Below are 144179 nucleotides of genomic sequence, written 5' to 3'. Positions count from 1 at the left end.
GTGATCTCTGAACTCTTGAATAGCCCTGTGGTGTAGTAGTATTGTCTTGTGTTTTTAGTATTTATTATTAAATATTTTTAAACCCTTTTCAACTGTGGCTGGTTTATGTAGAGATAATTTAAGCTCTAGAGTACATTGCATGCTTATAAGTGATCCTGGACTAAGCCCTTCCAATAAGCCTTGATTGCTTAAGTTACACTACTACTGGATATTAATATTGCATAGAAAATGTGGATACCCTTTTAAGGGCCTTTGGGTAGCTGATAATTATTAGCTGGTGGTGGCAGGAATTACTACTGTATAGTCTGTGTATAGGGGCACAGCTGGAGAATCTGTGTCAGCCTTTCCCAGGGGTGTCTGTGAAGTTGTATAAATACTTATCTCAAAGTGTGTGTGTGTGTGTGTGTCAGCTACTTGGGCAGGGACACGAAGCACTGGTTGGACAGAGAGGGTACTAGAGGTTAGCTTGCCAGCTAGGCTGAGATCTGGACCCTATAGCTGTGCCAGTGGGGACTCTTATTGGGGACCTGGGGAGAAGGGAGTTACCAGCCCAGGACTGACTTTGATCTCTGTGTGCTCTTAAGAGAAATTGCACTTTACTGTGTGTATTTGTTGTCCTTTCTTCTCATATGAGATGCCCTCTCTGGTGTTAGTGGTGAGGATTGAGGCTCCTTGATTGCTGGGCCAGGGCACGGGCATCACATACAGTATTAAGGGCTGCGTAGAGAATGCTGAAATTAAAGTAGGGAAAAGACATTTCAAATAAGAAACAAAAACTTCCTTGTGTATTAGCATCACAAGAAATCATTGTTACATTAGCAGACTTTTTGACTGATGTTACAACATCTGACTTTTTAATAGTTTCTAGGTGATACAACAGAGTGTGACCAGTTCATATCTGTCTTTCTGTCTATCTATCTATCTATGTATATATCAGATAAATTTACCTTCAGTTGGTCAACCTACATGAATGTTGACATCCTGAAGCTAAACCACTCTGCACTGAATACAGAAAAGTCTGTTTCCTAGTAAGCAGGCTCCAAGATCGCTTCTTGGAGCATGTAAGTATTAGTTAAAAAAAAAACACAAACAACATCCCTCTTTTGGGGTGCTGTACCCCACACACCCCCTGCTAATTATATATACTAACTCTGAGATCACACAATGACCAAGGAAAGGGAATAATCCCCTACCAACTGACTGTCGATCTTGCACACCTGTTGAATGTCTATGAAGTCAACCAAATGTGATCGATTAAACAGATGTTGACCAATCTCCATGGTTACCAAACCAACAGAACCCATCAGACATGCTGCTGCTTGAGGATAAAGTCTTGACTATGACCAAGGTGACCTGTGTGGATTGGACACACACTGGAACTGACATGGGGAGGGTGGGGAATGAAATAACATAAGTGTGTTCACTTCTTTTCAGGGTGAGTGCTGAGGAATGTATATCCAAGCTCCAGGAGAATGGTAGAATGAACATTTGGAGACAGGCAACTATAGATACTATCTACAATTGAGCAGGTGCATGATTGCTTCAAAAGCAGAAGTAGGAACATGACTTAAATGGACAATCGCACATCTCTCCTGCTTAGAAGACTGACAGGGTTAAAACAAATTTGATCCTCAAACACTGCCTGAATGACTGCTCCTATGATTGGCTTTCACACACTCGATATTAAGGGATTGATAGCAAAGAATGTACTGGTCAGCAGGTAGTAGGTGGAAATTCTTTTTTGTATATAATCCCACTGATTTTGCTCTTGTCTAAGGTGATGTTGGCAGAATAAAGTTAGAGTAAAAGTAGCTTCCTTTTTGGGCTATATTCTGTAAGCAATCTTTTAAGAGGCTTAAAATCCTTATACTCACTTTCCTGCTGTCTCATCTATATTAAATATCTCTTCTTATACATACCTTTTCTGCTGTTCTCTAATTTTCACTCCTAAAATCCAGCTCTCTTGTTGATATTGTACTTTGTCCTTAAAAGCAGATATCAGCTTGATGAAATAACTACCTTTATCTTTGTCATCCTCTCTTTTAAATGCACTACTTCCCTCTATTCAGGTCGATAGTATAGTTGTAACACATTTTCACATAAGACTGCTGTTTTGTAACATTGTCATATAACTTAAACAACTGCATTATATTTAATTTTTGAACTGCTGTGTTACATTTGCCACAATGCTTTAAGTAAATGTATTATTATATTTAATCATTGAAGATCTGGGTTAATTTCATTTTGTTTGTATTTCTTGTCTTGTTGGGATATAGATGTAATCTTTTTGAATTTTTGGCCCAAGTAATGTCTATACCTCTTCTACAGATGATTGAGGTGAAATTACTTGAGCGTCAAAAACCGAAAGAAAAAATGCAGAGGAACATAACCTCAATCTCAGTTTTTTCAAAGGAAATCATTGCTTATGTGAATTCTAATTGTGTGTCTGCAATGATTCACTTCTTTGGGGATGTTTCTCTCTTCTACAAGTTGATGTATCCATAGAGTTGGTATTTATAAGTTTGGGGGTGTGGGGGAAGACCCCCACATCAGGGTTTGCAGAGGGCTTCCCCTTCAGAAAATGCTTAAAATAAATATTTCACTCTTTTCCTTTGCAGAAATTCTTATATGTCTATATCTATATATCTATATCTATATCTATATATCTATATCTATGTATTTAAATCTCTATCAGACTAATTTTTCTTCAGTCGGTCACTTACATGAATGTTGTCATCCTGAAGATAAACCACTCTATATAAAATCTGAAAAGTCAGGCTCCAAGGTCGCTTCTCGGCACATGTAAAAATCACTTAAAAAAAAAAAAAAAAAACAGGAACAACATCCCCTCCATGTGGGGGGGTTGTGTCCCAATAACCACCTGCTCATATTATATACTGACTCTAAGATCATACAGTGCCCAGGAAAAGGGAATATTCCCGTTATTCCTTTACCCACTTACTGTCGATCTTGCACACCTTTTGGCAGTTTTTTAAGTCAACCAAATGTAGTTGATTAAATAGTTGTTGACCAAACTCCATGTTGACCACACTAATGGAACCTATCAGATGTGCTGCTGGAGGCTAACCTTTGACTATGGCCAAGGTGACCTGAGTGGATTGGACACCCCATTGAAACTGCCATGGGTAAGAAGGAATGAAATGACTTAAGTATCTTTGTTTCTTCTCAGGGTGGGGGCTGAGGAATGTATATCAGGTGCATGATTGCTTTACAAGCAGAGTTATTAACATCACTTGCATGTTTCCCCTTGAAGCCATCGGCGTGCTTAGAGGACTGACAGGGTTAAAACAAAGCTGATCCTTAAACACTGCCCGAATGACTGTTCCTGAAATTGTCTTTCACACACACACACACACACACACACGCACGCGCACACACACACACACTGTATATTAGGGGACTGATAGCAAAGAATGTAGTGGTCAGTAGGTAGTGGGTGGAAATTTTTTGTATATAATCCCACTGATTTTTGCCTTGTCTAAGGTGATGATGTAAATAAAGTTAGTGTAAAAATAATTTCCTTTTAGGACTATATTGTGTAAGCCCTCTTTTAAGAGGCTTAAAATCCTTATACTCATTTTGCTGTTCTCTCATTTTGTCTGTGTTAAATGTCTCTTTTTATATATATTTTTTTCTCCTTTTATTTTTTTCACTCCTGAAAACCAGGTCCCCTGTTGATATTGTACTCTCTCCTGAAAAGCAGATATCAGATTAATGAAATAAATTCCTGCGGTGGTGCAGCGATAGCGCTGTTACCTCACAGCAAGAGGTTCTCCCGTTCGATTCTCGGTTGAAGTGTAGGGAGTGCCTTCTGTGTGGAGTCTGCATGTCCTCCCCGTGGTCAGGTGGGCATTCGAAAGACATGCATAAATGGGCGTGACTTCGTTGAAAGGTTGAACGTCTATCTGGCACCTCGGCGTTTGTGAAAATCTACTGCCAATCAATAGCAGACTGGAGTTCCGCTGTGGCGACTCCTTACCGGGAAAATGCCGAAAGACAACAACATCTGCTTTATCTTCCCTTTTAAGTGTGTTACCTCCCTCTACTTACTCCAATAGTACTGCTGTTTTATAACCTTGTCATATAAGTTAAACAACTGCATTTTGTTTCACTTTTAAACTACTGTGTTATATTTGCCACAATGCTTTAAGTAAATGTATTATTGTATTTAATTACTGAAGAACTATGCTACTTTTGTTTTGTTTGTTTTTCTTGTCTTTTTGGGATATAGCTGTAATATTTTTGAATTTTTGGCCCAAGTAATGTCTGTGCCTCTTCTATAGATGATTGAGGTGAAACTGATCGTCAATAGCCTAAAGAAAAAAATGCAGAGGAACATAACCCCAATCTCATTTTTCCAAAGGAAATTATTCATGGTGTGAATTATAATTGTGTGTCTGCAATGATTCTTTGAGATTCTGTATCCGTATAGTTGGTATTTATAAGTTTGGGGATATGGTAGCAATATTCGCACATCAGTGCTTGAAACGGGCTCTTCTCCTGCAAAAAAATGCTTAAAATTAAATATTTCACCCTTTTTGATTTGCAGGCATTATTTTTCACCATTTCAAATCCTTGGGATTTTGAATAGTAGAGCCCATGTCAGCAAACTGTCTTTGGAGCAGTGTACTTATGTAAAACAAAGTAAATTAATTTCAGCATCATTAAGATTACAAGAACAAAATGATTGAAAGCCAGAAGAAAAAATGGCTTCAATGTGGACTTTTTTCCAACTGGATTGTAAAATAAATATGACATATTCCTGTTTTATAAGAATAATAATACCTTGCACAGAAAAAACACTTTAACTGAGGAGTGAGGAAATAATACGGAAGCCTTTTGCACTTACTGTTGAATGCCCCTCCTCCACTACACACCCTACACTAATCGAATCCCAGGCTCCTTATGCTTGAAAGATGTTTTAGAAAAACATGAACACACCAAATGATTGACCATGTAACCCAAATAAATCTAAGCTGTAGTAAGTATATACAGCTGTTAAAAGTGTTCAAGCAATTCTAACTTGTCATACCTATCAATGAACTGATCTCAGTTTCTTACTTCATATAAAAAAGTGAAAATTTAAATACAGAAAAGATTGGGGCATAATGTTATATGGAGAATGTGCCATCACGACACAACTGGAATAAAATAAATAAATAAATAAAAAGGAGGGTAAATTTATCCTGCTGCAAAGACCCAGCCTTAAATTTCCAATAAAATGCACAAGGGGAGAAAGAAGTTTACAGAGAAAGTCAATAGTGTGAAATAATTTACTAGAGTATGCAGTTAGTAAATATATAATCTTAGTGTATATACAGCAACATCCAAACAAAGCAGAATTTGTCTGAGTAGGAGATAACCACGCAAAGTGGTAAATATCCGGAATGGAAATTCTGCATTTATCAAGCACTTTAAAATTAACCAGTCATAAACCAGTAGAACTGCATGTAAAATGTTCTGCATTTGCCCGACTGCTCTGGGCATTATTATTAAAATATCACACAAGTGGTAAATAAAAATCAGATGCCAGGAACTAGTACACCATTTAGTTTAAGGCTAGAATTCACAGCCCTAAGTTTTGGATTTTTGTAGCAGTAATCCACGAAGAGAAGATCTAGGACTATATGCATGAGTAAGTTTAACAGCCCTGTATTACTTTTGGATTACTTAAGTTAGTGCATAGATTACTTAGGAAACTGTAGTATTTTAAGTAAGAAATAGCAATAGAAATATTAGAAGTTATCATGAAACGTATCAAAATGAGGTGAGATTACTCAGTTCACTTCAAGAAATGTTTGTTTTATTTATATGATGGGTATATTACAGTGATCTTGGTGGGTACTATAAGCTGTCATTTGTAAATGGGAAATCATTACAGCATCAGTGGGAATAATTAGTGATCAGGCATCTCATGCTAAATAGATATAATGCTTGGAAAGCATGGTATGCTGGCAAAACACCACAAAAATGACAATATTTTAGACAGCTTAGGAACTCTTCTATAGAAAAGGACAGATCAGACTAAACTAAATACTTTTCTTAGCTGAAAGACAACCATCAACAGAACAAAGAGTTTTGCTAGACTGCAATCAAAAGCCCATTACACTCAGGCCAAACTATGACTCCTTCACCAGCTCAGTCTCTATAGCTACCCAATTTAATACACATTTCATAAGTCTGTCTTCCCCATGTTTAGCAACAAACATCCACCAGCCTCACTATCCCAAACAGTACTAACCAACATTCTTTCACCAAACCCCACAATCGGTATCTAACTCTTCTATTAAAAAAAAAAAAAAAAAAAACTCCTAACACTAAAAAAGTTGACACCAACTGCTGACAGCCTACCCCCAGAATATCTCAGAATCACTGCAGATGCTATAGAATACCCTTTATCTATACTTATAAACCAGTCGACTACAGAAAGCTATACTCCTGCCATATTGAAAAATCCCGCATAATACCTCTACATAAAGGGGGGAACATCCAGCAAACTCTCCAATTACAGACCTATAGCCATTCTACCTCCAGTCACCAAAACATTACTAAAATGCATTCATTCTCATCTAGTTTCCATCTTCACAATAATAGTTGCCTCTGCGACATTCAACATGGTTTCTGTCCTTAACACATCGCCACTACTGCTCTGCTCTGTTTTACCAAAATCATAAACTTTAACAGAAGCACCGGCAATGTAGTATCCTCCCTCATCTTAGACATGTCAAAAGCATTTGACAATTTCACACCAATGCCTGCTCCATGAACAATTCTTCCCAGGACTTTCCCATTCATTCTTGTTTTCATGCTGTTTTACCGAAATCTCTGTCAGCACAAAAACAATCCTTCAACGTCACATCAACAAATAATACCTCAATTGAGACTTCCAGCACAAAGCTTCCAGGTGTCTTAATTGATGATAACTTAAAATATGATCAACATATCACTCAAGCCATTAAGGGATCAAGAAAACTCAACTAAAGCTGGGCTTCCTGTGCAGGAACAACCCCCTTCTTACTGACTACTCTAGGAATTCTTTAGTAGCATCTTATCTTCTCCCTTCACTTCTCTATGCAGCACCCATCCTTACTTTCACTCCACCTTAAAACTAAACTAGAAGTTTATTACAATAATCCAATTTGCCAAACTGTTTACACCTCTGCATACCACTGAAGCACCTACACTGGTACAAGCTACCTGATTAGCTCACCTACTCCCAACTGCTTAGTGCCAACAAAAAAAAAACACACAAACGTGACACCTGCTTATTACTACAAAATGTCCTCAAACACTACTTCCTTCCTAGTAATCTCCACTCACAAAACAAATATCTTCTGACCAGGACCAAGTTTCATAAGAGTAGAGGTGACTCACTTTACTCAGCCTATGTTGCTAAGCACTGGAACTCTGTCCCACCAATCTTAAAACAAGACACCATTACCACACATTTCAAACACAACCTAAAACAACACCTAATTTCTTCATGACCAGTCCTATGCCTCCATCCTAGCTAATCCACCTTTCTTTCTGTTTATTTCCCCCAATACATCTATTAATCACCCTGGCTCTTTCACCATTTTTAGCCGTGTCTCTTTCTCGTATATCCCCACCACTGTTCCTCCAACAATCCTATATCCTTAATCTTCCCCTACTAATACCCCTCCTTACCCATCTCATCTTACCCATTTACTATCAACCTCTCCACTATCAGACCCTTTTCTACTTATGTTTTCTTGATTATTTCTACTTATACCCTTCTTCTTCCTTTATTTTCTGTTCCTGATCTAGTGACATCCTATCTCATTGATATACATATACTAAACCTGTGTGCATTATTGTTACTGTTGTATCACCAGCTATCACATGTTAATATGTCTTTGATTATGTAAAATAATACAACTTCTAAAGTATATGATAAATGTCTTTACTATTTGATGCAATACTATCTGCAAAGTAATGCTTAAAATATTTAATTTTTATTGTTGTTTATTGTAAATATGCATTTTATGTCGAGCTTTTCTCCCAAGGCCTCCACTAAAAATGGGACTTCTGCCGAGTCTGACTCTCTTGGCAAAGAAAAGACAACAAATATAGTGAGAAATCATGTACTTTGGTGTCTTTTGTGATTGTGCGTACATGGTAGAAATATAGTGATTCAGATCTATAGCAATGAAGTGCAAGGATGTTTTGTTGGTTCAACATGTGTTTACACTTGGAGATTTCTATGTATTAATGATAAATGAGAAATGACTATTTTGATTACAAAAATGTGGTAGAGACTAATGATAGGACACATGTATTAAATTGCTTTCTTTACTATTGTGAATGTATTCAATATAGTGCAAACATTACTACAACACAATTTTACTTGTCTGGACTCTGCATGTGTATGGGGCAGCATGCTTTCAGTGTTGTGTTGTTTGACTAATGACTTTGTGTATGACTGTGGCATTTTATGTGCAGTAATGGTATAAAATAAGGGATTAAGGCAGAAAAAGGATAACTTCTCCTTTTTACAGAGTCAGCAATGAAAACAGCTAAACTAACAGCAAGTTTGTGGATTGCAAAGTAGATATATATTACAACGAATCTGCAGACGAGTTGGAAGTTTGACTATGAATCTCAAGTAGTCAAGAAAATGTTCCATTAGCATATGTTGGGTTACATCATTTCCCATTTACATCTCCTTGTGAGTTAATTTGCCTATGCATATTCATGGCCATTGCTAATTAGCATAAGTGGCCTCTACAAATCGCAGCTTAGTTGTGCTCATTTGCATACAGTGTGGATGTCCATAAAGCATTCACCTAATGACTATAAATACCACCCTAAATGTTGTTGTTAGCTGTGCTAACCTGACTCAAGTTACAAGTGTTTTATCTTTATTGCTAGAGAAACAGAGACTTGATTTGACAAGCTTAGAAAGAGCAATGAGTCTGGAACAGAAAGCAACCAAACATAGACATTTTTTTCACATTATAGTAAAATATGATTAGTTATTTTTATAAGTAACATATACAATGCATGGATCACCTATGCTCTTACTTAAGCTTCAGATTTACAATTTGTCAAGAAAACTTAAGACTAAAAAGGACCAGCTGAAACCAAATGCAACAGTAAGGATGAGTAGCGATGCTCAGCAATCAGAATATGTCGGAAATCCAGTGGAGTGATTTTTAGCATTTAGATAAAATAAGCTATGACCCATATAAAAGTTTTTAATTATATGTAGCATGTCTCATGCAATTGCATATCTAAATGTAATTATAACCCAAAACAATCATACTACTAAATAAAAAAGGATCTTAAATGCCACCTACTAAACTTGAAATGATGCTGTTGCACTGACCACATGTAGTCTTAGTCTCTCTCACTGTATAACCTGTTGCTTCTACTTTCTTAGTAACTTCTGCTTAAACTAATCTCCTAAACCCTCAGTTCTACTACTGTAGCCCCCTCCCATTTTCCACACTATCTCCTCCCCACTTACTATCAATGTCTATACATTGTCCTTCTTTTGAACAATGATTATCTTTTTGTTTTAACTCTCATATGTAATAAATTTTAATCCACTACTATCAGTGCAACCCTTAATGTTCATAATTTTTTCTTTTGTTTTTCTCTTTATAATTAATTTCTTATTTGCAGTATTGTTTTTAATAGTTTTTGCCCTGTATGTTTATCTTTGCTGGGGCTCTTTCTCCTTGGGTCTCCACTGAAAATGGGTTGCTTACTATCAATGCAATGTAAATAGTTAATAACCTTTTCTTTTTTACAATTATTTTGTATTGTGATTGTTATTTAATATTTGTATATTGTCATTTTATTTTTACTTTTGTTTGCTGGGGCTTTTCCCCTCGAGTCTCCACTGAAAATGGCTTTGTTTGCAAACTCAGTTGGACTGACCGGTTAACAAATGTGAAATAAATACATAAATAATATTTTTTTTGCAGATTAAATGATTATTGTGGAAGTCCAGGCTTCCAATATGAGACATAAGCATGCTCAAATTCACCACAGCCTTGTGTGCATTTTCAGTTGAATGTTTCCAAAGTACATCATAAACTCCAGAAATACAATTTGTAACAAAATCCTTTCAACAAACTAAAAGGATGCACAAAATCTGCACAGAAACATTGTAACAGTTAATTTAAGACCAGGTGAGGTTAAGTGCTGGTAGCACTCTGATTCAAAAAGAAAAAAATATGAAATCATCCAATCATACATACCCCATCCACCTGCCCAGCAGTTAGACCCCTCCTCCAATACTATCTAACAAATCATTCACTTTGGTCAAATAATAAACAACTGCTTACCTACCATCCAGGAACCACAGAAGTCCTACTGAGGCCAGTCTCTGTTCAAATAGTGCAGCTAGAACTTGGAATAAAATTTCTAAATCAATCAGGTCTATCACACACCTTCATACAAACCATTCCTAAAAGACTTCCTCTCTGCCTCCTTGCTTTGTTCCTGCTCCTCATCTGGGACATGGCTCTGTAACATCCTTCATCACTTTTATTGTACCTCCCTTTAAAGCACTAAATCACTTAACGTGCCATCCACTTCTAATAACTCACTTTATTTACTTCTTAAAACTACTATACCTACTTCTAATTAGCACAACCAAATTACTATTCCATCACATCTTCACTATAAACACTCAAACTTGCTTATGTCCTCTATTACCTCACTCTATTCTATTTCTTAAATTACTCATACCTATCTTATACACCACTCTTCTATCTGTAAAGTCACAGTACAAGGCTTGCAAATTTAATGTTTGTGAATACCAATACACATTTTATTATAGTGACTGTTATGCTACTTATTCACTGAAACTGTATTATAAAAACTGTTATTGTAAATATTGATTGCACTAAATATGATACCTTGGAGCTTTTCTCCCCAGGCCTCCAATGAAAAAGGGCACCTGTGCACACTCAAACTTTCCCAGTAACACATATCAATGTGTGTTGTCTTTCGGCTTTTCCCGGTTAGGGTCGCCACAGCGGAACTCCGGTCCACTAATGATTGGCAGTAGATTTTGATGAACGCCGAGGTGCCAGCTTGATGTTCAACCTTCAACAAAGGCACGCCCATTTATGCATGTCTTTCGAATGCCCACCCAACCATGGGGAGGACATGCAGACTCCACACAGAAGGCACTCCCCGCACTCCAGCTGAGAATCGAATGGGAGAACCTCTTGCTGTGAGGCAACAATGCTACTGCTGCACCACCATGGCAGTAAACACATGTCAATAAATAAATAAATACATAAATAAATAAATACATCTGAGCACATGTATTTAACAGCTTCCTTGTGAAAACAGATAGACATTCCAATGAACCCCCTGAATACAAACATGTAGAGTAAGCTTCATGAAACTTACTTACGCTAACACTTGTAAAATATTCCTAACCCTCATTAATAAAGGAAGAAATGAAAAAAATATATAGTTCTACATTAATCAGAACATAAAAATTTATGTGGAAGCTAGAATGAAACATTGAGCAGTAAAACCCAAAAGGAAATAATTGTTTGTCAAAATGGGGGAAGCCACCTCTAGTAGTGGACCTGTAACAAGTGGAGTACCCCAAGGATTGGTCTTGTGGCCTCTACTGTTTGTGATATATTTTTCTGAGGTGCAAACCAAAACCAGTGGTCTGTGTCTGACCAAGTTTGCAGATGACCGCAAGCTGAGCACTGTCATAAATTCCCCTAGTGATGTGAACATCCTCCAAGAGGGCCTTACCCAAAGTAATGACTGGTGCCAGAAGCATAGCCTCAAACTGAATGCCAAGAAATTCATCATTATCCCCTTTGGCTAAAATGGTGTCCCCACTAATTATTACATTAATAACAATGTACTAAGCACACAGTCAGTGTTGAGGGACTTGGGCTACCAGGTTGATAGCAACCAGACTTTTGACCATCACGTTGTCTCCGTTGTATGGAAGGCTTTCTACATGGTTCACCTCATAAGTAAGAGTATTTCATCCAGGAACAAGGAAGTCATAACATCCCTGTACTCCTACCTTATCAGACCCATTATCAAGTACAATGCTCCCTTCGGCATGTGCCTTGCCAAGCACATGCAGCAGTTGGACAGACGACAGTGGTTCCTGACCAGGAAAATCCAGGGTCTCAAACACCTACCTTATACAGATAGGCTAAAAGCCCTGTCTCTCTATTCAGTTTCATACAGACTGCTCAGAGGTGACCTTTGTCTGGCATACAAGGCCATGTCAGACTCAGCCTTGATGGAGTTGCTGCATATCTGTAAGTCAAACTCCACACATGCAGCCCGCACACAAGGCTACAATCTGGTCTGTGACATTAATAGAACTTGTTGGTGGGATAGATTTGTGTCCCAATGACTCCCACATCTGTGGAATAGACTACCTCTCCATGTCAACAGAGTACCTCACTAGCCCTCTTTACGAGGAATCTGAACGACTGGATGGGAAACAGAAAATATACCTCTGGGATCCCACCTGTGTCCGTGCTGGACAGGGAAAACAGTTGGTGACTTTGTGGGAACATGGGTGAAATTATTGGCTAGCCTTATAGGGCCTCTGGGCCAGTACTCTAGTATCATTGGATCTGTATTATGTCCGCAAAAAATGAATTTGCTGAACTGCATCTACATCAAAAATGCAGTTCAGCAAATTGATAATAGTGAAATCATGGTACAGTGAGGATTGGAAAATTTGCCCTTTCCTCACTGTATTGCAATCTCAGAGTTGGTATATATAATTAGCGGGGGGTGGGGGGCACAGCCCCCTACAAGAGCAAATTTGCTGAACTGCATTTTCGATCTAGATGCAGTTCAGCAAATTCATTTTTCACGGAGATAATATAGACCCGTATAGTCCTATGAACCTATGAACCTATAAAATTTTGAGTGAGGCATAGCCATCCTGAACCATATAAAATACTGTCGGAACAATTAGAAGAGGGCAGCAGTTTAGAACTTATAGCATAAAAAAGAAAATCCTAGGCAACAAAAAAAGAATGCAGCACAAAACACACACCACACAGAGCATCAAAAATGCCATATTTATACAATGGTATCAACTACACACAGCAGTAGCTTAATAAAATTATTAGTAGATGTTCAAATGATCAGTGCTGCAGTAGCCTTAGCTCTATGACTTATATCCTTTTAAGGATATAGCAACCATCCAGGTTCCAACACTTCTGGGCACCTTCCCCACACCCAAACTGTCAAACAGAGTGAGCTGAGGTGATTAAAAGACAAGTTTGGGCGTGAAGCCCTTCAGAACTTTCCTGCCAGCAGACAGAGGCAGGCTAAGCCCAGAAAGGAGAATACTAGGAATAACAAAAAATAAGTGTCAACACATTGGCATAAAAAAACACCAAAAAGCAAGGCGGATAGAGGGAGAGAAGAAGTGGCTACTGTAGCAGTGATCATTCAAACATATATTGTTATGGTAAGATTTACACATCCATTGTTATTGTAAGATTTACTTGCACAACTGAACTATGCTCATTATACTGATCACTGCTGCAGTAGCCTTAGCTGCATGGGTAGATGACCTTAGCTAACTATATTTGGGAGGTGGAAGGAGAAGAGTTCAAAAGCTTCTGGAGAATGGTCCTACTAAAACTTATTTGGCTCTAAAGAAGGAATCAAACCTATAGTTCTTTGATAAAATATATACAAAGGACCAAGTAGTAGGTTCTAGAATACTTCTAGAATCCACCCCTTAACAAAAAGCCATATATGAAGCCAATGCCCTGTTGGAGTGGGCCTTGACTCTGCATGGAATAGATCTGTTATAGTGAGTATAATGAAAAGTAATAGCCTTTGAAAACCATTTAGAAATATTCTGTTTTGACACAGGTTGTCCTTTCTTACCTTCACAAGAAATGTACAAACTGATCCAAAGATCTAAAAGATTTAGTTCTGTGAAGATAATACCTGAGATGTCTGTGGACATCCAATGTACAGAGTATCCTTTCTCCATCATTTTTAAGGTCAGGAATATGAGAATGAATAGTTTGGCTTAAAGTAATTTTGGATACCACTTTAGGCATACACGAAGGATTAGTTCTCAAAGAAATCCTACACCAATGAAAAATGAGACAGCATTGACTTATCATGGGAGCTTGCAACTCTGATGCAGTTGGTGTAGAGGTTAGAACAATCAGTAAAACTGTTTTCCATGTTAATGACCTCAAGTAAGCCAGATTAGCTGGTTCAAATGTGGCAAGTGTTAGCTTCTCTAATACAAAATTAAGATTCCAAGGAGAGGCCACCATTTCTGAAAACCCCATTTCAAAACCATTTTGACATGAGCCTGCATTGAAAGAGGAGGATTCATGGGTAGACATGCTAAAATGGACCATAAATGAACATTGATAGGGGAATAAGAAAGGCCATAGAATAGTAACTCATACATATATTGTAAAACCAGTGGACAACTAGCTCAGAACAGGTGCTGGCTATGTTGCTGTACCAACTAGAAAAACCCTTCCCATTTGATAATATATCATTTTCTAGCAGTAGGCTTTCTTGTCTCCATTATTCCTGCTGCACGTTCTTAGTAAACAAGTGTCTAAAAGGAATTAAGACCCTATCATTCTGGCAGGTAATCGAAGATGATTCATGTTAGGGTGTATCAATCACTCCTGTTCTTGTGTGAGTAGATCCAGTCTGTGAGGAAGCTTGTGGTAATTACCCATGGCCATTTGCAAATTGGTTTTCTGGGCCAGAAGGGAGGCACGTCAATGATCTTGGGGGATTCCTTCTGAATTTTTAGTAGTGCCCTGTATTTTAGAGGAAAGGATGGAAAAGCTTACAGGAACATTCTGTCCAAAGAAAAGAAAATGCATTCATCTTCCAGGCCTTCTTCCATGCAGTCCTGGAACAGAATCTTTCCAGTTGATTGTCCAGAGAGGAGGCAAAGATGTCTACTTGAGGAACTCCCCACAGACAGATCAAATCTTGGAGACCCACTGAATTAGTTTCACTTCATGAGGATTTATCTTGGTCATGCGATGCTTGTCTGCCACATAATTTTGCTCTGCTGGAATATGGGATACCAGTAGAATGAGACTGTGCTGTGAAGCTATATCCCAAGCTAACAGGGCTAATCTGCAAAGGGGGTAGGCATGACTGTACTATTGTCTGTAACCAGTAGAAGAGGCCCTGAGGACAAACAATGGTTCAGAGAGCTGAATGCCTTGATCTGGGCAAGTATCTCCTTGATATTTATGTGATTGCATCTGTCCTTGATGTTCCATGCCCTCAGCACTTTTATCCCTCTTGAAACTTCTCCCAAACAAAGTCTGTAGCAGTTGTGGTGACTGACTGCTTTGGTGCAGGGAGGCAGAAGGGAAGATTTGAATTTAAGATTATCAGTTGTGTTCATCAAAAGATGTCTCTTCTGACAAACTACCAGCACTGAGAATTGAAAAGATAAAGGGTGTTGGTGCTAGGACCAAAAATATTTCAGATATCACTATATTATTTTCAAGTGGAGTCTTATTAGGGGTATCATGTAAATCATATATGCCATGACACCCAAAATCCTGAGGTATTCCCTCCCAGTGGCCAGATTTGGAGTGGCAAACCTTAGAAATAGATCTAAATAAAGATATATATTTTTTCCCGTGAAAGAACAACTCTTTGAAATGAGGTGTCTAGTTGACATTCCAGGAGCACAATCCGGTGTGAGGGAATCGAGAAAGACTTTTGAATGTTTTCTTGGAATATTCACTTGTGTAAGAGACCTCTCATCAAGAGACAGATTCCTGGCACTTTGAAAAAGACTCTACAAAGATAAGCAATTCATCCACAAAATGGAAAAAGTGGATAGCCTGTAGTCTGAAATGAGCTATAACCAGAGTAAGACAATTTCAGAACACTCTTTGTGCAGTGGATAATCCAAAGGATAAGGCATAGAACTGATAATATGATCCAGACACATAAAACCTTAAGAAAAATCTGAAGTCTGGATGAATATGGATGTGATGATAAACATCTTTTAAGTCTAGTGTTATGAGGAAACTTGAAAAAGAAAGAAGAAGTAACAGGGTGTGAAGTGGCATTATTTTGAATCTTGGCACTATCACAAACAGGTTTAAGAATGAAAAATCCAGAACTGTTTTCCTTGAATAAAAAGCCTTCCTCACCTGGGAATGGGGAACTGGTTCTATCACTCCTTGGGACAGCATGTGATGAAAAACTGGTGGAAACAAGCCTCTGATCAGGAGGATGAGGAATGGTCCCCTGGAAAGGAAGAATTTCCTGGCCCTGCAATCTGTAACCTTGATGATTGATTTTCAGAACCCATTTGTCTGAAACAATCTTTTGCCAAAGATAAAAATGGAGATTCAGACTTTCTGGGAGAACAAAAGGGCCAGGGTGGGAGGGGATCACAAGGTCCCTTGAATAATTATTCAGACTTGTTGGACTGACCTTGGTTTTGTGAGGTTCAAGACTTTTTTTTAGAGAATCCCTTGCCATTCCTTCTTAAATGTCTATTTACATGAATTTTCTTTGGCCAAAACTGGTTGAGGAGAGATAACATTCCCTGGAAATTTTGTAAAAGGAGGGATGAAATATCTTAGAGATTCCCTGGATCAGATTTCCCCTTTCATCACATTTTTGATCACCTCTGCAGCAGATAGCCAAACCCTAAAACTCTATCCAAAGAAGAATTTAAAATCTCATCATCATCTGGGAGGTTTTGAAATGCAACTTTGCAAAGCTCTTTAAAACAGTACCAATGGCCATAGCCATAGAAGAAGTATCAGTAGTCATGCACACACTGCAAACAACGAGTAGTCCTGTGCAATAGAAGAAAGGATGTTATTTAAAGGAGATTTTTCCTTACAAGAAGAAACTGCAGATAAAACACTCCTCATATTTCCCAATTTGTCAAAACAAACTTTAATATTTAAGCCTAACAATTCCAAATTCTGAAATTTAAAGTTGCACAAGTATATACTTTCCCTCATACCTATCAATATTTTCCCATCCTTATCAGAAAGAGAATGATTGAAATTATCTAAGTGCTTAGCAGCAGTGGGATCAACTAAAGCTATAGATCCTGGTCAGGTCTGAAAATAGTGTATATAAATAGAAAAGAGTGAGGAACTTTATATATCTTATCTGTTTCTTTAGGGGCAGCTGGCTGACTAGCAGGAAAATTGCAGGCAGTAACACACATACACATCCTCTAAAGCAAACAGAACAGGAGGAATTGGTCTAGGTTCTGGGAAATCCTTCTGTAACGACTCAGTATTTTCTGAGGGACTGAGAAACATCTGTGTTCTCCCAGTGGAAACACTGATACATTCTAGCAATAGTCTCAGAGAAAGAGAAAAAGAAAGAGAAATCCCCACAGGGAGAGTCATAGACTGAGCTAACCTCTAAGTTTGAATCAGAAAGGAAAAAATGTATCTGTCCCTGCATCATCCTATTCCAATTCAGAATCTTGAATATCTTTAAGAAAAGAAGAATCCCTCTTTCATTTACCAGAAATTAGTTTACAAAATGGATCAGTAGTGTGAATTAATCCCTGAACCAGACCCAGTAAATAACTTGCATTCAAAGAAATCTGTGAAAGAGTAGATACATGCTTGGTTTTCTGTTTCTTTTTTGACAGGAAATATGGGGGCCAATAGTGTTACTAATGACAAGAGATGCTTCCCAGAAATGGGCACAACAGTCTGACACAACAGGATAACCTTCCCTGTTCGCTCTCCCAGAACCTACAGCAGCATCTCTTCTTTGCCCACTAAGGAGACCCCAACAGCCAAAGAAGTGGCTAGCCTCTGGTCCATACTGACTGTAGGTGCTACACCAAAGGGATCCAGGGTAAAAGATGAGTGGTCTGAGGTATAACTAATGGCCACAGTGGAGTCACCCACCTGTTGCTAATGTAAATTGCTGGTCTGCTGTGGTGGCAAAGGCTATTTGCCTAACTTTCTTTTTGAGGCTGAAAGAAAGACTGTGTAACCTGTAGTCTGTTTCATGGTCAAATCAAAAGTGGTGCTTCTTTCCAATAGAAAACGAGCAGCATTTGCCGGTAGACAGTACCAGTCCACAAAAGTTGCTTTTTTGATAGAAACAAAAAAAAGCACTTTATTTATTTATTTACATTTGTTTACCAGGAAATTCCAGTGGAACACAGGTCCTTCTTCAGTGGAGGCCCGATGAGAAAAGCTCCAGGAGCACTTTAAAAACACTATGGCATACCAGCAAAAGAAAAAGAAAAATACATTAAAATTTTCCACAATAAAAAGTTTTTTAGTAACTTTACACTACTTTTAAACTGACAAAAAAAACAAGTGCTCTATTTAAAAGTAAGTTACAGTCTTGAGGCAATGCACTAAACACAACACTCCTAGTGTTAAAATAACTTTTGTGAAGAGGAAAGTAAGAAAACATCAACAAAATTAAGAAAATTGATTTTTTTTCTCTCCAAAGGGAACTTACCTCCTCAGCAATGGAAAGCTCAGGCTATTGATCCTTGAAAGCCTCAGAGGAGGATACTTTTTGGTGGCAGTAAACCTCTGAAGGGCTTTGCACCCAGACTTGTCTTTTAGTCGGCTCAGCTCAAGCTGCTTTTCAGTTTGGTGTATGGAAGGTGCACTGAAGCTTCGGAAGCTTGTCAGCTGTTATATTCTTGCTAGAATATAACCCATATAACTAATGTTACTGCAGCAGTGATCAATATGATGAACATCTTTGGATTCTTTAGAGTCAGCTATTTAACATTTGCAATTGCTGCATGAGAAACTGTGTTTGGCTGCAAACATAATTTGAAAACATTTTTTTTTTAATTAAGGATTTGGCAGTACATAAAAGGCTATCTTTCTTTTTGTTGTGCATTCCAGTGGGATATCAGCTAAAACATGACTTTTCAATTTTGGTACTATTACAAACACTTGAGTCTCAAGAATTTGAAGGCCACTGTCTCAAAGCCGGAGACTTTAGCATCTTGTAGCTCCTATAGGCTACCACTCATGTTCAAACTCCAGTGTACACTTGGGCAAGCAACTGCTGCATCTAAGCCAAGCACATTATTTGAGTTTGAGTGAGGTAAGTGTGGCAACTGTAGGCAGTGAGTGGGAGGGATTGGTAGTATAGATTAGGGTTTTATTTAGGAAAGGAACTTAAGACCATGGAGCGAGAGGGGGATTTTAGTGTTAGAGAGGAGCAGGTTAGTTTTACAGTTAGGTGAGAGGGTGTTTTAGGTTAGATAGTAAAGGAGATGTTTTATAGGTAGAGAGTGGGATGGTAGATTTTGATTAGGGATCAGAAGCGGAGTTTAGTGTTAAAGAGTGGCTGGAAAGTTTTAGGATTAAAGAGTGGAAGTGGAGTTTATGGTTAGCTGTTGACTGGGAAATTTAAGTTTAGGGAGGGGAGTTGGAGTTTTAAGTTTAGTGAACAATTGGGCACTGTAGGGTTAGGGATGGGTAATGAAGTTTTTGGTTTATGGAATGATCAGGGATTTTAGATTTAGTAAGAATGAGTAGAGTTTCATGGTTAAAAATGAAGTCTCAGTTTACAAACAAGGTAGGGAGTTTAGGGTTATAGTTAGGGCTTTGCTAGTGCTATACAGTTTAATAGGGCCACATATAGGTAGGGCTACGTAGTTAGGTAAGATCAAGTTGGTAGTAATTAAAGCACCTTCCTTTATGAGCAAGTGGCAGGCAGCAGGTATGCTATGATTTACTGGCGTGTGTGCACTTGCAGTAGACCTGCTAAGTTAATTTTTACCTGCTTCAGGAATTGTTAATGTGTCTTGAAAGTTTAATAACAAAATGTAAATCAGTTTTGTTGAAGTACAAACATTTATTCTGGGAGCTTGACGGTCCTTTGCCCTAGGTCCTTCTTTAATCTAGCAAATAATATATTGAATTCTTTCCAATGAATTCACAGATTTCACACTTTTCTCACAAAGCCTAAGTAAAATGTTGAGGCATCAGCTTCTTGCTTCTAAGTCTGAATTATTTTCCTTTAGAGAGACAATATATTTTGCATTTAAAACTAGTTTGGCTTTATGTTAAGAAATAGTGTAGACACCAGAAGAAACATTTGATGCATGTTCTTCAGGTATCACCAGTTTTATTTAATTGTAGAAACATATTCGCTATAGCTAATTGAAATTGTTGAAGTGTATATTTCATATCATGTACAGGAAATATTATCATCACATGCAGACTGATAAAAATGTTGATATCTCTTTTTTGGGATATGTATGTCCTTTTGATCTTTACACCTTTTCCCAAGCTACAGTAGATGGGAACTTTGATGTTGTAACTTGAGATTCCATATCTTCCACTCCTTTGTTGGCCATGCTAATGAAAATTGCTACCAGACTTGCTTTTTTACAGGAAGGCTGAGAAGAGATAGACTGGCGACAGATCTAGGAATATGGTCAGAAACATGGACCAAATTTTAGTAAGTTTTTGAAGATTAAAATGCCTTTCTAGTTTAAAGCAGAAGAGAGTTATGTACATGGTGAAATAACAATCAAAACTGTAGGATACACAGAGCATGCAATAGATTTTTTGCACCTCAACTCATATCTTAGAATCAACAGATTATACTTTCTAAGATTGCCACTTCTGAAACTGATTGTCAAGATATGCTGATAACGAAGAGGTGTTCTTGCAGTCATATGTGACTGAAACATCTGTGGAGCCCAGGGTTACAAGTACACTAAATTTTAAACTTTAAACTTGTAATGACTTCAGATGGGTGATTCACAGAATATGTGCAACTGTTTCTATATAATGTATGAAACCTAGTAATCATGCCCTGCTGGGAACATAAGAACAACAGACTCTCAATGCACACATGTGCAGTAGAGTCTAACTTACAAAGGCCTGGAATGAGGCAGTTTGCATCAAATGGAAAAGACATTTAGTTGGAGTAGTGGAAACACCACCTATGCAATGAAGAACATCCTTATAAGATGTAGGTTTAAGTCTCAGCTTGTAATACTTCTGGAGATTTTCTCCTCAGGTCTCCACTGAAAACGGGCCCCTGGCACAGTGGCACTAACACAGTTAACAAATGTCAATAAATAAAAATAAAAAAATAAAATCACTAATTTGTTTATATTGCTGCTAAAAGGAGCATGATCACATAGTGGCACTACTTAGCATAAACAATGTTCAAAATAATTTAAACAATAATTTTAGTTTAAATTGCCTTTTTAAAATTTAGGCATCAATAGCTGATACAATGGCATTTTGTTGTGTTCTGGAGCATGGGAGACAGTTTTGTAGGCAATGCTTGTCTTGTAGACAAGACAACTCAATAATTAAATAATTATAAGAAAAGCTATACTATTAAATAAGTTTTATGTCACTTTTTTCAAAACAGTAAAACTCTATGAATTGCAAAATTTCTCTTTACTCTTACTTTAATAAATCAGACTATAGAGGGTGGGTGTGGAGCCGGTTGGGAGTGGGGACTGCAGTAATGAGGGAAACAATGAATGCCTCAGCCCAGGCACCAAACTGCCTTACTATACTTCTAGGGCCTGCATGCATACACAGACATTAACATCTGTGTAAAACCTTCAAATGCATCCAAGGAATAAAAGTGCATACAGTAACACAAAAATCCTTATTATTCTCTCGGTAGAGTAGATTATAGCAGGTTCCAAATGCTATAGTATCTTAGCAACTTTCATGCTTTCAAATACTGACACAAACAGTTCTCAGCAATCATAACTCAGACATGGTGTATTAGCCACTGCACAGTACAGCGGAGTACCTCACTACAGAGTGTAATGTAAGGTGCTTGGGAAATATCTAAAACATACTTGTACTGTATAATAAAGTATATTGATACCCCACTCCTTCAGCATGCATCATTTTGTACACACGCAGCTTTGTAGTGTATTTCCTTTACCTATCTCAAGACATATATTTTATATTGCTGAACACGTGTCTCTAATATTTATTCAATACTTATCTAAATACTTTTATCATTAGACATGCCCCAGGATTCACTTGATTGCTGTTTCACCTACTGCAAAGATTATCTTGATAGTTAGGTATCAGTCCCAGTGAATAACATTGTGTAATTTAGTGTTCAGTATCTAACCATTGTTCTGGTGATTGCCCAGTGAATAATATTGTGTAATTTAGTCTCCTTTATGTGGCATTGCTTAGATAGCTAAGGTTGATTGTCTGCCTTATCTCCAGCATTGTGTTTGTTTAAGATGTATATCTATGCCTATATATATATATATATATATATATATATATATATATATATATATATATATATATATATATATATATATATATATCTATGAGTGCTACAGAATCCTGAAAGACCAAAATCCTGAAGACCAAAATCCTGAGACCAAAATATCAAAATTTCAAAATACTGAAAACTCAGAATACTGAAAATTCAAGATACTGAAAGCACACAGGATACCAACGCATACTATATTCCAGCACAAACACATACAGAAACAAATAAAACACAAACCATATTACTCTTCTCCAAGTATAAGCAGGGGGACAAACCGTCCTGCGCCCCTACACCCCCTGCTACTTAACTATATCAACTCCAAGATTGCACTTAGTGTAGTGAAGTGCAATCTCAGAGTTGCTATATTTAAGAATCAGGGGGTGTGGGGGTGCAGGGGGGCTTGCCTCTCTGCATATAGTTGAATGATAATTTGTTTCTGTATGTACTTGTGCTGGAATATAGTAAATGTTGGTATATTGTGTGTTTTCAGTATTTTGAGTTTTCAGTATTTTGAAGTTTCAAGATTTTGGTCTCAGTATTTTGGTCTTCAAGATTTTGGCCTTTCAGGATTCTGTAGCGCTTATATATATATATATATATATATATATATATATATATATATATATATATATATATATATATATATATATATACACACACATATATATATATATATATTTTTTTTCTGTTACTGTACACATTCTACTATATACAGCATTCATGGTGGATAGCCCATAGTCCTCTAGCATGACAGTATTATGCACCATGTTTCTCATGGCCCCCATTTAGGCTTATGTAGTATATATTTTAGTTTTTGTATTATATCTACAACTGAAAATGAGCCCTACAACATTTCCAGTCTATAAGATATGTAGGAATGCTGACTGTAAGAGTTATTAAAAAGGCCCATATTTGGCGTAAGCGTTATTAAAAAGGCCCATATTTGGGATATGTAGCACATTTGCAGAGAAGATACTAAACATTGTAAAACAGCCATTTTCTTAGTAGCACTGTGTGTATGTGTGTGTTGCATTTATATATGGATCAGGTTGGATTTTGGAAATGGAAATATAGAACCAAAATTAAAGAAGGAAGTTCAGAGTATAACACACAAGGTGAGCTAAGAAGGAGTGAGTTAGATGGCAATGGGTTAAAGGTCACAACCTTTTAATAATGCTTGATACCTCCATACTTAAATTGTGTTAGATAGTGCCAAAATCCATGACGAAATGTACAGACTGATGACAGGGAAAAAAACACATGATTAGCAGAACTAGACGATTACATCTGCATAGCTTTGAAACCATCCCTGTGTCGGTAACAATCTCCAAAACATAATATCATCTGGGTATGATACATAATCATACATAGGGAAGGTGTCAGTAAAACACATGTCAGGATAACAGAACATAGATATCAATGAAAGGGAAATACACCTCAACATGTTTAAATCCATGCCTGCGTCATTCACATTTACTGAACCAGACCAGCTGGGCCATTGAAGCACTTAGAAGAAAGGTAATACGAAATAAAAGAAAACATTGCAGGGCAGTGGCATATAGTTGCATAATGAAAACATAATGTAGCAAAAAAAAAAAAGTTCTACCCTACTGAATCACTGCTGCTTGTTGACAAGCACCTATCCTTAGCTCATTTGCAACAGCAAATGGGTAGGAGAATATTTTCATAGGACAGGAGCTATTTTTATTTTTTATTGAGAAGAGAAAGTTGGAGAAGGAAGTCAGGGAAGTAAGAAGTGGTAAGAGATAGGCTGCAGGGGTAGACAGACATGACTGACAAAGGTGCGGGGTAATACAGGGAGGGGAACACAATGTCTAAGGAAACTTCAGACAATGGGAGTGGGAGGATTTTATGACTTGCAGTGGTGGATATATAAGAGAGGAGAACCACAGATTTGGGGATATGATTGGGTGTTAAGAAATGTCTCTGCCAGCTTTAACACACTGGGAGATTAGCCCTCAGCCTAGGAGCTTCCACCACTAGATTCTACCTCAGAAGGTGATGTTAGCATTGGGCAGGTAAATGACTCTGTAAGTCATTGAAGCATGGTCTTTATATGGATGATGCAGGTATTTAACCTCCTGTCCAGTATCTCCCCACAAAATCTGCAAGCTCTTAACTGGTGACAAAAGTTTCACTTCTACTTTCACTGCTACTGGCAGATACCAGTGTACCAGCCTTTGTTGCAGGTCTGCCTGATGCAGATGGTGCAGGTAGGGCAGGAGGTGTGGGGAAAACTCTCACAGGCTGGGACCCAGATGTGCTAAATGCATCTGGTGGTGGTGGGGGCACTGCTGCTGTCAAATGTCGGGCATGACAGGCCATGCCAGTGTGGTCAGTCTAAGTGGCTCTGCTGCTGCATATAGTAGTAACAGAAATGGAGTGACATAAAAAAGAGAATGGATAGTGGCAAAGAAAGTGAGGGAGGAGACATATAAAAACAATGAAAATGCACTGTAAATTATATTCATTCTCATAATACAGTGAAGGGAAATACACTTTTAATAGCAGGACCTATGCAATTATGTTTTCAGACTTTTTGTTTCCATAATTATCTTTTGGGGAGTGTGGGGACTATGCTAAAAATACCATCACATAACATTTGACATAAGAATATGATAACTGTGGGAGACAGTTATCAGGACAACATATCTGTGCTTGTGTTCATGATATTGTTGTAGTTTTGACAATGATACAAATGTAGACATACATGAGAAACATGCTGATCACAAAATAAAATGATCACAAAATAAAAATGTCAAACACCGATTATATACATTGGACAGATAAGTGTACTTCATACTGTGAAGTGCCCAGCCAGGTAACTATTATGGCTATGACATATATAGACCTTGTAGGGGTGTAATTATATTAACGGTATTAGATATACAAAGTTATGCCATCACAACAGCATTTTTGGGGGGCTGGGGGGATTGAACCCACAGATATCCTAACAATGCCACTGCATACAGACTTAACATGATGAGCCAGTTCACCACCTATACATGGGTGACAAGCAGAAGCCAAATTCTAACAACAAACAATCATAATAATTACAGAAACTACTCTGCAACTGACAGATGTAGTCCTGCTGTGTAAATGTTATATGTCATTAATTTTAATTGGTACAACTGTCATTATGCAAACAGCCTCGTTTTACACAACAGCACTAGTACTTACACTAGCACAGTCTTAGGCACTCTTGTCTATCCCTATGCATTGCTCTGTTCTTTTCAATCTCTGTATTGACTGGAGATAAAAAGAAGGAGCAGAATATAAATTGGATAGTGGTATGCATTGGCAGTTTACTTGTTTAGATGAAGGAAGGTGTACTTACAGTACTGAGGAGGTGATCATGCCTTAAATTTAGCCTTCCATCAGCCAAAAGGATCAGTCTTGTGACTCAAATCACTGTAGAGGTGATATTAATATTCCCTCCATGTGTGAGATGCCAGTGGCACAGGTGACAGCCTTTGACAAACTATTCCAGATGTCATCCTTATTTGGTGGCTTGGTATAACCCTCCAGCAGGAGTATGCAGCTCTACTGATTATAGAGGATGTCTAGCAGAATTATGGATTCCTCATCACATCACCTCAGTGCTGTAAAACAAGTACTACCCTCACTTTCTGTAGCCATACTTGTCTCAACTTTCAAAGATGTCAGAAAAAAATGGCAAACAGTTGGCATCCAAATTTTCACATATCCAATCCTTCCTGCAATGAAGAGCACTGAAGGGAACTTCTTTTGTGTAATTTATGCCAATATAATAAAATACAGCTATTGTATTACTGTGGTTCCAACCACATTTTAAGGTATGAAACATGGCATCCCTCTATCCATTTTTTGCTGCTGAGAATATATGCTCAACAGTGACTCCCATCTTGGCATGACAATTAATCCTAACCTTCCATCTGTAGACAGGGTAACATCACCTCCAAATGATCAATATGTGGAACACTTACTAGCAGCTTATCAGCAAATTCAGCTAGTAAGGTTTCCAGCATGGTTAATGTGTCATGTTGTACTTACAGAATGTTCTTTTGATCAGTTCATATTATTCAGTGTAATTTACCATGGATATCAGTTAAAAAATAGCTAACAGTTGAATGTGAGACAGACTCTGTCAATGTGTACATTTCTAGGAATACAGCTCTTTAATACTTTAATTAAGGGACATTATACATAATAAAGGAGAGCTGAGATGAATGAGCATGACGATTTCCCAACCACTGTGAGCTAGGCTTCCCATGTGTGTGCAGTGCTTACTTCAGGTGTGTTTGTGGCAACATGTTTATCACATTTGCTCATCATCCAGTTCAAGTGATTAAGAAACAGTAATTAGATAAGCCTACATTAGCATACTCATCATGGCCAGGGGGAGTAAGCACAATGGGAATCAAAGATCATCGTCACACTATGAAAGTCAAACTTATGTAAGAATCCCGTGTCTTCTTACCAAAATTACCTGTTGCTACTTAATAAGACTATCCTCTTTCATAAGGTATGTTGTACTTTTTGCATCTACGTTTTTGTACAAAGATAGGTTTTTGGGTGCTATTTATTGTAAGGCCTAGAAAGGTGGTTCAGTTTTTCAGTGTGCCTACATGCATTGGCCAGGGGTCTCTGAAGTTGTACATTGCAAGCGTATTGGCTGTAGCAGAATTACGTCATAATACCAAAGGTTATGTTAAATGTGCAATTACAGAAGTGTAATGCCATGCATCTTACACATATGTGATCACAATATAGATTTTTTACAAAAGATGTGTGCTTATTAACTTGTATAAACAGCCGCTGTGGTGCAGCGGTAGCATTGTTGCCTCACAGCAAGAGGTTCTCCCGTTCGATTCTCGGCTGGAGTGGGGGGAGTGCCTTCTGTGTGGAGTCTGCATGTCCTCCCAGTGGTTGGGTGGCATTCAAAAGACATGCGTAAATGGGCATGGGCGTGCCTTCATTAAAGGTTGGACGTCGAGCTGGCACCTCAGCGTTCGTGAAAATCTACTGCCAATCATTAGCGGACCGGAATTCCGCTGTGGTGACCCCTAACCGGGAAAAGCTGAAAAGACAAACAACAAGTATGCTTATTAACTTGTAGTCATGAGTTGGTGTTTTTTTCAGGTGGGGAGGTTGTGCTTAGGCCACAATAATGTCTGGCATTCAGGTGAAGATTGTTATTAGATACATGTATTTTAATGTCAGACCCTACTAAAGCATAGCAGATAGACTATTAGTATAGTGTAACTGTTAGCATTTGTAACACTCGTGTAAGATCACAGATGTTAATTCCGGACTCTTCCATACTGACAGTGATATGCCTAGGTAGCCACACAGAAAGCCACATATACCCACTAGTCCACATTTACAGAGGGTAAAAATGAAGAGGTATTAGAGGCCCACTGCCTCCATTGTAGACAGCTCTTTACAGCAACTTTGTCTGACCAGCCCTTCTGTGACAGTGTGTGGTGGAAAGTTGTCATCAATAACAATGCTGTGGGTAGTTAGGATCATAATTATGATATGGTTTGCCACTGAGTGACTGATATGACTGGTGCTGCCACCCACAGAGTAGAGGTCATGGCTAAGGAATGGAGGGAGGCAGATCTTGGGCCATCTACTCAACAACCCCTTATGAAGCTGGAAGAGTTCTTGGCCTTACTTAATAGCAGTACCACCTCCATGGAATTTCTTAATGAGGTGCTGGATGTTGTGGCAGAGCTGTATAGGCCTCAGAGAATTTCCACTAATGATGCCCTAGTCATGCTGTCCAAATATCACTGTGTGGCCCTCTTTTTACCTGTAAATCACATTACAGTTTATAATTCTCATTTCACTTGTATCATATTGGTACAGCTAGCATTCAGGTGCAACATCCATCTGGACAAGGTATGAGCAGGGTTATAAGCTGATGTCATGTATTTACTGTTGCAATCATGTCAGGTGCATGTTGTGCTGTGTCATACTTAGACTGGATATGTTTGGTGAGTTATTTCCTGGCACCAGCACTGTAGAACTATCCCTCCCATCTAATGTTGGATGATCTTTAGTTTCTGGTACTGATGAGGAGGATGAGCTGGTACAGTCAGGGGATGCAAAGTGTATGCTGGATGCAGGGAGTGTGACCCCCCCCACATCCCATACTCAGACTCTGAATGCGGCCTCTATGCCTGTGAATACCCAGGATGCACTATCATGTGAGTGTAGACAGGTTGATGATGACACTGTGAATCAGGGAAGTATGGTATGCTTATCACCTTCCCCCTGAAGGTGTGGCAGTGGCTGCCACCCAACATATGTGCAGGGCTATCACGGATGACAGATGAATTCCAAGATTGATTTGGTAGACGTTGTGAGTGTGATGCCGGTTATGCATGATGACATACAGGAGTGCACAAACCATACACTCATTGCATAGGATGAATCTCACATTGGAGCATGCAGTGTATACTCTGGGTGGTCTAACAGAGTAGAGGTATATTCATTGCAGTCATCTGCAACATTCTTGGATGATAGTTAACCTGGCCATGGGTGAATAAGATCACACTCCCACAGAGCTAGTATGTACACCACAACATCTATTTTGGATGAATCTACACCAAGGAGAGGCCATCTCTGATGTTGTACTCTTCATGCTAGTCCATCCTCCAGCAGATGTTGGTCACACTCAGGTAGTACACCAACATTTAATCAGCTCCTGTGGGTGGGGTTGTGCACAGAAAGCTGAAACCTCTGTTGTGCATGACCTGGAACTATCCAGTAGGCCATGCTGCAGTGCTGCACTATGTGCTGTGGATGCATCTCTGCAGGTACACACCACCACACCCCTCAGCACATCCCAAAAATTTATTGACCCTGGCTCTTCCTGACATTAGCTGTCTCTTAGCAGTAGTGACACTTCCCATAAAAGCAATTTTTTCTTTTTATGTACCTCAGAGCTCCATCTCACACATTTCCCCATGAAAGAGATGTAGTCCTGTGTTCTCTTCCCAGTCTGTGCAAATGATGATTACTGTTTCTTGACATTTGCACATTGTACAAATGTTACCTATGTCTGATGCACAGTATGGCCAAATAACACATGAATAAGCTTAGCTTGGTGGGTTTTTTTTACTGCATGTATCTGCTTAGCCCTTGTATAGTTATCATCTCCCTTCTTCACCTGTGCAAATGATGATAACTTGTCCCTGCCCCTTGTACATTGTTACTTGAGATGCATATATGTGATGCACAGTGCAACAAGCGTATGCATGGTTATGCACAATTGAGTGTTTTTGTATGCATCCCTTTTACTGTATGTATTTACATAGCTTTTGTATAAATATGTTGTAAAGCTATGTACAATCCACTACTTTGCTAGTGCAGTGAATTACTACACCTGCCTCTATCTGACATGGTCGGCCCCTGCAGCTGGTTTCTCCTTTAGCTCCTCATCTGGCTTTTCTTGCCTCTCTCTCTGCTTAGCAGTTTTTAAACATGCCAGCCAATAATAATAAATAACCCTTATGAACATCAGGTGTTTCAGCTATATGGTGATTCTGAGTGCCTATGACTTATTAATTTTTTAGTCTTTTCAATGGACAACTTCAAGCCAATAAAACCAAACCCCACTAGCTGTAGACATGCATATTTCAGCCTTGTTATGACCTTCACAGCACAAGCAGAGCATTTAAGTAAGCGTAACAAACATAGGGCTGTTATACTCTGCTGATGTCTATTACCATTAGGGTGACTACAAAATATCCCAACTAACAAACTAAAACAGAGTGAGAAGGTCACACCTAAAAAACAATCAATAAAAACTAAATAGAAACTCCAGCCAAGCTAGAACTTCCACTAAGTGACCTCTCAAACCTCCTGAATCAGAGACACATGGGACATATGCAAATAAACCTTATGAGCATCAGGTGTTTTAGCTATATGGCAATTCTGAGTGCCTATAACTTTTAAGCCAGTTCAATGGACAACTTCAGGCCACTAAAGCCAAACCCCTATGGATATGCATGTTTCTGCCTTGTTATGACCTCATCAGCACAGCACAAGCAGAGTGTTTGACTAAGCCATATAGCTGAAACACCTGATGATCATAAGGGTTATTTGCATATATCCCATGTGCCTCTGATTCAGGAGGTTTGAGAGGTCACTCAGTGGAAGTTCTAGCTTGGCTGGAGTTTTCATTTCATTTTTACTGATTGTTTTTTATGCGTGACCTTCTCACTCTTTGTTTTAATTTGTTAGCTGGGATATTTTGCAGTCACCCTAATGGTAATGGACATCAGCTGGGTATAACAGTCCTGTGTTTCTTATGCTTAGTTAAACACTTTGTTTGTGCTGTGTTGATGAGGTTATACAATATGCATATCTGTAGCTAGTCGGTTTTGGCTTTAATGGCTTGATATTGCCCATTGCAATGTTTTAAAAAATAAATAAGTTGCGGGCACTCAGAATTGCCATATAGTTGAATCCCCTGGTTTTCAGAGGGGTCATTTGCATATATCCCATATGTCTCTAATTCGGGAGGGTTGTATGGTCACTCAGTGGAAGTTTTATTTTGGTTGGAGTTTTCATTTAGTTTCACTGATTGGTTTTTATATAAGACCTTCTCACTCTTTGTTTTAAAATATGAAATTGAGGAAATGGTGGAGAATTCTGAAGGCAGAAGCCTGAGCTACTGTCATTGTGTCCTCTTTACCTTGCGTAAAAGGTCCCTGTAGCTAATATATGTAAATCCACATATACCTTTGTATCACTGGTATGGTTACTCGAAGTCTTATATTGGATTGCGGACTTGGATGACACATATCTATTATTTGTTGCATGGCGTCCCTGTCCACATGGTACTGATCAACAATGCTGTCATGGGGAACATAACATGTTAAGCATTCAGAAAACTCATCACCTCCAGGGGTGACTTCATGCACTACTGGCCACAGTGGCTACTGTAAGTGAGTGATTCTTGTAAGTTTACAATACCTGCAGCCACCCCTAATATTGTTCACTACCTTAGACTGCCTAAACATGAGCATCTGGTTATGTATAAATCTAAGGCAGGTGCACCATCTCTGGGTAACTTTTAAACATTTCTCAACACATCCATTTTTGTTGTCTCTTTATCATAAGAGATGCTTCATTATGCAGTTAATTGTTGTGCAAATTTGCATACCACAATGTAGCAAGTTGTTATGAATTTGGCTCTTTATCTTCTAACTCAAGGTTACTGTTCCTTAGAATAGGAGGAATACTCTGGGTAACCACAAATCTGCACTCAGTAGCTATGTACATTCTCCTACATTTGCCGTTACAGTCTTGTCATGCCAATCACCACAGTTACAATCTTCAAAATTACTGTAAGGATCTATAAAAGTAGAAGAGTTCTTTTGAATATTTTTCATCATTTGACTTGTGTAAAGTTGGGTATGGTAAAATATATTCACAGTAAAGGAGCACAGCATAGGTTTGTACAGGAACAGTTGCATTGTCACTAAGCCATCTGGTAAAATGTACATTATCAAGAAAGTGTATCTTACAAGTCTGTAATGATTTATTTACAGGCTTGGATAAGTTCAGATGCCATACCAGTAATACATACTCCAAGGAAAGTGCTAGCTTTTCTGAGGATAATTAAACAAGAATTAAAATAAATGAAACACTTAGGTGCCATCAAGACTTAACTTGGTCAACAGAATAAGCCAACAGAATATTCATAGCAGTGAAGCAGCACAAGAGTTGCATTTTCATGAGTCTGCTTTATCTGCAAGCTCTAAACAAAATGAAGGGGGGGGGAAAGGAGTGCATTGTCCTGTGCATACAGTTGAGAAAGTTGCCTTAAGTTTAACAGAAGATAAGTACTTTTCCTATTAGATACAAACCAGGGATTAGGTCAGATAGTTACACAAGCAAAGCTCCAAGCCATGTACATGTAATATACCATTAGGAAGATACAGACTCTTCAGACATCTATTTTGTATTTCATCTGTACCAAAAGTAATTGAAAATGAAGTTAAAAGAGCAGTTGCACAATAATTGAAGGTTTAGAAGTTGTTTTGAACATAGTTGATGACCTGCTAGTTGTGGGGTCAAAACCAGAGGAATGTGATGTGATTGATATATACCATGAACAGACTGAAATAGTATAAATTTCAATTGAAGAAGACAGCACATATAAAATAAATATGGCATCTAAAGTAACTTTTTCCCATTCTAACAGCAGAGAGGTTGAAGACAGACTTGGGTGACTAAGTTTAGTGAGAACTTTGGGAATGATGCAGTATCTTGCCAAGATTACACTTAATATGTGTCTCTTATAAACTTTAAGAGTAAGATGTTGCATGGAATTGAAGCTATGAATAAGAAAAAGCATTTAAACATTAAGAAACAATATCACCTGTACTGAAATATAAGGCTGATAATATGACAGTTGTGTAACAATTTGATGCAAGCCAAAATGATGTTGGAGTAGTGATCACAGAGGAAGGCAGAACAGCTGAGCATAGATCAGGAGCATTTACAAATACAAAAGTGATATGTTAGCAGTAGAACATGGATGTGAAAAATTCCATGAATATATTTATGGCAATGAAATGAAAATAGAGAACATAAACCATTGCAAACTGTATTTAGAAAGCATGTGTACAAGGCAGCACTGAGATTATAAGATAATTGTAAGATTATAAGATAAATTGAACAAAGCTGCAGTTATCAGATAGCCAAAATGAGAGCCTTTGGAGAGCATCAAGATGATCGTTGTACAGACGAAATCGAGCACAACAGTTTAAACACGAACATCTATCCTGCAGACTCGTTTACCTGATAAGAAATCAACATTGTAGTTCGCAGTAGCACCATGCCACGCAAAGAAGACATCACACCGTGTTGCCATCAGTATCAGAGCAATCAGAACTGCCACTGAGTGCATCAGCAGCTGAATGCAGCCCAGTGAAAACTTCAAGCTTTGGTAGACGAAGTAAAAGACAGTCCAGTTTAACTGGCATTTCAAACAGTTGTTCCAAATGTGGCAAGTATGTGTTAATGCCATAGTCACTGTACTGTCCCTAGTCAATAGTAAACATTGGAAATATTAATAAAAATGCTTGAATTCATAACACTTTTTTAAGTAACTAATTGCTCATTAACATTTTTATCAGTCTGACAAGGTTAAGTATACAGTTTCTATATAAGTACTTCAAAGCTATTTTATAGTATGACATTACCTTTCATTTGCTTGATAGAAGAAAGAGGCAATTTGTCTATATAATCTGCACTTTTCTATTCATTCAGTGTTGCTACCATCTTTCATATCTTCTCCAGTCTCTTCTTCTTCTTCATAGGTTCATAGGTGTGTACTAGGCTAATGGCCCTGGAGGCTTTACAAACCTAGCCCATAGGATTACCCTGGGATTGTGCCACCTGATCTTAGTTCCCAGTGCCTCTGTTGAGTAAAGCCACTGGAGTGATCCTTGGGGTGAATTTTCTATTTCCCATCCACTCATCAAGATTTCTCTTGAAGAGGGCCAGTGTGGTGCTCTGCATGATATGTTTGGGAAGTCTATTCTCTAGCATGGGCAGTCTCAGGGTTATGAACCTGTCCCTCCAGCATGTTCTCTTGATTGAGGCTGAAGTCTCTGGAGCGTGTGGTGCAGAGGGATTGGGATTTTTTTAGATATAGCATTTCTGACAGAGCTGGGTCAGACATGGCTTTGTAAGTCAAGCAGAGATCGCTGCTAAGTAGGTGATATGAGACAGAGAATACTTAGAGTTTTTTTAGTCTGTACACATAGGACAAATGTTTCAGGCCTAGGATCCTATTTGTGAGGTACTTTTGTGGCCTCTCCAATTGTTGCAGGTATTTAGTGAGGTACATGCCAAATGGGGCATTGTACTCAATGATTGGCCTAATGAGGGAAGAGTAGAGGGAGACAGTGACCTCTTTCTTCCTGTGCAAAACCCTTAGTAATGAGATGAGCCACATAGAAGGACTTTCTGACCACGGTGGCAATGTGATGGTCAAAACAGAGGTTGCTGCCAACCTGTGTTCCCAGATCTCTTATAACGCCTTCTGTGTTCAATGGACTACCATTGATGTGGTAATTCATGGGAACTGGGTTTTTCCCAAAGGGGATGATGACACATTTTTTGGCATTGAGCTTAAGGCTATGGTTCTGACAACAGTTGTTGGTCTCAGTGAGGCCTTTCTGTAGGATGTCATCATCACTTGGGGAGTTAATAATAGCGCCCAACTTGCAATCATCTGTGAACTTTGTCAGCCAGAGTCCCTTCATGTTGGCCTGGACTTCAGAGAAGTAGATACCAAACAGGAGAGGACCCAGGACTAAACCCTGTGGGACTCCACTCTGGACAGGTCGGCAGTCTGACTTGGAGTCAGCTACTTTCACACTGTGGGTTCTACCTCTGAGCCAGTTTGCAACCCACCTAGTGATACAGGGGTTGATGCCTAGCTTAATGAGTGTTTCTATGATTCCTGAATGGGGAATGGTATCAAACGCCTTGGCCAGATCAAGGTAGGCTGTATGAGCCACCTTGCCTTCATCCACAGCTCTGGTTTCTGACTCAAAGAAGTTGACCAGTTTGAGCAGACATGATCTACCCTTCACAAAACCAAACTGTGTGGTATCCAGAGTTTGGAGATTCCCTATATCCTTGTTTATTAGGTCCATGATGATGTGTTCCATAGCTTTACATATCAGACTCGTCAGGCTAATGGGGCGATAGTTCACAGGGTTTGTAGTTGCTTCTCCTTTGTGAAGAGGAATGACTGTAGCAGTGCGCCATTCAGTAGGGGCAAAGCATGAGGTGAGGCTGTGATTGAACAGGGGACACAGGTGTGGTGCCAGTTCACACTGTAGTTCATGTAGAACACAACCAAAGATATTTTCAGGTCAGATAGAAGCTGTATTCTTGGCCTTGGACAGTGTTGTTTTAACCTGTGCAACAGTAATACTGGGTTCCCGGCAATCTACTGGTATTGTGATTGGTCCTTTTCTGGGGGGGGGGCAGAGAGGGGTAAAGTTGGCACTGAATCTGTTGGCCAGTAAATTGGCAATATCTGTTGGCTTGGTATAGGAGATACCATTGTACAGTAGCTCAGAGCAAATCTGGGTATTGCTGTTGAGATTCTTTCATAACTATAGAAGGCCTTTTGGTTTTCTTTACTATCTGCTGCAATTCTGTTTTCATAGCTAGCTTTAGAGGATTTGATGAGGGATCTCAACTTTTTGTTGAGGCTGATAAGGGAGTTTTCCAGTCTTGGGACTTCACCTTATTCCACATCAGTTTCTTCCTTCTGTTGTAGAGTCTGTTTATGGCAGGGGACCACCAGATTGGCTTCCTTTTTTGGAGGACAGCGTCTTGGTTCTGCTGGGTATGGTGAAATCCATGCATTTGTGTACGTGTTCATACAGTGCACTGGTGTATGATTTGGTGGTCTTGCAACTGATCTCCATTTGCATGGGTGCCATGAAGTTAGCCACTTCTGTTTTTAGGAGCCCAAAGTTAGCTTTGGAGAAGTTTTTCATGGTAGTTACTTTTGCAAGGGGGGATGTGGATTTCCAAGGTAATTAGCTTGTGGTCGGATCTAACCAGGGAGTAGTTGACTACTGGTGTAAAGCAATGGTCCCCCATGTTAGTAATGACCAGGTCAAGGATGTTGTTATCTCTAGTAGGGGTAAGAACAAGCTGGTCCAGGGCATTGGAATTAATGAATTTCAGGAAACGTTGGGCAAGTGTATTGGTACATGATTAGTTTTCCCAGTTAATGGAGGGGTAGTTGAAGTTGCTCCATATGAGAGTGTTAGGTAGGACATTAATATTCTCCAGGGTGCTTAGGAACATGCAGTGTGAGTCTTGGGACATGGTTGGAGACCTATATCAGGCTACCACCTGAATCACTGTCTTACCCAATGTTAGCTGCATCTGAAGTATCTCAGATGAGTAATGTTGGGCTACCAGTCTGGAGGTGTGTGCATCCTTTATAAATATGGAAACACCACCACCTTTGGATCTTCGGTCCAAGTTCTGGGGCCGAAAGGTGTGGAATGAGTTATAGCCTGGTAGTGCAGGGGTGCTTTCTGCTGCCTTGAACCACATCTCTGTTATGGCACAAACGTTGATGTTCTCCATTTTAAGGAGTGCTTCCAGTGAGTGCATTTTGAGATTTAGACTTCTAGCATTGAGCAGCATGACCCTCGGATTGCATTTGTTTGTAGCTGTTATGGTGGTAATTTGGTCTTTGGAACACCACTTAAAAAAGGCACTATAGAGGTGGCAAGAGCCTTGGCCAGCATCCAGAAGCCCAGGGGTGAGCCTTGGCCAGCATCCAGAAGCCCAGGGGTGACAGATGCAGGCCATCTCTGGCAAAGCATCGAAGTCTGTCAATCATGACATCCCAGGCAGATAGATACTGGATCCCCTTAGAATGACACCAGAAACTTAGCCAATTGTTGAAATCAATAATTTTCTGCTTGTACTGTGGTATCATTCTGGGTGATGGTAGGATGCTGCTTAGGGCTAGGGTCATACCTGCGTGGGCTACAAAGTCCAAGAGCACCTCCATGTTTCTTTTCATATAGTCCAGGGAGGTACATCTCAGGTCATTCACACCCACACGTACAATAACAGAGTCATATTTGTACCTGTTGTTGAGGGACCAGAGAACATGCATTATATAGTGGATCCTGATACCTGACAGGCAGCTGACTGTTACTTTCTCCTTATTCAACCTAGTGAGTGGGACATCAGTGTGCCTCACTATGGAGTCACCTATGACTAGTGTGTTGGGCATGCTGTTTTGCCTTAGGGGCTTTGGTTTGAGTGGCACGCTGTTTAGGAGAGGTATGTGTTTCATGATTATTGTTGTGCTGTTGTGGTTGAGTGTGTTTCTGCCTTGGAGGTCTCTGCTTTTTGGGTAGATTTTTATTGAGAGTCTCCACGAAGGTGGGTGTGCGGTTTATGTTTTTATATGAAGGCAGTGCTGGTGTGTGTTCTGGAGGGCTATGTGTTCCATGTGGTGTGGTGCAAGTGTTGATCTCCTCCTCTTGACCAGCTATTCCAGTCTTGGATGAAGAGTGTGTGGCTTCTAATTTGGATATATAAGTGCATCTCTCACCAGTCTGAGTGTTGGGAGGTAAGAGGAGAGGGTTGTCAGTGTAAATGAGGCAGTTGCTACATTGCCTCAGAATGCCAAAATTCACCAGATTAATAGGAGAATGAACTGACCTTTAGACAGGCCTGGAGGGGTGGGCATTAATAATAAGTACTGGAGCTGTTTCCTTGTAGAACGTTTAGTGCTGGTAGCACTCTTGTGTGCTACAATAATTTCTACAAGAAGTCTGGTAAAGTGCTAGACTAATAAGCTAGTAAAAGTGCAGCAGAGGAGAGAACTAGTAGATCTAAGGGAAAAATTGAAGAGCAGACTTTGGTGCCGTTCAGAAGCTTACAAACAGTCCTGGATACAGCAAATCTATATCTGGACTAGAATATTTACAGGAAAGGTGGGAAACAATTGCAAATGCAGGCTTTTAAACCAGAAAGTTGAAAGAGATGGAAAACTGCCCAAACTGCCAATATACTACAATTTCTGGACCAGAAACCACTCTTATTGTGGTAGATAGGCTATCTAGGGCTTACCACTCACAATGATAAGCTATAAGGCTTCCCTCCAACAAAGAAAGGCTTGGGGGGCTCAGAAGCTTACAAACAGTCCTGGATACAGCAAATCTGTATCTGGACTAGACTAGTTAGAGGAAAGACAGGAAGCAAGCTTAATTTTTTTTTTTAGTGAAGTGGAAAGGGAGAAAGGAGGAGCAGAAGATAATTCAAGGTTAAGAAACTAAGTGGATTGGCCTTCTCAAATGTTCTCTCTGTATTAGGTAGATTGAGCTAATGACACTAGACTGGAAGGAGTGTCCCAGATCAAATTTACAGTAGGGGCAGGCAACTGCAAAGCCACCAAATATAAGAACAAGATACCAATAGTGAGGGAGGGTGGGAAACTATTTTAGACAGAAAACACTACAGAAATGTTTATCACAGCAGAAAAACAGCAGTGAGCCACCAAATGAAAGTTTTAAACAGATAAAGGAGCAAGGAGACTAGAGAATGCTTTTAACTGCAAACAAATCAGTTATATGATACACTCCTTTGCAGTAAATCAGAACAAACAAACACAAACAGATGTTTAACAAATGGAGAACATTTCCAGGTAATACCTCACACACAGTGAAACTAGCTAGAAAATATTTACAAACAGTGTGACAGTAAAAACCTTATTTAGCAGGCCCTGTGAGGCAGACAGTTTTAATATAACCATGCAGATTAATTTATAGCTATAAAATACAGTAAAAAGTATGCAGCGGACAATAAAAGTGGTATAAATAACTAGTACAAATAACAAAAAACAGGATACTTAATGTTATATATCACAGATCAGAGTTTTGCTCAGTGCCCTTCCTCCAATTAGCTCTGTGTGAAATGGCAGGGACACTCACAAGGTGACTTCTTAAGTAACAGAAAGTTGAAACCTGAAACAACTTTAAAAAAAAAGCTTGAAAGAACCAATGAGGTGCTTACTTCAAGCTGTAGTCCAGGTAACCCCAATCAGCCAATGACCATAAACACTTCACTCTCACTGAAAATGCAAAATGGCTTTTGCTAAACTAAGATGGCCTGGAACATGTGCTCAGACACACAGCCTCTGCAAACAAACAGCTAGGCCCAGAACACAAGCCTGAATATGGACAATGCTACAGCTACTACCTGCACTACTTAGGTACAAAAAATACAGAAATGTTTATCACAGTAGAAAAGCAGCAGTGATCCTTTAAATGAAAGTTTTAAACATATGAAGGAGCAAGGAGCATGTTCTGTTGAATGCTTATGTGGATTTCATAAGTTCACAACCCTCTGCATGAATGAAAACTTTCACAGATCCAAAGAGCACTTTGGTGCTTATCTTCTCCCCAAGTGTCTTCCTTCCAACTCCACCATTGCTGTGCTAGACAGCCCATTTACATCTCAACGATATGATCTTGTGCACCCATGTCATGACCCCCCATCTCTTCTGGTCTGAAGTGAGAAAGACTTTAGCTCATCTAACTGCTAGACATATTCTTTCTGTTTTATCCTCAGTATCATTCTGGTGGATTTCCTCTGGAAGCCTTCCAGTTGTTTGATATCCTTTACCTTGTATAACCTCAAGAGCTGCACACAATACTGGGAGTGTGCTTCAGGTGATGCCTGGTATAGTACAAACCACACACTTTGTTTATGGGAGCTGTCCTCCAGATGATACACCCTAGCATTCTATTGGCTGCCTCTAATGTTTTCTGTCTTTCTTTCTCTCTGCTTCTGGTGGTATAATCCAGGAATGGTCAATACCACCAGATACTTTTCCTGCTCTGTTGTCATCATTTTCATGCTCTTTGGCTGAAACTTAGCAGTCAGGTGATAGCTTGTGTGCAATATTTTGCACTTGCTTGCACTGAACCTCAGCTCCCACATTTCATCCCTCTTGGCCAACCTTTGAAACTACTTTTTAGATGCTTAATCATCTTCCATTGTTACCCACAATGTTGAGACATCACCAAAATGGTATATCCTGATTTTCTTAAGGCATGCTTGAAATAAAAATACAAAAGAGTATTGGCTCCATATGTAATCCATGCATTGTTCACTTAGTCATTTTTCCCTATGCCTGACATTGTCCCTATCACCACAGCTCTCTGCATCTTACCATTTAATGATGCATCAGATTTATTCCTTAGTCATAATCCTTCCTCATCCACTCCTAGTTTCCTATCAGCCTCCTTGTAGACAAAGTCAAAGGCATTGGTGAAGACCAGGTAAATCATGGTTACCAGTAGTCATAGGATCATAGGATAATAGGACGTTACTAGGCTAATGGCCCTGGGATCCTTACAAGACTAGCCAACAGTTTATTCCCAAAAAGAAACCTCAGTCAGCACCTGTCACCCCTGTCAGTGGGGGACACAGGTGGAACCCCTGGGACAAATTTGTGGTTTCCTATCCACTCATCAAGGTTGCACTTGAAGAGGGTCAGTGAGGTGCTCTGGTTGGCATGTATGGGAAGTCTATTCCAGAGATGGGGCAGCCTCTGGGAGACAAACCTGTCTCTCCAGCAGGTTTTATTGATGTCACATATTAGATTCAGGCCTTTTGAGCAGGTAACATGTGAGGAGTTAGACTTATGGATATGGAGCATCTCTAGTAGGGCAGGTTCCAAGATTTCCTTGTAGGCGAGACACAGATCACCCCTGAGCAATCTGTATGATACCAGGTAGAGTGATAGTGATTTGAGTCTGTCTGCAGAGGACAGGTGTTTGAGGCCATGGATTCTTTTTGTGAGTTATTTCAGTGGCCTTTCCAGTTGGTGCAGATATTTGGAGGTACATACCAAATTGGGGGTTATACTCAATTATTGGTCTAATGAGGGAGGAGTATAAAGAGGTAATAACCTTTTTTCTGGATGTGATCCCTTTACTTATGAGATGAACCAAGTAAAAAACGTTTTGGACCACTGCCACTACATGATGGTTGAATGTGAGGTTGTTATCAGCCTGAGTGCCCAGGTGTCTCACCACAGGTTGTGTGGTTAAGAGGTTGCCACTGATGTGGTAATCAGAAGGGGTGATGTTTTTGACCAATGGTCCCTCATGAATTTCTCCTGTACAGCATTCACAAAGCTGGATCAGGTATGTTTGACAGCTTATCTTGACCATAAACCCACATTGGTTATTGCCATGGAAGTCTGTAAACACTGCATATCTAGCTCTGGAAAAGTCATTTGACACCATCACACTCTCAGGCATCATAGGTGAACTCTCCCAGCTAAATGTAAGTCGATGTGTATCTCATTGGATTGCAAACTGGCTCACAAATAGAACCTGGGAAATTAGGGTGTGCAACTGTGCCTCCTCCAAAAGACCTGTCACCGACAGCATTCACCAAGATTCAGTCCTTGGGCCACTCCTGTTTGGTATTTATGTGTCTCTGAGGTCAAAGCAAATGTGAAAGATTTGTAGCTGACCAGGTTTGTAGATGACAGTAAAGTTGGTGCCATCATAAACCCCTCAAAGGACAGCAAAATCTTTCAAGAGGGCCTTTCCCATACAAAAAGCTGGTGTTAAAACCATTGACTATAACTAAATGCCAAGAACGTTTTGCTTGTTTCTTTTGGCCGAAATGGCTTTCCTTGTAACTTTCCCATTGAAACCACTGTCTGAAGTGTGAATCTATATTGATAATGAGCTGTCCTTTGATCGTCTTGTATCAAGTATTGTAAGGGAATCTTTTTCATTGCACAACTTATAACTAAAGGTATGGCTTCCAGGTCTAAGGATGTAATCATTCCACTGTAGTTGGCTCTATCAGGTCAGTCATTGAATATAATGGAAAATCTGATATGTGCATATCCAAACACTTGTCACAACTGAAGTGATTATAATGCTTTGTCAATAAAAAAAATCAAAGGCATGAATCACAGAAACTATGCAGACCATCCAAAAGCCTTATAACTATTCTCAGTATCAAACAGACTGTTAAGAGGCAGATATAGAGGGTTAAAAGGCCCTATATTTTCAGATCCATTACACATTTGGAAGTTCAATGGTAGAATGAACGCATGCTTAAGGGATTTTAATCTCCACTATAACATAAATAGATTGCGTTGAAGAGATAGCTATGTACAACAGAGAATGCATGTTTTTATGTAACTTCTTCCTTCCACAAAAAGTAAAGTGTTTCTCTGATTCTATTCAAATATAATTTGGATGAATGTAAGGGAAACCACACCTTCACCTCAGGTTTAGCACTCATGTCCAGGAGAGATGTAAAAGGTAAATATCCTAACATATCCTTCTTATGCCCACATCTGTGTTATTCAGATGCAAAATAAAAGGCTTAATAACTACCATGGAAACATAAGGCTAGACTTGTTAAGATCCTCAAAGATCAACAGCCAGGTAAGTACTTATGAACCTATGAAACGATAAGAGCTGAGGAGAACAACCACCCTTTCCCTCAGTATTCCATCTCTGATTTTCTTTTCCACCATTTAAGTTAAAAGGCCTGTATTTCCCTGGCTTTTTCCTAGCACCTCCCCCTTTGGTGCATAACTACCACAGTTATTGTCTTCCACCTCCAGTCCTCAGGCACTTCTCAAGTAATCCCATAGCCCAATTAATTCTTGATTCCCTGTATGACTTATTCTGATGGTTCCTGCATTCAATCAGGCTGTTGAGTGTGTGTTGGGGGGGGGGGTAGGTATTACTAGGATTGGCAACAGCCCTATGGCTAATGTCTTTCTTCCCAAAAATCCCGAAAGGCCTTCCATTCCTCAGCAACAGTTTTTTTTTAGGGAGCAGAACAGTTTGCTGGTGCTGTGGGATGTCTTACACTCTCCCACTGGGAGCACCTATCTTCCCACTCATCAGCTCCTCCAAACTCTTCTGCTGCTGGTTCCTGTGGGCAGGTGTGCCTCCACATGCTGAGTTCCCTCAGCACTCAAGTGAGAATATACTCAGACAGCATGAGCACCATAGGCTGACTCCACTGGGTGTAACACCTTGTACTCCCAATAGGTGCCACATGTGCAAGCTAGTGATCCCTCCATCTCCTAGGATGGATAATCTGGCAGTGGCTGTACACACCCATCCAGCCCGGTCAGTTCCTATAGGCACCTAAGTCACTAACTGAACTCGGGTCGCCTATGTTGTAGTCAAGGCCTTATCCCTCTACACCTGTCCACACAGGACAGATTCTTGAGGATGCTTGATGGTAATCCATGTTGTCCCCAAGAATTATTCTTTCTTAGGAAAGCAACTTCCCCTCTCAGTCTCCTTGGTCTCTGTCTTGCTGCCTATCTTTTACTGTCCCCAGAGTGCCCTACCTCCTTCCTGGCAGGGCACCTCATCCTCACTTTGCTTTTTTATATCTTAAAGCAGTCATTAATTATGTCTTTTTTTCCCAGTCTTATATGGTCACATTCTCGTCTTTGGTCATCCTGTCTAGGTCTGTAACATTCTTTCTTCTTTCTGCTATGCAGCTAACGATGCCTTTATTCTCCCTCTTTATCTCTTCTGCCATCTCCATAGTAATGCATGTTAACCATAACTCTAAAACTGCCACTGACCCAAACTTGACACCTTACCTTAGAAAAACCTTTTCCGTAACACTACCACTACATAAGACATTGAGACATATTACACACACACACACACACACACACACACACACACACACACACACACACACACACACACACACACACACACACACACACACACACACACACACACCCAACCACATGCACACACATGCACAAACACACATAGTCACACAGAGATGGGTCTACTTCAGAAGACTGACAGACTAAAAGACTAAATCCCAAAAGACTGAAAATTCAAAATACTAAACACATTTTTAATGCAGGGGGCAAGCCTCCCTGCACACCTCATGTGTGTGTGGGGGGGGCTACACCCCCCACACCCCCCTGCTAACTATATATAAAAACTCCAAGATCGTACAACAGCGGAGAAGGGGCAAATTCCATCATTCAGTATTTTGAATTTTCAGTCTTTTGTTTTTTTAGTCTTTTGAAGTAGACCCACAGAGACACACATGCACATACATACAACACACACACACACACACACACACACACACACACACACACACACACACACACACACACACACACACATGCACGCACACATACACACACACAGGCACACTCTCACCCTCACATTCTGAAACATTCTGTAAATCAAAAAGACATATTATACATACATCAGCGCACACACACACACACACACACACACACACACACACACACACACACACACACACACACACACACACACCCCACATAGTTCAGACTTCACACATAAATCCACATATGGTTATGCTCTGAAATATAATCTCCCTAAATCACAAACATCTTTCGGACATAGCACAGATGAAAAGTATCCTCAGTAACTTCAAGAGCATTTCACAAAATCAGTACAACACATATGGCTAGCTAAACCAGCCCAGGAAAATCTGAAAGTCTTACTGCTCAATGCCAGGATTTTAAACAAGATATTCCAATCCCTGATACCTCTCATCACCCTGTTTATATCTATGTTATATCTATGTTGTTACTGAGACATGGTTTAAAGCTGAGTAGAGCAACCCGGCATTTCAGGACAGCAATGTCTTTCCACACATTTAGACCAACTACTGCACAGGAACAGATAAAAGGAGGAGGTGTCTCTGTCTACATCCAAGTGAAACAGTCAAAAAAATCTGATGGAAACGAACACTTTATTATGCACAAATACGTCAGGTTAGCACTTTGGTTTCCTCTATTTAAAACACAGAGACTTCTTCAGACTGAGGTTACATACTGAAATCTCCATTTTTAAAATACTATTGTCACATGATAACACTCATACAATCACATGATGAATAAAATCACATTAAATCAATTATTACATAATTTTTAACATAACTTTTAAACATCATATTTAACATCAAGAACTTTTAAAAGAAATAATAATGTTTAACCACAACAAGCAATAATGCTTAAGCCCTTTTCTCCTCAAATACATGAAAAATCTTCTCTATTACTTAAACCTGGTGGGAAGCAGACATTAAGCCTTACTTGGCAACAGTATTCCAACCATCCCAGCTCCTCTTCTATATTAATAATATTAGAACTGCTGGGTAATGTTTCCAAGACCAAGAATTTAAAATTTGACTTACACTTTTTTTCATAGTTATTTTTCATAGGTTAGTACTAAGCTAACTGCCCTTGCGAGCCATTTTAAGCCTAGCCAATTACCCTTTGTGAGGCTCAAACCCTGCACCTTGTGTTTGTGTTGCACAACAACCAACCCTTTTAGGCCCCCCCCACCCTCTCATTATTAATAGATTAATAGATTAGTACTAGGGCTAGTGCCCTTTGCAGCCATTTTTAAGCTAAAGCTTATCCATTAGAGACTCACTCAAACCCTGCACCTTGTGTTTGTAAGGCAAACACCTTAACCATTAGGCCACCCTCCCAACCCTTCTTTGTTTTATAGTGCTTACTCAGTGCGTTTCTATCATCTCCTGTTTGAACAGCATATTTATGTTCCTATATCCTTCTATTTAATTCTTGTGTGGTCCTACTCACATAGAAGGATTTGCATTCTAAACACACAGCCAGGTAAACTTCTTTTTAGCCTTAGAACTAAATACCCCTGGTACTTTAATTGTATATTTCCCTATTACTAACTCATTAAAATCTGTGTGCAAAAAAATTACACATATTGCAATTAAGACACTTAACCGTACCATACTTCTGTTTAACTGGCTTGGGCTTATTTAATTTCCCTTGAAAAAAAATTTTTGTAAATTTTAGCTATTTTCTGAATAAATCTTGGTCTAGTTCCAATTTTATCAATTATTTCTCTGTTGGCTCTAAATAGTCCCCAGTTTCTACTTATAACATTCTTAATAGCAACAGCATCCACACTATTTTGTACCCCCAAAGATGTTCCATGTTTATATGGCTGTCTTACATTCACTTACATATATCTATCCCTCTTAGCTACTTTATCATGCAAAATACATCTAACTTCCACTTCTGGATAACCCCTTTTTATAACTTTGTTACAAAAGGATTCAGCTTCCTCAAAAAAATCATCATTCTTCATCAACTTACTGATCTTTGTTAACTGTTCCTTAACTATATTCAGCTTAGTTTCCTTGGGATGCATGCTTGAATAATTCAGATACATATTGCTCTGTACTTCCTTCTTGAAGTTAGAATACTGTTGGCAAGTAAGGCTTAATGCTTGCTTTCCATCAGGTTTAATCATGTATTTGAGGAGAAAAGGGCTTAAGCATTAATGCTTGTTGTGGTTGAACATTATTATTTCTTTTAAATGTTCTTGATGTTAAAAATTATGTTAAAATTATGTAATAATTGGTTTAATGTGATTTTATTCATCATGTGATTGTGTGAGTGTTATGTAATGACAGTATTTTAAAAATGGAGATTTCAGTATGCAACCTCAATCTGAAGAAGTCTCTGTGTTTTAGATAGAGGAGACGAAAGCGCTAACCTGAGGTGTTTGTGCATAATAAAGTGTTGGTTTCCGTCAGATTTTTTGACTGTTTCACTTGGATTTACTCAGTTTTTCTGTCATTTGCTGTTAAAAGGAGTGTCTCTATTTATATTACAAACAAACACATCTCAAAGCTGGTCAGTCAGTATGACATGCTTGAGCTTCTCCATTTCCAAATTACATTAGACAAAGACCCATGACATATTTTTGCCAGCTATAATTCCCCTTCTATGACCTAGGAGAACCATAATACATGCTTAAATATATTATTGACACTCTCCATCCTGACACCATACTAATGGGTGACTTTGTAAACTGGGAATCATACATGACCCCTGACATGCAGCCGCAAAGATTCCTGGGCTTAGTAAATGCAAACACCTTGGACAAGTTACTTTGTATGTCTGCTTGGGGCACAAACATCTTTGACCTGATCCTCACGAGCATGACAAGAAGTTCCACCCTTACTAGAGTAATGTTCTTGGTAGTGAGGTCAGACCATATATCTTTCTCATCTGAAGTAAGATTTATGTCCCTGGATTGGGTGTTACCATTGCTATTTGTTTTATGGATGTGCAACAGGTCCATTAGAGCTGGATCAGGGTATGCTTTGTAGGCCAGGACATAGGTCAACTCTCACCAGCCTGTAGGAGACCAAACATCAGGGCAAGGCTTAGAGGTGGTCCACATAATACTTGTTTTACACACCATATATTCTTTTTGTGAGGAAACTCTGAGGGTGCTCCATTGGTTGCATATGCCTGACCAGGTTCATACTAAAGGAAACATTGTACAATGATTGGTCTTATGAAAGCACAGTACAATGGATAAATGACTTGTTCGGATCTAGATGCCATAACCCTGTTGATAAGTTGCACATCAAAGAAAACATGTCCTCACTACAGTAGATACATGATACAATCCCAGATCCCTGACTACAGTCTACTCTTAGGCATGTATTGTTAAAGTAGTACTTTGTTGGGGTGGTTGCATAGCCTGCCTTAGGCATAGGTCAACCGCCTAGGGCGCTGCTGTAGCAGGGGCAATTTTACAGTGTTTATTTGGTGTAAGTACACCAGGCTGGGGGCACCAGATGGTGTGATAGGGGGTGCTGTGGAGCCCTTTTGCCTAGGGCACCAGTCGACCTAAGGCCGCTCCTGGGTGGTTGTCTTTCAGAAAGATATTATAATGCACTTTATGGCATTGAGTTTTAAACCATGACTCTAACACCAGGTATTACTCTGTGTCAGACTTTCTTGAAGGATATTTGTGTCCTGCAGAGATTAGGTGACTAAATCCAGTTTGCAATCATCTTCAAACTTTGTCAGCCAAAGGCCCTTGACATTAGCCCTGACCTCAGAGAAATAGATGCCAAACAGAATCAGCCTCAGCACTGAGACTAGAGGCACCAAACTAGTAATTGTCCTTTTTGTGGAGGAACACTCCTCTATTCTAACTTCTTGGGTCCTGCCTGTAAACCAGTTGACTATCCAGCTAGTAATGTTGAGGTTTATTCACATTTCAGTGTGTTTTTCTTTAATTCCCTAATGGGGCATTGTGTCAAATGCCTTGATCACTTCAAGGTAGGAAGTACACACCATTTTGTCCTTGCCCATTATTTGAAAACCTCAAAGAATTCTACTAGGCTGAGTAGGCAATACCTGCCTTTGAGATACCAAAACTGATTGAGATCTAGTGTTTGTAGGTTACTTATGTTTTTATTTAGAATATCCTTGTACAGCGGGCTAGTCCAGCTTATCTATCAGTAATTCCCTGGGTCTGTGGATAGCCCAGCCTTGTGCAGCTGCTTAATTTTTGAAATCCCCCATTCAGTTGGAAAGAAGCCAGTTTGGAGGCTGTGGTTAAATAGTGTTTCTAGTAGTCATGGTAGCTCATATTTTGTGCTATTAAGGCATGATACAGAGATATTGTCTGTAACCTCTGATGCAGCGTTCTTGGTCTTGGAGAGAGTCTTGAGCACTTGTTGTTTTGTGATAGCTGGGGGAATTATGGATCTGGATATATCCTGAAGGTCATCTGTACAGGACAGAGAGGTAGAGCTGAAATGCTGAGCTTGGAGGTTTGCTATATCTTTGGGCTCTGTAAGGCTGACACAATTTGCAACTAATTTAGTATATTGTTGTGTATTTCCTTTGAGGTTATGGACATAGGTGAAGAAAGCTTTGTTTTTGTTCTTGGCCTGGAAGGCTAATTTTACCTCAGATTTGGCCTTAGTAGACTTTGTTTGTCCTCTAAGTTGTTTAATTTCATGAGAGTGCTTTTATCATGCAGGATGTCATACCTACTATTTTTTTGCCATGATTTTTTGCCTTCTGTTATATACTCTTTCGATGTTGTGGTTTCACCAGTGTGGCTTGTTTTCTGAGTTAGTTTTGTACTTATTCCTGGTGAGTACAGCTACCTCTATGCAGCTATTGATATGCTTGTATACAGTTTCTATGAACAGATCCATGTAGTTATTGCTGTCAAGGTTTAGAGAAGCTTGACATTTTGGCAGGCTATTACTTTATAGTAGAAAGTTAGCCTTAGAATGCTTCCTGAATATTAGATCTGGGTTTTATTTTTACTTCAAATAAAACCATTTTGTGGTCTAACCGTACCAGACAATAAGATAAACTAGGTGGAGTGAAACACTATCCCATATTAATGAGGACTGCATCCAGTATGTTTGCACCCCTGGTCAGCATATTGACAATTTAGTCCAGGGGGTTATGTTTACAAAGTCCAGGAATCTCTGTGCCTGCACATTTAGTGTCATGTAAGATTCCCAAGTAATAATGGGGTAATTATTATGTTGGACGGTGATTGTTTTCAGTAAGCTTAAAGGTGTGTGGGTTTGCAGTCTGCTTCACCCTTTCAGTGTCCTGCTGATGATGAAGTGCTTGGAATAGTCCAACAGCCAAGAAAACTGGCCAGCCAACCAAGGGCTGAAATGTGAATGTGAATGACCCCAAATGCTTCATTCAGTAAGCATCTAGACACAATATACTGAGTAATGAGCAAGGGTGACCACTTTCAATCTTGGTAAGTCTGGCTATCAAAAAATTTACATAAGGACTATAGTGATGGCCTATAAGTCCTTTTCTTGCTGACAGCCCAGGATGTGAATAATAGATGAGCCATCTCCAATCACAAAAATCTCCAGTGTGATGACTGTGGGCTTCTCACATACTGTTGGAGCCATATCCTAAAGCCTGGTTATCTGTATGCAAGAAAGGCTATCAGCTGACATATTCTTATTCCCCTGGCACATACTTGTTAACAAAAGACAAGTTAATTTGTAAGCTATGCAAAACCAACAATCTCAACACTGACTGAATACCAAACAGACATGGGAGACTTCTTGGGCAATATCTGTAACACAACATGATTATCAGAATGGAATATTGCTCTTTTATTGTAGAAGTCCTCCCACTACCATTGCCAACCAGACAGAATGATTTCCAAATAATGCCACATTCCTCTTTCATTCTTCTGGCCATGACTCTTGCCAAGGAGTCAAAAATCAGTGTCTTCCTATGAAAGCACCCATTCCATGACTGCCAGCCACATCTGTGAAGAAATGTAATGCATCCAGTGACAACCACCCCTCCCACCAGAGTGAAATACCATTGTAGTCAGCAAGACTACATTGTAGTACAGCAACAGTGGTCCCTCTCCACAAAGGTGGTGCCTCAACGGATCCTGGAAACTATCGCCCCATAAGCCTGACTAGCTTGGTCTGCAAAGCTATGGAAAGGATCATCATGGACCTCATAAATAAAGATATTGGGGACCTACAGACACTGGATCCTACCCAGTTCGGCTTTGTTAAGGGCAGATCCTGCCTCTTAAACCTGGTCGATTTCTTTGAAACAGTCACCAAGGCCATTGGCGAGGGGAAGGTGGTCCACACAGCCTACCTGGACCTCACAAAAGCCTTCGATACAATACCCCACTCGGGCATTATAGATAAGCTCACCAGCTTAAATATAAACCCTATGTCACTAGATGGGTTGCAAACTGGCTCAAGGACAGAACCCACATGGTTAGAATTGCTGGAGCCATGTCAGACTCCAAACCAGTTACAAGTGGCATCCCACAAGGCTCAGTCCTGGGACCTCTCTTGTTCGGTATATATTTCTCGGAGGTACAGGCCAACATGGAAGGACTGTGGCTGACCAAGTTCACAGATGACTGCAAACTGGGCGCCACAATCGACTCTCCAGCCGACACAAGCATCTTCCAAAAGGGCCTCATAGAAACAGACAACCGGTGCCAGAGCCATGGCCTCAAGCTAAATGCCAAAAAGTGTATAGTCATCCCCTTTGGCAAAAACAAAGTGCCCACAAATTACCACATAGGTGGTAATCTATTAAGTACAGAAGAAGTAATTAGGGACTTGGGGACCCAAGTTGATAGCAATCTCTCATTTGACAACCACGTGGCCAAAGTGGTTAGAAAAACATTTTATATAGCCCACCTAATCATGAAGGGATTTACATCTAGATCAGAGGAGGTCATCGTGCCTCTTTACTCATCCCTCATCAGGCCCATAATTGAGTAAAATGCTCCTTTTGGGATGTACCTTACCAGACACCTGCAGCAACTGGAAAGACCCCAAAAGTACCTCACCAAGAGGATTAAAGGGCTCAAACAGATGCCATATGCTGCCCGGTTAAAGAAACTCCAGCTCTACTCAGTGGCATACCGCCTGCTCAGAGGTGATCTGTGCCTAACGTACAAAGCCATGTCCAACCCGGAATTAATGGACATGCTGCACCTCAGAAAATCCAAATCCCATCGAGCTACGAGCTTGAGAGACTTGACCTCAGTACTGAAATAAATAGGACATGCTGGAGGGACAGAGTCATAACCCAGAGGCTCCCTTCACTCTGGAATAAAATCCCAGTCCAGGTTAGGCAGAGTCCCTCATTGACTCTCTTCAAGAGGAATCTTGATGAGTGGATGGGAGATCATAGGTTTACCCCGGGTATCACTTCTGTGTCACTGTTAGACAGAGGCACAGTATACTAACCTCGAAAAAGAGCATAGCAAAATTAATTTAAAATGGGTGGCGAAAGCCAAACACACTCTGGCTAGGCTTATAAATGCCCTAGGGCAGATAGACTAGTATGAACCTATGAACCTATAAGAAACAAGCACCACAATTTTAGGTCATCCTTACCCAATGGTAATTCATCTGCCCACCCTTCAAATGGTTGGCCAAAGTCATGAAAAACTGTCTAGCTGGGGACACTGCTAAGGAGCCCCAATAGCTCTATGATGTCCCCTACATGCACTTTGTTTTCAACCTTGAACACATCAATAACTACTCTAAAGCAAGATAATATATTATCTGAGCAACCTGAAACATGCAACAACTATGTCAATTTCCAAGCCAACAAATACTAGTGATTGCACTGGGCCTTCTGGTTTCTCCTCCGCAGGAGGCACTCCCAGTTACTGACAAAGATAGCTAAAGTCATCCATGCCCTCCTACTCATCATCAGACCCATTGCCAGCAATGAGGAAATCATTCAGATAGTAGACTGCTACTTGATGGGGCGCACCAATGCAGGGCTGTGCTGAGTCTTTCAAAGGTGGAGCATGGCACCACACAGCCCATGAGTATGGCCATATCAAAGTAAAATTGGGCTCTGATCTCCATGCTCAGCAGCAGCAGCAAATCCTTTTGACAGATAGGCAACAAAGAAAAAGTTACCTTGATATCCAGCTTTGTCATCCAAAGGACCTGAGATTGTTCAATGATGTGAAACATCTCATGTATTAAATATAGTAGACCCTAACATTGTCTCAATTAATGGCGTTATTGACTAGTGCTCTCTGAGATAATAAGTGGTGGATCAGTCTGAACTCCCTTATAATCTTCTTAAGGACTGGTACCAGGGGAGAATTTCAAAAGTAGGGAAAAGGTGAGATGGCAAATGAACCAGTTACTCTGCTCACAGCTGTCCTTTACTAAGTAAGTGCTGGATCCCTTCCTCCCTACTTTTCTTTGACTGATTTCAGATTCTTGGAGCTAATACTGACCAACAGTACATGTGATTTAATGGAAAAAACATAAATGGAAACCCATTAATAAAAGTTGGGTTGCTTGTGCATCTGGATACAACTACAATTCTAAACCATCTACCTGAATGGGAGACTGAGAGGCTATACTTGTGGGAATTACACCCAAAGGATGAAGTTCCCCAGAAGATGCAAACGGCACCCTGCCCCTAGCAAGGTAGCTCATGGAAGTGCCTGTCTGGTTCCAGTCCTGTCTTCAACTGACATTTCAGGACAAGGTGACCCTGCCACTGTTCAAACAAATGTGCACAAAAGGGCAAGCCCCCCAAATACACCTGCATTGTTGTGCACCCAACATGGCCTCTCCTTATTAGGCTGCACCTCTCACTGTCCACAGTTGGGTGACCTGGGCTTATCTATCATCATGCTCAGCCATGTATTGGACTGGAGTAAATTTCATCTCAGAGTCTTATTTAATATGTGCTCCTGCCATACCTACTGAACTGTGAAGATCCCTCTCTGGACAGTGAACAAGGAGCCTCAGGGAATATTCATGTTCAGAGAAATAGATACACACAGCATTTCCAGATGCAGCTCTCTGCACCAAGTGAAATTTCCCTTAAGATCACACAGGGAATGCAGTCAGACCAGGGTCTGGATTACTTTATATCTGTCTCCCTCCAGGGCCACAATAAGGCTCCTCACTAGCACAGCTACAGGGTTAAGTTCTCAGATGAGTGTGCAAGCCAAGTCCTCCAGCACCCGCTCTGTGATACCAGTGCTTCGCATCCCTGCTCCAAGAAGCTCACACACACACACACACACACACACACACACACACACACACACACACACACACACACACACACACACACACACACACACACACACACACACACTCACACACACACACACTGTGAGATCTGATTTTCAAACACACACACACACACACACACACACACACGCGCGCATGCATACACACACACACACACACACACACACACACACACACACACACACACACACACCTGGGAAAGGCTGGCACAGACGTACCTGCTGTAATCCCTTCTGCCCAGAGTATAAGGTAGTTATCACTGTCAGCACAGTCCACAATCAGCTCCTCTAAGACCCTTAACAAAGGGTGTCCAATTATACCGTGTAATATTAATACTAATACAAAAGGTAGTAGTTGATCAAGCCAGCTAGGCTTTCAGGAGTGGCCTACACAGTGTCACCAAATAAATATAAGACTCTCAAATGTTAAATACTTCCTACAAGGACCAGTCACAATAAAGGTTTTAGAGATATTTAATAATAAATAATAAAATATCATGAAAATACTGAAAACATATTTATAATAAGCCACAGAGTTCAAATTACAGGAAATATTCAAAATAACATTGATGCACAGACTCATACAAATAAAGAAAACAATAACTTTAGCTTCTTATATTTTCCTGACTGAATCTAGGAGAATTACTATTCCCTACTTACCTACTAGAGCAAGGCAGATGATGTGGTGAATGGTCCTCCGTGCTGTCAGGCCCAAGACAGAATACTCAATACTGAGAGATTTCTCTTTGTAATATCTAACATTTCCAAGATTTTATTTTATTTTATTTATTTTACATTTGTTGACCGGGCTAGTCCAACTGGATGCATGACTATTTTCAGCAGAGGCCCGGGGAGAAAAGCTCCACATAAAAAAAAAAAAACATTAATTGCAGTGGTACAATTAAACAAACTAGTGAAAAACATTTAGTTACATACATAGTATCAGGAATTTAAATACAATACCAAAGGAAAACATATATAGAAAGGTCGTTTATAATAGGAGAGGTTTTCCTCAAGGATAAAAGATCTTTAGATGCTTATAAAAGTGTTAGGTTGTTTGGTGAGAAGTGATAGTATAGGAACAAAAGTTAAGTTTGGAGGAAGAGAATAATAAAGTAGGTAGACACACATACAATGTTAATCAGGGTTAGTGCAGGGGCAGAGTAATTGAGTTTTGAGGTGAATTTTGAGTTGAGATTTAAAACTTGAAAGAGAGGAAATTGCAGTAAGGTTTTCAGGAAGAAAGTTCCAGGTTTTCCCAACTGTGTTAGAGAACAAGGAATTGCCAGCCATATTGTTGGATTTAGAGGGAGATATGAGTAGTTTATTTGAAGAGTGTAAGCTTTTACGATTATTCTAAGGGGTAATAAGGGTAGTGAGTATGGGAGTTTTAGTGGGTTTGTACAGGATTTTGTGAGCTATTGTAAGTTGATGACATTGAATCAAATTCTACAGTTCAAGCCATCCTAAGTGTTTTAGGTTTAGGCAGTGGTGGGTTCTAAATGTAGAGCCAGAGACAAATCTGGCAATATTATTTTATGCAACTGCAAGATGGCTGGCAGAATGACCTCATCTGTTCACCTGACTCTAGGTTCTCACACTATTCATCTTTGAAGCTTGAGACATGATGTCAGTATAGATGTGATAAGATGCATATCTAAAGTTTTGCTAATGTTTATGGCAGTGCTTGGGGCTTCCCCTCTTTTTACTGAGCTAATGAACAAAGGGTTCTTCCAGACATGCCATCTCTGGTCCTATTCAGAGCTGTCAGAGATAAGTACTTCCATGCCCCAACAGATGGTCCAATTAACTGTATTTTTCTTAAAGTAAGAAGTAAGCTAGCTGCTCAACCCCTTCTCTTCCAGTGTCCTTTGCTAACATATATACATACAATCATAGATGTATATTCCTTCTCTGTCCAGCAGGACCCATTGTTGATGCATTTTTTTAACACTAACAACTTTACAAACACATTTTGGTTTTCATATGCCATACAGTTCTAACATGTTTGTAACATAAGCATCTGTACAAATCAGTTCAATATTCAAATGATATACAGTTAGTTTTACGTTCAACAGAGCAGGAAGTGCTTTATATTGTGAGAGAACTCGGAGCACTGTCGGTGCTGCCAAGTTTGTTATTTGGCTTCAAATATTGAGTCTTGTATTTCTCTCGAGTAACATCTACTTTTGCTTCAGCTAGCAGTTTATATCGCAGAGACATTTAAAGTACTACGATATAGTTGATCACATTGAAGGACCTTTGCCGCATTTGCTATATTTGCCTAAACACAGACCATTTGTGTCTATTTTTTAAATGCAGTGGCATTCTCATTTAGAAGAAATCAGGTTGACTGGTGATTAACCTGATATTTAGTGTTGCTTTTGAAGCAAATTTTAATAGCTTCTAATAAATATTTCAAAAATATATATTTGAAACAGCTGTGGAGTAGAAGTTTGATTTTCATTTACAGCTCCATTCATTGGTGAGTTTGAGATGGAAACACTCAGTATGCTTTTTGAACATGGGAGAAACCCCAAGGATACAAAGGGAGAATATGCAAACTCCAATCAGGCATTGGTCAGAGGTCAGGATCGAACCTTGTATCTTGTGCATGGGAGACAAAGACCTTAACCACTAATCCATCTGTTCTCAACCAAACACACACACAATTGCCAGTATTGAAATTAGAAACCCTACCAATCTAGTTTTTTCTACTACAGTGTTATGGAGTTATCAGACGCACCGCAGAGCTTATCTGATTTCATCTTTCCCCAAGGTACTTCTAATGTGAATGACATCAGCAGGCCTTGTAAAGTAGGGTAATGGGAAGTGTACAGGGTGGTACACAACTCAAAATGGCATAACCCACCCATGATATGTTTCTCAACACAAACACACACACACACACACACACACACACACACACACACACACACACACACACACACACACACACACACACACAAAGTTGCCAGTATTGAAATTGCAACCCCTACCTATCTAGTTATTGTACTATAATGTTAAGCAGTTATCAGATGCGCCACAGAGCTAATCTGATTTCACCTTGTACCAAGGTAGTTCTAAGATGAATGACATCAGCAGACCCTTGTAAAGTAGGGTGATGATAAGTGTACAGAGTGGTACACAACTCAAAATGTTATAACCCATACACAATATTATTCTCACCCAAACACACACACACTTGACTGTAGTGAGATTAGACCCTGTGCCTATCTATTAATTTGTACTATAGTATTACACAGTTGTCGCATGTGCTATGGACCTTACTGGGCTGATACTTGCCCAAAGGTGCTGATAAGGGGAATGCCATCAGCAGGACTGATAATGCAGGGCACTGGCTGGGAACTTTTCAAAATACTTCTTCTTACAAAGAGACACACACACACACACACACACACACACACACACACACACACACACACACACACACACACACACACACACACACACACACATATTTGCCAGATCTGAGAGTAGAACTCCTGCCTATCTAGTGATTTGTACTATAGTGTTACACAGTTATCAAACATGCTACAGAGCTTACTGGGGTGATACTTGGCCAAAGGTACTGATAAGGGGAATGATATCAGCAGGATTGATAAAATAGGGCACTGGGTGGGAACTTATCAAAATAATTTTTCTTGCAAACAGGCACACTTACACACTCACATACACACATTTGTTGGGTCTGAGAGTAGAACCTCTGCCTATTTAGTGATTTGTACTATAGTGTTATGCAGTTATCACATGCGCTACAGAGCTTACTGGGCTAACACCTGGCCAAAGGTGCTGATAAGGAGAATGACATCAGCAGAACTGATAAAGTAGGGCACTCGGCAGGAATGTATCAAAATACTTCTTCTTACAAACAGACACACTTACTCACCCACACACACACATTTGCTGGATCTGAGAGTAGAACCCTGCTTATCAAGTGATTTGTATTATAGTGTTACAGAGTTATCACACATGCTACAGAGCTTACTGGGCTGGCAACTGGCCAACGGTGCTGATAACGGGGATGACATCAGCAGGACTGATAAAGTAAGGCACTGAGTGGCAACTTATCAAAATACTTCTTCTTACAGACACACACTTACACACCCATACATTTGCCAGATCTGAGAGTAGAACCCCTGCCTATCAAGTGATTTGTACTATAGTGTTACGCAGTTATCATACATACTACTGAGTTTACTGGGCTCACAAGTGGCCAAAGGTGCTGATAAGGGGAATGACATCAGCAGGACTATTAAAGTTGGGCACTGGGAAGTGTTGTGGGAGGGAATGGCCTAAAACTGTTTTGCCTACAAACACTCCCTCCCTCTCACACACACAAACAAACACAGTTGCTACTATTGAGAGTAAAACCCCAAACTACTTAGGTATTTACACTATAGTGTTATGCAGTTATCACACATGCTACAGAGATTATAGGCATGCTAGGTGCCCAATGTACTTCTAAGGTGAATAACAGCAGCATATCTTGTGAAGTAGAGCAATGTGAAGTGTACTGAGTGGTAGCAGTCTCCTAATACTCGGGCCTATGGACACACACACACACACACACACACACACACACACACACACACACACACACACGCAGGTGATGTGATATTATAAACCCAACCTCAGTACTATTACACAATGGGGCACACCTTTTATGCTAGCATGTGCAACTGTTTACAACTGGTATGCCAATGTCCACAGCAGGACATCACTGTATGTCATTCAGGGTATCAGCGTGTGTGACTCACTCTGTGTCCCCCTGTGTGTGTCTCTCTCTATCACTGTCTGTCTCTCACTTCCCCACATCTATGTGTGTGTATGCTTGACATATGTTATCTGTTGCCCATATATATGTCTGTGTATCACATGCAACAGATGCAGATATATCACATATGGGCTACGTACACCTAGCTGAGGGTAATCCTGTCTGATGTGTGTGTGTGTGTGTGTGTGTGTGTGTGTGTGTGTGTGTGTGTGTGTGTGTGTGTGTGTGGGGACAGTTAAGGTGTACATAGCTGTCTGTATGCACAGACATATATAGACAATACAGGCATATAGTCTGCTGTGGGTTCCAACATCTCCTGTGATTCCCTGTGATTCTCTAAGTGTAGGAACATGCCCAGTGTGGCCTTCTATAGTTAGACTGGGACTCCATTCCAGAGATAAGTGTACTCCAGTCTGGGATTTAGCGTGCTATAGTAATACCTCTCAAGAGTACACAAGACTTCCCTCATGGTACTGGGTTTGTTTAGCAGACATTTTCTGACATATCTGTAGTCTGACACTGCAATGTATTGTGTCATTACCTAGTGTTAGACATCCTTAGATCATCACAGTGCTTTACCAGAGGAACACTAGTCATATGATGCATACACCGAGGGCAGCTATGTACATTCTTGCCCAACAAGGTCAGTTGTGAGGTGGGGCTACAGCCAGTTGACTAATGACACACTGTGAAAACAGTCCAGCAACTTGGTGATATATTGGCTGGGGATCTCCTGCTTGTGTGGTATCTTTCTAACCTGAGATGTCATATCCTTGTATGGCCATACCTCTCACCTGTCCATTTTTTGGCAGATTATCCAGGTGTTTGGCTAGAGGTTTCATCCTCTCTATGTAAACTTTTGTTTTTATGACAAGCTAATTACATATAATTGAAGAGTGATGTTACAAAATAATGACAGACATTACTGTTTCAGACTACATAACCTTCAGACAAGTCCCGCTACAGCAAAATCCTCACCCTACCAACTTTCTCAGTATGTAAGGGCAATATTTGCAACACATGCCTATCATTGTGCCTTTGTTCTGCTTTTATTTCTGGCCTTGCTCAAGCATCTTGCAGTCAGAGGTTGGGAGTTATGGGTGTGGGTACAGAGTGCATTCTACTGTGCAGGCATGTCCATTATATGTAAAAGGAAACCTAAAAAAAGAATTGATAGGAAATAACCACTGGCACTAGTACCAAAAAGCACTATATTCACAAAAGCCTTAGCACCTCAGCTACACAGCTTTCAAGACGTCCATTATATGTGTAGTATATTCCACATAGCACTGTGACTTCCAGGTATGTCAGTGGCAGAGCAATAGGTGTCACTGACATGCATAATATTTGGCACTGCAGTTATCTGCACATGGCCTTGTCAAAGACAATACTGTACCTAGGACACTACAAGACAACTGCAAGGAGAGCATGCTGGCCAGATCCTGGCAGTATTAACCACACATGCATATAGCTCATTGGCTCCTGCATACTGTGGACATGCAACATATGTTTTCATGTTTATTTGGACAGCCCTGCCAATGTGTGCTATGCTGCTATTTCCCTGCAAACATACATTTTGCTGCATTTCTGTGTATATATGGGGGGCACACCTGTCAACTGTACACATTTGCACAGACTGTGCTGATATTTGCTTTACATTTTAGTTCCATTTACCATACCATTGTGCCCTGTCGTGAGGACTAGAGTCATATTAATAAACACCACAGGTCAGATTGTAATGGCATAGAATGGAGTTTCACACTTCATACCCTTCCTAGCTTTACTCCAACTGTGAGACCTGCTGTGCTATCACTGTGTGAATCTGTAGGGAGGGTAATTCAACATTTCTACCATTTGTGTGCCTTTGCCAGGCATTTCTCTCTGGTTTTCTATACTTAACATGCTGTGCGGGTCTGAGGGGTGGGTATGGGACCCCACACTGACATCCATGCCTGTGACATATGACCCCCATTTAGTTGGCCCCACACATATTCTGCAGTGGGATTTGCCACCTTGGGTATTGCTGCATAGTGCGGGGAGGCCAGTATTGGGCAGACATTTCCTGGTGTAGCTCAGTTGTCTGCTGCTATCCCAGTAGGCCACCCCATTCCCTAACATGCATGCAGCATGACCATAGATATGCTACCAAAACATGCTAATTCATTTATTTATTGTTAAGAAAACTGACTTACATTGTGCCTGCAGCAGTTGTGTGGATGATGCTTGAGGGCCACCTATGTTGGACACACACAGTACACTGCCTATACATGGTAAGTTACAGGTACTCTGATGTGTGTCATCCATTTTACTGTGTGTGCGAGTTAGAGAGAGGTGTCATTCCCTGAGGTCCCTACAGTGTCAGTGTGTGTGCTATGTGTTGCCTCTTTGCCAAGGCTTGAGCATACTGGGCATGCCTCCAACTGCCTACAGGAACAGGCTCAAGGGTCTCCTCCTCTGATTCCCTCTGTGTCTGTAGGACCTTGGCAATGGTGGTGGGCTGTGTGGCCCTTCCCCATGCTGTTCCTGCTACAGTTGTTTCTGCAGGATCATATTATGTAGCATGGCACATACTATGAACTTGTGTGCACATGCTCAGGAGAGTACTGCAAGGCTCCACCAGATATGTCAAGGCAATGGAACCATGACTTGAGCATCCTCAACACACGCTGCATAATGATCCTAGTTTGTGCATGTGCCTCATTATGGCGTTCTTGTGTGGGTGTGGGTGCATTTCTGATGGGCATCATCATCCATGGCTCCAGTGCATAGCCAGCATCCCCCACCAGGTGGCCATACTGGATGCCCCCACTGGCAAATGCCTGGTACAGCTGTGACAAATGGCAGATGTTGGAGTCGTGATAGCTTCCAGGACTGCCATCAAAAACATTCATGATAATGCCCTGGACATTGGACATGACCTGGCAGTTGATGGAGGGGAAGCCCGTGTGGTTTATGTAGCCCCTACCCTGTTCATCGGGTGGTGCTTTTATGTGGATGAGCATGCAGTCTATCACACCCAGTACCTCTGGGTATTCTGCTATGTTGTGGAAGAGATGCATATTGCTGGTCCTCTCTTCGCGAGTGTTGGGGAAGTAAATGTGCTCACCGGCATGTGGTAGCATGGTATTCAGTAACTGATGGAGTACCCTGGACGCAGATGCCTGTGAGACCCCCATGATGTCCCCAGTTGATTTTTGGAAAGTACCTGTAGCTAGTATTCTTGAGGCTACACATACCTTGGTATCCACTGGGATAGATTCCCCTCTGTTGGCTCTGTGTCTGAGTTGAGGCCAGCACAGCTTAACTATTTGTTGCAGTATGTCTCTGTCCACCCTGTAGAGCCCTACTGTCTCTAGATCATCTAGCCCCTGGTAAATTACCCTGTGTCTGAACACTCTTCTCCTCCTCCTCGGTCTGTAGCAGTTGTCAGCATTATCCTCCTCAGTGCCCTTAACCTCTGTCACATACTGATGGATCAAAGCAATGGCAGCCCCTAACATTTTTCCAGTTAAAATTCCCCTGCATATGTACACTAATGTTGCAGAGTTTGTGGGAAAACCAGACTGTAAGGTGTTTGCATAGTTTATACTGTTGTGCTGCAGATGCTGCCTGTATGGCCGACTATGATGCATTCCACCTGCTAGCTATGTAATTTGTATTTGATTGCTTTTATTCTGCTATTTTTCTTTTTTTTCCTTCCCATTTCTGCCCTTTTTAAGCCCTGAGGCACACCGCACAAACCCAGTGCCCAAATGTAAACAGCTCTGCTAGTTCTGAGTTTTTTTGTTTTTTTTTTTACACCCAGTGTGCACCACACAAACCTGTTTAGCTAGGGTAAACAATGAGAAATGGCCCTCCCTGGATGTGAACACTATTTTCATTTCATGGAATAAGTCAATACAGCCTCAGACACACACCCTTGCTTAGCTGTGCTTAGCTAAGCTTATCTGGGGGCCATGGAGCTCCAATGTGCTTACAGCATGCATGACACCCCCCTTTTCATGTCTGCTGCTCCTCCTGCTTACACAATTGTGTTTTAGCACCTACATGGTTAGGTGCAATTTGGTACTTAGACTATTTTTGTGATTCAGTAAATTTCCCCTCATTTGCATACACCACTGCCTTAGTCCCTAGTTACTGCACTACTACAGAGCCTTTTCCCTTAGCAACCACTGTTCCCTGGTATTGTTTTAATTCTGCATGCCATAGACTATAATGGCAAAATGCAGATTTCCCTTAAAATTGTGTTTTCACATTTTTTTTATTTTCAGCATGATCCCATTTGCGCTCTGCTGCCCTATGTTTAAAAGTCCGAGATCGGCATAAAAAAACTTTTATTTTTATAAAAATGAAACACTTTTCCATGCCAATGGCCATATATTTGGCCATTGGCATGCCTAAAGATTATAATACATGCTTTTATTTGAGCTGTCTTGCCTCCATTTTAGTTTTTGCAGAAATGTATTCTGCTAGTAGCCAAATGCACTTCTGCAAATAGCACTATTCTTGCATGGACACCTGCCTGCTTGCTGAATCACTAATTCACCTCATTTGCATGGTTTTCACCAGCAAATAAGGTAATTAGCATTATGCAATGATGTCTGTGCAGGAATAGTGTAAGCAGGCTCATGCACAACAGAACAGTAGTTTACTGGATAGCTCGGTGGCCATATTCCATGCAGGAGCGGCTACACTGTTCCTACATGGAAAAATGTGTTTATTGAATCCCAGGGGATGTCTTTCTTTGTCTGTGTGGATGTGTACAATATATATCCCATCAGAAATCTTTCCTGTCAGGTTCCAAAGTCCTGCTATGAGAGTTCAAATGTCACCTGACTCTGGTACAATATACACACACAGAGCTTTTCTAAGATCAGTGTCAGTATCTGAAAACTATAACACAATTTCAAATGTTCCACCCTTCCAGAGTTCTCTGATAAGCACATACATTTGATCAGTTCTCACAGTGCAACCTAGTATGCACCCACACATTATTTCTGTCCAGCAGGACCTACTGTTGATGAATTTTTAACACAAGTAACTTTAAAATATATTTTTAACTCAAACATCTGTACAAATTAGTGTGATAGTCAAATAGCATAAAATTCTTTACAAAGCTCCAGCTAGCTATGCTGGCATATGTACAACTGTACTGCCCTACCCTCCCTGACACAGATGCCACTACTTCTTAACATCACATCTCACCCCCACTTTGAAACCTCAAGCTAGTTTTTCAAGTGACCCTGGAAAATGTTGCTTGAGAGAAATGAGCCTATCTGGGAACACATTAACCTATACCCTGTCTTGAGACTCCATCTGTATTGGCATTGGTGACTATACTACAGTGCCACATTGTCATGTCATATGCCTACAACCCTAGGCTCCACCTTAATAACTTGGCAGTTTTCTGGCTGGCTCAGTGTAGCCATGTTAAGGGATTGTGGTCTGCAACCAAGGTGAATTTCCTTCCATACCAATAGGGCTGAAGTTTCTGCAGTGCCCATACTATAGCTATACATTCTTTTTCTACAGCTGCATAACATTCCTCCCTGGGTTGGTGTCTATGGCTGAGATATACACCTGGGTTCTCTTCTCCCTCTGAGGAAACCTGGCTGAGTACAGCCCTTACCCCATGGTTTGATGCATCCACCTGCACATCAAATTATTTGCTGTAATCTGGACTGTCTAACACAGAGGGTCCTCCCAAAGCCCCTTTAAGCTTTTGGAATGCTTGGTCACAGGCTGGGGTCCACATTACCTTATCTGGTCTGTTTTTCCTCATCAGGTTTGTGATCACCTGATCCCACTCAGGCTTCTCCTGCCATCCACTGCAAATACTCAGCAACAGGGCCTCCCTATCATGATAAGGCTTCATCATGTTAACATGGTACAATTTGTGCCCCTGACTTCTGTCTAGCAGGCTTACCATGTAACTAACATTACTGGCCTACCTTATCACTTTAAAGGTTTCCTCTCAAGCTGCCTACAGCTTATTCTGTCTTATAGGAATGAGCACCACAACCTGCTGTCCCACAGTATACTCTCGGGCTCGAGCATTCCTGGCATACCAGACATTTTTCTGCTGTTGGTCTCCTGCCAGGTTCTCCTGGGCCAAACCAATGAGCTCCCTAAGACTTGTCCTGAAGTTTAGGACATATGACACAACAGCCTCCTTGTAGGATTCACACCCACCCTCACACTCATCATGAATCAGATCTAAAGGTTCCCACAACTTATGCCCATACAGCATTTCAAAAGGTGAAAAACCTCTTGATTCCCGGGGTACCTCTCTGTATGCAAAAAGCAGATGGGGTAAATATTTGTCCCACTCTCTTTTAAACTGGTCTGCAAATGCCTGTAGTAGCATGGCATTTAGTGTAGAGTTTAACCTCTTCACAAGGCCATTAGTCTGGGGGTGGTAGGGGGTGGTCTTCAGGTGCTTCACCAACAGCACTTCAATAGACAAGCCATCAGGTTTGACATTAACTTGGCACTTCTGTCAGTCAGTATTTCTCTCAGTTAACCTACCCTCCTGAAAATGTGTAGCAAAGCATTTGCCACTTTCGCTACCTCTATGGAGGAAAGAGCCACTGTCTCAGGGTATCTAGTAGCACAATCGATTGCAACCAGCATATACTTCTTCCCTGTGGAACATGGGTACTCAGAGGGCCCACAATATCCATAGCTACCCTCTGAAATGGTTTCTCAATCACAGGGCAAGGCATCAAAGGAGTCTTGACCTTGTCTCCTGCCTTGCCTACCTTTTGAAACTGCTGAGAGGTACTGCAGGACCCTGTTACATCCCTTGCAATCCCAGACCAATAAAAGTTCTGCATAATACATCTCTTGGTATGCGTTATGCCTATATGACCTGCAAAAGGAATGTCACAGGTTATGGCTAGAAGTCCCAGATGGTAGGCTCTGGGCACTACCAACTGCTGTATTATCTCACCCTCTACTTCTCTCTCAGGGGTTCACTCTCTATACTTTAACCCTTTGTTCCAGCATACAGACTCCCCTTTTCCTTGAGAATCTGGTGCCTCCTTAGCTACCTCCCTCACACATCGTAAGGTAGGGTCTGAAAGCTGAGCCTGTCTCAACTCTACCTTTGTGACTCTTCCCAGCTCCCATTCCACAGGAAGCCTAGTATCTTTTGATAACAGTACCTCACTGTAACCTTGGGTACTGCCACTCACCCTGTCCATGGGAACATTAGTACATACCAGCAGCTGTGACTCACTTTCAGGCTCACTGCTACAGAGTATCTCCCTCCCTGAAATAGCTACATCACCAGCCCCAGCTTCAGGTGTGTGGTCTGTTTGGGTTTCTCCCAGGCTACCTGATACACATGCCTGTCTCCAAGGCTGACTCCATGTAATTGCATGCACACAAGGTACTGCATTATCAAAATCATTCCCTATCAAGACATCTGCAGGGATATCCTCAAACACACCTACCTGCTTGCTTTCTTTTCCACCTTCTCAGTCAAGATAAACACTAGCCAAAGGTATCTGGAATGGGGTCCTTCCTAAAGCTATGAATGGTGTGGACTGCCCAAACAAGTACTGTTCTTCTTTGACCACTGCAGGATTCACAATGGTTATGTCAGAGACTGTGTCTCTCTTAGCAGTGGCCTGTCTTCCATCCACTAAGATAGGATACAAACTCCAGTGATAATTTGGTACCATTGTTGTCTCCAGGCAACTTACCAATGGTATGCTGTTATCCCCACTTGCTGGCTCTTTCACCTTTTGTTCCCCACCTTGCCTCAGTGGACATTTGTATGTTACATAGCCTCTCTGGTCACATTTAAAACATCTAACCCCTGGTCCTGGCCATGTACCTGAACTTGTGGTTTCGCCTGTTACTGGTGTACTCTGTTGGGGTGGTTTAGGCTGCCCGACATGAGTTCCCTTATGTGAAGAAATTAGAAACTGCTATTTGTCCTAGCATGTCTGGCTGAGTTTTTGTACATAGTTTCAGGTTAACCTGTGTGCTATATGCCAGCATGACTAGCTATGATATTGTAAATAGGTTCTTATGTTGATTTATGATCTGTTTGTATAGAAAGTTTTAAAGACTTGAACAGTGTTCTTTACATTTCTAACTGCATGTTTGTGAAGAAAGATTCTAACGGCAGACGGTCTCATATTCAGCTGATCTGCAGATGATGTCATCGGAATGTTGACAATTGTTCTGTGTTACTGTTAGAAGCTGAAAGACAGGAAGGAACTTTTAGAAAACAGTGGTTGATTGAAAATTAGAACTGTTTTAGTTGTCAGATGTTGTCAGTTAACAACCAGTGACATATGTACTGTGCAATGGTTACCCAAAAAGGACTTGCCAAGAACTGTAAGCCTGCCTTAGTTCTGTTATAGAAATTTAGTTTAGATCAGGGACCATGTTCTTTAGTCAGACAGGAAATTATAACTAATCACTTAGATTGATTAGAGTTTTTTTCTGAATGTTGGATTTCTATCCTATAGTATTGATTTAATTTTCTTGGTAATTGAGTTCTGTTTATTTACTGGAAATTACTGTTTTATATTTTTAATGTATTATTTTCTTATTAAATATTTTATTAACTTACATTGTGGCTGGTCAGTCAGTGTTTTCTTTAGTGAGCTGAGAATGCTTATACCTGCTTTGATAATTCCCAGGCCACTCCAAAAACCTAGCTGCTCTAAGTAATTTGCTATCATTTTTTTTAATATCTAATTTTTATAATTGGACACCCCTTTAAAAATCACATGAGTACTCTCTGATTGGTGGCAGCGTATTACCTTATTATTTTGGAGAAGGGACACAGTTGGAAATCTGTGTCAGGCTTTCCCAAAAGTGTTTGGATGTGTGAGAATTAATTTATTTAAGTGTGAGTGTATCAGAGGTCTTAAAATGGGACACGCTCTAAAGTGTGTAATAAGGAGTTACAATACAGGTGGACAGAAGTGCACATTCCAGTTTGAGGCTATATAGTGTGCTCCTGTTGTGCTCTTAGGGCAAAACTGCTGTTTAAGTGACAGTCTCACACTGGAGTCAGTAGTTAAGATTGAAGCTCGTTTGTCAATGACACAGAAGAGTGGGAGACATCACACCTTATATCAGTGTGCAGGACTGGGAATCCCCTTCTTGTGCAATGATGACCTGCTTGTTAAGTAGAGATTCACTTTTCTCCCCAGCTCATCTGCAGAGTTACATTCCTGGTCTACCAATCAGATTCTCGTGTTCTCAGGCAAAGTGCTAAGGGTTTGTTCCCTCACCAAAAGTTCTGCCAGCCTTTTAAAAGTGGCGACCAGGCACACACTCACCCACCTATGAAAGTAAGTGCTTAACTCAGCAATATAATCACATACACTTTCATCTGCCTTGCATCTATTCTCACTTTTTTTCTGTAAGCTTCAAGTGTTAACTTAAAACATTCCAGTAAACATTGCTTTACTTTATCATAGTCTAAACAATCAGTATCAGACATTTTAGAAACAGCAGGTTCAGCTTTAATATGGAGTAAGGGGTCAGGAATAGTATCCACAGCCCTTGGTCAATATTGCCTTTTCAAATACATGATTAAAACTATTAATCATGAAAAGCACACCTCACAAACAAAATATTCCTCAGTGTCAGCTCCAGTAAAGGCTGTCCCTCGTGCTGTTCCCCTTTTCAGAAGAACTGGTGAATCCAACTTCCACTAATAAAACGCCAAAATAGAAAACTCACAAAAAAGCCGTTTTATTGACACAAATGCACAAAGCAGAATGTCAAAGCACATCAGATCTTGAAATCCAGGTGACACAGGACATAGACACAGGCACCCAAGTATCATTCCTAACGGAAGATAAGTGGGCCAAAGATGTAGGCATTTTGATCTTCCAGATTAAGGGCAGTGCAGGATTGATACTTTAGAGTATAAGCACTAGTATAACAGATATGATTTCTGCAAAACTCAGCACTATTGCAAGATGCATTATCATGGGGAGCAACTGGGAAAGCAGACCAGTATGTCCTATAACTCTGGGGTACAGTGTGGCAGCAGAATCCCCATCAACCATAGTGTCCAAAATCAGTTATCATTCTACTGCCTTCAGTGCCCTGAAAATGAACTGAACTTCTATTAACACAGCACCATTCATTTAATTTATTACACCCCAAGCCTATATATATTCAACATTCCTGATTACTATTCACTTCAATAGCATGGCTTTGTACATTATCTGTAAGCACACATCTGTACTAGTGTTCTTCGTTTTTGTTTTTTTTGTGTGTGTGTGTGTGTGTGTGTGTGTGTGTTCTTGCATCTGTATTATTGCTCTGTGCTTTTCTCAGTAGGAAGGGAGTAATGGTAATCAGATTACCACAGGATAGGTTTCACTATCCTTCTGCTTTGAGAACAGTGCTTTTTATGTATCTGTTTATTAATTTTATGTGATCTTTCTATTTGTTGTTATTATTAAATTTATTGGTATTTTTGTAGCTGTAGTATTTTGTTTTATCTGTATTTTGTGATTTTTTAATTAGATTTTAATATGATTTTTTCACTGGTTCTTGAATTTTGACTGGCATGACTTTTTTCATATTTTAGTTTGCCTTATTGTTCTGATTCTTTTTTATTGGCATACACATTTTAACCTTGATTGAGTTAAGTGATGCTACACTGTTTGAATACATATTTTATATTATTTTATGTTTGATTGGTTTACATTCTTTTTTTCCCCTTGAAAAACAGACCAGTATGTCCTATAACTCTGGGGTACAGAATCCCTGTCAACCATAGTGTCCAAAATCAGTTATCATTCTACTTAATTTGTTTATTTTATTTAATTAAAAAGTTAGCTGTATTTTTATTTTATGATATTAGTTTACATTTGTGTTTTGTACACAAAACCTCAACTACTCATGTGAAGATTGGGTGAAGATAGATGAAGGCTGCCAGCCTAGCCAGATAGAATTTTGAAGATAATTCTGCCATCTATAAATATTAATGTAAACCACAGGCTTGTTGTCACAAATGGTAAAAATAGTGTTACATGTGCAACTGGAAAAAAAATGTAACAACAGTGCACTCTATTGACCAAGTAAAGCATGTTGTGACCCTTTGATGTTAGGACTCGGAGCCAGTGAGTCTAGAGTGGGGCATCCTGCCTATTGTTTTAAGGACAGAGTTAATAGCTAGAATTTGCATGCATAAATGTCCTTTATTGCTCTGGTTTCTGCCCAGAGGTGAAGAATGTAAATGTAGTTTCTGTTAGGGAAGTGTGAAAAATGATATAATGTGAACAAGGAATGTGATTTTAAAAACAGAGAGAATCAGAGAGCATTACGCATGTTTGTCTTGACCATCCAACTCATCGGCACTGTCTTGCTCTTATGTAAGTTTATCTTAGACTTGTGTTTTCTCTTAGAAATAGCTAGAAACTAGAAAGATTAGACTAAGTGTTTTTCTGTGATGTCAGAACTGTACTACTGAATTATTTTAAGTATCTGTCTGTTATCTCTGAACTCTTGACTAGCACTGTGTAGTAAAAAGTATTGTCTTGTGTTTTGACTATTTGTTATTAAATATTTTTAAACCCTTTCAACTGTGGCTGTTTTTGTAGAGGTAATTTAAGCTCTTTAGAGTACTTGCATGCCTTTGGTAAAATTGTACAAAGCCACTTCAATAGCTTTACCCCTGGACTATACTACCAATTGGATAGTAATATTGCACAGTAATAATAGGACACCCTTTTAAGGGCCTTTGAGTAGCTGGTAAATATTAGTGGGTGGTAGCAGCTGGTACTACCATAGAGTCTGGGAAAAAGGGGCACAGCTGGAGAACCTGTGCCAGCCTTCCCCAGGAGTGTCTGTGTGGCTGTATAAACTCTTCTCAAAGTGTGTATGTGTGTGTGTGTGTGTGTGTGTGTGTGTGTGTGTGTGTGTGTGTGTGTGTGTGTGTGTGTGTGTGTGTGTGTGAGCTACTTGGACAGGGACATGAAGCACTGGTTGGACAGAGAGGGTGCTGGAGGTTTTAGCTTGCCCACTAAGCTGAGATCTGGACCCTATAGCTGTGCCAGTGGGGAGTCTTATTTGGGACCTGGAGACCAAGGGAATGACCAGCCCTGGACTGACTGTGATCTCTGTGTGCTCTTTAAGGGAAATTTCACTTTACTGTGTGTATTTGTTATCCTTTCCTCCTTTATGAGATGCCCCTCACTGGTGTTAGTGGTGAGGATTGAGGTCCTTGATTGCTGGGCCAGGGCACGGGCATCACAACTCACATAAACCAGGTATCACTAAATAAGTACATAGCTTCATAGGTAAATATTAGGCTGGCTATCCTTGTTGGCCATTTTAAGCCTAGCCAGTTTCCCTTTTTGTGCTCAAAATAACCTATCCCATTTGGTTAGAGACTGGCCTTACCTATCCCATGGTCGATAATTACATATTACTCCTAATGAGAATAACTGGGATCGTACCATAGATAATTTGAGAGGAGCCATGTATGGGATAAAGTACTGAGGAACTGCATCTGTCCATTAGTAGTACAGGGTATAGTACTGAGGTAAACATTTCTGTTTTCCAACCATAGATCTAATTTTTGCACTTGAAAATGAACAGGGATGAACTTTGTTTTATGTGGATAGGGATTCTGTTCCATAGCAGTGGCATCCTCTGAGAACTCTACCTGTCCCTCTAAATCATACTTTTGATGTTGCAGAAGAGGTTTAGATCCCTAGGCTGAGTATTTGGTGTGTGTGTGTGTGTGTGTGTGTGTGTGTGTGTGTGTGTGTGTGTGTGTGTGTGTGTGTGTGTGTGTGTGTGTGTGTGTGAAGATGCTGTACATGTGACTGTACAAGATTAACTAAGATCAAGGTTCATGTATATGAATAGTACTGTAATAAGTCAATTTTTCTTCTTTATTTTAGAGTGGAATCAATATGCCTCATATAATACATGTTTCTATATGCAGCTATGATCTTTTGCTCTACAGTATGCACAGGTCTATTAAACATGCTTAACATGTTTATATAAATACACACACACACACACACACACACACACACACACACACACACACACACACACACACACACACACACACACACACACACACACACACACACACACACACACACACACACACACACTCACAAAATGACATACTGAATTATTTTACTACTTGCGGTTCAGAATTGACAGCATAGATAAGAAAGGTCATCTGTGAAACATTTTTTTCAAATATCTCAGAACTGGAGTGCATACATTCAAGTTAACACCAAAAGTATCAGAACTAGTGGGATATGCAGTGCTAGTCATGGCCACTGCATTTTTGGCTAAGAACAAAGACTGAAACAATATTAATTGCATGAACTTAAATTAAACTCTGACTTAGGAATGGTGTCCATTCCTGTCATGATATTAGAAACCCAAAAGACTTGGAGAAATTAAACATGATGTAGCCATTTCCTCCCTTTTGTGATTGTTCTACCTTACTCACCTTCCTCCTGCACACCATTCTAGGTTTGAATAAATTCTCTCAACACTTTCTTTAAGAGTAGATATCCCTAGCCCTTACATAATTTTGCCCACTAAGGTTTTTGGCAAGAAAAACGTACAGAGCAAATTATTCTGTTACTCCTTCTTTTTTACCACCCATTAGGTTTATAACTTTAGAGAGTCTCTAGCAATTCACTGCTCCTTAAATGCATACTTTGATTTACAGTTGCAATTTCCCTTCCTCTGGCTGCATAAAGTTATTGAGAATTTGTGAATTTCATAATTATTTTGTTTTATAGTCTAAGTGTGGCAAAACCTGATAGTATTGACAGGGACAGACTGACTAAGGGGCTAAGTGATTGTTTTTTCACCAGAAAATCTAATTTAAGAACCATCTTGTATTAGCAGCAGAAGAAGAAACTGCTTATGTAACAGTGTTTAAAAGATGACAGAGAACCCAAGCCAGGGATTATCATATTTAGCAGAGTTTGCCATTCTAAATAAATGCAAACAAGGCTGTGCATTACAGAGAAAGGTTGAATAATCACATATTTTAAAGACTCAGACTGCATAATGAAAAGAATGAAGCCAAACAAAATCATGTCAGCATGTCTGTCCCATTAGGGCATTTTGGGCTTGAATAAAATAAAAATTAATAATGACTGCTTGAATCATCATAGCAAGTTATTGCTTATAGCAAAATAAAATAAAACATTCTGAAATGTTTCTGTCAGTGAAGGTCCTTTCAGTAAATGGTAAATATTCCAGCATTAACTTTCCAAACTTACCAGCTGTCAGTCTTTTTACAGGATAGTCTTAATGTTGGAAAATATGTCATTAAACATTTTCAGCATCTAATGAGTATAGATTTTTTGATATTTTTTTGAGAAAAAATACTTCTAAATTAGAAATATCCGAGTAATCTACAATAGCAACAATAGGAGTCAAAAGCCAGGTATGAATCTGCACCACACTTGATGCATCCAGATGATTAAGTTGGATTACCATGACTCAGTATATCTCTGAACAGCCATTGCAAACTATTTCACTATTTCATGAACTACCATGCATAAAATACAAACCATGACTCCCTGGACTTACCTTTAGCTCTAAGTAAAAGTGTATATGGGCACATGGGTATATAACACATAGCAGCAGTTTAAAGGCCCTACACTGATATCTTGGGACCAATTCCCTACATTTATCCACCCTTTAATATAGAACACAATTAAAATTATTGTTTGGATGTAAGTGGTTTATGCAATGCACCCAAGGCTGTGAAGCTGTGAAGCTGCAGCTGAAGTCATCAACAGCATCATCAATCTCCTTTTTTCTTATTTTCTACATGGGGTCAGGGTGTCAGGTCAACTGTCAACTATCACCATCTCTCTTGATTCAATGCCACTCTCCTACCTTCTTTAGGTTCATAGGTTCATAGGTTCATACTAGGCTATCTGCCCAAGGGCATTTATAAGCCTAGCCCATAGTTATGTGGCTTTCGCCACCCCTTTAGTTTGAATAAAAACTATGCCTATCATTTTTCTGTGCCTCTGTCAAGCAGTGACACTGAAGTAATCCCTGGGGTATATCTGCGATCTCCCATCCATTGGTCAAGATTCCTCTTGAACAAGGCCAGCGAGGTGCTCTGCCTCACATGTACCGGGATTTTGTTCCACAGCATAGGGAGTCCCTGGGTGATGAATCTGTCCCTCCAGCACGTTCTATTTATAACTGTGTCAAGGTTTAAGTCTCCCGCCCTTGTGGTTCTGAGGGATCTAGATTTTTTGAGGTGAAGCATATTCATCAAATCTGGGTTTGACATGGCCTTATATGTCAGGCACAGGTCACCTCTGAGCAAGCGGTATGAGACTGAATACAGCTGGAGTTCTTTCAGTCGGGCAGCATAAGACATATTTTTGAGACCCTTTATCCTTTTGGTGAGGAACTTTTGGGGCCTTTCAAGCTTCAGCAGGTGTCTGGTCAGATACATTCCAACGGGCATTGTACTCAATCATAGGTCTAATGAGTGATGAGTACAGGGCGACGATGACCTCCCTTGATCTAGATGTGAATCCCTTCATGATCAGGTGGGCGATATAGAAGGTTTTCCTAACTACTTTAGCAACATGAGTGTCAAACGGAAGGGTAGTGGCAACTTGGGTCCCCAGATCCCTGATGACTTTTTCTGTGCTCAGTGGATTGCCACCTATATGGTAGCTAGGGGTAACCTTGTTTTTCCCGAAGGGTATGACTATGCATTTTTGGCGTTTAACTTCAGGCCATGGCTCTGGCACCAGTTATCCGTTTCTGTGAGGCCCTTCTGGAGGATATCTGTGTCAGATGTGTTTTCGACTATGGCCCAGTTTGCAGTCATCTGCAAACTTTGTCAGCCATAACCCTCCTGTGTTTGCTTGTACTTCAGAAAAGTAGATGCCGAACAAGAGTGGACCCAGGACTGAGCCCTGTGGGACACCACTTGTGACAGGCTTTGAGTCTGACATGGCTCCAGCAACTCTGACCCTGTGGGTTCTGTCACTTAGCCAGTTTGCAACCCATCTTGTGATGTATGGGTTTACATTCAAGCTGATGAGTTTTTCGATGATACCTGAGTGGGGTATTGTGTCGAAGGCCTTTGCCAGGTCGAGGTAGGCTGTATGGACTGCCTTTCCCTCATCAATGGCCTTGGTGACTGTCTCAAAAAGTCAACCAAGTTTAAGAGGCAGGATCTGCCTTTGACAAAGCCAAACTGGGTTGGATCCAAAGTCTGCAAGTTCCCTATGTCTTTATTTATGAGTTCCATTATGATCCTCTCCATGGCTTTGCAGATAAGGCTTGTCAAGCTAATGGGGTGGTAATTTCCAGGGTCTGTGGAGGCACCGCCCTTATGAAGTGGGACCACAGTCGCGGCGCCACTCCTTGAGTGCGTATCCTGAGGTGAGGCTAAGATTAAACAGCTGTCCTAACTGTGGGTTTAATTCCTCGTTGAGTTCATGAAGCACACAGCCGGGGACACCATCCGGTCCCATGGATGTTGTGTTTTTTGCCTTAGTGAGGGCAGTTCTCATCTGGGCGTTGGAGATGTTTGGGGGGCTACAATCCTCTGGAATAGATATCTCTCCTTTTGGGGAGGGAGAAGTTTGCACTGAACCTGTCAGCCAGTATGTTAGCAATGTGTGTAGGTTCAGTAATTTTCACATCATTTTGAACTAATTCTGAGCATATCTGGGAGTTTCCTCCTAGGTTTCTAACATAGCTAAAGAAGGCCTTATGATTGTCTTTAGAGTCCTTGGCGATTTTTCTCTCACAATTTGCCTTGGATGATTTTATGAGAGCTCTTAGTTTTTTACTTATAATGATCAAAGGTGTCTTACCTTTCAAGGATTTTGCTCTATCTTGTAGTAGCTTCCTCCTTTTGTTGTAGAGCTTGTTTATGGCTGGGGTCCACCAGACTGGACGCTTGCCTTTGGTACAGAGAGTCTTAGTTTTGTTTGGGATTTCCTGATCCATGCAGTCCTGTAGGTGCTGGTAGAAGGCATTTGTAAGTGATTCAGCGGTTTGAGTAATGTTTACCACTGGCTCAGGGGCCTTAAAGGAGACCACACTAGTTTTTAGAAGTGTGAAATCGGCTTTTGAGAAGTTTTTCACTGTGGTCTATTTGTTTCAGGTGGGGGCGGGATGAGGACCTCCAGCAAGATTAGTTTATGATCTGATCTCACCAGTGAGGGGTATACTTCCGGTGTTGAACATTTTGATCCCATGTTCGTGATGATGAGATCAAGTATGTTTTCTCCTCTTGTGGGGATGGTGACTAGTTGCTCCATGGCATTTGAGTTTATGAACTCCAGGAATCTTTGGGTTAGAGTGTTCGGGCTTGAGTAGTGTTCCCAGTCTATATTAGGGTAGTTGAAGTCACCTAGTATGATGGTGTTTGGAGATATATTTATCCCCTCCAATGTTTTCAGGAAGGCCATGTGAGGTTCCTGAGTTTGAGAGGGTGGCCTGTAACATGCTACAAATTGCAGAGCAGTCTTGCCTATGGCTAATTGCACCTGGATGGTCTCCGATGCATCGTGCGTTGCCACCAACCTTGAGGTGTGGGTGTCCTTTATGAATATGGACACCCCCCCTCCTTTCTTTGTGTTGTCCGGATTTTGGGGCCGGAACGCATGATATAAGGTGAAACCTGTTAGTGCTGGGGTGCTCTCAGGAGCCTTGAACCAGGTTTCTGTCACAGCACAGACATCGATGTTCTCCATATTGAGAAGGGCCTCGAGTGCGTGCATCTTGAGAGTGAGACTTCTGGCATTGAGCAGCATTACCCTTAGTTTTCTTCCTTTTTGGTGTTCTAGGGTGGTAGGTTTAGAATTTGAGCCTTGCCTAAAAAAGGCACTATGGGGGTGGCAAGAGCCTTTGCCAATATCCGGAAGCCCAGGGGTGACAGGTGCAAGCCGTCCCTTGTGAAGCAGCGTGGCTTGTCCAGCATGTCATCCCAGGCAGACAGACATTGGATCCCCTTTGAATGACACCAGAATTTAAGCCAATTATTAAAGCTGATCATCTTATCACTGTATTGTGGCATCATTCTAGGTGAAGGTAGGATACTTCTCAAGGTCAGGGTCATACCTGCCTGGGCTACATAATCAGAGAGCTCCTCGATGTCCCTTTTCATGTAGTCCAAGGAGGTACGTCTCAGGTCGTTGACACCAGCGTGGACAATGACTGAGTCATACTTGTACCTGCTGTTGAGAGACCTGAGTGCTTGCGTTATGTGGCGGATTCTTGTGCCCGACAGGCAGCTTACTGTGACCTTCTCCTTACTCAGTCTGGTGAGCGGGACGTCAGTGTGTCTGACTATGGAATCACCAATGACAAGTGTGTCTGGCATTTTGTTTGGCCTTAAGGGCTGTGACTGTTTGACACTCTGACTGTGTGGTCTATGTGTTGCATGTGTTGGGTCGTGAGGTGGTAGTTGTTTGGGTGTCTGCTTTGGTGGCCTCTGCTGTTTTGGTAAATTTTTGATCAGAGCCTCCGAGTATGTCTTTGTGTGAGTATGTGTATGATTTGAAGTTGTGATGGTACCATGTGTGACTGGGTATGTATTGTGTGTGGTTACCTTCTCCTCCTGTCTGGTCTTGCCAGTCCTATGTTGAGAGAGCTCAGCCTCCAGTTTGGCCGTATAGTTGCATCTCTCGCATGTATTTGTGTTTTGTGGGAGGAGGAGAGGAATGTCTGTGTACATGAGGCAATTGTAACATTGCCTCAATATTCCCAGGTTCACCAGTTGAGCTGGAGAGGACACTAGCAACTGATCCTTCAACATACTAGAAGTAGTAGATAAAGAGACTTTCAAAGGACTCCGGGGGAAGTGGGTTTTAGGCTGGTGAGGTACTATCTATAATAAGAGTGCTTTATCAAGGTGCAAGTACTGTAGGAGTAAGTGCTAGGCTTTACAGATAGAGAATAGTCTACTTGGGAATCAAGTAGAGATGAACTTTTCAGTTATAGGATATGCTGGTTAGATCAGCAGTACAGCTCGAGGAAGGTAGTTCTAAGGGAAAATTTGAAGAGTGGAATTTAGATGGCCCGAATAGTTAACCTTGTTTAACCGCCACTGCTCTTGTGTGCAACAGTGGCAACTCCGCGCTACCTTCTTTGACAGCCACCTCTAACTGTCGCAGGTCTGTTTTCACAAACTCCATACACATCTTTGCTAAAATCCTTCATTTCCTCTTCTCGTCTTCCTGTGTCTCCCAAATCTTCTCTACCAGATTATTTTCTTATAGGTTCATAGGTTCATAGTTTGGTACTAAGCTATCAGCCCTGGGGCCTATACAAGCCTAGCCATAACAATTCCCTGGCTATTTCTTCCCACAATAATTACTTCCCTGGGCACCTGTTTAGCAGGGCGACTGACGTGATCCCCGGGATGCATTTCCTATCTCCCATCCAATCATCAAGGTTCCTTTTGAAGAGGGCCAAAGAGGCGCTCTGCTTGATATGTATGGGAAGTCTATTCCAGAGTCTGGGGATATAACACAGTACACTATCAGTGATCCATCTGCATACTGTGGGAGTAGAACCCACAGCCTTCTACATCAAAAGTGAGTAGACTACCTGTTGTGCTACTAACAATGCCTTTCTGCATATGTGCCTGCATGACCATAATTTGTTCTCTTTGACCTTCTCTGCAGTTGGAGCTAATTTAGTTTCTGTTCTCATATCCTGTTTTCATCTGTCTAATATTGTGCATCCTGTCACTAATCTCAAGCACCTTATCTCTATCACTTCTATATTGCTCAACTGCTCTGCCTTTACTGCCCAGGTTTCTTTGCCATACCATAGCATGGGGTCATACCGCTGTTTTCTTCACCTTATGATTCAGCTTCTTTGGCATTCTTCTGTCATAAACTACCCCCTGACACTCTGTGCCAGTTGGCTGCAGCCCCTCTGATTTGAGCTTTAACCTGCTCATTCAGATTCCCATTTTCCTCAATGAGCCCTCCCAGATGCTTGAACCTTTTAACTTGTTCTACTATTTTCCCTTCTATCTCAGCTCTAAGCTTCTTCTGATTTCCCCCATTTGCTGCCATTGCCATTGTAATTGCCTTATCTGTACTCAGCTTCATCCCATATGCCTTCAGTGTTGTATTCTATTCCCCTATAATTTGCTGAAGATCTTGCTCAAGATTTGCCTGTAATGCCACATCATCTGTACACAGTATTTTGTTCAACTATTTCCTCAGACCTGTTCGCTACTTTCATGCAGTGTGACAGGGGTTTGATAACTCTGTACTACCCACAGTTGTGAATCTCCTCTTTGCTCTTGAACACTATCAGTAGTATGATTATTCTCCATCATTCAGGATATGTCTTTTCCTCCATACTACTTTGAGTACTCTCAGAAGCCATTTTTCACCTATCTCATCCAACATCTCAGAATGATCTCAGATCAAAATTCAGACTCAGCCTTACAATCCCTTCAAATACATCCATAGTAAGAAACATTTCTCTTCTGACCTCTTTAATCTATTACTAACAAACTGTGATTGGTCACCATTGCATAGCCTAAATCTTGACCTTGCAGTAGAATTCTCTAACAAGTTTCTTTTATTTGAAAAAAACACTTTGAGCCACAAGGATAAATATAGGTTAGCGCTTTCATTTACTGAATTAAGCAAACTTCTTCAGACAGTACACCAATACAATTAAATGCTTAAATACTAAAAACATATGACATCATCACGTTCAAAGAACAAATCCTGTCTACAATTAAAACGGCAACTATATGATCACTACAGTTATACTGCATCAGTACAGTAAACTTGAAAGTTATCAGTCCATAATAGTTTAAAAATTATTATTATACACAAATACATATCTAAAAGCTCATACCATAAATAATAAATTATAAATTATAACTATACCCATAAATATTCAAAAGGCCTTAAAAGGGGAAAAAATATCAATAATTGTCAAACCTAAATAAATTAGAAATCAATGTATCAAATAAAAAGTCTTAGGGAATACAATATATTATCAGTTCATCTAATGAGAGATTTTAACTTATCCATTAAATGTACCCTTAAGTTAAAATCTCTCATTAAACTACTCAAAGACTACTTTGTGGTATGAGCTTAAAACATACTTTTAGTGTAAACTGGCTATACAATAGAGCACAGGTGTAATTCCAGGAGTTGGGGCAGTATCAGTAAAGGTAGACGCAGTCTTGAGGGAATACACTTTGCTTTAAAACCAAAATCCCATAAATAGGTTGCAACAGCATACAAAGTTCTTCCAGGTGAAATAAATGCAGTTTACATGCTGAGTACAAGTGAAAAGCTGTTTACATCAGTAATATTAGGGACCTGCACACCACTGACATGAAGCCACAGACTAGTAGGAAGAGGAAAACCTTGAAATACTAAACAGCCTATCCTCCACCAGAAAATACGCACTAAATCCAAACAATTACCATAGCTCTCTTTTGACACTAAACAACTGATTAAACAAAGAGACAAAGACAGAGTCATATATCTATCCACCAGAAACAAATCCAACCTCACCACTTATCGGCAACTAAGAAACAAAACCAAGAAAAATATCCACAATGATAAAAAACACTTCTTCCAAATCTCCCAACAAAAGTTCCTTCACAACCCACAACATTTCTGGCAATCAACTTCCTGCTCAACCCTGGTAAATCCTCCACCCCCACTCCATCCACAACCAATACCTCTGAACCCTTAGCTTCACAGTTTAACTATAATTTCATCAACGCCATCGCCTACCTCCTTAATAACCACAGGCAACTACCTCTCACACTCTCCTCCCCTGCCTCCAGTACTACAAACTCCTTCTCCTTTAGACCTATTCAAACTTCTTTCATTAAAAAGTTCCTAAGCAAACTAAAACCCTGCTGTCCAGCAGCTGACCAACTACCAAATTCCTAAAAATAGCAGCCCCATCCATTGCCTATCCAATTTCTATACTAATCCATCATTCCATCACAGAACAATATGCACCTCTCCTATGAAAAGTCACTCACATCATCCCCCTCTACAAGGTTGACCCCCTAGAGAAATCTCAAACTTCCGCCCCATAGCTATCCTCCCACCCATAGCCAAAATCCTAGAAAAATGTTTTCAGCTACAGCTCCTTAACCACCTTACCACAAAGAACCTCCTATCCAACACCCAACATGGTTTTAGACCCCAGTACACCACTTTGTTATCCTTCACTACCTCCATACATCACCTCATGAACAAAGGGAAACTAGTCTCTGCAATTTTTCCGGTCTTGTCAAAAGCTTTTGACAACATTTCCCAAAAACTACTACTCGACAAACTTACTGCACTCAATCTCAGTCCAGCATCCCTAACATGGTTTCACAGTTATCTATCAAACTGTTAACGGGCTACTAAGTGGGAGAACAATCTCTCCCCACTACTCCCAGTATCTACCGAGGTACCCCAAGGTTGAATACTTGGCCCCCTGCTATTTATCATCTTTACTAATAACCTTAATACAGCAAACCAACTTGCCTCAATCATACAATAACGCAGATGACACATCTCTTATCTGCTCAGCCCTATCCCCTCAACAACTACAATAAAAGATGCAAAAAGCATTCCTGGAAATTGAAACTTTCCTATCAAACCAACAACTCATCCTCAATCCTAATAAGACCAAATTAAAACTGTTTACTAACAAACCCACCAAGCTAAGCTCCCTACTCCTCTCTATTCAGTCTACCAACGGTACCAAAATTGAACCTACAAACCAGGCCAAGCTCCCAAATATTACAGTAGATAACCGTCTCAAATTCAATATTCATATCTTACTTACTATTAAAAAGGTCTACTCCAAACTCAGCGCTCTCTACAGAGCTAAACCTTACCTAACACTCCAAGCCAGAGTAGCCACAGCTAGATCTCAGCTTCTCTCAACACTTCTCTGTTGCTCTCAAATCTTCATCAACTTACACAAGATGGATCTTCATAGTCTAGAAACTTGCTATAACAAAATCGCTAAGTTTGCCACAAATCAACACCATAACACCCACCATTGTTCTGCCCTACTACAACTTAACTGGCTAGAACTCCCCAACTTGTTAACCCTAAACCAACTTACCCTCACCCATAAAATCATACACAACTCACATAGCTGCCCCTCAATTTCAAACCTAGTCCAACTAAAAGTGAACAGCAGATCCCTTAGATCTTCTGATATAAAGTAGCTAAGTCTTGGAATGTCCTACCCCTAAGCTTACAAAACACCCCCTGCTGTTCCTCCTTTAAAACACTAATAAAAGACTACCTTAAAAGCAAGTGACTCTGTCATTGTTGTACCCCTGGATAGCTCCTGTCTCCTACTTTGTCCTTGACTCCACTCATCATTTTTAGTCATTTTTTTCATTCTTTTTCATTTGTTTTCATTTTTTTCTTTATTAGCTGATTTCTCTATTCTTCAGTGCTTTAGTAGTCCATCCCCTCACTTTTATATTTTCAAACTACTTTCAGTACTTCATTTTTTCTCATTGTTAATCACTATATTAGCTCTACATGTGCACAAACTTCCTCATTAGGCATGCTCACTGTTTTCAGTCTCAATTTTTTTTCACAGTTATCATGATTTTCCTATGATTAATATGATTCAATTTTTTGTTCCTATGATGTATTACTTATCTTTTCAATGTTTTGTTAAACTTACACTTATGTAATGATTTTGCATGAACACATATGTAACTCAATAATTGTTTATCTGTCTTTGGAGCTTTTCTACCCAGGTCTCTGCTGAAAATGGGCTACTAGCCCAGTTGGAAACAACCCAGTAAACAAATGTAAATAAAATATAATAAATAAATAAATATCTTCTGCGACCTTACATGAGCCTGTTACTTTACCTGGCTTCATTATCATTAGTGCTTCTAAGGTGGGTTCCTCCTCTTCTTCTGTGATATTTTTCATTTAGAATTATTCCTTCATCTGTCTTTGATGTCTTGTGAACTGGTGAGCAGGTTATTGCTGACATCCCTTATGCAGATTGCTGACTATTTTCTTTACCCTTTTATTTTTGCCTTGCAACCTGACAGAGTTTCTTTTTGCCATCTACTGAGATAGATTCCAGAAGTTGGTAGAGTGCTTCTGATGTCTTCCTCTTTGCTATTGCAAATCTTCGCTTAGCCTTTTTGTTGGCCGACCAGTTTTCCTTCTTAGTGCAGTCCATTTGATCTTTGATTTTTTCCTGCACTCCTTCTTCCTTTTGATGACCTCCTGGAATTTCATATTTCACCACCAGCTTTCATTATGTACCTTATTTCCATACCTGGCTCAGCAACGTATCTGTTCTATAGTCCTCACACATGCTGTTTTTGACATGCTGCTATTCTTCTTCATATCCTCCTATTTCCTCTTCTTCCTGTGGCGCTAGATCACTGAGTAATGACTTGAACTCTTGTGCTTTCTCTCCTGTCAAATTTCATGTCTTCAGCCTAGTTTCTGCTGACCTCACAAGCTTCTCTCATCACAGCTTACAGCTGATTGTGGCAACCATTTGTTTATGCTGTGAGCTGACTGTTTCACTGGGGATGACTTTACAATCAAGGATTCTACTCCAGTGCTCTTCCTTTACTAGGAGGAAGTCTATCTGAGTTGCCTCTTGGCCAGTCTTGTATGTGATCTTGTGACTGTCTCTCTTGCTGAACCACGTGTTGGCCACCAACAAGCCATTTGCCAGACAGAAGTTTAGAATGGTCTCCCTTTCTTTATTCTTGTTGCCCCACTCATGTGGACCCAGGCAGTCCTCATATCCTGTTCTGTCCATTCTGATATGTGCATTCATGTCACCCAGTATTATAATTATGTGAAGCTGCAGTTATTTCTTAATAACTCTGGTCATGTGGCCATCTTTCTCATAACATTCACATAATGTGTATCCCAAGACAAGGTCATAAAGTAGGACACCCAGAATATGTTGGACATCTTTTATTAGCAATACATGGTTATTAATATTCACAAAATTTATGGATAGTTTGCATTCAGACTTGATAACTGATTTAGTACCTTCTAACCTGTTCCATGTTATATATTGCTTTTAAAGGAATACCATCTCTCACCCTCTCTGTATGTCTCTCTTTCTTCTATCTATCTATCTATCTATCTATCTATCTATCTATCTATCTATCTATCTATCTATCTATATTTCTCAATTCCTTATAGAGCTGTCCAAATCTCTTCTCTGATATTTTGCCATTAGTTACACTTATCTTAGCTGATCCCTCATAGTATGGTCATTGTGGTGCAAGTGAAGCATTAATCCTAGTAAGGTTTTACTGGACAGGAATAATTGAAGAATCTGATGACTTTTGTACTATATATCCTGAATGCGAAAGGTCAATCCATGGCCCAGTATTTAAAAATCCTTTGATTCTAATGTGTATCATAGATTTTCCATTTGAACATATTGCTATGGGCTTTGCTGGGCCATAATTAAATTTAAAATCCCAAAATAGGTTTCAGTACATCTTGGTTACTTTGGATTATGTAACTAAATACTCTCAGGCTATTCTCCCACATAAGGCTAATGCAAAATCTATAGCTGGTGTGTTAATATTATTGCCACAGTAGGGATAACTAAGGAATGTTTACCAAGCATAAGACTCCATTTATTTCCATAAATCACCACCTATGACAGCACTTTAAAGTCATACAGTTAAATACTTCAGTGTACCATCCCCAGACAGATGGGTGAGTGGAGCATTTTAACTGAATATTTAAATCCATGCTGAGAAAAATTGTTAAGTAAGAGACATGCAGTGTGTAAGCCAGTCTATATAATTTACTTTAAAATATGTGAGGATATTCACTGTGAACAATATGACATACAGTTGTTATCAAATTAATGGAATGTTTGATGCCACTAACAAGCATAGACTGCTATTTTGGGGGTGGGGAGCAAAGGAAGGTTCCTTTCATGGAACATGCAAGGGTATAATGTTCTTTCAGGGGGGTGGACCCAGGCTGAGCTACTGTTATGGCACAAACAAGGTTATGTTGCTCTTGTTACACTCCTTGTTTTGCATCCTGCTGGTTTGATCTTGTGAAGGTGGTGAAGCCAGAAACTGTTGTACTTTCAAATTCTCTGTTATGATTTCCCATTTCAAACGTATGTGCTAAACTGAGGGCATGCAGTGATCATCATTACTTTGGGAAGGTATCACTGTGTGAATCCTTGAGGCCTGAGTCCTACTACTTGCTAATGGACACTTACAAGTCAAGTAAGTCTCTGCTGTCACATGTGATTGTGATTTTCTGCACTTTGGATTTCTAGGACTTCTGCATTTTGTAGCATAGGCTCGATTCAGGCTTGCTGAATCTACATTGTTTGGTATCATTGGAGCACTAAAACCAGCCCTCTCACATTAAGAAGGCCCCCCCTGTACCCTTGTGGCAGAAGTGTGCAGCCAAGAACCCATCTGACTTGGGGAATGCTGGAATAAGGCTCACTGTTGGCCTTTCCCTTGTTTTAATTGTTTAAAATACTTTAACTTCACTTGTATTCCAGCTTTGTGCTTTTGGGGTGTTTGCACTCAGTTTACTGTGGCTGGTCAGAGCTTACACTGCTGCCCTGTGAGCAACTCATGTGTGAATTGTGAAACAATGACACATTTTTGTAACCCTAGCCCTCCACAGAATAAACATATTTTGTTAGTCTTACACCAAAACCTGGTCTATCTAGCCCACTCCAATAGTTACTGCAGTATATACCTTCTGTAATAGACAGACAGTTTACCACCATGTTTCCAGGCAACCTGATGTACATGAGCATCCTGAGGCAACAGAGCAATTGCCTCATGTATACTGACAACCAGTTAATGCTACAACAAAATAATACAATGTGTGAAAGCTGTATTTATACTATGAATTTGGAATCAATGCTCTCACATAACAATAAACCAGATATCAAACATGTTGTCAGCACACACTATTCACCTGTTGCACATAAGCTCACAACACATAAACCCACATATGCAGAGGCACTTGCTAGAAACCAAAACTAAAGAATGGAGACCTCCCAGGTACAAACCTACTGCATAAAATGCAGACCCAACAGAATCCACTATATATAATAATATACACACCAGTGTCTCAGCCAATAAGCCCCTCAGGCAAAACACTTCAAAACCAAATGTTTTGCTCATAAGTGACTCCATAGTGAGCCACACAAATGTCCACCTCACCAGGCTGAACAAGGAAAAGGTGTCAGTCAGATGCCTGACAGGTGCCAGGGTCCATCAGATCACACACACACACACACACACACACACACACACACACACACACACACACACACACACACACACACACACTCAAGTTTCTTAACAAGTACCATTATGACTGTCATAGTCAATGTTGCAGTGAATGACTGGAGACATACTTTACTATAGTATATGAAGGTGCTTGCCTCCCCCATAGTGGCCTTTTTAGGCAATGAGAGAAGTAAAGTCCCAATGTAAAAGAACCCACCATAGACAAACTGAAGGTTATGCTTCTTAATGCAAGGAGTGTAAATCAGGAACTGCATTCACTGGTAGAACTCCTTACTTTGGAAGATGCCCATGTCTGTGCAGTCACACAGGCATGGTTCAAGGTCATACAGGGGTAGAATGCCTTCCACATGTTCACACATCAAAACAAGAATGAAAGAATCAAAGGTGGAGGTGTATACATCTTCATTACAGACATATACAATGCAAGACTGGTTAGACAGTATGACTCTATAGAGCTACTCCAAGTCCAACTAACTGTATGTAAAACCTCCTTCCATATTATTGATAGTTACAGGTCCCCATCCTGAACCACAATGACCACTCTGCCTACTTTGACCTAATTGAGTCACTCACTAGACCAAAAACTGCAATCATGTGTGATTTTTACTATCCTTCCATCGATTTAGAGTCATATATATGCACAAACACACTCACCCTAAGGTTCCTGGACTTTGTTAATACATATTCTGTGTAACAGATAGTCTGCACCCCCACAAGAGGCTTGAATGTCCTAGACTTAGTACTGACCAATATAGTGGTTTTCTGCACTAACCCCTGTGTGTTGGCCCCCCTGGTTGAGTCAGATCACAATTCAGTCTCATTCACATTCACAATCATACCCGACACCCCTGAAGAGAAGGAAGGATGAAACATTTCTCCAAAGCAAACTATAAGCTCCTAACCAATCCCATAAATAGTTGCAAACTCCCTGCTGCCACTGTCAACAATGACTGCTATACAGAGGGGTACACAAATGTTCTGTATAAACACCTATACAAATGTATAGAGTCGGCTGAATGTGAATGGATCAAAACAAGTTCCTCACAGAAAACAAGCCATCCTAGCAGGCATTAAGTACACATAGGTTATACAACAAGTGGAAGAAAGTAATGTCTAAGAACAAGAGGGAACTGACTCAGCAGGGGAAGGACACCCTTTGCAACTTGAACAGGTAAATTAGCTATCTTGAAAAGTCCTATAAAGCCATGTACAAACCTAAAGTAGCATCCCTAGCTAAAGATAACAAGGAGGCATTCTTTAACTACGTCAGACTTCTAAAAGTGAAGGCCCTGCTTTGTGCCTAACTAGTAGTGGATGGTACCACTGATACTGACCCTGAGGACATTGCCAACCTGCTACCAGATAGTTTGGAGCAAACTTCACCCCCCTCACCCCATCAGACATACCTCAAAGCATACCTGTCACCAGTCCTCTACCTAGTAACTTCCTATGAGCCTAAGGAGATGTCTGCCTGGGCTCCAGATCACTGTCTGATCTTGGCCTGTTGGGATGGTTGTATATCCAATAATCTGATATAGCTGATTACATCAGCATTGTTTGTTGAGAGTATGGTGATAACTGTGTTCCACATGCTGGTGTAAAAGGATCTCTGTAATGTTAATTAACATCTGTCTCACACACACACACACACACACACACACACACACACACACACACACACACACACACACACACACACACACACACACACACACACACACACACACACACACACACACACACACACACACACACACACACACACACACACACACACACACACACACACACACACACACACACACACACACACACACACACACACACACACACACACACACTGCAGAGAGAAAAGAACCTCTATCCAAGTGCACACACTACAGAACACAGTACTATATGAAAGCACTATGACACATATCAGATTTTTACATGTCTGCAGGTCATCTTATAGTGGATAACCTCACTAGGTCATGTGGGAGACAAATGATTGGGAGGGCTGCATGAAATAGATGTATAGGCTTCTGCAAGTATGAAAAGACTAGCAAGCCATGCCATTGGAGAAGTAATTGTAAGATAGCATATCTTTTTCTGCTGAGGAGTGACACAAACACACCCAGTTGACTGCAGTGAGAACAGAACCCCTACTTAAGTATACATCCTATAGAATTCAGTACTTTACGCAAGCACCACGGCACAAGTCCAGCTTTTACATGGCTGCAGATGAACTTATGGTAGATGACATCAGCAGGGCATGTGGGGGACAACAGGTTGTGGAGTCTGCATAGGCACATAGATTCATAGGTTCATATGAGGCCAGTAGCCTAACTGTACAGTATGTCCTAGGTGGTGTATAGAAGCTAGCTGTGTAAAAATGCAGGTACCCTTATTGAGCATAGTTGAATGCTTGAGTTTATCATATTGTCAGCACCACAGACTGGCCCTGTTCATGAGGGAGCACACAACATTATATATTGCACTTCGTAGCATGGTTGATATATGTGTGTAAAAAATACTAAGCCTCCAGGGTTTTATTGCTTGGGAGGTGGACAACACATGTGTGTATTGTGAATATATGAGGCATACTGAGAATGTTCCCTATAAAACTGATCATATGTACAGAAGATTAGCTGAATTTGGACCATCACCTGTAAAGAGAGAGGTGACAACAATGTAATCATGTTATATAGCTAACTGGACCAAATAAAGTGTGTCAAGTAGACATGTGTGTAACATGAACAGATATGCATGAGACATTGTTTTTATTTTGGGACAGGTGTCCTATTTTTTTTTTTTGAAGAGCGAGAAGAATGCTGGGGAAGTGACACAGGTGTGTCTGAGCCAGGTAATTTGGCAAGGTGAGGGAGCAATTGCTGACAGAAAGAACATGCAACACAAGAGACAGAGACAGTGAAGAACACAAGAGGTGGGTGAACAACATGGTTAGAGTAAGGGTGTGGACCTTGTAAACCCATGAATGTCAAGCTGGGTGACCGTGCGAATCGAGTCCTCACCCAATGGACTTTCATAACTGTCAGCTCACTGCACTGATGGCTGTAGTGTCTGATAACTGCATATCCTTGTGTTATTCAGTACAATGATGGAGAGCAGTGTCTCCGTCTAGCATAGGTGTGCGGCCACAGTGTGGCATACAGTCATACTCACCATCACCGGCAGATCTTCTAGAGTGATAAAATTTCCTCCTCTGCTACTGCTCCCAGAGGAATCCACAGGCCTGTCCTCTTCAGATGTGCTGGGCCTTGATGCCATAGACAGTGGAGTGGAAGCAGGTGGATCCTCTGGGCCAGGCACACCCTGCAGTGCTGTGGGGAAAGAAAAACAAAACAAAAGAAAAACAAAAGGTAAAATAAGGGTTGGGGTTAGAGATTGAACAAGTTGTCTTATTTCCTTGTTTAGGCTGAGGAGAGTGGGCTTCCAGTACTGTGTTCCTACTTCTGTATTTTGTAGACAGCAGCTCCTTTTGTTTACTGTATAACCTACTAATGACAGACGTGTGTCTATCCCAGACAAGATAACAGTGTCCCACAGGCTGCTGTAAAAGGATCACTGTAAACTCCAGGAACAACTCATGCACACTCAATCCAATGCCCCCCCCCATTTGACTGTATTGAGACTAGAACCCCTACCTAAGTACACAGACTACAGAACACAGTACTTTGTCATGACTGCAGGTAAACTTACAGTAGATGACATTGGCAAGACATGTGGGAGAAAAGAGTTTGGGAGGCTTGCCTGAAATGAATGTGTAGGCTTGTGCAAGTCTCAAAACACTGGCAAGCCATGTCATTGAAGAGGTAACTGTGGGATACACACTTCTACTATTTTGTGTAGACACACAACCCAGTTTACTGCAGTGACAATAGAACCTCTACCTATATAAGAGCACAGAGTATAAACCACAGTAATTACCACACACACCATGGCACAAGTCAGGACTACAAGTGAACTTATAATAGATGACATCGACAGGGCATTTTGGAGACAAGAAGTTGGGAGGCCTGCATAGGTACATTGCTTCATAGTGTCATCTGAGGCTAGTAGCCTAATAGCTAGTTACCTGTATGAGTTTTGCAGAGCAAGGCTGTGAGCACCACCAAGTGGACCTGTCCATGGGTGAGCAAACAACATCATGTATAACACTTTTTATTGTGGTTGATATGTGTGTGGAAAAAGTAATGAGACCCCAGGGTTGTAGTGCTTGTTTGGGGTGGTTTCCGGGTGGGGGGACAAATGAATGCATTGTAAATGATATACATTATTAGTATTATTAGTAATATTATTGTCATTGCATATGTTATTGTCATAGCATATATTATTGTCATACCATATATTATTATTATAATATATATAATATTATATTATATTATATTTTGCCCTTAGTTTGCAATTTTTCCACATGAAGTTTTATGTCATACAAAGTTACTGAGCAATAAACAGCAATAATAAAAATATCATATATACAATTCCATAGCATAACAAACATTAGATTTCCGTGGTGGTTAACAAAGTGTACATGCATGCAAGCTAGGCCTGTTTGAGGTAGGGAAGCAGCATGCAAAAACAAGGTGCATTGCTAATGCTTTCTACTATGACCTGGTCTCATCTGTACTCCAGGCCATCTTTTTGCAATGGCTATGAGCATTAATTGAATGTATCCATTTTCTAATTTGGGTTGTCTACTTTCTAGGACATCTGATTTTCCCCTATTTTTGCAATGCTGTGTATCACACAAACAAGATAGGCTTAGCCAAACATGTTTTGGAATGCAGCACATTGCGCAAAACTGGAATTAAAAGAAGACAAATAGGAAAAGAAACTAAAACTAAGTAACGCATATGCAAAATCTGTACAAGCACAGTAAAGCTTGACAGTACACATCACAAACTTCTACATATATGAGGATGTGAACCCTCACACCGATATAGCTTCAGAAAACAGGACAGATGTCTTAGTCCTATTGGCCACACAAACAGCTTTTGCATCAACAAAATGGAAAGTCATTCTTACATATACCGCTGCATCAGAATGCACACTGCTATCAAACCATCACCTGTGATTTGTACATTTAGTTCGGTTTACTATATTTGGACATACAGCAGTTAGTGATCACACAACCTGTCATAATTATGCTTAAAACATACAGCTCTGTGTTATCTTTCCGTGTTTCTTGATCATTAACCAGTTCTCTAACACATGCAGTGTGTAAGCCATTCTACATCATTGGCCTTATCATGTGAGATGATATTAACTGGGAATAATATGATATTCAGTTGCCAACAAATGAAGTCCAGGTTGGATGGCACAAAAACACATATACTGTTCTTTTGAAGGTAGCAGAGCTGAGTTACTGTTATGGCAAGAATTAGTCTGAAGTCTGAAACTGCAATGTGTAGCATCACTTTCTAACTTCTGTCTTCAATGATTTGCCAGTACAGAGGTATGGTGCTAAACTGAGGCCATGCAGGGAATATCAAAATTCTTTAGAGATATGACTGTGTGAATCTATCACACCTGAGGGCTACTAATTACTAATGGACAAATATAAGTAATATTAGGGTCTGGTGTCACATGTTAAGGTACTTTCTGTACAAATCCACCACTATTTACTTGCTTACTATAAAAAGTTAGGAAATACAAGGATATGCCATAATATTATTAAAGAATACACTCTAGGTTCAGGACTTACCTTGTAAATGCAGGAGTTGACACACTTTTAGTTCAGGACTGACTGTGTCTGATGCAAGTAATACACAACCAATACATGGGGAGGTAAAGGTTCTGTGAGTTGCCTGGCATCAATTTTACTATATGCATGTGAGTAGGAAAAAGGTATTACGTCCCTAGGTGGTCAGTGAATGTGCTATGCATTGTCTCTTAGCCATAGCAAGGGCATACTGAGCATGCCTATGTCTGCCTACAGGGGCAGTAGCTGGAGGTTCCTCTTCCAAGTCTTCCTCTAACTGTGGTTGTGGTGACCTAGGCATTGGTGGGAAGATGTGTGTCCCTTCCCCTTGATGATCCTGCTGCAGCTGTTTCTGCAAGATCAGATTGTGGAGTATATCACATACAGTGAATATTTGTGTGCATGTGTGTGGATTATTCTGCAGGGCTCCACCAAGTATATCACGGCACCAGAAGCCCAAACACATGCTCTATGATGTTTCGTGTTTGAGCATGTGCCTCATTATGGCATTCTTCCATGAGTGTGTATGTACTTTTGATGGGTGTCATCACCCACTGCTCCAGGGCATAGCCAGTATCCCCAAGTAAATGGCCCTGCGGGATGTCTCCCCTAGCAAACATCTGGTACAGCTGTGATGTGTACCAGATATGTGAGTCATAATAACTGCCAGGGTTGCCAGCACACACATTCAAGATAATTCCCTAGGAATTACACATCACTTGGCAGTTGATGGAGTGGTATCCCTTGCAGTTAATGTAGATTCTACCCTGCTCACCAGATGGTACCTTAATGTGCACATGAGTGCAATCTATAGCACCCAGAACGTTAGGGTAGTGCACTACACAGTAAAACAGCTCCATATTGCTGTCCCTCTCTTCAGAAGTAAGGGGGGAAAATATGTGCTCACTGGCACATATGAGCAAAGCATCTAGAAATTGGTGGAGGATCCTAGAGGCTGATGCCTGTGACACACCAAGTATGTCCCCAGTTGGTGTTTGAACGGTACCAGTAGCTAATATTCTAAGAGCTAAACATACCTTAGTTTCCACTGAGGTGGTTTCCCCTCAGTTGGCTCTGGCTCTGAGTTGAGGGAGGCAGAGCTCACAGAGTTCTTGTAATGTGTCCCTGTCCACCCTGTATCTCTATACAGTCTCCAGCTCATGTAGCTCCTGGGTTACCCTGGGCCTGAACACTCTTCTCCTTCTCGGCCAAGGCCTATTTTCAGCAGCCCCAGCAGTATTGGCTTCAGCATTTACCACATGCAGATGTAGAATAGCTGCAGCAGCCCTGAGCATTGTGTCAGTTAAAATTTCTTTGTCTCTACTCCTGTGGTGTTAAAGGATAAAGGAAGAAACAGAATGGAGGCTACATGGATACTTTATACATTATTGAATAGCTCCACTGAGTTGGATTGATTGGTTAACAAGTAATTCATCTGATTATGCTATAAATTGCATCTAGTCAACACACCTGTTGCTTGCTCATTTGTGCGCTATGTGCAGTTATGTGTGTGGAGCCCATCTGCGCACCTTCACATAAATAAGGTAATCATAGGCAAAATTGATATTTCCTCAGTTCTCAGGATATCACACATACATAGACCATAAAAAGTGAAGGAAAGGTTGCAGAGCCTGGAGTAGAACCCAGGGGATTCTATATTCCAGCCCTAACATATACATGTGCTGCCACAGGACTAGCTACATAACAATGCAGAGAAAACTGCCATTCATTCCTCTATTTCTCATAGTTGCACTAAACACCGCATCTGGCAAACAAGGATGAAAATTAAAAAATAAATTTTAAATTAATGAAACAGATCCAATACATTTTAACAAACAATAAAGAGGATAACACAGAACTTAGGAATTGTGCACTGCTTACATGCACTTTCATCCTTCACAGCCTTACATGTTCACCACTGTAAGTGTAACCTGACATGCACCCCTGATGTCTGCATTCATTGTTGCCATGCATTCAACACAATCTCTGTGGAAGTGTCTACATGAAGTGAACATCCCTACATGGTTACTCTTTTTTTTGATTCAACAATTCTAATGAGTTTTGACCTCATTTACATCTTCTCCTTTTTGACAGCCCAGAATTTAAATGGTTAGTAACAGTGTAGGCATGGAAACTGCACAGGAGCCTAATGCTGTAACAGAAGAATACTGTAATCCATCAGCTATATCCTAAATATGCTTACATTACAGTATAATACTCTGTTTCATGGAAGTTTACAGATTTTAGCAGCCTGCATTACTTACAAGTATATTCTTCATTTGGGGGTGGGGGAGCGAAGCTGCATTTAGGTCACGACTTAAAATGACATTACTATGATTGTTACATTGATTTTCTAGCATTCATCCTGTGTAATTATGTCAAAATATGTGTGGTGTTACATTTTAAAAGCAGTTCTGTACAAATGTAAGAGCTTTTATTTGCTCTTGTTTCTGTGTAGACTCATTTCCGTGGCTGTATTTGAAAAGTTTTGGAATACATGGCCAACACAAACACTGTAGCTTTACAGGTTGTTGAATCACTCCACCACGTTTATTTGCTTCATTAGCATAAAATTCAGCTACTTATGCTGTAATCTGCATGCCACGAAAGTTTCTGTATTTGCACACGAGTGCGCACCACTAAGTGGAGTCTACTGAATCTAAAAAATTTTTTGCCGGTGTACACATCAAGATGCGATACATACATGGTAAAAATTATCATGTAAGCTTTATTGAATCTCCCTGATTGTTTATCTCTCTGAATATGCATCTCTGGCAGGTATGTGCATTGCATTGAGCAGCATTTTACCTTCATCAAGGATGATGCCACAGTACAAACAAAAGATGATTGACTTCAATAACTAGGTTTGTTTCTGGTGTCTTTCTGGGCGGGATTCAATATTTGTAAGCATTGGAGGACATGGTTAACAGACCATGTTCCTTTGCATAGGATGGTATGCATATGTCACCCCTAAGCTTCTAAATTTTGGATAAACTTTATCCACCCCATTACAGCCTTTTATAGGCAATGCCAAGTTGAAAAACCTATCAACAAAGCAAATAAAACTCAAAGAAACCTAAAGGTGTTTCTGCTCAATGCTAGGAGACTAAACAAGAAACTCCATATCCATTGAGCCCTCCTGTCTCTAGAGAATATAGACATCTGTGCCATTACTGAGACATGGTTTAAATCTAAAAAAAGTACTCTGGCATTGCAAGCTTTCAGTGCCTTCCACAAATTTGGACCATCAGCTGCGCAGACAAGAACAAAAAGGTGCAGGAGCCTCAATCTGTATTTGCAACAGACATAACTCTACATTGGTTAAAGAGGGCAATACCCTGGCATTTATCCATGTGCAAATCACCATAAACAGAGTCCCATACCATATCCTAGCAAGCTATAGGTCACCCTCTTTGTCCTTAGAATCCAATAGCTCATACCTAGACATACTGGAGACACTCACCAGTAAAGCAAATACCCTATTCATGGGAGACCTTAACTAGCCCTCGATAGACTGGGAAACATAAAATGACTCATACTTGCAGGCATGATTCCTGGACTTTAGTAACACAAATATCCTTGACCAGATAGTGTGTACATCTACCAGACTGTACCTGCTTCAGTGATAACCGCATTTCTAAGTGCAAAGCCATTCAGATGCATTAACCTTTTCACTATATATATTAGATGACCACATAAGTACACATAACTATTTTTAAATCTCATGATGATATCAGATCCCAACAGGAGTCACCACATGGAGAAGTCGAGTAAATATGAAATCTTTTATTGAGCCATAAAAACACACAAGCGCTTTCACGTAGATAAACTACGCTTCTTCTGGTGTAAATATCAATAAAAGTTAGCCTTCTTTTATATAAAACTTTTTGGCGCGCAAGCCAAAGCACAAAATAATCATTAATTAATGATGTAATTAGCCACAGCTATTCTTTAAAGTGGCGATAAGGGTTTTGAACGGAACAACTAATCTGTTAATAAAAAGCACAAATCCATAAGGACAGAAAACACATGTTAAATTTAATAATGCTCCGAATATTTATAATATTGCATCAAGTTAGATCTATACAAGAAAAACTAGAGACACATGTAAATACTAAAAGTCAAAGTCCCGGTATGAAAATGTACTAGCATAAGAATGTAACCGGCTTTCTAAAAGGTTAAATAAATCTCAACTGGTATAATAGTTTAAGTTCTATTACGCCAACCAACTAGACATCTGCTTCAATGTTGATAATAAAACTGATGAAGCATGTCAAAGTCGGCTCAACATTAAACTCAAATATGCATTTAGTGTATGCAAAATAATGTCCGAGTCTCAGTATCAAGTAATCAGTGGTTTAAAATATAAAGCTTGCCGCTTTAAAACATGAGTAATCCAAATCTATGTAATTGAAACACAGATCAACAGCTGGTGAGCTGTAGAGAGAGTATTGAAAAAACAATTCAGAAAACCAAGGAGACAAGAAACAAAAAGATGTCTCCCAAGTTCAAGAAAATATAACCATGATGTCCGAGTTTATTCAAAATTAAATCATAGAATGCCGATGTTCTTAATGAAAGACTCTTCGACATAAATCCAGATGAGCATGCTCTATATACATAAACTGAATGCATAAAATAGTTAGTAAACTTGCAACCAGTATATATGGATATAATTTTTAAAAACATATAACAAATCAAGCAGTATAAAACATCTTTTAAGATAAGATGCCTATACTTATTTATCTAGCACCACATATTAATGAAATAAACATAGCATGTTAGCAATAGACCATCGCATATCAATTAAACAATATAGCAGTATGCATATATAAACCAAGCACAATTATTTGATGTAAATCAAAGAACTGTCTCTAGTTGCAATAATATCTGTTTTAAAAATCAATCGCTTTATAAACTAAATAGAAATCATGACGTTCATAACATTCTTAAAAAGTGCGTGTTACGTAGCTGTGCTGTAAAATACCTAAATTCAACAACGTATATGTAAAGATGTTAAATACGCATCTTAAGTCAGACTTTATGCCCAAGATACCTGTAGCGTTTGTTAAGCTCATAACTCAAAATCTAAAGACAGCAATAGTTTAATATGTCTGGACAAAATAATGTTCGTGCATTGGACCATGTTCAGCTCGAACTGTATTAACATCAACAGATAAAAACGGCCAAGAATAATGCGTAATTCATATATCAAGTGTCAAGATAAAAATAAAGAATGAGAAACCCATGGATCAATATAACAGTTAGATACCATATCATTTACATTCCAGCTATTTTTAGAGAAGTGGAAGTGACAAAAAAACAAAAAAGATTCTTCTGAAAATCATTATTTTCACACATTATAATAGGTTTCATGGAACACTCTAATGGCAATGATAACATAGGAATGGAAGCATTGCCTATAAAAATCTTTAAAAAATGAAGTGTATATATATCTATGAATTGTTAAATGAAATATTACCAATATTTGTATATAAAAAATGTTGATAAACAGAATAAATATAAAATAAATATAAATATACAAAATATGTTAAAAAAAAAAAAAAAACACATACAAAAAATAAACTGCAAGGACATATATTAATCCAACATATACATATATATATATATGGTTCCCATTCAGAAGCCTGAAACATCATAAGCCTGAAAATCAAAATCCTGAAACCAAAAGCCTGAAAATTCAGAATCCTGAAAACTCAAAATCCTGAAAGCCCAAAATCCTGAAAGACCAAAATCCTGAAACTCAAAATCCTGAAAACACAAATAGTGCTAATATGTCACTATAAAGACACTAATATCTACCAACTGACCCTGACCCTAACCCTAACCCTAAGGTCCGTCACTATCGCACACTCACCTGACCCGCGCCCTAACCCTAACTCACTTAAACCGCCCTAACCCCAATATTTGTCACTATTGCATACATGCCTAACCTGCCCTAACCCTAACTCACTTAAACGCCCCTAACCCTAACATAAAACCAACCGCACACTTACCTGACCCCAACGCATGACCTAACACCACAGGGCTAACAATAGCAAAGCCACAATGACATCAGTATGTCTATTTTGTGTTTTCAGGATTTTGAGTTTCAGGATTTTGGTCTTTCAGGATTTTGGTCTTTCAGGATTTTGAGTTTTCAGGATTCTGAATTTTCAGGCTTTTGGTTTCAGGATTTTGATTTTCAGGCTTATGATGTTTCAGGCTTCTGAATGGGAACCATATATATACATATAAGTTAATGTAAACACTTGCATATTAATTATGATCAAATATTTCAATAATTTTATCTAAAACAAAATATATTAGAAATATATATATATATCATTGCATAGCCTGTCATACCATTATGAAATTGTCCATTGATATATTGATAAGTCATGGACAGAAATGAATATGATGTTATATGGTATAATGTGAATTGTGAGTGAAAAAGAAAAAGAAAACAAAACATAATTGCTGATTATATTATATGGCTGTATATATAGTGTATAACAATAAAGAACATATTGTGAAAAAAATTTTACATGTATCATATATATAGTATAATTAAAGTAACTAGATAGTTATCTTATAGATAAAGCTGTTTAAATGGATTAATAGATCCAAACAAGGATAGAGAAATAGGTAAAAATGGCTTGAAAATGTAAAACCTGCCATTATATTAATGTTTTTTCCTGTTGTTCAAAATGGTCTTAACCGATACAGATTGATTAATCCCTGGATATATGTGAGCTTTCAGAGTCAAAATCCACTTTAATTCTCTAATAGCTAGCTGGTTATTATTATCTCCTTCTCTAGGGTTTAGAGATACTTTCTCTAAAACTTTGAAGCTAAACGTATGAGTGTTGTGTTCAATAATATGTTTAGCTAGGGCATTGCATTCGTGTCCCTTCCTAATATCATAACAGTGATTGTAAATCCTATCACGAAGCTGCCTTTTGGTTAGCCCTACATAAAATACATCACAGTGGTCACATGTGGCTAAATAGACCAAGTTACTAGTATTACAATCACTGAAAAATCTGGGAATGAAGGTGAAAAGGCCTTCTGGATGTAGAAAACTGATATGTCTGGATATATAAGGGCACATAGAGCAACGACCACAAGGAAAAGTACCTTGTTTATCACACTCTTCTTTTCTATTTTGTATAGTCCTTTCTGAGCAAAGGAGTTCTTTTAGATTATGGGATGTTCTATAACTAAACCTGGGGTATTCACCCACTATGGTTTTAGTAAAGGGATCTGTTATTAGAACATTCCAATTTCTAGATATGATTTTATTTAAGTTGAAAATATCACTAGTGAATCTAGTGACATAACTCAATCTATCCTTAAATCTCTCATTGGTCTTAAAATATTGCTTAAAATCAGTCCTATATTTAGCAACATCTGTGCCATAATTATCAAGTAACTTATTAGAAACTTCATATTTGCATTCTGTAATCAACTTAGTGGGATAGCCCCTTTCTCTAAATAAAGTTTCAAGTGTATTGAGTTCTGTTTCCAAAGTATTGCTGTATCTACATATCTTAAATATCCTGTGCATTTGACTAGATATTATTCCTTTAAAGGTAAATCTGGGATGCATGCTTTTAAAGCGAAGCAATGTGTTTCTCCAAGTAGGTTTCCTGTGTAGCGATGTAACGATCTTATTGCCTTTAAACTCTAACTGCAAATCCAAGAAATGTACCAGATTATAAGATGTTTCCACTGTAAATCTCAAAAAGGAGGATGTAGTTTCTAGTTCACTAATGAACTTTGTACATTCGGTCTCAGTACCTTCCCAAACAAAGAAGATGTCGTCCACAAACCTCTTATAAGCATTGATTCTCTTGAAATCTGCATGTTTAAATAAATGTTCCTGTTCCCAGTTGTAAACCACAAGATTGGCATAACTATTTGCGCAGGGGGTGCCCATGGCAACCCCCCATCTCTGCAAATAGAGTTGTTTCTGGTATAAGAAAACATTATTGTTAAGTATCAGTTCTAAAAGACAATTAATTAAGATTTGTCTGTTGTTACTATAGTCAGATAAACTGACTAATACCTCATTAATAGCTTGAAGCCCCCAATCATTCGGAATACAAGTAAAGAGGTTTTTAACATCCATAGTGACTAGTAACATTGGTGTCTCCTTTTTTTCAAACTCTAGATCTTTCAAAGAGTCTATAAGTTGATAAGAGTCTCTAAGGATGTTAGGGATGCTATCTACCAAAGGTCTAAGGAGGCTCTCTACAAAGGAAGAAATGGTGTAAGTTACCCAGTTTTCACTAGAGACTATAGGTCTCATCGGTATAGGTATAATGCCTTTGTGAATCTTGGGTAGACCTTTAATTATGGGAGTTGTGGGGAATTCTATGAGGAAGTATTCATAAAGCTCACAACTAATCTGACCCCCCATCAGGAGGTCATAGAGATCTGAGTGTACTGTTTTAATGATCTTCTTATGGACTGTTGGAGTGATCTTTTCATATACAGTGTCATCAGATAAAAGATTATTCATAGTGATATCATAATCTGAAAAATTCATAATGACTACAGCTCCCCCTTTATCAGCTGGCTTAATGATGATGTCTGTGTTATTCATTAAAGCATGCAGGGAATCCTGTTCTGCTTTAGTCATGTTAAAAAAACAGCATCTTTTCTTGTGGAAAGCAAACCATTCATAAAAATCGGTCTCACACATTTTTAAAAAACTTTCAACGTTGTGTGGCATGCATGGTATAAAACTGCTCTTAACTCTAAAAAAATTCTTTAAATCATTTGTGTTTAACACGCTGTTATTCTTAAACAGAATTTTAAGAGAAACATTACGACAAAACAGTCTTAAATCCACAAGGACATCATTGAGGAAACTTGTCTGAGAAGGTATAAAATTAAGACCTTTCTCCAAAAGGGAGAGGTCTGATTCAGATAACACATACTCAGAAGTATTATATACTAGGGAGTTCAATTTCTCTGTTTCCTTGTTGTGGTGTACCTTTCTCCGGATCCTTTTCTTTTTCTCGGCCCTCTGCTGTGAGATCGGCCTCTCCATCCTAGTTGTTGCTTTACAGGAAAGGGTAAAAAACAGTTAGTAGCAGGGGCTGAGTCCTTAGGTTTAGCGCCTGCTAAAAGAAAAGCTGAAGCCGCTTGCTGGTTAGGAGGAGGTGTGTCACTAGAAGGATTCACATTTTTCTGGTCATTCAAAGGATGAGAAGAGTGATTACTGGAAATCAATACATTGTTCATCAAGATACTGGTTGTAGGCATAGACGAAGGAACATCATGAGAAACGGTATTGGGAGTCTCGTTAATGGGAAGTTCTGAGTCAGAAGTATTGATAAAATTGTTAGTTTTAGATACATCATGTATATGAGATTCCCAGTTCTAGGCCAAAGGAAAACTTGACCTGTAGCAAAATCATTGGCATCCCTTATAATTTTTCTCTGTTTCACTAGTTTCAAGCGTTCACTGAAAGAGTGAACCTGAGTCCAAATGCTGTCAAGTCTTTTAACAAAATATTCAGTTGTGAAACTTTCCAAGATAACTTTATGTTGTGCATCTATTTTCTTCCTTAGGTCAGCTTCAAGTGGACCAAAATATTCAAGCAACAAATTAATATAACTGAACCCAAGCTGTATATTCAAGTCTTGCCATTTTCTCAAAAGTAAGGGATGAGTATCACCATAAGATGGCATACAAAAGATGCGCATGCCTCTAGGAATAATTTTAAAATGAATACATGCCTCTAGATGTAGTCTCTGCCATGCATACCTCTGTAGTTGATATAAGTCATCCTGAAACAGTCTACACAGTTTGTTGAATTCAATAATATTCTCACCGTCAGGAGTTTGTGGAGAAACAGTAGCCTGATTAGTCAATTCCAGAGTCAATAAAGGATTCTCAGTGCAGTGCTTGAGAGAGTCCCAAGCCGATGAAATGGATGTCCTCGTCTCTGGATGAAAATCAAGTTCGATGTCAATATGTTCCATGAGTCAAAGTTGCAAGCAGCACAATGAACGAACTAAAAAACTAACGAACTGCAGCAAGAAAGTAAAGACTCCTCGTGGAAAAACGTAGAAAAACTGATGATATCAGATCCCAACAGGAGTCACCACATGGAGAAGTCGAGTAAATATGAAATCTTTTATTGAGCCATAAAAACACACAAGCGCTTTCACGTAGATAAACTACGCTTCTTCAGGTGTAAATATCAATAAAAGTTAGCCTTCTTTTATATAAAACTTTTTGGCGCGCAAGCCAAAGCACAAAATAATCATTAATTAATGATGTAATTAGCCACAGCTATTCTTTAAAGTGGCGATAAGGGTTTTGAACGGAACAACTAATCTGTTAATAAAAAGCACAAATCCATAAGGACAGAAAACACATGTTAAATTTAATAATGCTCCGAATATTTATAATATTGCATCAAGTTAGATCTATACAAGAAAAACTAGAGACACATGTAAATACTAAAAGTCAAAGTCCCGGTATGAAAATGTACTAGCATAAGAATGTAACCGGCTTTCTAAAAGGTTAAATAAATCTCAACTGGTATAATAGTTTAAGTTCTATTACGCCAACCAACTAGACATCCGCTTCGATGTTGATAATAAAACTGATGAAGCATGTCAAAGTCGGCTCAACATTAAACTCAAATATGCATTTAGTGTATGCAAAATAATGTCCGAGTCTCAGTATCAAGTAATCAGTGGTTTAAAATATAAAGCTTGCCGCTTTAAAACATGAGTAATCCAAATCTATGTAATTGAAACACAGATCAACAGCTGGTGAGCTGTAGAGAGAGTATTGAAAAAACAATTCAGAAAACCAAGGAGACAAGAAACAAAAAGATGTCTCCCAAGTTCAAGAAAATATAACCATGATGTCCGAGTTTATTCAAAATTAAATCATAGAATGCTGATGTTCTTAATGAAAGACTCTTCGACATAAATCCAGATGAGCATACTCTATATACATAAACTGAATGCATAAAATAGTTAGTAAACTTGCAACCAGTATATATGGATATAATTTTTAAAAACATATAACAAATCAAGCAGTATAAAACATCTTTTAAGATAAGATGCCTATACTTATTTATCTAGCACCACATATTAATGAAATAAACATAGCATGTTAGCAATAGACCATCGCATATCAATTAAACAATATAGCAGTATGCATTTATAAACCAAGCACAATTATTTGATGTAAATCAAAGAACTGTCTCTAGTTGCAATAATATCTGCTTTAAAAATCAATCGCTTTATAAACTAAATAGAAATCATGACGTTCATAACATTCTTAAAAAGTGCGTATTATGTAGCTGTGCTGTAAAATACCTAAATTCAACAACGTATATGTAAAGATGTTAAATACGCATCTAAAGTCAGACTTTATGCCCAAGATACCTGTAGCATTTGTTAAGCTCATAACTCAAAATCTAAAGACAGCAATAGTTTAATATGTCCGGACAAAATAATGTTCGTGCATCGGACCATGTTCAGCTCGAACTGTATTAACATCAACAGATAAAAACGGCCAAGAATAATGCGTAATTCATATATCAAGTGTCAAGATAAAAATAAAGAATGAGAAACCCATGGATCAATATAACAGTTAGATACCATATCATTTACATTCCAGCTATTTTTAGAGAAGTGGAAGTGACAAAAAAACAAAAAAGATTCTTCTGAAAATCATTATTTTCACACATTATAATAGGTTTCATGGAACACTCTAATGGCAATGATAACATAGGAATGGAAGCATTGCCTATAAAAATCTTTAAAAAATGAAGTGTATATATATCTATGAATTGTTAAATGAAATATTACCAATATTTGTATATAAAAAATGTTGATAAACAGAATAAATATAAAATAAATATAAATATACAAAATATGTTAAAAAAAAAAAAAAACACTTACAAAAAATAAACTGCAAGGACATATATTAATCCAACATATACCTATATATATATATACATATAAGTTAATGTAAACACTTGCATATTAATTATGATCAAATATTTCAATAATTTTATCTAAAACAAAATATATTAGAAATATATATATATCATTGCATAACCTGTCATACCATTATGAAATTGTCCATTGATATATTGATAAGTCATGGACAGAAATGAATATGATGTTATATGGTATAATGTGAATTGTGAGTGTAAAAGAATTTTAAATCTCCACAGTCCACCTCTAGTTTTGTGAAACATGATGTGGCAGAAATGGACATACATTCATTAGTTAGAAAAGATGACTTACAGCCATATCTATGTAGCAATGCTGGCAACCTCAGGAAATGCATAATTTTGTTTGTAAGTATTGTATATGAGGTTCTCAATCCTGGTATTACATATTATAGTTTTCTAATGTTCATTTATTGCATAGGTAGACATGCAGAAAGCATAACTGAGCTACATCTGAGCTAACAGTATTAACTAGGCCCTACATTAAGATTCTTAAACAGTTAAATGGACATGATGCAACACAGCTGGCATTGGCATCCACATTTTGCATATGAAAATCATTGATTCCTACTGAACCTTAAAAACATGCACTTTTTGTTTCTTCCACCTTATGAGATTACCCAGACAATTAAACAATAGCTAAAACAACTGTAATAAGATAGCGACTGCACAGAATAGTAAAACAGCACACCCAGGGTACACTGTACATCTTTTATTAACCATATATCATTATCCTTTTTCACAAAAATTATGAGGAGTTCACATTCAGATTTGGTAACTGATTTAACATCTTCTAAATAGTTCCATGTTCTATACTGTTCTTAAATGAATTTCATAGCTACGGTATAAAAAGGCAATTTTTTTTTAAGAAAATGTATTCGCAAAATAAATATTCCAAACCAAGGTGAAAAAATATGAGACTTTTTTCATTTTTTTTCTAAGAGATGAAGGAAAACTTATTAGATAGCACTCTATAGCCAACATATGTGCATTCCTTTGTTTCTATTTAAAATGCGGCTCCTGTATTCTTATCATCTTTAAGACATGGGCTAATGCTTTAAACATTGGTATTCTGATTTCTTTTTTTCATGCAAGTATCCTCAATGATATGGCCATTATTATATTATTGCATTTTTTTATATCTGCTTCATCACATTTCAGATGATCATAGGGTATATTTCAAGATAAATGTTTAAAAGGTTTACTGGTAAACTAAGGAAGGGAACAACTGATGCACATTTAATAATTCGCACTAAAACCTGGTTATTAAGAATCTAATAAACAAACATTCATTATAATGCCTTGCTTTCCTTTGCCAGAAAGAAAGATGAGACTGTTTGAATGAAATTGCATTACATTATCTCAGAGTGCATGCATGAATAAAACAGAACAAGTGTCTACTATCCCTTTGTGTTTCTAGCATAAAACATTTCATTTTTACATTGCTCATCTTGTCTTTGGTTTAAACCTCATATCACTGCTATTCGATTGAATATTGTTTTTTCTGAAATTTATTACTTTTCCAGTATCTTTGAAAATTTTCAAAAGCAAAACAGGCTTTTAGATTCCAAGCAATACAATAGTTACTCAGAAATGAAATCTATTACTGCTAGTATCTGAGAGTTTTTTGAGACTCGCAAGTTTTTAGATCTAACCCAGTAACAGTTATTAACCTCTTCAGTTATTAAAGACTCTAGAGAGACACGTGAGCTATGCATCCTTGCTGTCTCTCACTATACTAATCATATACACATACAGAGAGGCACACATGCATTTATATAGTATATGTATTACTACATGTGTCTCTGCATACGTACATGTATGTGGAGCTCATTCCACAAACAATAACTCCTTGTAGTCCCTATAAATAAAGGAACTGACTAATCTGCCTAACAACATGGATTTATCATTAAATGTTGTTTAATTTTTCAATATAATTAAAACATGATGTCAATGCACAGAAAAGCATTTACAGATCTCTGCACAGTGACATGCAAAGCAGATTACAATGCTTCCATATTAACATCCCAGTAAGTCAATAAACCTCATTGACACATCATGAAGCATTTTTCTGCACCTTTAGTATGAACCCTCTGCTATTCCAATGGGTTGTATTTAGTAAATATGGGCTTTGTTATATGCAACAGTAACAGTTACAAATCAACAGCTTCATACAAAGATTCCACTTGCATAATAGCTGTCTATACAAGTAACTTACAACGCTGCAATAATTACATGCAGCGAAGAGGCGTGGTAACATTTTTATGAGACCCAAACAAATCAAAAAAAGGTTTGCAGCTTTCAGAACACTGAATAAATATGGCTAAATTGAAGATGAAAGATATATCATAGTACTATATTTGCCCATTTATTTTAACCACCACATTAGGTGAGCTGTCAGATATGGTCATCCAGAATAGAACATTAGTACCCACATCATAAAATATGGGAAGGAAGTTAGTAGCACAGACATATTGCTGTTAGAGGTTCCAGTTTAGAGTTTATAAAGGAGTGTAGAGTACAGTCAAGAAATGAGAACACATGATATAGTAAAGACATGATATTTGGCATGATGGTGCCTTGAATTACATGTCAGCTTCACTTGGAACAATAACCTTTTCCCCTCTTTTTGAAATCACATCATACTCTCTTATACTCTTTTACTGATGGTCTTTTTCATGATAAGTGGACTAATACATAAGCTGATAGAAACGTTATCTAATTATCTAAACCATCCATGTGCATTACATAAAAGCCATGTGATGAGTTGAATAATTAAGGAAAACATATAATGCAGAATTGTATCATTAAGATATGTAGTAGATAAAGAGAGAAGAGGATACACAGAACTGTAGCATAAACCTAGCAACTCCAGTGCCATTGCCTTTGTTGGTTGCACAGCAGACTAAGATCTTCAGAAGAATCATCCATCCGCATTTTAGAGCTGTTCATAGCTTCTAGTTATTGTACATCACCTTTCCAAGTATGGTATCAGTTACTTCCCCTTTCATATTATTTTTCTTCTCTTTTTGTCTCTAGTTTTATGGAAACATTAGACGTGTCAGATTATGTGGTTGTATTAAGTAAGGTTTGCCAACACAGTTGCAGTACCCCTTGAGGATGATTACTTCTTTCTTGTTGAGTGCCCTTACAAACTAAATAAGGAATTGAAATCTGGGCAGGAGTATGACTACATCCCTGACTACTTCCCACCATATCTCTCAAGTGTACCTCATTACGAGGAACGTACCTCATTTGGGGTCTTAAAAAGTTCATGTTCCTCGAAGTTCCTCAAAGTTACACATTGAAAGAGTCTGTGACACATTCAGTGTTAGGAATTTTTTAAAGTAAAATCCATGATAAATAGAAATTAATCATATTAATTCATTAAAGGATCTTCTTTATAAGTAAAACCAGCATATTTTAACCATCCTATGACCTTCCTAGTTGAAGTTGTTAGTAAGCCATTAGTATGTGTTCCACATTTTGCCCATTTGTTCCACATTATGAAGGTGAGTGTTCCTCATTTTGGAGATGGAAAGTTGAGAGCAATGCTTCCCACATCATGTCCTAGACAGCTGAAGATGCCACATAGGCAATGTGTGGAAGATGTATGGAAAAGATTCAGATACACAAACCAGCCTACATTATTACAGCAGGATGAAAACCTTGGTACTTGTCCAGAAATTTCTTTTGATCTAACTGACAGAAAATAGCTTCAGGATAGTAGTCATTATCATTTCTAATAAGACACAGTACTGCTTGTTCAGCTGACAGAGTTATTTGATTGTGTGACTAAGGAGCTGTACAATGACCATTGCAAAACTTTATTCCACATCCATTTTGTTCAAGGTTCTTTAGGAATGCTTACAAATCATTTTCCTGGAAAAAAAAAAAAAAAAAAAAAACAACATTGCCAAGCTTACCTTATGAGTACATTTAAACTTAATTAAAACAGATATACATTTTATAAATATTACTTGTATATACTTACAAATTTACTATAATAACCATTGCATTATGTCACATTTTTTTAAAGATATCATGTTTGAAGGATGGCACAGTGACACTATGGTTAGCATTGTCACCTCACAGTAGGAGGCCATCTGGTTCAATGTTCAGCTAGAGATACTTCTGTGCTGAGTCTGTGTGTCTACTCTGTATTCATTTTCATTTTCTTTGGGTACTCTGACTTCCTCTCACCTTCAAAGGCGTGCATTTGGTTAACTGGTAACTCTTAAACAACCTCAGGGTGTAAGTGTGGTATATGGCTGATAAGACAAAAAAAAAGACCTAGCAATCTACTGTCAACCAACCCACCTATCATACCTCCCACCCAGTAAACCTCATGGATGGTGGAGATTGTTCATGGAGTTGCCCCAGAAGTTGGAAATGACTTGGAGCCTGGATCGATAAAGACTGAAACTAAAATGCTTGCCATTATTTAGGAACTGTTATGTTCAACAGTTTCCTGAAGACCTCAGCTTTAAGGAAAAACAGTCTTTAAAACAGACCAAAACATAATGCCAAACAAAGGACTGATCAGATGTAGCTTACATGAAGACTTAATGAAAATGAACCAATTTGTGTGGAAATAAATCTCTCAGACTAAATATCCCATCTGCTTCCTGTGATATGCAAGTCTCCTGTTTTAAGTTTCTCGCTGCACATTCTTATTTCACTACAGAAAGCCTTATTGTCCTTATTTAATACAATATCATAATATTACTCCATCTGTTTTCTATATCTGCCTTTTCCTTTTCATGTGATTTCTGCATTATGATCCTGAGTAGAGTATAATTTTATAATTTTGCTTTGATTTGTACTTACTACAGTTTTAGAACCAAGCTCTTTTTAATTCATAGTAAGTAACATTAAATTCCAGTCAGTTCAATTTCCCAAGTTCTTCATTCCTCTTCTTTTTATAGTTAAAACATTCTCCTGTATCTTGATTTTTTGTATGTTTCTTTGCTTGTTTGTTTTTCTCACTAAAGCCTTTTCTAAAACTACTACCAAATAATTTTCCTTTGTTGTTGCAATCTGATTATCTTTCATATAGGTTTGCTTCAGCCATAACCTCTCTGCCCTCATCCTATTAAGTCTAATTCACACAGAAAAACAATCAGCAAAAACTAAAAGAAAAATCTAGCCAAGCTAGACTTTCCACTGTCTTGAAACCTCTTGCATTAGAGGTCACATGCGATATATACAAATGGCCCCTTAAGGGCATCAGGTGTTTCAGCTATATGGCAGTTCTGAATGTCTATGATTTTTTTTCCTTTTTAAGTCTGTTGTGGACAAATTTAGGCCAATAAAGCTAAACCCCACTAGCTGTGGACATGCATGTGTTGGCCTTCTTATGACCTTGCCAGCACAGCATAAGCCCACCTCCAGCCAGCTTAGAATTATCCAGTAGTTCCCTATAATTCTTAAAAGTTTTTTTGACATTTATTTTTTTCCATTGTATTTCACTATTTTTTTCTTTTCAGTTCCAAATACTGACCTAAAGTTTCCAAGCGTTTCCATTTAATGATTTTATTTTTGTCTATTGAATTATAAATATTTAACAACAGAAAAAATTCAGTTAAAATAACAATGCATTTATTCTGAGCAGTTTACTGCCCATTTAATGATCCTATGTTTTATTGCTATTCAAATGTTTTATTGCTCTGGATAATGTCACTAGACCTCCTTTAGCTCTACCCTGTTTCTTGTCTTCTCTTGCAATTTCCTTAAAGACCTCAGAGTTCTGAACTTTTACACTCTATAGCTGACTTTTGAATGTCATTTAATTGTGGATTGCGAGTTTTGTGTCAATTCTGATGAAGTCCTGACTGTTCTAAGGATGAAAGCACATAACTATGATTTCATTTGTGATGCCCCACCACTAGCAACAATAATCAAGGACCCTCAATCCTCACCACTAGCACCAATGGGGACGTACATTGGGAGGATGACAAGTACACACACGGTATTTCTAGATGCAACTCTCTGCATCAAGTGCAATTTCCCTTAAGAGCACACAAAGACCACAGTCAGTCCGGGGCTGTTTTTTCCTCTTTCTCCAGATCCGCAGTAAGACTCCCCACTGGCACAGATATAAAGGTGAGATCTCAACTGAGTGGCCAAGCCAAGACCTCCAGCACCCTCTCTGTCCAACCAGTGCTTCATGTCCCTTCCTAAGTAGCTGATATACACACTCTTTGAGGTTTGATTTATATGCAAACACACACACACACACACACACACACACACACACACACACACACACACACACACACACACACACACCTGGGAAAGGCTGGCACAACTTTACTAGCTATGCCCACTTCTGTCCAGACTATAAAGTAGTTATCACTGCCATCAGCCACTTCCTTATGAGCTACTTTAAGGGCCTTAACAAAGGGTGTTCAATCTTACTGTGTAAGGTCACTATCAACTGGAGAAACCAAAAACACATGGAGGAACAAGGACTTTGCTGTAGATTGATTTAATAAACTAACATCCAATAATACAAAGCACTTTTCATCTGTTACTGTGAAGAGACTTCTTCAGGCAAAATTACACATCAATTCATACCACTTAAATACTACACCACTCCCCTAATTAACACAAATCAACACAGATCAATTCCACTATAATAAAATATTAAAAGCTGAAGAATGAAAACATTAAAATGTGTACGAGTGTTAACACTACATTATGCTAAAACTACACACTTAAATAAACCTATTAAATAAATATAATTCATTTGCAATATATAATGCCACTTCCCAATTTCCAAAACACATATAATTTAATCAGTTGTAAGAATATGCTGAAATAAGTTAAAGTACATTCTAAAACAACATAAAATGAACAGTCCTATAACAGTGAAAAATAAAGAAATAAAAAATGTAGGCATGTTATATAAAAAACGTTATGAACAATGTAAGGGAATACAGGTGTAAAATTGTATAAATAAATCTATATTAAAAATAAGTTTAGACTTATCTCATCAAATTCTTCAATTTGAGAATGCAAGTGATGGAATAAACTTTGTTTAACCCGGGTGACTGACATGCCCTTGTATACAGCTGCCAACATAGTTCCAATTTTTCAAAGATCAAAGATTCTGGGCAACCCCTACCATCACATTTGATACTATCAATAGCCCTGAATTTAAAAATATGATCTGGGTAATCATTAATGTGTCTAGCAAGTGTGTTATCTAACTTATGATTCTTGATGTAATATATAAGTGCTCGTACACCCTCTCTCTTAGTTTCCTATCTGTCTTGCCAATATAGTAAGAGGGGCACTTTTGGCACTGGGCCAAGTAAATCACACCCTTGGATTGACAATTGAATCTATATTTAGTTGTATAAGTTTGTTCCTTGATACTAAAAGATGTTCCTGTTGTCATGTGTACACAATATCTGCACATACAGCATGTTTTTTAATCAGGGTTACCCTCGGACATTTCTGAAACCCCTGATGGAGGAGGTTACAACTAAAAGGACATTAGGGGTTTACAAGCCAATTTTACTTGTTAGGATGAATAGCAAACCTACAGGGACTGGAACAGCAAATTTAAGTAATACACTAGATACACCAGTCCATGATGATTTAAGTTTCGCCTTTATTGCGCCATTTAGCATTGATAGTTTTGCTATCAGAAACATTTTATCCAAGAATTGGGAATACATTATTAGTGATCACACTATCCAAGAACTTTTTAATGAGTCACCTAGACTTGTGTTTAAAAGTGGCAAGAATTTAAAGAACATTTTAGAATGTAAAAGTATTCAGTTATCACATGAGAGAGGTAAGGGCATGTTCAAATGCTGTATGTGCAGATATTGTGCACACATAACAGGAACATCTTTTAGTATCAGGGAATGAACTTATACAACTAAATATAGATTCAATTGTCAATTGAAGGGTGTGATTTACTTGTCCCAGTGCCAAAAGTGACCCTCTTACTATATTGGCAAGACAGATAGGAAACTAAGAGAGAGGGTGTATGAATATTTATATTTCATCAAGAATCATAAGTTAGATAACGCACTTGCTAGACACATTAATGATTACCCAGATCATATTTTTAAATTCAGGGCTATTGATAGTATCAAATGTGATGGTAGGGGTGGCCCGGAATCTTTGATCCTTGAAAAATTGGTACTATGTTGGCAGCTGTGTACAAGGGCATGTCAGTCGCCCGGGTTAAACAAAGTTTATTCCATCACTTGCATTCTCGAATTGAAGAATTTGATGAGATAAGTCTAAACTTATTTTTAATATATATTTATTTATACAATTTCACACCTACATTCACTTACATTGTTCATAACGTATTTTATATAACATTCCTACATTTTTTATTTCTTTATTTTTCACTGTTATAGGACTGTTAATTTTACGTTGTTTTAGAATGTACTTTAACTTGTTTCAACATATTCTTACAACTGATTAAATTATATGTGTTTTGGATATTGGGAAGTGACATTATATATTGCAAATGAATTATATTTATTTAATAGGTTTATTTAAATGTGTAGTTTTAGCATAATGTAGTGTTGACACTCGTACACATTTTAATGTTTTCATTCTTCAGCTTTAATATTTTATTATAGTGGATTTGATCTGTGTTAATTTGTGTTAATTAGGGGAGTGGTGTAATATTTAAGTAGTATGAAGTGATGTGTGATTTTGCCTGAAGAAGTTTCTTCACAGTAAGAGACGAAAAGCACTTTATAGTATTGGAAGTTAATTCATTAAATCAATCTACAGCGAAGTCCATGTTCCTCCATGTGTTTTTGGTTTCTCCAGTTGTATGGTCTCATCTTTCCTGGTTTGTTTAAGGTTACTATCAATACAAATGGTAGTTTGACCAAGAGCAAGGCTATTAGGAGTGGCCCACAGTGTCACCAAACAAATATGCAAGTACTCTCAGAACTTAAATATGTCTCACAAATATCAGCCACAATGGAAGGTTTAAATATATTTAATTACAAATAAAAAAAGAGGAAGAAAATACTCAGTGTATAAAAATAGTTACATCAGAGTTCAAAATCACAGGAAATATTTAAAACAACATTGCAGAACAGTCTCAAATAAATAAAGAAAAATATCTAAATTAAGCTTTGCTATATTCCTGACTATATATAAAATAATTATACTGTTCACTAAACTTACTTACAGAGCAAGCAGGCAGATGTGGTGAGTGGATGTTCTTGCCAGGTCAAAGAAAAAATACAAAATGCTATCTCTTTCTGAGAGACTTCCCAGATTAATATCCCAAAAATTACTGCTGGGATACTTGCAGAATGACATCACTTCTTGTCATCTGAGTTCAGTTCTCAGGCTCAAAACAAGCATTGAAGCCAGCTGGTAGCATTTGGCATCTACCTGTAAAAATACATAAGCAAGTGCTTTGCTTAGATCTAAGGCAGATCCTGGAAGTTATAAAACAATAAACACTTTTTCATCTCAAGCCTAATAATTATTTTTCTTTCAAGGCAATGCAGAGAGCTCTTTAGTATAGACATCCTGTCTCTGGCTGTCATAAAGTAATTTACATTTTCAGCTATTTTTCTGAAATTAACATCATGTGTTCCAGTTTCCATTGTTAAAATATATACATTTAAACAGTTACAATAGTGTACATACATTTCTGTTCTAATCCAGAAGGGTACACTGTGGTCACACCTCTAAGCTTAGTACTGACAAAAATATCTCTTCAGCACACATCTCTACAAACCATCTTACATGGCATACAGTTCTAATACATTTGTAGCACAAGCATATTGAATCATGCTGATATTCACAAATGACATATAATTATTTACAAAATTCCAGATAGCTGGGCTGGCAGTATTTCCTTTTGTGACATCATTAAATGATTTTACTTTATTTCTGAAAGTTTGGACTTACTTTAGCACAGTAATTTTCTGACCAAAGCTGTCGCAAGTTTTCTTTCCCTGAGATATCATACCTGTCCTATCTTCTATCACAAACTGTCCTAACTTATCTCACATACTAATTCCTGCATCTCTTAAAAATTGCAGTAAACTTTCTTTGTGGTTATTTTATATGAGCTATGTCTCTCTTTTGGGTAAATGCAGTGCAAATACTTTTCAAGAGTGGCAGTGTAGAGCAATAAATAAAGCCTAAGGAGTTGCAAAGAAGCATCATCTTGTATTTTGGGGTTTAATTCCCTCAGCATTCATTCTACTGCTGTATAATTTTGACTAAATCATTTAATTAAACAGTGCACCAGGGTCACCTATTAAAATGTAGACTTGTGTTCAGTGGATTTACCCTGTAAAATAATAAAATAAAATAAAAGATATAATTATTATTGCTTTCTTAGTCAGCATCTGAGTTGCCTGCTCTGTATTCTGTTACACTCATCATTCCTCCTTATGCATATTTTAAAGTGATGGTCACTCCTGTTCAATGGTTTCCCATTCATGTGGGCTCTATAGCTCTCTTTCCTCTATATCTGTGCACCTGTCATCCTGCTCACCATCACCTAACAATCATGTGCATGCATATACATTTGTATGATACCTGTTTGGGTAAACATGCATAATTGTTTCAGCAGAAATTCATACTGGATAACATTTTTATCTTTCCTGTCCATATCAAGCCTAGTCCCTCTATGTTAACTCACTCAATGTATGCACTATGTATTTGTGCACTAATTTCCTTTTGTTCCGATCATGTAGCTGTACATCTTCCTTTAAAATGTCTTTCAAAGCAATCAATTTCCAAATAACATAAAAAAAAACAAAACAAAATGCATAAACAACTTTTATATCTTCCCTTATCTAGGCTCAATCCAAGGATATCAGTGCTTCAGAGGGAGTTCAAATGCAGAACAACAACTTGCATGCAACACACAGTAATCATATATTATATCTGTCTCTTCTTTCATGCATTCAGTCTGTAGCATTTCTGGTTCATAAGTAAAGTGCCCATTAATTTATTTATCAGCAGCTTTTTGTTAGGGAAAAAGGGAAATACAAATTAATTGCTGTAATAACACATAAGTTATTTACATTAACACAAATTAAATACAATTCAAACTGAGAAGCTGTGACAGCTGGTCACATGACCAGAACATTCAATGTGTTTTCTTGCACTTCAAAGCTCCAAAGGTTACATGCACAGCAGTATAGTTCATGTTGTACAGAAATATTTATTTTGACAAATTTACTTTTCTATATTTCGTGAATCACAATCAGCCAAATCCACAAAGAAACCCTTATTAATTACCTCATAATATGACCTATTAGTTGTTACTCACTGTGAAAGCTCACATTAGAAAGCAGAAAATATAAGCAATGAGGGTTTATCTTCCCTTGTTTTTTTTTATGTCAGTCATTTCAGACAGCCAGTTTCCCATTTCTTTGTAGTTAACACAAGACAGTGCAGTTAGAATGGGACCGCTGCATATTTGCTTTAAATATGATATTCCTTCCCCATTTTTGTAAGTGTTACTTGCAGAGACCTTGCCAGGCTTGTGCACTCTAGATAACCCCATCATACTATTCACTAAGGCTAGGATGACTGTAAGCTGAACAGATAGATCTTGCAATACCCTTACTGTCAAGGCATTTTGGGATTTATAGGTCTTTGGTTCTTCTGCCAAAGGTTTTTATCAGTCCTTGGTCTATTTATCTTTTTAAATGATAGCCCAGAAGATGCAGTCAGGCATTGATAAAGCAGGCTCCAAAGTATTCTTTCTGTCTGTGCAGAGTATTAGCTAGAACTAGAAAGCATATCTATTGTATATCTAAAATGAACTGCCAGCACTGCATCAGGGGAACATACAGTTTTTTTCTAAAGAATGAGAGTGGCAACCACATTTAAAATATTAGATTTCCTTATATGCTTAAATGCACAGTTTAATATTTGGATGTCACTGCCTGGTGTATTGATAGGAAATGCATAACCAGACAAGCAAGTGCATGTTATAATCTGGATCAACCTGAAGGTTAAACTGTAACAGCCATTGCCCCTGAGAATAAGATGCGCCATACAGTAAAAAACAGATATCTTTTAGTAAGTATGATTCCAGCAATACTATTCAAATATCGGGGCACAATATGAGATAACATATAGAAACCAGCGCAAATATAGTGTTTTGTATAACTTTATATTATGAAGTTTGGATGCTGCTCTGTTCAAATGTAATAATATTTAAAAAATCAGTCAGGTAGCAGTGAAACTATATGCATTGCCAATATGCCAAAATGTTGCATTTGAGTTAAATGGACAAGTCAAATCGCAAAAATTACCTAGTTTACACTAAAATTAATAAAACTAAATGAAACATGGGACCAGTACTCTGTGCATCATTTTCTTGAAATTATGCCATAAACAGTAATCTGCTTCTGCTTCATTACCAAAGCAGGTTACTGTAACTATAGTATTGAGATCATTTGTAGATAGAGGAATTTGTCTCTATGACCATGAACATTAAGGGAAAGGGTATGCATCTTGTCTTTGACAAGGGGATATTTAATCCCACGAGGCAGTACAGGGTATGTCTGTCAGGTAAGCAGTTAACTCATTCTTTGTACTTCATTAATCTCAGTCTTAAAGACTACATTCCTGCTGTCTGCCCAGTGACCATTGTAAGTTAACCTAATGACTGTGGTAATGTAGTGGTAAGTTGCTCTAGGGAAGCTGGTGGCTGGAAGAGCATATATATATATATATATATATATATATATATATATATATATATATATATATATATATATACACAAAAAACAGGACATCAGTTTTGATATCAGGATCATGCTTTGGATCAGTTCACAGCTATGTATTGTTGTATCCATACCTAAAAAACAAGTAATCTCCGTGGTATCCCCAAAGTCTCAAAATAACCCATTAAAGTGTAGTGGGTCTAAAAACAAAACAGTGTAAGAAACTTCTCTGTGTGGAAGATTTTCAAAACAATAGGTTACAATAGGTTATGAAAATAGAAACTGATTTTTACATGCAAAATGTATATGTATATATTTATATATAATTTTTGATCGCAAAATGAACTAAGGTTGATATATTTCCAGCCATGTAGTATATTGCCTTGTATAAAATCACAGACTTAATAATTTGGTTAAATAAGATGTACCATTAAAGTACATTAGGGTTATATATTATTATGACAGCTACTAGGTAGGGCAGGACTAGCTCGAATGTCACATTGATCGGGGAAGGGATGTGAATTTAACATGTGTACCAATAACACTTTGTTTTACAGCACAGTAAACCACTCCCATGCCTGATAAAAAGTAGATATATATATTTAGAAAGCTTGTGAGGAAATTATTACTCTATTTTTGTTTTACTTGGATCGCTTGTCTGTGTACTTAATAAAGGATTTTCGACTGGAAACAGACTGCCTGCCTTGCTTGGATTACTTTTGAATACTTAGTAATACTGTAGAATTATATATTTTCTATTATTGCTTTTTGACTTGACGAGTTTACGTTCGCTACTTCTACTACTATTGTCTGATCTGATTAATATACAGTGATTAACTAGAAATATATGGACTGAAAATCTTCCACACAGAGAAGTTTCTTACACTGTTTTGTTGTATCCATACCTCTCACCTGCTTTGATTTATGCATAGTGCTATGACTTTGTCCCTCAGTTTAGTTTATTCTTCTTCGATCCATTTGTTCCTCACAAAGTTATATGTGTTCCTCTTCCTCTCCACTGTTATGAATATTAAATGACAGTGCTATGTTTTACTGATTTGAGGTTGATAGGTATTCTTTTTGGAAACATTGCCTGAAGCTCTTTTCTTTGTGGTATCTCATGAGTTCTGTTTTTTTTTTGTTTTTTTTTTTGGGGGGGGTTGTCAAATTTCACTTTGACTAAGCTAATACCAATGATGAGGTTGGATTCTGTCTTAGCGTTCCTGCTGGGTAAGTAGGAGGTATAGAGTCTGATGCTGGGTTAGAGTAAATATTTGTTTTCCTGGCAAAAGGATTTTGGTTCAAGTATCCACTTGCCTGTCCAGTATGTTGTGTGAACTGGTTAAGTTAGGATGTGTGGAGAACAGGAGCTATTATTAAATTGGTTCTCAGTGTGGCTGTTGGTTATAAGTTGGTAGGAGGCATGTGGGGAAGAGTTTGGAGTTAAGGTGCCTGAGAGTAAAAACTGGATCTAACCATTCTTAGCTTATGTTCTTCTATGGAAGGGCAAAAGGTCCCTTATATCATATTGGAGCTTGAGCTCTTCTTCTCTATCTCAGAAGCAATCATGTGCTTTTTTGTTATGGGTTTCTGCTGTGAATTATTTTTGTCAAGATGTATGTCAGCTCACAAGATTCCTGCCTGATGTATAATATCTATCTATATCTATCTATTTCTCTCTCTGTCTATATATATATATATATATGTGTGTGTATATATATATATATATATATATATATATATATATATATATATATGTGTATGTATATATATATATATATATATATACAGGGATACCTATTACATTGTTGAACGTTTACAAGTTCGAACGCCATAAGGTCGAACCCATATGTTCGAACTTGTAAAAGTATATATATGGGTCTACTTTGAAATTCCGTATTACCAATAACCTAATCGACAAAAGATCTAGACCATAATGTCGAAACTTGTCTTTTCTGAAAGTTTAAAAGCTCGAGTTTCACAATACCTAAATTAACATAATACTTTTAATGACATATAGTTAACTAGTGCACTATCACTTTAAGGATTTGTTGCTTGTACAAAAAAATATGGCAGACATTAAGTTCAAACGTTTTAGAATCATTTGAAAAGTATAGTATAATAAAGCTTTCTAAAAGAAATGGAAGTCTTTATGACTGAATGATAAGTTTAACTTATGGAATGGATAATAAAAGTGAAAACGTTTGGTGATGTAGTTAAGTACATAAAGGAAAATGTAAAGGTAGTCTCGTTACTGCATGTTTTGTAATTGCTGATGTTTTAAAGAAATGCGATGGTTATAATTACATAGGAGATCCTGTTGTAGTGCAGAGATACAGTTTGAGTAGTGGTATGGTTTATTAAAGCAATCTCTAGATTGTTATATTATGAACTACTAGGTTGACAATATCTTTTGTTTTGTTACATATGTATTATAGCAAATGATGTCTCCTACCATTTAAATGTTGATCACCGTACAGCGTAAAACAGTTTATTTACAATTTTCCTCACTGTAGTGCAATCTCAGAGATGGTATATTTAATTAGCAGGGGGTGTGGGGGTGCATGGGGGCTTGACCCCGCAAAAACATAAAGGAAAAATATCTTCTTTTTTCTTTATTTTTTATTTGTATTTGAGTTTTGAAAGCTTCATCTTATGGTGTCGTCCATAAGAAAGTTGTAGTTTTTATACTTTTAGATTTACTAGTAGAGTTGTATTGAAGTATGCAGTAATGTCAAAAAGTGTAGACTTGTTAGTTTGATAGTGACTATTTAATTTTTAGTGTGTCTTGTATCGGTGGAGGCAGGAAGTTATATTTGCTTTACATTTTTCAATATTCTGAAACTCGAGCTTTTAAACTTTTAGGGAAGACAAGTTTCAATGTTATGATGTCGATCTTCTGTTGTTCAGGCTATTGGTAATACAGGAGTTCAAAATATTACCATCTATATATCTTTATGTATATATATATATATATATATATATATATATATATATATATATATATATATATATATATATATATAGATTCATAGGTAAGTACTAGGCTATTTGCCCAACGGCATTTATAAGCCTAGCCAGAGTGTGTTGGCTTTTGTCACCCCCTTATATTAGTTCCCTGTGCCTCTGACCAGCAGAGCCATTAGTTCCCTGCACATCCATCCAGCAGAGCCACTTCAGTGATTCCCCGGGGTAAATTTTCTGTTTCCCATCCACCTGTCAAGGTTTCTCTTGAAGAGTGCTCTGGGCTGCGAGTGAGGGGCTCTGCCTGATGTATATTGGAATCTTGTTCCAAAGCATGGGGAGTCTCTGGATCAGGAATCTATCCCTCCAGCATGTCCTATTTATCGTTGTGGTAAGGTTTATATCCCTAGAGCGTGTGGCTGTCAGGGATTTGTTTTTTTTTTAGGTGGAGCATATCCATCAATTCTGGGTTGGACATGGCCTTGTATGTCAAGCAGAGATCACCACTGAGTAAGCGGTATGCAACCGAGTACAGCTGGAGTTTCTTTAGTCAGGCTTCATAGGTCATCAGTTTGAGGCCAGCAATCCTCTTGGTGAGGTACTTTTGTTGTCTTTCCAGCTGTTGCAGGTGTCTTGTAAGGTACATCCCAAATGGGGCATTGTATTCTATAATGGATCTAATAAGTGATGAGTAGAGAGGCACAATAACCTCATTTGTTCTGGATGAGAGCCCTTTTGAGATTAGGTGGGCCATGTAGAAGGATTTTCTAACCACCTTGGCAATATGATTAGCAAAGGAGAGATTGCTATCTACTTGGGTCCCCAGATCCCTTATTACTTTTTCTGTATTTAGAGGACTACCACCTATGTGGTAGTCTGTGGGTACTTAGTTTTTCCAAAGGGGATGACTATGCACTTTTTGGCATTCAGCTTGAAGCCATGATTTTGGCACCAGGTATCCGTCTCAGTGAGACCCTTCTGGAGGGTGTCTGTATCAGCTGGAGAATTAATTATGGCCCCTAGTTTGCAATCGTCTGCGAACCTGGTCAGCCAAAGTCCTCCTGTGCTTGCCTGTACCTCTGAGAAGTATATACCAAACAGGAGGGGTCCTAGGACTGAGCCCTGGGGGACGCCACTTGTAATTGGTTTAGAGTCGGACCTAGAGTCTGCAACTCTCACCATGTGGGTTCTGTCCATGAGCCAATTTGCAACCCATCTCGTGATGTATGGGTTAATGTTCAGGTTGGTGAGTTTGTCTATAATACGAGAATGGGGAATGGTGTGAAAAGCCTTTGCAAGGTCTAGGTAGGCTGTGTGGACCTCCTTACCATCATCTAATGCCTTGGTAACTGTCTCAAAGAAGTCCACCAGGTTTAGGAGGCATGATCTGCCCTTAACAAATTTAAACTGGGTGGCGTCCAAAATTTGGAGGTTCCCAATGTCTCTGTTAATGAGTTCCATGATGATGTGCTCCATAGCCTTGCAGACCAGGCTAGTCAGGCTTATAGTGCAATAGTTCCCGGGGTCCGTTGTGGTGCCACCTTTGTGGAGTGGGATAACTGTTGCTGTGCGCCACTCTGTGGGTACATAGCCTGTAGAGAGGCTGAGTTTGAACAGTGTGTTTAGGTGAGGGGTTAGTTCATTTTGGAGCTCTTGTAAGAAAAAGCCCAGGACACCGTCCGGTCCCATTGAGGCTGTGTTTTTGGATTTGGATAGAGCTGTTTTAACCTGTGTGTCGGTGATTGCTGGGGCCTTACATTCTTCTGGTATGGTTATGGGCCCTTTAGGGGGTGAGAGGGGTGTGAAGTTTGCACTGAACCTGTCTGCCAAAATGTCTGCAATATCAGTTGGTTCAGTGTATTTTGTGCCATTCTGCACCAACTCAGAGCAGATCTGAGAGTTTCCACTTAGGTTCTTGACATAGCTAAAGAATGCTTTATCGTTATCTTTGGAGTCCTTGGCAATTTTTCTTTCAAAGCTAGCCTTGGATGATTTAATGAGGTATCATAGTTTCTTGCTGATACTGATCAGGGATGTCTTTCCTTCTAGGAATTTTGCTCTTATCTGTACTAGTTGCCTCCTTCTGTTGTAGAGCCTGTTTATGGCAGTGGTCCACCAGACTGGTTTCCTTTTCTTGGAGGAGTGAGTCTTGGTTTTACTTGGGATAGAATGATCCATGCATTCCTGCAGATGATCATAGAGTGCCTTTGTATAGGTTTCAGCAGCTTGGACAGCATTGTCCATTGGCGTGGGGGCTGTGAACCTTTCTACCTTGGTCTTAAGCAACGTGAAATTTGCTTTTGAAAAGTTTTTCATGGTGGTTTCCTTATTTGGGGTTGGGGCGGAATGTGAATATCCAGAGTGATTAGTCTATTGTCTGATCTAACTAGCAAGGGGTTGATGTCAGGTGTGGAACACCGGTCGCCCATGTTGGTGATGACCAGGTCCAATATGTTGTTCCCTCTAGTGGGGGCATTGACCAGTTGATCCAGGGCATTCCAGTTTATAAATTCTAGGAAGCATTGGGCAAGGGAGTTAGTACTTGAGTAGTTCTCCCAATTAATGTTTGGGTAGTTGAAATCACCCAGTATTAGGGTGTTTGGTAGGACCTTCATATTTCCCAGTGTCTCCAGAAATGCGGAATGGGGGTCCTGGGTCATGGTGGGTGATCTGTAGCAAGCTAAATTTGGATTGCAGTTTTGCCCATTGTTAGTTGCACTTGGATGATCTCTGATGCATCGTGCTGCACCACTAACCTGGAGGTGTGAGTATCCTTGATGAATATGGATACACCCTCGCCTTTTGTGTTTCGGTCCGGGTTCTGTGGCCGAAAGGTATGGTATGAGTTATAGCCTGGTAGTGCTGGGGTGCTCTCCAGAGCCTTAAACCAGGTTTCTGTTACTGCACAGATATCAATGTTCTCCATACTGAGGAGTGCCTTGAGTGCATGCATTTTGAGGTTTAGACTTCTGGCGTTGAGTAGCATTACCCTCAGTTTTTGGTTACTTGTGCTATTTATGGTGGCGAGTTTGTCTTTTGAGCCTTGCCTAAAAAAGGCACTATGGGGCCGGCAATAGCCTTTGCCAGTATTTGAAAGTCTAAGGGTGACAGGTGCAAGCCATCTCTTGTGAAGCAACGTGGCTTGTCTAGCATGTCATCCCAGGCAGACAGATACTGGATCCCCTTTGAATGACACCAGAAACTTAGCCAATTGTTGAAGTTGATCATTTTTTCTTTATACTGCGGCATTATTCTTGGTGAGGGTAGGATGCTACTCAGGGTCAGGGTCATATATATATATATATATATATATATATATATATATATATATATATATATATATGTGTGTGTATATATATATATTTATATATATATATATATATATATATATATATATATATATATATATATATATATATATATATATACACACACACACATGGGTCTACTTCTAAATTTCAAAGTTTCAAAACTTCAAATGTTTTATGGTCAAGACCATAAGATTGAAAAGATTGAAGTTTTCAAACTTGAAACTTCGAACTGTTTAAATGGAGATCAATGTACAGCACAGAACAGTATATTTAATGTTTTTCTTGCTGTAGTAAGATCTCAGAGTTGGTATATTTAATCAGCATGGGGTGTGGGGGGTGATATGTAAAAAAAAAGATTCTTTTGTTTTTATTTATTTTTTTTATTTAAATTTCGAAGTTTTAAAAGTTTAAAATTTAGAAGTAGCTATATATATATATATATATATATATATATATCTATATATATCTATATATATATATATATATATATATATATATATATATATATATATAGATGTATATATATGGGTCTACTTCTTTTGACCTAACTTTCATTTGCCTGACACTCATTTGCCTGAGACCAAAAGACTGAAATTTCATTTGCCTTACACTTCATTTGCCCGACAAGTATTATTAGCAAGAAAATGGAATATGCCCCCTTCCCCACTGCAGTGCGACCCTGGAGTTAGAATATATAGTTGGGGGGGTGGGCACAGCCCATTAATGGGGGTTGTGGGGCTAAGCCCCACTTACTTTTCTGTTACTAAGCAATATTACATCAAAAGTTAACAATATCATATGAAATGAACTGGGGGGGCTTCGCCCCCACACCCCCCATTGTGGGGGGGCTGTGCCCCCCACACCCCCCCTAACTATATATTCTAACTCCAGAGTCGCACTGCAGTGGGGAAGGGGGCATATTCCATTTTTTTGCTAATAATAGTTGTCGGTCAAATGAAGTGTCAGGCAAATGAAATTTCAGTCAAATGGGGAAAGTTAGGCCAAAAGAAGTAGACCCATATATATATATATATATATATATATATATATATATATATATATATATATATATATATATTTGTTTTGTTTTGTTTGTTTTTTTCAGCGAGACCAACAATATCAGAGATGTTTTTGAGTTTTGAGGAAACATTCCATCGTGGGCAGTACAAGTTGCAGGGTTTGATTCTAGGTTGTAAGAAAAGTTTCTTTTTTCTGCCCAGGGTTGGGGTCAGTTTAGAAGCTGCTTTATAGGATATTATAAGCCAGTTATATTTCTTTATTTCTTTCTTTCATCCCACCTTTCTGTGTAATTCATCAAGGGTGGCAGTGCAGAGCTAGTGATCCCATGCATAGTATTGCCATTTGTGAATAAATCAACATGTGATAAGCACTTTCGGAAAAACCTTCATCAGATCATACTCAGTATGATGAGTATGATCTGATGAAGGTTTTTCCAAAAGCGCTTATCGCATGTTGATTTGGGACGTTATACCTACACTTCAAACTCAAGGAGAATTTACTGGTTCTTTGAATTTTGCTGCTCAGAATTTCGTACTGAAGAGTTTTGTTGTGCCGAATATTCGTGTTTTCATATGCAAGCACAAGGTGAAGTGCAGTTTGAAAGTTTTAGTTTTACGTTCAACAGAGCAGGAAGTGCTTTATATTGTGAGAGAACTCGGAGCACTGTCGGTGCTGCCAAATTTGTTATTTGGCTTTGAATATTGAGTCTTGTATTTCTCTTGAGTAACATCTACTTTTGCTTCAGCTAGCGGTTTATATCGCAGAGAAATTTAAAGTACTACAATATAGTTGAACGCATTGAAGGACTTTTGCCGCATTTGCTATATTTGCCTAAATACAGAACATTTGTGTCTATTTTTTAAATGCAGTGGCGTTCTCATTGAGAAGGAATCGGGCTGACTGGTGATTAACCTGATATTTAGTGTTGCTTTTGAAGCAAATTTTAATACCTTTTAATAAATATTTAAAAAATACATATTTGAAACAGCTGTGGAGTAGCGGTTTGATTTTCATTTACTTTGACTTTTTCTGCTTACCGCTCCCTTATCGGTGAGTAGTACATTTCAGCAGTAAATGAATGGAGCTGTGGGCAGCAGCATAGACTCTGCATGGTGCCCTATAGGGTGGAAAAGATGTACAGACCAACCGCTTTGGGCATCTACTGTGGTGTACAGTATCCTCAAGATAGGAGAACATGGATCACAGACTGCATTCCTTGGCAGGGCTAGCTACTCGATGGTGTAAATTATGCTCTAGGTGATTTGGTCATATTGACTAATGTCACCAAAAATGGGCATGGGTAGTTAGTGGTGATAAGTGGGTTGAGGATCCGGCCTACTCTGACCCATGCCAGGGACTCGTGCTAATGGTGGAAGTGGTATATGTGCCCTTATTGGCCAGTGTGTACCCACCATAAAAAGCTCAGCAGCCCTGGGTCAATAAGTTACTGGCTGGTCGGTGTCTAGTTGCCCAGCTTGGGTTAATTGGGATAGCTCTGTTGAGTGAAAGCTGGATGTAAAACCAACCAACTTGCCAAACATGAGCTGAGAATTGCTACGCTTAATGTAGGTTCACTGATAGGATGCAGATTGGAAGTGGATGACATGATGATACGGAGGAGGCTGGACACCTTATATATCCAGGAGATGAGACGGAAGGGCAGTGCAACAAAGCCACTTGGCTTGGGATCCAGGGTCTACTACTCAGGTGGAGGGTAGGCTAGAAATGGTGTAGGAATTGTGGTGAGAGAGAGGCTTCAGAAGGCAGTAACGGATATCATCAGAATTAATGACAGACTCATGGCAGTCAGACTCCAGTGTAATGATAGGGCAGCATTCATAATCTCAGCCTATGCCCCACAGTAGGGTTGTGATAGTGAGGAAAAGAGAGCATTCAGACAGCAGTTACAGGACCTACTAGATAAAGCAGGACAACATTAATTGGTGTTGATAATGGGTGACTTGAATGCACATATCGGTGTATACAGAACAGGATATGAGGACTGAGATCACATGGGTGGGGCAATAGAAATAAAGAAGGAGAAGCCATTCTAGACTTCTGTCTGGCAAATGGCTTGATAGTAGCCAACACACGGTTCAGAAAGAGAGACAGTCACAAAATCACATACAAGAGTAGTCACCATGCAACTCAGGTAGACTTCATCCTAGTAAGGAAAAGGCACAGGGGCAGAATCCATGCTTACAAAGTCATCCCCAGTGAAACAGTGGGCCCACAGCATAAACCACTAGGTGCCACAATCAGCTGCAAGCAGTGGTTAGAGAAGGCTCTAAGGTCAACAGAGACCAGGCTGAAGACCTGGAAGATGACTGGAGAGAAAGTACAACAGTTCAAGGAATTACTCAGGGATCTAGCACCCAAGAAGCGGAGGAAATAGGTGGAGTTGAAGAAGAATGGCAGCGCCTAAAAACAACATGTGTTAGGACTACAGAAAAGATATGTGGCCAAGCCAGGTATGGAAATAAGGTACATAAGGAAAGCTGGTGGTGGAATGCAGAAGTCCAGGAAGTCATCAAAAGAAAAAAGGAGTGCAGAAAGAAATGGGAGACAGAAAAGACTGACCAGGCTAGGACAGACTACTGGTTGGCTAACAAAGAAGCTAAGAAAGGAATTGCAATATCAAAAAATAGGGCATCAGAGGCACTGTACCAACTTCTGGAAAGTGACTCAGTAAGGGGCACAAATAAATCATATCAGGTTGCAAGGCAAAGACAGAAAGATAAAGAAGATAGTCAGACATCTTTCATAAGGGATGCCTGCAACAACCTGCTCACCAGCCCAGAAGACATCAAAAGCAGATGGAGGGAGTATTTCTAGCACCTTCTGAATGAAGAAAACCCCACAGAAGCTGTACTGCCCCAGACACAGCCTACAATGAGAGAAGAAGAGCAGCCCCCCTAGAAGAAGTAAGAACAGCACTAAGGAAGATGAAGTCAGGGAAAGCAGCAGGCTCAGATGAGGTCACAGCAGATATGATAAAGATGTTGGGTGAGATAGGGGAGAAATGGTTCCTGAGGGTACTAATAGCAGTGTGGAGAGAAAGGCGTATCCCAGATGACTGGAGAATAAGCATACTTATGCCAGTGTCCAAGAACAAAGGGGATGAAATGTGATGAAACCTTGACGAGTGGATGGGAAACAGAAAGTTTACCCCGGGGAATCACTTCAGTGGCTCTGCTGGACAGAGGCACAGGGAACTAATCTAAGGGGGCATCGAAAGCAAACACATTCTGGCTAGGCTTATAAATGCCTTTGGGCAGATAGCCTAGTACCTACCTATGAACCTATTGACATCCACAACTGTGGGCAGTACAGAGGCATCAATCTCCTATCACATTGCATGATAGTTTTGGAGAGTGTGATTGATAAATGGATATGCAGAGTAGTAGAATGTAAGATGGGAGATGAGCAGGTTCAATTCAGATCAGGATGCAGCACAACTGACCCGATATTTGCATTGAGACAGATACTTGAGAAGAAGCTAGAGATGAGGAGAGAGTCCAACTGGGCATTCCTAGATTTGGAGAAAGCATATGACAAGGTCCCAAGAAAGCTGATTTGGGCAGTACTGCAGTGGTTTGAAGTCCCAGAAACATTAGCAGAATTAGTGCAGGCTATATACAAGTACCCAATGACTCAAGTATGGACGGTGTTCGGCCTCACAGAGGGGTTTCCCAGTGGGTGTGGGTGTACATCAGGGTTCAGCTCTGAGCCCACTGCTATTCATACTAGTGATGGACTACATTAGCAAACAGGATGGAGTGGACGGATCAACAAAGCTGCTGTATGCAGACGATGTGGTAGTACAGGCAGTCTCTGAGCTAGAACTTCAGTAAAGGATAGGAGAATGGAATGCAAATCTGAAGGCACATGGGATGAAACTAAGCACAGATAAGACAGTGGTAATGGCAGCAAACTGGGGAAATCAGAAGAAGCTGAGAATAGAGACAGAAGGGAAGATAGTGAAACAGGTAAACAGCTTCAAGTAACTGGGAGGAGTAGTTGAGGAGAAGGGTAGTCTGAATGAAGAGATCAAAGCTAGAATTAGAGGGGCTGCAGCAAACTGCCATAGAGTATCAGGTGTAGTCTATGACAGAAGAGTGCCAAAGAAGCTGAAAAGTAAGGTGTACAAGACAATGATGCTACCAGTACTACTGTATGGTACAGGAACCTGGGCAGTAAAGGCTGAACAGATGAAGAAGCTAGACGTGATGGAAATGAAGTGCCTGAGAAAGGTGATGGGATGCACACTGTGGGACAGACAAAGAAATGAGGACATAAGAGCAGAAGACAAAATAACTCCAATTGCAGAAAAGATCAAAGAGAATAGACTACGGTGGTTTGGGCACATGTGTAGAAAAGCAGAAGACAATCTGGTGAGGAAGATTTGGAACAGACAGGACAAAGGTAAGAGGAAGCGAGAAAATCCAGCAAAGAGGTGGATGGATTGTGTGAAAGAAGATCTGTGGCAGTCAGGCATGAGTGTTGAAGAAGGCAGGAGTGTGGCACCGAATTGAGAGAGTTGGCGACAGTTAACATGATACCCTGACCCTATGTAGAAAAATGGGAAAAGGGGGGCTGATGATGATGATGATGATGATTATTTCAGTGAGAATCATATTCTGTGTGGGTTATACCATTTTGATGTGTGTGCCATCCATGCATGTTTACCACCTCCCAATGGCATTACTTTATATAGCATGTTAATGGCATCTGCCTCACATGCAGCATGTTAAACCATTGTACAGGTCATACAAGTCATCTCTACAGATGTCTATGGAATATCTGGATGTTTGCAACCTATATGTGGTCTGTGTCCCCAACAATGGCCATGTATGTGATATTTTTGCTAAATAGGTCACAGTTAGTGTACTGACACACATACCAGCATCAGATATCATACCTGACTGAAACATCATGCTGATACAATGTCTGTTACCCTATCACTTGCCCAGGCTTGTAGGAGCAATAGATTACTCTATTTGCTATTTCTGTTGGGTTATCTCACCATCCATGAAGGCATTCACAACATTACGTGTTGTATGAGGTAGTGGGTTATGTCCCATGCATATAATCTATGTGAGGCATGTCATGTGTATGTAGCACTATAGTACATTAAAGTGGATAAGTAGGTTCACAAATCTGTCTATTGCTAACTGTGTTTGTGTTACTGTATGCACATCTCCTGTGTCAGTCTTTACTGTCTGTATGCAAGAGATACACCTTTTTGTTTCCCTGCTCCACCCTGCGAACTCAGGAATACATATCACAAACCTGTCATACACAGTATTCTGCATGCCCTCACCAACTGCATCAGGGTTGAGTGTATGTGAAAGAAATAGCAGGGACAACAGGTGCTGACATGTGAATCTGTTGTGGTCAATCTAATGGCTAACCTTGTGAGGGCCCTACTGACAGTACTCCAGTAACCTGCTCCATATGCATGAGCCTGTGGTACTATGCAACACTGAGGTGACATGTCTTGAAGTCTACCTGCCTGTGAGAAAGGGTATTATGCAAGGTCACACTGTCTGACAACAGTGTCCGTCACACACTGTTGCATGCATACACACCTGGTAAGTGTACATATGAAGCTGTACCTTGACTATGAAACAATCGGTGTATTTCCACTCTGCCATACTCCATGTTGGTAATGTCTGCAGGGCCACAGCCTGCAGACACACAGACACCTGGAACACAAACAGAATACAGCATGTCAGACTACATTCAGTCAGTGATACTAACAGCAATAATACATCATGGCTAATAACGTACATACACTTTTATGTGTACCCGTAACAAATGGAAGCAGACAGCACCTTACACAGTTTACATAGCTAAATTATACTATATTCACCCTGTGCATTAGACCCATATTAGCATCTCCCTGCATTGATGGTATGGATGATGGGGATGTGGTACAGGTATTATCAAATGCACAGGGTGTGGTGTGGGTTTGCCAGAGGCCTATGCTGGGCCATACAGTTGACATCCATGTGTGTGTGTTTGAGGGGTATGCTTTAGATTGGCTGTGCAGAGGTGCTGTGTGTGGCTGGAGGTGAGCTGCCTGTGATACAGATGTGTGTGTGTGTGTGTGTGTGTGTGTGTGTGTGTGTGTGTGTGTGTGTGTGTGTATGCACACAGTCAAGCCATGTGGCTGCCCTACACAGGGGTATGTTGGACAGCTGTGAACTGTGCATGACCGTGTATCTAGTTCACCATCTCTGGCCATGGACATGTGAACTGGTCCTGCCAGGGGTCTCACTGGTACCACCTGGTCCAAGGCCAGATGCAGTACTGCTTCCTGATAGTGAGTGCTGTCTGCTGGATCCGTGTTCCTTATGGGACCGTCCAGGACCACATGCCCATGGCCTGCTCTGTTGTGATGTGAACAGCAACCCCCCTTTGGTAGTGCTAGTGTCATTGCCACTACAGGAGTGTGAAGGTGCATGGCCCTGTAGACTCTCAGCTGATGTTGTTGCTGACCTACGTCCATGTGGCCGATGCTTATCTTCCACCACATGTTCTAGCACAGACATGCCACAGTCGAGGATTGCCAAGGTCTCACCCCACCGTCTATTCATGACCTCAGTATTTTGGCATGTGGCCTCAACAAGGTCATGTATGCCGACACATAAATCAGGAAGAGTTGCATCCAACACCCTGAGTATTTGTGTGATGTTGCATTCACTACATACCTGTGCATCCATGACAGCCTGAAGCATACATCTGGTGACACCTGCTGTGGCACTTGCGACAGTGGTTTGATCAGCACCAGTCCTCCTGTGTGTACCTGTCTATCTGCCTGTATAGGGCCTTGCCTGCAATATGTCTATGGCCAATGTCTACACTCACACCTGCCATAGTCACCACACTAGCCTGTTCCATGCCACCACCTGCCAACTGTCCATCTTCTATGGCTGCTGTGGATGGGGCATGTGTGGGCATTGTGACTGTATGTGGGGACATTCTGGATAACTGTGGGATGCCAACCGATGGCACAGATTCAGCACCTGACAACGCCACCTGTGCCTGACTATGACCATCATCATTGCCAGAGTCTGCAGAGACACTGACATCATATTCTGAGTGGGAGGGACCACAACCACCATGACCACCTGTGGGAGAAAGACAACATATGTAAACTAATACCTGCACTATACTGTTTGCTGTTTTACACACACATGCACACACACACACACACACACACACACACACACACACACACACACACACACACACACACACACACACACACACACACACACACACACACACACACACACACACATGAGCGTGTGCGTGCACACACACATGTGCACACACACATGCATACACATGCACACACACACACACACACACACACACACACATGCACACATACAGGTGAGATGGCAGACAGGTATTACACAGACCTCACAATAGCCAACTGTTGACATTCACAACAGAGTCAAACCACTTCATACACACCCTGGACAGGTCCTCAACATCATGCAGTGTAGCCCTTTCCACTTAATATTACTACTTATATACCACTCTGTGATACGTGAGTAGTGTTAGTAGGTGATGGGCCTTCAAGTAGCACACACTGCACCCACGTACACATAATTTCTGTTCACATGTACAGCACAATGGCAACTCCTACAGGACATACCTTTCAACTGTGCAGAGTGTTGCTGAATGTCTACATGTGTGGCTCATATTTCTGGTCTGTTTGTCATCAATACTGTGTTTGTCTGACACATTACTGGGATGATATGAGCACTGGTGTCACTAATTAATTTCCTATTTTGAGTTTCACACTTCAAAACCTGCAGTACATGTATGTTACAACAGAAATTGTTACACTAACAACCTTCTAAGCCTACAGTGGATATTATAAGTCTAGACACCCCTATTAACATGCCAGGTTTGTCTGATTTATAAGATGACACCACAGAAATCATGTGATAACATTTTCCACCTTTAATGTGGCGTATAACCTGTGCAATCCAATTGAAGAGCAAACACAGTTAGGGATAATATATAGAAGTTGAAATACGTACAATAGGCTGGTTGCATGACTGTGCACACCCTTAAACTAATACATTGTTGAAGCTCCTTTTGATTTCATAACAGCAGTCAGTCCTCTTGGGAAGGTGTGTATCAGCATGGCACATCTTGACTTAAGAATATTTGCACACTCTCCCTTGCAGAAGCCCTCCAACTCTGTCAGATTGCTGGGGAATCTCTTCTGCACAGGCCTCTTCAGGGCACCCCACAGATTTTCTGTTGGATGTAGGTGTGGACTGTGGCTGGGCCATTCCAAGATGTTGATTGTCTTCTGGCAAAGACATGCCTTTTTGGATTTTGATGTATAGTATGGATCATTGTCATGTGGACAGGTGTAAGTCCTCTTCAACCACAGCTTTCTATCAGACACATGAAGATTTTGAGCCAAAGGGGACTGGTATTTTGTTCTGTTCCTAATCCCCTCCACCTTGGCTAAAGGCTCACTTCCAGCTTATGAACAGCAACCCCAGAGCAGGACACTGGCATCACCATGCTTTAACATGGGGATGGTGTTCTTTTGGTGATGCACAGTGTTGTTATTGTGACAAACAAAACTTCTGTTATTGTGGCCAAAAAGAGCAACCTTGGTCTAATTACACCATAAAACATTTCCCCACATGCTTTTATAAGACCTGATGTATTTTTCTTGAGAAATTTGCCAAACCTGGATGTTTTTGTGTGAGATAAGGCTTCCATTTTCCAACCTTACCCTATAGGTCAGACATGTGGAGAATACGGGAGATTGTTGTCACAGGTAGTACACAACCAGTACTTGCCAGACATTCCAGCAACTCCTGCAGTATTGCTGTAGGTCTCCTGGCAGCCTTCCTGACCAGTTTGGGTCTTGTTTTTTCTACACATTTGGAGGGATGTCCAGTTCTTTGCAATTTCTCTGTTGCCCCATTGTACCACCACCATTTGATGACTGTCTTCACTGTGTTCCATGGTATATGCAATGCTGTGGAAATGTGTGTATACCCTTCTGTGGGCTGATACCTTTCACAAATAAGATCTCTTTGCTGCTTTGTAAGCTGTATGTGAACTATGGCTATTGCTATAGCAGGCAACTGAGTAAATTTAGGATAATCCTGGTGGGACAGCTGACCGTTATATGATGTTAATGACAGAGTGTCTGTAATTGATGGCAGGTGTGTATCCAAGAAGACATAATGCTGTAATAATATCAAAAGCTGCTTCAACACAGTATTAGCTTCAGCCTGTGCACACGTATGCATCTAGTTTCTTGTATGATTTTTATGAGTCATAATTGTTCCCCTAACAGATTTGTTTGTCTTACAATTGAATTGTACAGGATATAGGTCACACGAAAGGTTGGAAGGGTTCAGAAATGTTTTATTGTGCTCTCATTTTTGTATATCACAAATACCTGGCATTCTAACAGGTGTGTGTACACCATTTACATGCACTATATAACACTTCTTCTTCTTTCGGCTTTTCCCGGTTAGGGGTCGCCGCAGCGGATCACATGTCCGCTCATGATTGGCAGTGGAATTTTACAGTGTCGAGTTCCCAACCTTCCACAGAAGGCACACACACACTCACACCTAGGGCCAATTTAGAGTGTCCAATGCACCTATAGCATGTCTTTGGGATGTGGGAGGAAACCGGAGCACCCGGAGGAAACCCACGCAACCACAGGGAGGACATGCAGACTCCACACAGAAGGCACCCCAGCCGAGGATCGAACCAGGGAACGTCTTGCTGTGAGGCAACAATGCTAACCGCTGCACCACCATGGCCGCCCATGCACGATATAACACTAATTTATAAAATATGTCTCTTGTTTTGGGCCTTTGTCCCCCCATTTTGTTAGTCTTTGTCCAGATTTCTTGTAATGACAGGTTGTGAGGTATGCTACAGATATGTGACATCTGCTGTAAATAGACCCCTGTGATGACCACTGTGATCCAATGCAGTTAACTCCACCACAAGTGAACATGCAGATATTGCAAAATGGCTGAGAGTAACAGTTGTGTGGATAGTCACATGCATGACCTTAACATGCTGGGGTACTGGTGAGCCACAACAGGGAAATCCCATACTCACCGGCTTCAGGCTGCTGTCCCACATCCAGAACAGAGGGAACTATATAGCTGTGGGGGAGAGGTATTGTTAGTAGACTCACATTTGGCATTGGTACAAGATGAATGACCAATTATGTGGTTTATGTATTGCTGCTGTCCAACTAAGGGGATTACTCTACCTTGGTGGAGACAGGTTTTACAAGTAAGGTATTGCTGAATCCATACAGCTATGTAGGTGGTCATATAGCTGTTTGTAGTAGGCATGGACGCCAATTTCAACCTGATAATCATGCTTATTCTAGTACCCATGTCTCTGTCAGGGCAATGCAACAACCAGTAGCTGTAAAAATCTAACTATGTTGGATGCACGGAAACTAAAGTTATACATGTGTACAACATGTACAGCATATTTACCTGACATTCTGTATCCCATGTCAGTTGTTATGAGGCAGCCAGGCACACATACTCATACATACATGTGCACAGGTAATACCTGATATATATTTCTGTTCTATGTCAGTATGGCACACTGTATTTACACTCTTGCTTCTCAATCCTTCCTGTCAACCTGTTAGAGCAGGACATCTGGAGGACACCACACATACATTGGGGGGGGGGTGATGGTCCAAAATTAGTGACACTTTCTTAATATTGCTGTAACTCAGTTAAGAATTGCAGACTCCTTGGACAGAATGAAGTACGGTGCAGCTCGAACAAGAAAAACTTTAATTCATAAAATATACGTAGAATTTACATGAGTTGAAGCATAAAATCCGTAGGGTTAAGCGCTTTCATCTGTTGTCACACAGACTTCCTCAGAACCTACTATTACAACTTTACAATAGTTTATATATCCAATTTGGCGCCAAAAAACTAATTGAAAGCCTTAAAGATACATTCTTTACATTTCTGTATTCCACACTGTGACTTCTAATTCATAGATATAATTACTTCCTAAAAATACATATATCTACTTCTAAAATATAAATACTAGTAAATTAATTATATATGCTTGTTAATTAGTTTAACTTGGTTTATATATATTGTTATATGCCCACATTTGATGCAATTGGTAAATACATTTGTTTAAAAATACATTTTATAAAATTGATGAATGCATTTTAAAAAAAATACATAATAAAATACATAATTAATAAATAATTTACAAATTGTAACACCAAACAAGTAGTTTATCTTGCTAAATGCGATGCCTGCCCAGCATTTTATATAGGAAAGACCGAGAGGAAAATTAAAAAACGAATATATGAACACTATTATAAGATTCAGAAACAAGATATGAAGAATGCTTTATATAAACATATATTCAGTAGAGGATATCAACATACATTTAAATTTTCTATTATTGAACAAATTGACAGTAGTGCAAGAGGGGGCAATTGGAAAGTCTTTTTAGCCTTGATGGAACGTAAGTGGCAGATATTCACTGATGCCACAAGATTTCCAGGCATTAATGATAGCATCAGTTTAAAACCTTTTCTTATTTTAGAATAAATCATGCATACTTTGATATAGGGATGTTACCGTGTGTATAAAAATTGGTTGATATTTTACTATGTTTAGTCATTATTAATTATGTTATATTAATTCTGTATATACATTACATTTTTGAATACTTCATATTTTATATTCATCATATATACAATGCATTTTAGTTCAACACAATGCATTCTATCCTATTTATTTATTTAATTATTTTAAATTATTTTAAATTATCAAATATGTATTTTATTATGTATTTTTTAAATAATGCATTCATCAATTTTATAAAATGTATTTTTAAACAAATGCATTTACCAATTGCATCAAATGTGGGCATATAACAATATATATAAACCAAGTTAAACTAATTAACAAGCATATATAATTAATTTACTAGTATATATATTTTAGAAGTAGATATATGTATTTTTAGGAAGTAATTATATCTATGAATTAGAAGTCACAGTGCGGAATACAGAAATGTAAAGAATGTATCTTTAAGGCTTTCAATTAGTTTTTGGCGCCAAATTGGATATATAAACTATTGTAAAGTTGTAATAGTAGGTTCTGAGGAAGTCTGTGTGACAACAGATGAAAGCGCTTAACCCTACGGATTTTATGCTTCAACTCATGTAAATTCTACGTATATTTTATGAATTAAAGTTTTTCTTTTTCGAGCTGCACCGTACTTCATTCTGTCCAAGGAGTCTGTAATTCTTCAGTTGGTGGATTCTACGGTAGTTTGTTTGTAACTCAGTTAAGTCATTTGATGGCATAGTATTTATTTATTTTATTTATTGCATTTGTTTACCGGGAAAGTCCACTGGGCCTAAAAGAGCCCATTTTCAGTGGAGGGGAGAAAAGCTCCAATGAGATACAGAAAAAATATAAACATTAATTAGTACAGAAGCAGAAACAGTGTTGCAGATAGTAAATATAGTAACATATACAGAATATATACATAAAAGCAGGAATCTAGTTTGTTTGATTACAGTAATATATACAGAAAATATACATTAAAGCAGAATTCAATGAATTCAATCAGAGTGGTATAAACAGAAATATATTAATAAGTGTTATTGTACCAGTATCAACAAGTATCAACAAGTGAAGATAAAAATAAATATGGAGAAAGTATCATCAGTCACTAGTAGCAAAAGACATAAGAGTTTAGTAATCATATAAGGAGAGTGAACAGGTTAGGTTATAGAGCAGGAACATAGCCAGGAAGAGTTGAAATGATTTTTCAGTATTTGTTTGAAGGTGGTGGTGCTGCCTGTGTTTCTTATAGAAGGTGGAAGTGAGTTCCATAGTGTGGCGACGGTGAAGCAATAGAGGAGTTAAACAGCAGGTAAGGTGGGCTTATCTATTTTTAGAAGTAGATGATTTTCAGATCTTAGATGCCTGTTGGAATGGTATTTGGCAAGTAGAGTTGAGAGAGCAGGACAGTCTGTGGGTCTGTAGATTATTTTGTGCACAGTAGTTAGTTGGGTGAATGAAAGATGGTGGGGGGAGTTCCAGCCACCTTAATTGTTTCAATGACTTACAGTGGTGGGATAAGAATTTGGCCTTGGTGGCAAATTTTGCTATTCTGTTGTAACACATAGCAAGTTTGGATTTTGTAGAATTTCAGATATTAGTGAGGAGAGGGGCACCATAAAGGAGATAGGGTAATAATAAGGTAGTTGCAAGGGTTTGTCTAGTAGAGAGGCTAAGAAAGTGTTGGTGCCTGTAGAGCATACCAAGCTTTTGGTGTTTTCTTTATGTTATTGTTTATGTGTAGGTCAAAGTTAAGGTTTTCATCTATAATAATGCCTAGCAACTTAGTGTGTGGGACAACTTCTATAGTGGTATTGTCTTGGGCTTGTATAGTGAAGAGGTTTTTTATCAAATGGAGTGGTTTTCCTAGGAGTAAAAATTACTAGTTTAGTTTTTTTTGGATTTAAGGCAAGATGATTGTTAAGCATCCAAGATTCAGTAGATATGAGGGCATTCTGGGTAATTTGCTAGAGTTCAGAGCTGGAATTTGCAGTGCATATTATTGTAGAGTCATCAGCATACTGGATTACTGAGCATTGTGGGAGAGTGGTGTGAAAGTTGTTAATAAAGATGCTAAATAAGAGAGGACCAAGTATGGAGCCTTGGGTTACCCCTGTGGAAGTATTGAGGAAGCGAGAGTAAGACTGTTGCCATTTGGTGGATTGCTGCCTATTGGAGAGATAGCTGTTGAACCATTGTAGGATAGGGGGAGAAATGTGGAGGTTGGATAGATTAGAGAGTAGGATAGTTTGGGAAATGGTATCAAAAGCTTTGGAGAGGTCAAGGAAAAGTGAAGCAATTATTTTACCAGAATCCCATGCCTGGTTAACTGTATCAAGGAAGGATAGGAGGGCAGTAGTGGTGTTGTGTCCTGGTCTGAAGCCATACTGAGTGGGTTATAAAATTTTATTTTCATGCAGGTGGTTGAGGAGTTGGGCATGGATGCATTTTTCCAGTATTTTAGAGAGGGGTGAGAAAATTGCTATGGGTCAAAAGTTTGTGGTGTCTGTATTGGTGCCACCTTTGTGTAAGGGGAGAATGAATGCTTTTTTCCAGATGTCTGGGACAAGAAACTCTGATCTGTTAATGAGTATGCTGATAGGATAAGCTGTAGAATTTGCTGCTAGCTGCAGGAAGTGTGGGGGTAGATTGTCAGGGGCAAGAGTACAGGGTTTTGGCTTAAGTAAACGTTTTTTTATTGTGCTGGTGGGTATGGGGGAGAATTTTAGATTAGGGTTAAGGGTAGACTTGTTTTCTGGGATGATTTGGTCATCAGCTGTCTTGGTGGTGGTGCTGTTAACTGTAGGAAAGGTGGCGGTTAGGTTAGCTATGGTGTCAATGAAGTAGGAATTGAAGAGGGTAGCAAGTTCAATGGGGGTATTTTGTGGGTCAGGGGAGGGATTGCTTTGAGAGCCTAGGTGTAATAGTTGGCTGATGGAGGACCAGAATTTTTGGGGATTATTTTTATATTGGCTTTGTAGGTAGAAGTTGTGGTCTTTTTTATCAGTGGTTATTAGACATTTTGCCTGGTTATGGAGTTGTTTGTAATGTAGTAGAGTTGAGGGGTCTTTGTTTTTCTGCCATGATTTCCAGATTTTATCCCTTGTGGACATTTCTTCTTTGGTGGATTTTGAGAGCCGGCATGCATGGTTATGTTTTATTCATTTTTAGTAGGTGGGTGCTTGCCTATTTAGGATGTCTAGAAATGTTGAGTTAAATAATTCAACAGTCTCATTAAGTGGCAGGGATTTGAGGGCTTTCCAGTTTACTTTAGCTAAGGTTTTATTAAATATGGATGATTGGAACTTAGTAACATTTCTGGTAGATTTGTATTGGTGTTGGCCTGTGGTTGGAGTAGTTTTGCATATGATATATGATGGGTGGTGGTCACTAATGTTATTAGGTAGTATGCCTGCACTGATGACATTGAAAGGGTGGGACGCTAATATCCAGTCTATTGTGGAGTCTCAGTTGTAATTTTTGTGAGGTCTAGTGATGTCTTCAATTAGTTGGGAGAAGTTGTAAAGATTTATGTTTTTTGAGGGGTTGTTGTGGCCTATATCTAGCCAATCGATATTTACATCACCTAGAATGATGGTTTCATTATCTATATTTTGGGAAGTCCAGGCAAGTATGTTTTCTAATATTGGTATGTTGTTTCCTGGGGGAATATAAAGAGCAATTATGCAAATGTTTTTATGGTTGTTCAGTTTTAATATAGAGATTAGTACTTCAGCTGGGGAGAAGTTGGGTGTTGGTTTTGAGTAAGGGATTAATGTGTAATTGCTAGGGAAAAGTATTGCTACTGCTCCTCCTCTCTTGTTGGGTCAATCGACTTTCAGGCATGAGTTTGAGAGGAGAAATTCAGTGTCTTTTATATATGATTTCAACCAGGTTTCAGTAGCTGCTATAATGTCTGGGTTGTACTTAGAAATCCAGGCATGGAATTCAGGTATCGTGTTCCTAAGGCTTTGGAGATTTATGGTTGATAGCATAAGAGATTTGCTAGGTTTGCTGGAGCTGAGGGGGGCTGGGCCTGGGTTGGGTTATACATCACCACACTGGGAAATAGTGTTTTGGCAAATTGTGTAGGTTATACTTCTCAGTTTTTTTCCTAAAAATGGTGTAGCTGCTGTTGGTGGTATGATAAAGGGAGTGTCTTTGGAGAGGTAGAATTTTCACTTTGTATAGTACAGAGGTATTGGTTGTGAATAAGCTAGGGTGGATGTCTGAGTTACTTGATAATTGTGGGTTATGTGTGCTGGTTGTACAGGTAGGTGCAGGAGGTAGGTTGGGTGTCTGGAAAGTTGTGATTATTGTTAGGGGAGAGAGTGTAAGTGACAGAAGCAAGATCAAAGTCATAGTTGTGATGGACATGATGGTGGTTGAGTGCAGTGTGAAAGAATATGATCGGGATAGAATAACTTTAGAGGATGGAGTACTGTATGGGCTTATTTAGAAATGGGTGGGAAGCTAGAGTACAATAATGAGGAGGTATGGTAGGGGAATAATTAGGGGGGTTATGGGATAGGTGGAAGAGATGTATGGCAGGGGTCAGGCTAGGTATAAGGTTGATGTTATGGGGGGAGGGTGGAGTTGGGGGCAAGAAGCGGGTTCAGCCCCACAGAGAGAAGACCTGATTCACAGACATACCCTGGAGGATGTCCGATGCTCATATGGCAGGAAGAGAGGAGAAAGGCTAGGAGTGTGGTAGTGAGGGTAGGAACTTTTTAAGTTGGCAGTATGACTGACATAGGGACAGAGCTAGCTGATATGATGGACAGAAGGAAGGTTGATATTTGGAAGGGGGGTAAGGCTAGGTGTATTGGAGTTGGGTCCAAATTGTTCTATCATAGTGTAGATGGGAGGAGAAATAGTGTAGGGGTTATCCTGAAGGAACAGTATGCCAAGAGTGTTTTTGGAGGTGAAAAGAGTGTCAGATAGACTAAAAAAAAAAAAAAAAAAAAAATTTTAATTATTGGACATGTTTTACTACTAGACATATTATGTAACTGCTACTTCTCTTAACTTTCTTTTTATCTACACTTACTGTACACTATGCTATTATTCTTTCTGAATGCTTATTTGTAACTGTATTTGTACTGTCAAGTCTAATACTCTGCATTTTTAAACATTATTAATATGTGACCAGTTAAAGTTTGTTTATCTCTTGTACTGTGAATGTATTTGCATTATAAACATGTACTACTTTTGATGAGAAATCATTTTAAACTGTTTGGAGCTTATCTCCCCGGTCCTCTACTGAAAATGGACATATATTCAGATAGACTAGCCCGGTCAACAAATGTAAAATAAAATAAAATAATAAAATGTTTATAAAGCTGGACATTGATGGTGTAATGATGTCTGTTGTTAGTGCATATGTTCCGCAAGTTGGGTGTGGGATGGATGAGACAGAAAAACTTTGTAGTGAGTTGGATGAAGTGATGATGATTGTACCCAAGGGTGAGAGAGTGATAACTGGAGCAGATTTCAATGGGCATGTTGGTGAAGGGAACAGAGGGGATGCGGAAGTGATGGTTAGGTATGGTGTTAAGCAAAGGAATGTAGAAGGTGAGATGGTGGTGGAGTTTGCAAAAAGGATGGACATGGCTGTGGTGAATGTGTATTTTAACAAGACAGAGGAGCATTGGGTGACATACAAGACTGGAGGAAGATGCATACAGGTGGATTATATCCTATGCAGAAGGACCAGTTTGAAGGAGATTGGAGACTGTAAAGTGGTGACAGGGGATGGCATTGGTGACCAAGAAGAGGGGAAGGTGTGTGAGGGCAGCACCAAGGATCAAATGGTGGAAACTGAAAAAGGGTGATTGTGAGGCTGAGTTCAGGGAAGAGTTAAGACGGGCAGTGGGTGGCAGTGAAGAGTTAGCAAATATATGAGTAACTACAGCAGAGCTAGTAAGAGAGATGACTAGAAAGGTGCTTGGTGTGACATCTGGACAGAGGAAGGAGGACAAGGAGAGCCAGTGGTGGAATGAGAAAGTACAGGGGAGTATACAGAGAAAGCTAGCTATGAAAACAGAATTGCAGCAGATAGTAAATACAACCCCAAAGCCTTCTATACTTATGTAAAGAATCTCCATGGCAATACCCAGATTTGCTCTGAGCTACTACATAATGGTACCTCCTATACCGAGCCAACAGAAAGAAAGGATCTGCAGGAAAGGTGTCGGGGTAGCTGTACTATACAAGTCTACCCTAACAATAACAATTGACACCCAACAGCCACCCCAGTTTGGCAATGCAGAAATTCTCGTCAGCAAACTAATAATAAACAAAAATAAAAGCAGGTACATTGTCTGCATTTATATTCCACCCGGCAAGAATGATAATACTCTAGAAAATATCTTACATTGACTAGCTACTAACTATCCCCAGGAGACCATTGTCTTGGGGGACTTTAACATTGATTGGAACACCTGTTCCTCTGAAACTCCCTCCATGCATTTAAACTTCCACGGGTTTACTCAGATCATTGCCACCCCCACCAGATTTAGCAAAAATAGAGTCAAAGATAGTATCCTTGACTGGATACTTATTAACAGCTATCCCCAAAAGTACAAGTCAGGTACATTACCTGATGATCTAAATGATCACTGCCTTACCTATATTATTAGGCTCAAAGCCAACATTCCCAACCAGCCCACCTACAAAACTATAAGAAAAATGAGGAACTTTAACCTTGACAACTTCCAAAATGAACTCAAAGCATGTAATTGGAATGTCTTGAAATGACTCCCATTACAAGAAGTAGTTAAGTACTTCAATACCAGATTTCTGGATATCCTTAACCACCATGCTCCTACCCGTACCATCCATGTAAAAGCCACAGTTGCACCGTGGCTATCTAAAGAAACAAAAAACAAAATTAAACTAAGAAACAATGCCTGGGCCAGGTGGCATGTTACCAGAGCCACTATGGACCAGGTAAGATACTGGTAGCTAAGGAAACAGACCAAAAAATCTGTCATTCTAGACAAAAAAAGTCACTACACCCTCCTACAACAAAAATATCAGCTAAAACCTCAAAAGTTCTGGGCTGATATTAACAATCTTCTCCACCCAGGCCATTTCACCACTCCTACCCCATCAGCTGCCCTTGATAAATCCCCTGTAGAAACTGCAAACAGCTTCAACTCCTTCTTTACTGAAACTATCCAGTCTCTAGCTACCCATCTCACTCCATCAGACACAAACACCAGCTCTGGCACATCTAGCCCTGATCCACCCAGCACCCAACCCACCTTTACTTTTCAAACCATACCTACCAACCTGATCTGGACCTTACTCAAAAAGTTAAAACCTACTACACTAGCTTCCGACCACCTCCCAGCTGAATATCTTCAAAAAGCAGCTGACGCCGTAGCACTTCCCATTTCTATTCTGAACAACAGATCCATCTCAGAAGGATCAATCCCAACAATATGGAAAATATCACATTATACCTCTCCATAAGAGAGGAAGTTCCACAGAATTATCTAACTTTAGACCTGTAGCCATTCTTTCACCACTAGCTAAAATCATGGAAAGATGCAGACACAAACAAATCATGCACTTTCTTATTCAAAACAGAAAGCTCGCCTACTCTCAGCACAACTTTAGCCTATTCCACAGTACCACCACGGCTCTTCTAACTTTCTCTAATGTCATCAGTCTTCATTGTAACAACAAACTATTTTCAGCACTATTCTTAGATCTCTCAAAAGCTTTTGATATGGTCAGCTATCAGCTACTGCTCAATATCCTACAAACCATTGGTTTAGACCAAAACCCAAATACAATGGTTTCACTCCTACCTAAACAGTAGACAGCAGGCTGTCTTATGGCAATGCAAGCTGTTATCCCAACTTCCTCTAACCCTAGGTGTCCCACAAGGGTCCATACTAGGTCCCCTTCTTTTCTCTATCTTTATGAATGATCTGCAAACTACCATCCCAGGAGCCACCTGCATCCAATATGCAGATGACTCAACGCTAATATGCTCTGCCTCCTCACCTACACAACTTCTAACCCTCACCCAGACCACTTTCAGCATGGTAGAAACATGGCTAGCTAATTGCCGCCTGCGTCTAAATCCTAACAAAACCAAGCTGCTACTTTTCTCCCCAACCATAGAATTTCTCCTCCTTCCTTCAACATCAAATCTAGCAATGATACCATTATCTCCCCTGATGACCATACAAAGCTTCTAGGCATAATAATAGACAACAACCTTAAATTTTCTAAACATGTAAATCACACTATTAAGTTAGTCAACAAAAAACTTGGCTCCCTGTACAGATCCAAACCTTTCCTCAACCCCCCTAGCTAGGGTAGCTATTGCAAGATCACACCTCCTCTCTACTCTTATGTATGCCTCCCTTGTACTCACCAACCTATCCAAGACCGATCTCAACAAATTATCAGGATGTTATAATCATATAGCCAGATTCGCTACTGGCATGGCTTTTAGGACCCACCATTGCCAGAACCTCAAAGCACTGGGATGGCTAGAGTATCCTACCCTTCTACAGTTCAACCAGCTTATAGTAGCACATAAAATACTCCATCAACCTGATAACACCCCTGCCCTTAAAAATATTCTCACCCCTCATAGTGCTCCAGGCCATTATGCTCAGCTGATAAACTATTGATACTGACCCAAACAACTCTACAGGCGATGCTATATTTGCCAACTTAACCGGCAGAATTTGGAATCTACTCCCTACTACTGTTACCAAGGAAACCTCACTACCCCTATTTAAAAGAGAACTAAAAAAATACCTCACATCTCATTGGCTGTGCTCTTGTTCTAAACCTGAACTTCACTAATGCATGTCTTGTTACCCAACCTGCTGCTTAGCCAAATATTTATGCCTCATAGCATTTGAATGTCTAAGCATTGTGAATTATGAAATCTGACTGTATTCTATGTTCACATTTTCTGATATGTCTCTGCCAATCAGATGTAAGTCTGCAGATTGTGTATATTGATATCTGTCTGTATTCTTTGTCTATATTTTTTTAAACATGTCTGCCTGAGTTTATCACTCAGTGATGTATGTACTGTCTCTTTTTTGGTATGTGGAGCTTTTCTCCCCGGGCCTCCGCTGAAAATGGACATATATCCAGTTGGACTATCCAAGTCAACAATTGTAAAATAGAAAAATAATAAATAAAAGAAATAAACAGATATTGCCAATATACTGGCTGACAGATTCAGTGCCAACTTTACTCCTGTCTGCCCCCAAAGGACCAATTACAATACCAGTGGATTGCCAGGCATCCAGTATTACTGCTGTACAGGTTAAACAGCACTGTTCAAGGCCAAAAATACAGCTTCTATGGGACCTGACAATATCCCTGGCTGTATTCTACAGAAACTACAGAGTGAACTGGCACCTCACCTGTGTGCCCTGTTCAATCACAGCCTCACC

Source organism: Protopterus annectens, chromosome 3.part1 (assembly GCF_019279795.1).
Source record: "Protopterus annectens isolate FY-2018-M chromosome 3.part1, PAN1.0, whole genome shotgun sequence".
Lineage (NCBI taxonomy): Eukaryota > Metazoa > Chordata > Ceratodontiformes > Protopteridae > Protopterus > Protopterus annectens.
This window is presented reverse-complemented; position numbering follows the sequence as displayed.